Below are 119659 nucleotides of genomic sequence, written 5' to 3' on the forward strand. Positions count from 1 at the left end.
ATGGCATTTTCACTGTAAATCTAGAAAATACTACTTGCGAACCTGAACCTTCTACTTAGACAGAGAAAAGAGGAAAACCTTCCAAAACGTACGAAGACAACTGTCTTCGGAGAGTACAAAGAAACGGAAAAACAAGGGATTGCTTGATACCTGTGGACTTGATTTTATACTGAACTCATACGTACAGGGTTTAAGGTCACGTGGTGATGTAGATGGAGCATTCATCGTTCATATTTTAAGAGCATTGCCGGCAGAAAAAAAGAGTGAAATGCGCAGTAATCTTCTTAATGAACCGGCACATATAACAGCATATACAAAAGATGAAGCTTTTAGCATTTTTTTGGAATTTGATCTGAACAAGGCACAGTATGAAAATATGAGGAGTTGTTTGATAGAATTGCTTGTTTCCATCATACAAGTTGATTCGTGAAGCTAAAGAATCGTGCTATCCGCCAAAATCATATATAGAAATTACTAATGTTAAAGCAGAAATCAAACTGCAAGATCTTTTGGATCACACTTCAGCCAGACTTCTAGAAATTAATGATGTTTATAACTATTAGAAATATATTTTTACTCACAAAGCATATATATTTAAGATTATCAGGAAAAAAAATCATGTACATATCTTTATTAATACGGAAGTTATAGATTTATGAGATGAAAATGAGTCAAAGTTCCCACTGTGCGTCGGGTTCCACGTGAGCAGCACCGTGGATGATAGTTATCAAAATAAAAAATTTCAAACTCCATAAGTACATTCTTTAAAGTACATTAAAAAGATAATACTTCTGAAGCTGAACTGTAATATTTCTAAAGAACTAGCTGTGCCTGCGACTTGGTCCGCATGTTGTAGTGACCTTGACCAAATAAAGAAAATATATTCAATAAACCAAAGAAAAGTTTATCATTATAGTTTCGAAAATGACGATTTTTCCATACAAACTTTCATCCCCTATTTTATTTTACCCACGGGCAGCAACATTTATAAGATTTATTTTGAAGGGCAACATTTATACAAACTTTGAATGTCGTACTTATTTATATTCAATCAAATCCTAGAAAATAAGTCTCAAACTTCTAGCTTTAAAAATAACAATACTATCATACAAACTTTCTTCTCCCCTTTCAACCCCTTACAACCCTATTTTCGCATTCAAAAGTAGCCTATGCCGCTTCTTAGGGTCTAGACTGTGTACTAAATGTAATTTAAATCGGCGCAGTCGTTTTGGCATGAAAGCGAGACAGACAGACAGAGTTACTTTCGCATTTATAACATTAGTAAGGATAATAATTAACGATTGAGAAATAGTTTTATATTGGAATAGCATTCGGAATGTTGTAAAATATACTCTTTTCCAAAGACTTCGATGAAAATGATCAATAAATGGATTTTAAAATTTAATTTAGTGTTTGTATTAGTTTTCATAAAACCTTTTTTATTTATTTTTTACTCTATTGAAATAAAATATGGTGATGCCATGACATTAACAGCGCCAGATGTTATCAGGTGTATATAATACATTTATGTATACACGATTTAGAAGCGTTGTTGTTTACTTAGTAAAATAATATTTTACTATTGTATTAAATTCCTACGTTTTGTTTAAATTAATATATCATTTTTAACGATCCATATAAACACCTGTATATATATACATATCAACATTGGCGCCAACATTGGAACCAAGTTATGGAATATGTTATCTAATTACTATGTGACATTAATGTCCTCCTTAGTATAATTTTTGGTACAAAATGTAAATATATTAATTGAAATAAGACGTAGGTAAAGTTTTGTTTCAATTAATATATTATTTATTATATATATTAACACCTACCATGGAAGGGCAATATTGGCGCCAATATTGGAACAAAGTTATGGAATATATTAATATCTAATTACTATAGGACTTTAATGTCCTTAGTATCATTTTTGGTTTCCAAATACATATTAATTGAAACAAAACGTAGGAAAAGTTTGTATCAATTAATATATCATTTTTAATTATATCTACATGGAATGGCAATATTGGCGCCAACATTGGAACCAAGTTACAGAATATATTTCTTCTGTTATTACTATGTAACATTAATATCTTTAGTATAATTTTTGAGTATCTTCGGCAACTCACCGCCACCGTATTTGATACCGTACGGCCGCAGATGGTATATGAGATAGTCCATCACGTACATTTCCTCTGGACTCACGTAGTGGAATGATACCGCGTGATCTGAACAGCAGTCCAATCCCTGAATATAAGTAGAAAACATATTAACTATTTATTTATTTATATTTTTGTGTATATATATATATATCTTATATATAAAATTGTCGTCGTGTCACAGTTTTCGTTCCCATACTCCTCCGAAACGGCTTGACCGATTCTCATGAAATTTTGTGAGCGTATTGAGTAGGTCTGAGAATCGGCCAAAATCGATTTTTCATCCCCCTAAATGTTAGGGGTAGTCTACCCCTAAATTTTAATTTTAATTTTTTAGACAAAATTTTTAGTTTCTATTTTTCTATGATACAACAAACAAAAATACATACAATCCTAAATTTTCACCCATCTATCATCAATCCCTATTTTTTTATAGCGTTATTAATTTATATGGCAAAACAACGTTTGCCGGGACAGCTAGTATATAGATATATATGTAGTATATATAGATATATATGTAGTACATGTTATAGCAAGTATGTAAATACAAATTGAAAGCCATTTTCCCATTACTGCCCTTCAACCGCTTTCTGTTTTTACCCAATCTTGAGACCCACGCACACCTACGCAGGCTACCTCAAGTTTTAATATAAATACAGAATATTGTATTCTTTGTCAGTTTTCTAAGAAATTCTTTTTCAACGATTAAACAATGAAAACAAATTTTTAATTATTTTTTCTTTAGGTGTAAAAATACTATATTTATACCAGCTGGTAGAGAATGCCATATGGCATTAAGCTCAGTACAGTCAATTGTACATTATTTTAGATGTAAGTAGTAGTGCAATAAAGGATAAATAAATAAAATAAATACTTTATTGCACCAGATAAATTACAAAAATCTAAATTAACAGAGTAATAAGGTACAAAAGGCGGTCTTATCGCTTATGCAATCTCTTCCAGACAATCTTTGGGTAGAGGAGAAAAGACAAAAGGTAGGTGGCGCTAGAATAGAATGGTAAAAAAATATGATAATAATAATGGGACTAACATTAATAATCAATAATAATGAACATTACAAATTACATACATATAAACAGGAAATACCTATATATACATACATTCATGCATAACATGCTATATATACATACACAACACAAAACAATGTAAGCAGCAAGTAACTGTGACATATACATAGAGCTATAATATATTTTTTATTACCTTTACCTGCATTTGATATGTATGCAAAATACGTAATGTGTGAGTATGTCAAATATATACGTATATGTGTATAAGATGAAATTTGAAGCTCTCTATACATATAAATAAAATTGGAGTGTCTGTTTGTAATATTGAAATAACCATTTTTTTTACTACATGCATATGAATATATATACGGTACATATAACAAAATAACATTTTTTACAATTTTTGTCTGTCTGTCTGTTTGTTCCGGCTAATCTCTGAAATGGCTGGACCGATTTTGACGGGACATTTTTGGCAGGTAGCCGATGTAATAAGGAGTAACTTTTAGAAAAATAAAGTTAAATTCCACTCGGACGAAATCGCGGTTACAGCTAGTATAATAATATAATTACTGACCTCGTCACTTGGGTAGTATATATACTGCCAGTACCAGAACCCTTTGTCCTTGTTAGGGAACAAATGGTCCCTCGGTACAAAAGGGAAGAATCTACCCCGCTGCAACGTATCTCGGGAGTCCATTGCCTTTACGCCAATCTTGTCTAAACATTTTCCTGTAAAAATATAACATAATATTGTCATGATTTGCTATAAACACTACCTTAATAATGGAATAAAATGCGAGTTGTTGCCGCTATCGTAAGAAAGTTAATAGAGGGCGCCACTATGTTATGCCGTGTAGATAGCAGCGCCATATTCTCCAGACTACCTTTCTAGAATGAATACCTGTGCGTATGGCTAGTCTATGGCATGCCATGTCACATTGATGGTAGGGCAATAGCGACTACTGGGGAGAGAATACATTTGAGAGGACACTAGGTCTTGATAGTCGAGTAGTGAACAACTAAGTAGTACCATTTACAGTTAATATAATAAATATCTCAGGACAGGGGGAAAGAATCGTCAGTAATGTGGACTATTTACCTCTTTGATAACAATGTACCATGTCAGGTTGCCCTGGAAACAATCGTGATAAATTCATGATGAATTTACCACAATGTGCTAAGTGACCTGACCTCATGCTCATCTTATCATCCTCGGCTAGCGGCTACGGTTGCAGATGGGAAAATCAGGTATATACTGAATATCGGAACTGCAGTGACATGCTGCGGCACCAATTGAGTAAAGTAGAGTAGTAAAGTACCCTTTCAGCTCATAGCGTTATAATAACTTTTTTTTCTATATTTTACTCTGTATTATGATATTTATTTCAAATTCTTTGCCGTTCCAATTACATTAAAAAGAGGTAAAACAATAGTCATACCCATCTCAGCATCTTCTGCACCGTGATCGCTAGCTTTGCATAAATGCGGCGAGGGTAGCGCCTTGTTCACGAATCTATCGAGCGCCTCCCGACTCAGCACGTAGCCAGCACCACCGCTCATATAACCCTGGAAATAAACACGTACTGTGAATGGAGCGGGAACACAACGACTATTTTATTAAAAATTATAATAATAGTAATGATTGTGTATATTTCCCAAAAGGACACAGCAAAGAAGATAACAAATAGTCAAAAGTGACATATAAAAAATAGATATCAAAAATACAAACTTCATAAAAAGAATGGTAGACAATATGCCAGCAGCCCATACTGGATGTGATGGAATTAAATAAATTACAATAACCATGAACTGTTAACATAATACCACGGTAAGCAGAGCTTGTCACTATGACTGATTTCCTCTTATTAATTGTTTAACCAGTCGGATATATATTAATTTTTTTTTCTATTTGAGTAATTAATTGAATTAGTGCTAATGTAAAGTAATAATAAAATTATTTAAAAGAGCAACACGCAAGTTTCTTGCTCGTTCTTCTTGTGATGAGACAGCTTTCCGAATGAGCGGTAGATTAAAAAAATGACTGTTCAAAAGTGCTTCAATGTAAGTTTATTTGAATAAATGATTTTGTATTCTATTCTATTCTTGTGTTATGGGTACCAGGCAACTAATATACTACTCGCGATATTTTTTTTGTAAATACAATATAATATACTTAGAAAACACCCAGACCGATACAAACAATCATGCTCTTGAATACAAATACAAATGCGAGGATTCGAACCCGCGATCACCGGAAGTGAAGCGGTTTGCTACACCGCTAGACCACCGAGATCGTCAAAAATGGTACGGAGGGAACAGATCTTAGTCCTGGAATAGCAACGCCTGTTGTGTACCACCGACGTTACATGATGACGTAATATCCGTGGCCTTATTATGGTACTTATCTATTGCGACGGTTGTCACTTACCATCAGATGGGTATCATCCTGTATTTCATTCCAATTGCATTAGAAACAAAAATATCGAACCTGTGGAGTGAAGGGTTTGAAACGGCACCCGAAGTATATAGGCTCGTTGGTGTCGTAGTCTGCGAGCATGTACCTCAAGTTCTCCATCACCACATATCTGCAGAGAAAGGTGATTTTATATATTGTTTTACATTTGACGCTGTTATTTTTTATACATACAACATTTACGACCTTACCACATTTCATTTATCTTTATTGAATTCCCAATATTTCGGTAGTGTTTCAACCGCCACGATCACGGGTAAACTGAAGAGCAGCGGGTAACTGTCCATAATTTTATTTACCACCAGGTAAATAAAATTATATATAAAATTATGGACAGACTTATTCGTCTACCTTCTCACGTCTTCGTTTGTTGCTACTATTGAAACTCGCTCGATATTCATCGGCAAACTATACCTATATATTGGGAACTTAGTAAAAATAAACAAAACGTGGTAAGATCCCGTAATTTTTTCTATTCATACATATAAGATATATAAACTCGACTGCGTGCTAATATAATGCTAATGGAACAGTCAACCTTTATCTCGCTAATAATAGCTAATAACGTATTTCAGACATTTTCTTGACTCCTTTTTCCTTATGTTTACAATTTTATTGAATGAATTTTATTGATCTAGTTTGTGGACAAACTAGATCGAAGAAAACTTAAATTATTTCTTAGATAGTGTTCTTGTCAACTATATTCTTTAATATATGTTGCACCCGCCTGCGCTCAGGGTTTACGCTGGCGGGACACCAGTGGAGGATGATATGATAATAATGAAGTTAGGTCAGTCAGCCCATCGTGGCAAATTCACTAGAAATGTATCACGATGGTTTCCAGGGGGAACGAGGACATCAACTCGACGTGGTATATTGTTAGCAATGGGGTCATCAGTCCACATTACTCAATCCCCTTCCCCCAAGTCAACTAGTTGTGTGTATGGAAATATTAGCCTTCATTCACGCATTGTGTGTATGTGTGTATCCAGACATTGTATTATTCCCGCAGATGCCAATAAGATAAAGGAAATAATTCTATTTCAAGTAACTTCTGCAATATTGTACCAGATTCAATAAAATTTCTATATATTCGTAAAAAAATTTCCCATTACGTTTCGACAAGCCCGGCCATGTTTTAAGGCGTGAAGGTTGTTTAGTCGCCTCATTTGAACTAACAAAAGCATTAAATTGCAGTCGCGACCGTGCAAAATACTGGTTAACAATGCTTTTTAAATGCTAATAGTGTTTTGTTTGTTGAATAATAAATATATTATGCGCAATGTCAACTCATTTCAATATTGACATAATTAGTATGTATCTCCCTTTAGGTGAAGCCTTTGACAAAACATTGTGTTCGCTGAAATTGTTTCGTAAATTAGACGGGAAGGCTTCAAAAAATGTGCTAACATTATTATTTTTTTATTCACTTAGTCATGGTTTCGTCCTGTTTTCTCAGATAAAGAAAATAGTTTGATCGAAAGGGACAAAGTATGTATTATAGATCTACACACACACACAGATATACAGTATCAAAACCTTCAATAAAAAAAAGAAAATGATAATTCTTTATTGTTCTCCTCACAGAATACAAACAAACATTTATATACACTATTAATATATAAATATGTATAAACATACAGCATTAACAAAGGAAAGAGGCAACAATGGGCGGCCTTATCGTTGAAATGCGATTTCTTCCAGGCAAATAGCGCAAGAAAAGCAAAAGATAAAGCTGGATCAGTCAATAAAAAAAAATATGGCAATACTCTATTAAATCTTACGCTGGAATTCAGCGCTACATTGTTCCAAGAATTTTTAGTCGATGCTTTTCCCAACTACCGTTAACGATAAAAATGAAGGTAAAAAGTCCTCGCATATATTATACAAGTTAATCCGCCCTAATTTCGTCTGCATCACACTTACTTGACATTTATCATTTATTTGACTTTATTTTTCTAAAATAAAAATAGCCAAGTTACTCCTGATTACATCAACTACCTGCCGAGAAAGTCCCGTCAAAATCGGTCCAGCCATTTCAGAGATTAGCCGGAACAAATAGACAGACAGACAAAAATTGTTATTGTGTACCTTATTTATATTCATATGCATGTAGTAAAAAATTGTAATTTCAATATTACAAACAGACACTCCAATTTTATTTATATGTATATATATATATTATCTTATAATTCAATAGTCATAAATTTTAATACAAATTCGTTGTGACATTGTATTGTGGGCGTGAGTATAATTAACTGTTATCAATCAGTTCATGTTCAACCACACTGCGGTCAAATTGCAAAATAATTATCATTTAGCTATTTCTATATTATGAGTATTTTAATATTTAACTGGAATGGTAAACAAAACCGACAGATTACAGACAGACAGACAGATCAGCTTATGGTAAGTGGTAACTATTGAATATATACATGAAAAGCACCATGGCTAGCGAGTAGTCGTTTGGCGCCCGTGTCCACCACTCGTGTTGTCATTCTGCAGTACTAAGATGTTACGTGTATCTAGACTCAACTGTCGTATGTATACATGAATAGCACCATGGCTATCGAGTAGTCATTTGACGCCCGTGTCACCTACATTGCTACCATTGTGCAGTTCTAAGATATTACATGTATCTACCCTTAAGTGTCGTATGTACACATGAATAGCACCATGGCTGCAGTCGTTTGACGTATCCCCCACTCGTGTTGCCATTCTGTTACTAAGATGTTGTATATCTAGACTCAACTCTCGTATGTATAAATGAATAGCACCATGGCTAGCGAGTAATATGGCGTCCGTATCACCCACATGTGCTACCATTCTGCAGTTCTAAGATATTACATGTATCTACCCTTAAGTGTCGTATGTACACATGAATAGCACCATGGCTAGCGAGTAGTCGTTTGACGCCCGTGTCCCCCACTCCTGTTGCCATTCTGCAGTACTAAGATGGTACGTTTACCTAGCCTCAACTGTCGTATGTATAAATGAATAGCACCATGGCTAGCGAGTAGTCATAGGGCGTCCGTATCACCCATATGTGCTACCATTCTGCAGTACTAAGATGTTACGTGTATCTAGACTCAACTGTCGTATGTATACATGAATAGCACCATGGCTATCGAGTAGTCATTTGACGCCCGTGTCACCTACATTGTTGCTATTGTGCAGTACTAAGATAGTACGTGTATCTGTCGTATGTATACCTAAATAGTATCATGACTAGCAAGTACTCTTTTGACGCCCGTGTCACCTACATGTGCTGCCTTTCAGTACTAAGATATTACGTGTATATAGCCTTTAACATCTCTGCCCTACTTCCCCACTTTCTTGTCGGCTGAATTAAACGAAACCATGTAGACGTCTTTGTACAAAATCTACCTAAATAAATATATATCACATGTAGAGTGACGTACATAAAAAAAAATTACATGTGCCGGAGTCGACACCGAGGGCAGCAACCTCCGGATGGCTGGATCGAAGCCTCTTAGGGCAAGTATAAAATTAAAATAAAAGTATAAGGTAAAATAAAAAAAACATAACCTACAAAAGTAGTGCCAAATTTGGGGATATTTTTTGTTGTTTAAAATGTGTAGACCCAACCACAGAAGAACTAAGAATTGACGGCAGATTCGACATATAAGAGTGTAATCTACATTGAATAAAAGTATTTGATTTGATTGATATATTTAGTGTACGTACGTATCATCATCAGCCTTGAGGAACCAGTCCGCGTCCCGTCGATGGTGTTCGTAAACATAACGGAATGCCTCCTTCGTTTTAGCCCAGAGGTAATCCCTTCCTTCATGCACTGGAAGTTTAATAGAGGGCAGCGCTGGGTCTGAAAAAACACATCGTAAATCTGTTATTTGGATAGTAGATATTTTACTAATATTATAAACCCGAAAGTTTGTGATTGTTGATGGATGGATGTTTGTTACTCTTTCACGCAACGGAACGGAGTTTGATGAAACTTTACAGTAATGTAGTTTATACATCAGAATAACACAGTAGCTAAAATTTTAAAAGATATGTTAATTGTGCGAAATAAATGTCAAGTAAGTGTGATGCAGATGAAGTAGCGGGTCAGCTAGTAGTAAATAATAGGAAATGGAATCTAAACTAACGTAATAAATCCAAAACGCACCCTTCTCCACTTTTCTTCTATTTTTAACACAAGGATCAATATTAAATTCGCGTTTTTGGTTCGTAGATAACTAAATACGTATAGAGCTTAATAACTAAATTGTATAGAAAATATTACAATTGAACCCAGATTAGGGGAGCGGGAAATAGGATTGTTAGCAATGTACCATGTCAGGTTACCCTTCACATGGTTCATTTTGGAAACCATCATGATAAATTTCTAGTGAATTTGTCACTATGGGATAACAGACCTGACCTCATCCTCATATTATCATCCTTCACTGGTGCTCCGCCAGCGTAAACCGTTCCCGTAGGCAGGTGCACCATTTCATTATCATCCATTAAAAAAACATTAGATCTTTCTAGTCTAATATCGTTGAATATAGTTTAACAGTTATTTACCCTCAGTTGAACTCATAAATATCAACTTATTGCATCTCTTTCCCCACGTCGCTTTCACATGCTTAGCCTTCTTCTCATGGTTGTTCGGCTGGGTCATGATCCAACAGAGGACCCTGACTCGCTTCGCCAGCTCGTCGGCCACCGACCTGTCCTCATCCCTGTGCGCTGGCTCATCGCTTCCGTGTTCTATGATGGCCGATATTGGATGCTTGTCGAAATCTCTTACGGAATCCCTGAAATTACTACTATAGTCAACACTTCTACTGGTATCGTTGACCCTAATTCGAGTACGCGAATATTAGTTTCTTTCAAAAATAATTAAAACCTTCGAATATAATCCATAACGTGTGTGATTTAAAGCACAAAGTCAGTTGTAATCAAACTCTACTGGACACTGCACAAGTTATAGGTCTACATCATGCTTGCTACCTGTTATACCTGTATTCTAATTAACTATTAATATAAAAATATCATTTCATATGTAAATATAGCTATTATTCTATAGACAATATTCCGTGAATGGCTGTAAAGATATAAATACGTAAGTACTTTGATAACTTCGAAAGCTTTAAATTTTTACCCATATAGTAGGACTCTCACTAGAGTATTGCAGTTTTACAAAAATAAAGTCAAATTCGGGCCCAAAATACAAGGTACTTACGTATAGACCAACAAAAGAAACAATTACTTTTTGTTAGTCTTGCTAAAACTCAAAAATTGCTTGATTCTTTTACTTTGTTTGCTAATACAGGCGTGGTTTAAGAAAAAAAAATCATAATTAATGTTCAGTCGAAGAATCCAATAATAATATATGGGTAATCTTATATATAAAATTCTCGTGTCACAGTTTTCGTTCCCATACTCCTCCGAAACGGCTTGACCGATTCTCATGAAATTTTGTGAGCGTATTGAGTAGGTCTGAGAATCGGCCAACATCTATTTTTCATTCCCCTAAATGTTAGGGGTAGTCCACCCCTAAATTTTTTTTTTATTTTAAGGCAAAACAACATTTGCCGGGACAGCTAGTTTAATATAGAATTCGCTAGTTCAGATAATTTCTGGCGTTCATATGTTATACGAAATTCACCAGGTACTCTAACAATATACAAAAGTTTGCAATTTAAATATTAGTAATAGTAATTTTAGTATAACATAATTAGCCAATATTAACATTAGTGTTTGTATACTAAAAAATTTATTAATAGTTCAAATTTCCAACAGAATGTCACATGTTCACACAATATAACACTGGCGACACCCTTCCCTCATTAACTTTATGGCATGTGTAATATATTATATATATATATATAAATATATGTATATATATGTCAGTTATTCGTCTAACTCTCACTATAGGACCGAGTAGTACCTAATAAAAATGTCCTACAAAGCACTTCAATTGCATTCAATTGACGATGATGATAAAATATTATGTTCCAATTTAAAAACAACATTCAAATCAAACTAATAAATGATACGATTGGAATTATATAAAGAATGAGAACATTTCGACTGGCTGCAAGATTTTTCTGTTTTATAACAATTTTATAATTATTTTAAGGAAGGAGTAACATGTATATGAATGTGGATGGTTAAAGGGGCAGAGGAAGGCCGAAAATGAGATAGATGGACTGTGTGAATAAGAAAGAGAGTCAATAACGAGATGACTGCGAACAGGCATGAATGGAAGAGAAAAACATATTACGCCGACCCCTAATAAATGGGATAAGGAAGAAGCAGATGATGACTAGACTCATTTCTAATTAGTAAAGCGTCAATACATGGTTAGAGTCGGATAGCATGTCTAAACTTGTCAAGTAAAACATTTACCACTGTAAACTTTTTAAAAAATCTTCTAAGCCTAAGTTGGATGCATTTAATAACTTCGATCATGGACCGTTCTTGGCCTGGTTAAATATTATTAAATGCAATACGATATGTGTATTCTTACTATCCGTAAGATTAAAAGTCCGGTCGAATTCCATTTCAATTCAAACTCAAATTCAAAAATCATTTATTCATTTACGCCCTTTAGCCGCTTATGAACGTCAAATATTTTGTATTATTGTTGTTTCCCAACCGTCCAGTTGAGTATACAGGTTCAATTGAGAAGTGGCAAGAAATTCAATTGATTTTGTTTTTAAAGGCAGTTATTACAATGTTTACTTTAGGTTTACTATAAGTTTTCTATAGGTGTCTATGTCTAACATTTTATGAAAATCCCAAGCATGAACAACTATTGCCATGCACGCTCGTCGTAGGCTTTGCTCAGTAAATATGATTTCACAGATGTTTTGAATTTATTTAAAGGTAATTTCAGTATATCCTTGGTCGTGATCCGTCTTGAAGAAATCTCTATATGGCATCACATAAGTGGTATTTCAGGCTTTACATGATAACAAGATCCCCACAGATAAAATTCTGCGAATAGAGTATTCCTAACAGTGCCTAATATTTTTTTTTCACCCAAAGGTTCCTAGAAATTAAACATTACTCTTGGAATAACCCCTCAAAAATACTAATACATGATAATACGATTAAGAGACTTACTGGTATTTATTTATTATTTAAGTAGATAAAAGATAAGACTACGGATCTCATGTATATATTCGCAAAGCCCAAGCAGTCGACGGGGCCATAGATGGGCAAAAACATATTTCTCATATCACATTTGTATAGTTTCTTATTCTTATTAATTATTAATTAAAATGATATAAAAATATATGCCCACTAAGGTTTCATTTGTAGATAATCTTTATCCGCATTTGTCCGCAGTTCAAAGTTAGGATAAAAACATTAATTCAAAGTTACAAATTTTTTATTAGAATTTTACAATCGGTGTCATTTGATGTAAATATGATCATGATTGGCATTTAACGAATGATTCATCCCCATTTTCTCATCCTCGTTGATCAATTAATATAATAAATTAAGATAATTAATACGTAATACATTTCAGTAATATAAACAATAAAGATATCACTAGAAAGGAAAAGAAAAAGAAAGCACTATTTTAAAGATTGATTACGCAAAAATTTTAAAATTTATCATGTGTAATCACTACATTTAGGTATAACAATTAATCGTATTATAACTAATACAAAATCTATTAAATAAAAAAATATATATAAAATATAACAATGAAACCTGCACCATACACACTAAGTTACATACAAGTAGTATTTGAGTAATAAAATACAAATTTTGTATCGTCACAAATAGTGTGCACATAAAAAAAAATACGCAAAATACGTACACATTACATAAATGAGAATTTACCTTGACCTTTATGATCCCGATTTTAATGATGTTGTAATCAATCTATTCTGGAATCTTAATGATAATATTATAAACGCGAAAGTTTGTGAACATGGCCATCCATGTTCACGTCGAACGGATCCATATCCGTTCGACGTCTTTGCGTGGAAGAGTAACAAACTACTCTTTACGACAAACGGACAGTAATATAGCTACACATCAGAATAACAGAATTCATTCATCTGGTAAAACCGCAGGCACAGCTTGTAAAATAATAATAATATCTCAGACATTCACTGATGTAAATACTTAGCAGGCTTGTGTTATGCTACCGCGTGATGTAGATACTTATATACATTTTAATTTGTAAATACATACATACATAATATAGGTACATAGAAAACACCCAAATAGATACAATCATACTCATGAATACAAATGTTTGTACTGTACGAGGAACAGAACCCGCTATTCTAATGGCCTTTGCAGCTTCATCGAAGGGTAGGTACACTCCAAATCCGCGGAACGACTCATGGAGCAGCTGAAGGCCAACTCCTGACGGATACGACTTTAGTCTGAGCGTTAGGAGTTCGAACCTCGGCTCAGACCGTCGTAGCTTCGGTACCCTATTGAATTAAATGGGAGGAGGACCGATCAGAGGGATCTCAATATCTTAAAAGAAAGAAAAATATTTTATATCTATTTAATTTGGTTCTTTTTTCTACTGTTCTTCATAGATCACGAAATATGAAATTTATAAATTGGTATCATTGGATCCAATTGACTTCTAGAATAGATGTGCGGGAGACGCTAGTCATAATTAAATAATAGTAAATCTTATATATAGAATTCTCGTGTTCTCATTCTCATTCACCGAAATTGCTAGACCGATTTTTATGAAATTTAATATGCATATTCAGTAGGTCTGAGAATCGGCTACTATCTATTTTCATACTCTAAGTGACAAGGGTTGTCTATCCCCAACCCCTATGTTTCAAATTAATAGCGATTTTAATTTACATATATGGCAAAACAACGTTTGCTGGGGCAGCTAGTATATAATAAAAAACATAAAAGCTAAGCTGCTATTGCACATAGCACACTTTTATGTTTTTTTTATATTTTCACTCTGCATATGCTGAATAAATTATTATTATTATTAAATATCCCGTTTATATAATGTGTACTATTGTATACAAATATAAAACATGTAGGTAATTCGGTGCAAACGCGGTGCGACAAACATGCATGCATAGCACAAAGCATAACAACATGCAAAATAGGCGGGAAGAATTACCTGTATGTTGACCATACTACATCTCGAGGGTATCCAGTTGAGGTTAGAAATATGTATGCAACACTAAATCCAGCGGATATTCCAATCACCAATGTTAGCACAAAACGGCGACCCATCACCCGACCATCAGCCTGCACAGTTGGGCACATTGCAGAGTTCACCGCTCAAAATTTTTTTAAACAATTTATTTTTAATTATAAAAAATTTCGAGCGTCTACTCTCCGGCGACAAGTGTGTTCACGCGACGAATAATAAGAACAAACGCTACATTCGTCACATACAATATTGACTTGTTAGTTCTATATAACAAAAATACATAAATTAACTAATTGAATAGTTATTTACGAGGACAAGAATTACCCTAACTGTTAACAACAATCTAGTATGAAGTTATTATTAGACCTTATTACCGATTAACAAAATTTTTAATTTGTTTGTTTGTATGTCATATAAATAAATAACTTTTTCACTAAATCCTAAGTTAAACTAGATTACGACTAGTATTTCGCTATAATTTTGAGAGAGACAGTCTAGTTTATGACATTATATTAAAATGTTCATATTAAACGAGGTCATTTCATACATATAATCTGTAGATAGAGGGGATTATAAACCATCGTATAAGTAAACCTTAAACAGAAGACAATATATGTACATATACGATTACAAAGATCATGTCAGAAGCATATTGGACCATATTTAAGGAACATCACAGTATAAAATCGTACAAACGGCGCTATTAACTGAATTATTAACACAGTTTCTAACAATTCTCATAAAATGTTTAAAACAATAAAGTAGACAGATTATATATTAGACGAATTAACATTATATAAAATGACAAACCAATTTGATAATGATTGTTAAAACTTTTTTGCTACATTTCTAAGTTAGGTCTGTAAGCAGATAAATGATTCAGGAAGATTATTCAAAACTTCATACAATTTATTATATAAACATAAATACCATTTCATTCCATCCTTACAATGTATTTTTGTTACGTGAATAAGGCGACCCTATGGGATAAAGATAAACAAGTTATGATATACCTACGTTATATCTTAAAAAATATTGTAGTCTAAAATCAATTGTAATAAAAGCTTCTAAGAACAAATTAAATTTTGAATTAGCCTTCCAAATATGTAACAAAAAAAAATTTAATACCAGTCGAATCGCTTCATGTATCTATCAACGTATTATACCGCACATTTGTAAACGATAAACAAAGTCATCCGACATATTATTTATTGAAAATATATACGTCACGTGAACACACTTACTGTATAAATTAATCGCATGTTTAGTCAAGTGTAAAAATTAAGGATGCAGTGCTAACAATCCGCCACCGTCGCTGGAAATGTTGCTAAAATACATTAAAGTAATGTAGACAGTTTATACAATAGAAATGTTATCAATACACAAGACAATACGAATTGGGCGTGTTGTTATTTGTTTGGAAAAATGTTATTTGTTTGTTTAAATACGCTTGTTACAATAGCGAGTGCTGCTTGTGACATTCTTATTAAAGTCTCAATAACATTAACAAATATACTATATCTTAAAAATTATACATCTTCAGTCATGACCCATTTATCGAAACCAAATTATAATGAAATACATTGCTCTATTATCCTATACTTCCATTTTTATTTCAAACTAGCTGACATTCGAAACTTCATATGGTTAATATTTATCCTGTTTTACAACATTATTTATTGCAGTTCCGCTTCTATTGGACGTAGCGTGATGTTACATAGCGAGCCTTCGTCGATAACTGGACTAACCAACACTGAACGGATTTCCAAAATCTGTTCTGTAGTATCAAAAGTTACCCTGAACATCCAATTTTACAAACCATCCATTTGTAATATTAGTACAGAACTATAGATTCACTATGCTGTAATAATTATAATGAAAAAATATCCTAGCGTCGAATAGACGCTGGTAGAGTAGTCTGCACGGTCTAAGGATCTTTGCCTGTTCCATCATTGAAAAAGAGATGGACTAATATGAAAAAAGACGCTGGTAGACTTTATACGGATTAGGACTTTTGTATCTGACTTTGCACAGATTATCTCACCTTCCTGACCTAATAACGTATCGCTGCGTTAATACTACTTAATAGTTATTTTGTAAAAAAAAAATGTTCATATCATCAAAAAAACAATTCGGTTTCTACGATACAGTGATGGGAAAATTACAATCCATATTTTATTTTAAAAAGCAGACAGTTGAAGGTAGCAGTTGTCTATGAAAAATGGTGGGCTTATATAAGTGTCCAATACTTTGTCAGTAATTTTAAATTTCGAATTAAGAATCTCCGCTAGGATTTCAAGATGCCAGCCATATTAAGGTCACAGGAAATGGCTAGTGTACATAAATGGTCGAATCAACACACACATGATTGTCGGTCCAGCCCACTAACAACATTGCAGAAATGTAGTTTTATCCGTATTTTTCCCGATACCTATATAAGTTACATAAGCTATTATTATTACAATAATACGGATTAATTTGAAAATATAATAAAACCATATTTATTTTAAATTTAAAATTGAGACAGGAAGGTTGGTGGCAAACGTAGTAGCAATGAGAACAAAGAGGTCTAGTACAGAAGATTATACATACAGATTGAAGACTTTTCTTTGATATTATAGACTCTTTTAATGTTAAACTATTATCAGGCATCGTTCAGATTGTTAGACAAAATAGTCACTGAATAATCAACGCACAATATCGACTAAATTCAGACTTCGATTAATAACTTTGTAGCAATTAAAAACTCTTATTTCACGAGTCATAAAAATCGATGTAACTTTATTAAACATACATAACTCGCCTTCTATACTCATACAATGAAACCGACTACCAATACCACATATTGTGTAATAGTCTATTAGTGGCCCCGTATTAGGGCGGGATCTAAGGCAGTAAACATTTATAAAGAAATATATTTATAGAGAAAAAATTGCAAAAAGTAAATAACTATGACTTGTGTTACTAACAAAATTGTTACACAGTAACGTTACTTCATTATTAATGCACTTAATCAGTCTTAACACGAATAATTACATGGTAAATAAGGTACTACTTCTCTCGACACTTGGACTAAGAAGTTGCACTAGCCGTGTTCACGAGCTGACTGTAACGTCGAAAATTACTATAAAATTGATTGTTTTAAGACCTGTTTAAGTCTTAGCCTCTCTTAGCATAGTTGGGATTGGCCAACTCTACCTCGAATATGTTTATAGAAGGTTGCTTGATATGTGTTCAATAGAATCAAAATGAGGACTACGCGCTAGCGAATAGTAAACATAAGATACAGCAAGAATGTAAAATAAGTTTTTAGTATGTTGCTGATGACTAAGCAAGAATTTGGTGTAGCAATGCGTCGATTTCGCATTAATCTTGTTTCTGAATGAATAAACTTCTGTGCAAAGTACCAAACTGAAGTTCACTCAAAGGTACGAGCGATTCAATGTTGGTTCTCATCATCATATTGTCTTCAAGTAAAGCGACAGCCTTTGCTGTACGATTTCCATCAAATGGCATTTTATTGCAGTAAACGTTAAAGAGTTAAACGCTTTAAATCTGTACTCACATTGTCAGGTTTAACCCCGACGACGCTGTTCGATTGGTAAATTTCCAAAAAGGGCGGGAATAGCAAAAAAAAATATGCGCCAATCAAACAGCGGCCCCAACACGGGCTATCGAGGGGGGAAGGGGATTGTTAGTAATGTGGACCCATGACCCCATTACTAGCAATGTATCATGTCAGGTTGAACTCCACGTGGCTCCCCCTGGAAACCATCGCGATAACTTCTTAGTGAATTTATCACGATGGGCTAACTGACCTGACCTCATGTTCATCTTATCATCCTCCACTGGTGCCCCGCCAGCGTAAACCGTTAACACACGGGCTATCGGGAGGGGGGGGGGGGGGGGGAAGAGGATTGTTAGTAATATGCACTTATGCCCCTATTGCAATGTACCATGTCAGGTTGACCTCCATGCAGTTCCCCCTAGAAACCATCGTGATAAATTCCTAGTGGATTTGTTACGATGGGCTAACTGACCTGACCTCATGGCACAGGTGGGTGCACCATTCTATTATCATCCTTTAAAAATAACACGGGCATTGGGATTGAACCTAAAATGTGTGGGGGCTTTATTCAAATAAAATTTTAAGATCTAAGTAAAATGAAAACTAGAAATATTATCTTTGAAATGCAACTATAATAACATACATACAATGATTACTTAATACAAAAGTTTCAGTTTACAACTATTTATTAGATTAGATACAAGACTCTATATCTCTATATATTTATTTTGTAATTATAAGGAAACCAGTGGTTAACAAACAGGTAACTATAACTCGTATTTAGCTTCGAACAAATAGGATGACGAAAAATATAAGTGGCTGTTAATTGTGAATCTGATTGGATATTATTAAAAGAACATGGCTAAGTTTTTAGCAAATTAAATGAACTACTATTACATATCATTTTAGATATTATTTATTTAAAATAATATCACATTCTGTGTATACAGTTACTATTATCTTGAGTAGTCATGTTGAGACATGTGGTGGCATGGTAGGCCGGTCATTGGGCCCCCAAAAATATTGTCAAGTGTGATGGCTGGCTCATCTGTCATATTCAAAACAAGTGGTGCTTGTAGGGACTGGTCTGCTCTAATTACTGACTGCCTTAATCTTACTGTGTACTTAATATTTTGACTCTAATGAATTAGTGGTAGTTGGTATTCACATATTTCAATTAGAAAATGCAGTTTCCACAATTTTTGGGACAAGAAACATGTGAGTTTCTTCTTTGTTCTTCTTGTGATGAGACAGCTTTAAGAATGAGTGGTAGATTAAAAAAGTTAACTATGACTATTCAAAAGTCCTTAAATTTATGTTTATTTAAATAATTTATATCTATTCTATTAATGTCTCATAATAATAAATTAAACTAAATCATATAATATTTATGACAATTATAGGAGAGACAATCATAAAATTTTGAAGCAATTATATGCACAATAATACAAAATTATAGGTAAATTATATAGAAATTAGAGCTAGAAAAATCAATATTTTATGGCTTCACTTATTTAGATTAGAAAATAAATTTCAAATTGTGTAATAAAATGTTATCGCCACTGCCAATTAGGCACAGGAATGACTGGTACCTTGATAAGAGTATGCAGTACATGTTCTAAATGGCATTTCCAATTATAACTTTATACCAATTTCTAAAATAAGAATGTCTAATATCCATTACATTTTTCATCTACAATAAACAACAATAAATACAAAAAAGAAATTACCATCGCTATTGCTATCTCTTTCTCCTCAGTACATAACTGCCATATTTAATAAACAATTTTAATATGTGTTTGTAGATGGAAAATTAGAATACAATAAAACTATTTTTTGAGCTAATTGATTACATACTATTTTTTATTATCTATATTATTTTTAAGCTATTTATTTTAATAAAATCCACGGGATTATGTACATTGTTTTATTATTATGCCACTACACTATCAGAATAAATTTTAATCATTTAATATAACATTTTTTAAATATTTCTAACAATAAGTAAATAATAATTATTCTAATTAAATACTAAAAAATTCAATGTCCCTACAATATATATAATATATTTAGTACAGGATGTCAAGTGCAGATAACAAGAGTATATTAAACATTTGAGATAACAACGCTAATGATAATAAATCGTACTTACCGTCATTTCTGCTATTTCATTAGAACTTCATGATAAACATACATAAAGCATTGTGTTTCAAAAGGACACTAAGTACTATGAACATTATTCACGAATATAAATTAAAATATAAAACATCATTTTTGGATGTAACGGTTAATATTGAAAAAAAGACACGTTCATAATATAATGAAAAAACACGAAAGAAAATACTTCCAATTTAAATATGCGACAAACATTTAGTACATATATATAAAACGTCAGGTCGTGAAAATAAAGTGGTATTGTCTGTTTTGTATATGTCAAACGTCAAACAAATGTCAATAATTCAAGCGAAATATTTGTCTTTGGATTCACAGAGTTTTAGCGACGACCGACGGCAAAATTAATACTTTATCAATAAATCCTGTATCCACATTTATAAAACATACGGTGTATACAGGGAAAAAAATAATAGAGTACATAAATAAACATATTTTCACATTACAGTGTCAGCTATAGACGTTGATGTGTAAGTTAAACTTGAATTGTTAAATTTCGCTATAGTCCATTGTAGTACCATAGGAAAAGCCTATTTATATACAAAGCTTTTTAGTCTAAGACAGATTTAAACAAAAGTTTTTTTTAGAGTAAGTCGAGACAGTAACACTTTGTGGTTATACCAATAATTTGTTATATTTTTTTTGCGCTTGGTATTGTGTTACTAAATCTAATAAAAATCTGAATATAAAATAAAGAAATAAAATATATACTAAAATGTATTATTTTATTACAGATAACATAATATAATCAATATTGTAGTTCTTGTTCTCGATATAAAATGTTATAAAATTGAAGTGTATTAATTTTTCTATGTGTATATATGTGTTTCTGTTTAATTTATGTTACTTTGAAATGATACATCCGTCGCTTAAAAGAATTGCACTCCAAGACCTTAAAGAAAATTTAAAAAGATACAAAATAGTCTATGGTCATTTAATGTCCACCATATTCTTAATAAGAGTTTCATCAGTGTTTAGAAAAATATTTTTATTGTGTTTTGTGTTTAATTTTCCATTTAATTCAATGGAAAACATATCTCAAGAAATGTTTTCCTAATATTTATAACCGATATGATATTATTTTTGTTTATAATTGCTTATTCTACGTATTTAGTGTGAAATAATGTGGTGGTCAAGTATATATTTTGCTCTTATTTTGAGTTGTTTTCATTTTGTTGCTGGGAATAGGCAAGATTTCTCCCAAATATGCAAAGAAAATATACAGAGGACACTTAGATGCAGTACCCAGGTATGTTATTTTGTCATTATCTATATAAATGTATTATTATAAATAGATATGGCAAAGTGCGTCACAATTATTGATTTTTCTACAGGTATATGAATGTATTGCTTAACATATACAATTATTATAAATAATATTTACATTTTCTCTCGTATAAAGAGACAAATATTATTAGTTAATACATAGAATTGTCAGTAGATTATAGAACTCTGTTTATCCCTTAGGGTATAGTAGCCTTTTAGTTGTGGAAGGGTAAAATAAATATACTTGGACACTAATTTACTACACAGACACCAAAATATAACTAAATAAACCAAATTTGTCAAAACAACTTGCTACCTGTATTTATTACAGATGATCATAAAGTGTATTTAGATAATTTTTATTTATTTTTATTTTATTTTTAAAACTTGTATCCACTAATGTCTCATCTACAATATTTATTCTCTTTTCAAATGTTGTCTGGAAGAGATTGTATTAGTGATAAAATTGCCTTTTGTATATTTAATTTTATTCATGTCCTTTATATATGTTGATGCAATAAAGTGTTCTAAATAAATAAATAAATAAATAATTATGGAGCGGTCATATTAACTGCTAGATGATAAATCAAAAGAAATCAAAAATAATTTATTCATGTAGGACATATTATCTGCTTCTAAACATCAAGTTTTTTGTTTTTCCCTCACCATCCCATTCAGTGTACAGTATCAATGTAGAAGAACTGGAAGAAACTCTGTCTTTTTTTTTAAATCCAGTTGATTTACATTATGTATTCATATAGATGACTATATTTAACATTAAATGAAAATCCTGTGAACAATTATAGCCGTGCACATTTGTCATTTAAGTAATATAGTATAACAATGTAATTGGAGGGTTTGTGGATATATTCCAGAGCTTAATTAAGCTTAATAATGTGACACTGTTGCTGACAAATCTTAAAATTGATATTTGTAAAATTAATTACAAACTTTAGATTTATGACTATATATGACTAATTTCACTGTAGGAATTGTAATTCATACAACTGATCTTGTAACTGTTATTATTGTCAAACATTTGTTACAAACTCCTCTGCATTTCTTCATATTTTATTTTTGTATACACATATATTTTGGTACAATTTATAGTCATATTGTCTATATTGTTTTTCTTTGTTTTATTGTACTTACTATATTCTAAAACATGTTTCTCTGTCATATCCATTAGTTTTCTAAATTTTGGGTGCAAAGCAGTCCCCTAATCTATTATACCTACTCTGATATTAATGATAAATGTAATGTAATGTAATTACAAACAAATAATTTCAATTGAAAATTGTTACAGTTTGTTATAAATCACATGTTAAAGGTACAGGGCACTTCCAATAATGGTCGGAATTTGATCACTAATTAAGGTCAGCACTTGCAAGATCAAAGAAAGAAAAAAATATATAATTATTAATTTCTAGTTTCAAAAATGACATATTGTATGGAAATGTGTCATTTTTGAAACTGAAAACTGTCATTCCCTATTTTAGTTTAACCCTATTTACAGTAACAGAGGCTTTCAAATTCCGTTTTTAATTTGGCGTTGTTATGTTATCATATTTCCTTATTTTAATTAAGTAATACACTAATTTTTGTTATGTTATGAATTCACTTAACCAACACTATACCTACACTCTTAATGAAAATAGATAGGAACTGATGATTTCTCTATATGATGAGAGATAATTGTTAGTAATGGGGTCTGGACACTAGACCATTGCTAGCAATGTACCACGTTAGTTCAACCTCCATGCGGCTGGAAACCATTGTGGTTAATTCCTGGTTATTTAATAACTATGGGAAAACTGACCTGACCTCATGATAATTTCATCTTCCTCCACTGGTGCCCCGTCAGCGTAAATAGCTAGCACAGGCGGGTGCACCATTCCATTATCATCCATAGATCATGGGAACTGCATGATGGAATAGATGATAATGAAATTTTAAGTAAAAGTAAACTGTATCAGAAAAAGGAGATACATTTTTTTATCTCAAAAAGTAGTAAATGCAGGTAACTGCTGTAAACTTTCAAAATATAGTGCATAGCTTCACTTTGATTATGCTTTAATGTGAGTTGAGCCTTTTAGAGGAACAAAATGGTTTCACAATTTTATTTTACAATATATTTATTAAATACTATATATACCTACATACTGAGTGTACATTTCTGTCCTTGCTACAAGATTAATTAACATATTACAATTAAAATTAAAATGTTGATGTATAATTAAATAAATATTACTACAATTGTACTGATAAGAGATGGTTTACTAAACATGTTTTTACCTATTGTTAATTATGTATACTAGCAGGAAAATTTACATTATTATTAATGTTGTTTACTAACTATTTATTTACAGAAATAGGCTTGTTAAAGTAATTTGCGTGAATAACTCTTACCCCTTTTTAGCTGCTAAGGAGCTTATTTTGTAAACTATTTCAATTTAAAGAGATATGCCAGGGATATGCCATTTGATTTATAGGATATTTGATTTAAAGGGTTAAATTTCAGAGTATGGATGCATGATATATTAGTCCTCATGATATATTAACACTCTATCCGCGACGTAACTTTTACCACATGTGTTCATAGTCTTCAACAAGCACGATGGATACAAAAAATAAATAATAAAATGTGATGACATATTTGCGCTTTATATTAAGGATTTAGGGTCGGCAACGCGCACGTGTCACCCCTGGTGCTTCAGGCATCCATAGGCTACGGTAACCATTTACCATCGGATGGGCCGTATGCTTGTTTGCCACCATAGTAGTATAAAAAAAAATATATTAAGGTTTCGACCGACTTTAAAGAGGTAGTATCTCTGATGATGTGTATTTTTCAGCTGTCTGGACCCGATGGAGAACTGGCGGACTCTGACAAGTGTAAAGTGGAATATTACCCATCTGACAGTGCTGAATGCAGGACAATGAATTTTGGACCCTTCAAATCTGACAAACCGTTCAATGCAGACATAGGCGGCGTTAGTCTCCGGCCTTATATTATGGATACACACGGACAGAGGAGCTTCAATTATACAGTCCTTAATATTACGTTCACTAATATTAAGTGGAAAAGTAAGTTTAAAGAATTCTTAATTGATTTATTTTATTCGCGATTGGGTGTACTATTATTTTGTAGATGGAGTATTCTTTTTTAATTGGATGATAATGGAATGGTGCACCTATCTGCGCTAACGGTATACGCTAGCGGAGAATCAGTGGATGATAAGATGAATATGTGGTCAGTTCTGTTAGGCCATCATGGCAAATTCACCAGGATGATTTCTATAGGAACCGCGTGGAGTTCAACTGATTTTAGTACATTTCTAGCAATGGGTTTAATCCACATCACTAACAATCCTCCCCTGGGCCACGCTCTTGCAGGATACTCTCTCGGGCTCTTGTTCATTCTTCTAGTGTAACTTCATGATCATATCTCCTTTTCAGCTATGAAGTTCCGTTTCCACGATCCGAACCGTGCGAACAGTTACCACTGCCGGAACATCGTGATATCGAACGACGTGACAATCGACGATCGCTCGGTGCTGTACTACGACTGCTACTGGTCGTATACCGATGGGAATTACAACGGCACCAGCCACTTCCTGGACTTCGAGGCCTCTGATGATTCAAGTACTAACAGGGGACAATATTTCTTCAACATACCCAATATGCAGATGCTTAGTGAGTAGTTTTTTATACTATTTGGAATGGTTGCGATCTGACGGTCATCTTGCTCAATGGTGGTGACTGTCATATATATTGTATACTTAGTATTAAACCTCATTAACTAACGAATTTCGTATTTTGTGAAATATACTTTATAACTTTAGAGTTTATTTTCCAAAAAATGCAATGCAATTAAGTTCAACAATAATTATAAGAATTATTAATGAACTTAATGTGTAAAACTCGTAATATTACTTCGTAATCCTATACTTTATTATTATATTAATTATATTATACCTAATTATAACTTACCACTTAAGACTTATAAAAGTCTTAATATGTTACCTATTAAGACTTTTATAAGTAAGTTTTAAGTTCAATCAATTCTATGATCATCAGTAATTTGGAACTCTTTTAGCATGTACTGGAGCGAGGGGTTTCTACCCAGAAACTATCATGGTAAATTTCTGAGAATGTGAGCCAGATTATCTCTTTTTTTTTTATATAAAATTATGATGATATTTACAAACCCACATTTATCAGATTATGCACTTTAATTTTGTGTTATCTTTTTATATAATGTTCCCAAGAACATAGACAACACATCTTTGTTTTAAGTTGGTATAAATACATGTTGCATTTCCACAGGTACAACTGTGACAGAAAACGAATGGAAACCATTCCTATACATAGAGATACTGTCAAGCGTATTACGATTGCACATAATGCCACCACCACCTCAAGTCAACATAACCGGTTACAAAATAGAAGTGCGCAGAGGGTGCAGTAAAGGCACTCTGGAAAAATGCTCCGAACAGATTGTCAAAACTGCCAACTTCACGCTGAAAGATCGCGAAGAGGAGATGACATATGATTATTACTTCTTGAGGAGTCCCGGTGCCCATTATTTCGTTGTTACCCCACTGCATGATGGCTGCAGCGGTGTGGAGACCGGTTGTCAAGTGGTAGCGAGCCCTAAGATCGGTATAAGTAAGTATTAAATTTACTTGACACACAAATTGGTATCAGACATTTATTTTTTTGTTTATTGAAGCTGTCAAAGTAACCACACACAGCCTGCTGAAAGCGAGACCGGTAGTCCTTGTATAATGGATATTTCCCTCACACTTGGACAGTTCATTACATTACGATTGTCATCTTGAGTCCAACTAAAAGAGTAAAAAGGCAAAGAGAAACATGTACATAATTTATTTATTTATTTCTCCTCACAAACAAGGACGACAACAAATACTTGTAGTATTTTTGATAATACATTGCAAAAATGTATTATTACTATCAATAATAGCAGAGCCCCAGGTCCTCAACCGTATGTACAAGTGATATAAGTTAAATAAATTACAAAATTACAAGTAGATTGGGATAGAGTTCGTAATTTGAATTATTCTGCTGTTCTTCTGATTATGACTGGTGAAGCGTGTAATTAGCTTTCACCTGTCTATCTGTATAAAACATTAACTCGCCCCGTTGTACTGTGAAGCGTGGCGTGCCAACGATGATAGCAGCCGACCGTAGCGTCTTTTGCGGCAAAAATGCGAAATATTCCCATAAGACATTGAAACCAGAAAATGTTAACACTGCATATACACATATTTACCAGTTGAGTTTCTTGTAATTTCTCAACAGAAGCTAGCCAAACTGGATGGGACAGGGATAGTGTTAAAAAATGATATCTTGCATAAAAGACTTATATGAATAAATATTTTTTGATTGTCTATTTAATAACGAATTCAATCCTGCAGCAACACAGCAGTTAATATCTGTGTTTTAAATTACAATAGAATCCCTTCAACTGTTTTTGTAAGAGTAACTAAAATGTTAATTTGATTATTATTAAATTTCTTTCAGCTACCGATGAACACAAAACGCTCAACATTTGTATAGCAAGTGTTACAGCGCTGATTGTGGCCTCCCTGTTCGCATACTACATAGTGCTACGCTTCATAAGGAGATATTTTTGCAGAGATTACAGGGGAATGTATACAGGTGCGTACATAATAATCTACACTAATATTATAATTAAATAATAATCGAACCTGCGACCATCTGAAATAAAGTGTTGTCGCAAACTGCTAGACCACCAAGGCCCTCAGCAATAATAACCCTGGACAATTCACGCAGTGCCATCTAGTCCCAAGCTAAGCAGAGCTTGTGTAATGGGTACTAGATGACTGATAGAAATACTTTAATACACTTTTTTTTAAATGCATACATAATATACATAGAAAACACTCACATCAATACAAACAAGCAAAACAAGCAAGGAATAGAATAGAATATAAATCATTCATTCAAATAAACTTACATTGAAGCACTTTTGAATAGTAATTTTTATATATAATTTTATATATAAATATAATTTTTTTTTAATCTACCGGGTTGCGGGCATTGCAAGCAAGGGTCTTAACACGAAGAATTTTATGGCAAATAAACCTCTTAACCTTTCGACTACATAAGTAGTGACGGTAGAAGAAATGACTGCTGGCATCTATCTACATTGACATCGTTGCTACTACAGTCTGCTCGTGATCACGGCTAGTGCAACCTAAAGTAAGATTATTAATTACAGTCAGTAAAATGACATTTCCATTGTTGCAAGTTTTTACTCCCAAATAAATAGTGATATGGTACAATGGAGTTTTAACAATTAAAAGTTAGTCGAGATTAGATTTTTTTCATTCAGTATCAAATTGCCTTTATATAAATAAAAATTCTAGTGTTAATTCCTCTGAATCTCTTTATACATTTTTTCCCAGCATTTGTAATAATGTTATAGTGAGAAATTTTAATATGCTGGTAAGGTCCATATTTCTAAAATCGTAATATTTAATATGGTATGTATTTAATATTTAACAATAAAAAAAAACGCTTTGATACCTAATAAAATAAAGCATGACTAAATGTCTAAGTCTATTGATTGCCGAACATCACTATTGTAGCGGGTCACTCTTTTTTGTATCAGTGACAGTTGCACTTGTCATTTTACTGACTGGAATTAATAATCGTACTTTAGTCGAAACATCGAGAGAAGTACATACCTTAATTTGCCATAAAAAGATTCGTGTTTAATTTCAGTTATAATATAAAAATAACGAAAGATATTTTATTTTTCAATTGCAGCAAATGAAATCCCGCCGCCGACAAAAGTGCTGGTCATCTACCCACCTGGCAATAGGCTTCACGCAGAATGTGTAGGCTCGTTCGTATCGTACTTACGTTCTGAATTCGGCTTCGATATTATGTACGACGGGGATATCATAAATCTCGCTCATAGAGATCCATTCATTTGGGCCAAAGAAGCCTTCGAACTTGCCTCTCATATTGTATACATAGTGGGCCCAGCAGACGAGTCAAATGTTTACAACAGCATCTACGAGAAACAAATAATACCGGCCCACAAGAACGTAGATATCTTACTATTGAATTTGGTGAAGACTAACCGTGGCACGAGGGATCATAAGAGTCTGTCAAACGTATATTTTGAACACTCGAATGGGCAGGTACCGATCGAAATGAAACACTGCAAATCGTTCTTTTTACTCAGCGACTGGAAGAAACTGATATCGTATCTCTCCAAGAACTTGATACCGGAGAAGCAGATATCTCGTACCGAGAAAGGTAAGTACTTTTTGGAGGATCTGTCCAGGGCCAAGAAACTGTTGAGTGGCAACCGCGATGACGTCATAGTTCGATGCGAGAAGATAAACTCGTTTGATAAGAAGATACTCGTATAAACTTAATGGTTGACGGTTCTTGAATATTTACATGGCAGTGGAACTCGCTGAATATTAAAAATATTTCTGATAATAATATCACATTCATATCAAGGTTGTTGCTACAAATTTAATTAACGTATATCTATTTATTTTTTAACTGACCTCAAAAATTGAGGGTACTCAAACATGCTTTTTTTTTTGTATGTACTGCGCAAATTTGTAACGGATTTTTTTTTTATTTTTTGTTTAGGTCGATTTATTTGCGCAACAAAATGTTAATGTGTTAATATTAAAACGGAGTTGTATGTTTAAATTCTTTTTGTATTGAATCTGTTGACGTTAGTTATTATAATAATAATAAATATTATTTGACATTAACTCACAAAATGTTTGTGGGGTTCTTATGAAAGATTATAAAGTAATATTAGTCTATGAAGTTTTAAAGTGTGTAATTTTATGGCAGATTTAACATGTTAAAACCATGTTTTTATAGATATGACGTGATTTCCTTCAACCAATCAAATATATAGCTAATCAGAGGCAATAATGCTTTAGAATACACATTCTAAATAACCATGAAAATAATAATTTTTGGTTCTAAAATTACAATTTACTTACATAATAGTTACTTACTTTATATTATATTAGTTGTGCCCGCGTGAAATTTCTAGCCTATATTTTATTCTGATGTATAAGCTATATTACTGTAAAGTTTTATCAAAATTAAAAGGGTAACAAACATCCATCCATACTCACGAACTTTCGCTTTTATAATATTCATAAAAAGATTTTATATATGTAACTATTATGATATGGGCGTACCCGGCTTCCAACCCTCAGAGGCAAGTCAGTTGTCTATCAGGGATGGGTCGTCGAATATTATTTTCTTTTCTTTCCCCATGGATTTCTATAATGACTGACTTACACACTATCAGAACTTTAATGACGATAAGCTGTGATGGGAAAATGATAAATCAACGTGTAGCTACAGCGCTGATTCATTAGATATTCTTATATCTGTGCACATTATATGATAATATATTATATTACAGATATCGGCATAGTAGTCTAAAGATGTCGAGTCTGATATAAAAGTTATAAAAATTGTGTCTTAATGTACCTATAACCGTATATATAGGGTATTTCTCTTTTAATAATTTAAAAAATCAAGCACATGTTCACTATTCTTGAGTTAGGGATCTTAGATTAATTGTAACCTAAATCAAAGACCCTTGACTCATCTATTTCTGCCAAGCAGCTTGCTTTGTAAGCTGTTTCTGTTTGAAGACTGAGATATTGCAGTGGACTTAGTCCGGAGGTGATAAAAATAGCTACTCATGAGAAATACAGGCATCAAATTACGATGTGTAGTCCATAGTGCTGCTGATGTTACGACGGTTAATACTTTCCATCTGGTGGACCATCGATGTCTGTCTCATTCCAGTGAATAGAAAACGGTAAAATACAGTAACAATATAATAGTAGTAATGAAATATATAAATGCGAAAAGTTGTCGACTTTATATGTTTTCAGGTATTTTTTCAGACCAAAGACTCGTACACTTTGACTATTATGTTGATTACATATTGCCCTTATTCATGAAAAGTTTAAACCTATTTCAGTTATTGTCCTTTTCTTCTTAGCTACCTTTTTCATTTCTAAGAAAGAGACAAATAGTAGTTTGGAAGTTAAAATTTTTCGGAATAAGGGCACAAAATTTATGAAATGTTATATGTTATCGCCAATCCGAGGTTTAATTAAAAAATGGCCTCTAATCTTACTTTCTTCCTTTAAATATAAAAATCGACTGCTTGCAACTACAGCGCATTAATTTGTTTTACATATCGTACTTGTAAATAATAAACAAAACATATTCCTATATATATACCCATATACTAAAGCAAATCCACTTCAGAATATATAAATATAAAATAAAAAATAGTCTCTGCAAATGCGAGCTCACATCGTAAGCGCAAATGCAAATGTAAAAGAGAACATCAACTCGTAAATTTCTCCAAAAAAACTACTATCTTAGGCTCGTAGAACATTCAAAGAGTGATAAAGGGCTTCCGACCTGAGGTTCAAGAGGCAGTCAGCACAGGAGAAAGGAAAAGAGAAATGTGAATGAAGTTTTTTTATAATAGTAAGTCTCGTCTTTACAAAAGCTTCACTTTTAGTCTCATAAATTGATTATACCATTTTTTTTAGTAAATTATGTAATACATGGTAGATATTTTATATATTATATGAGCTTTACATATTTTGAGGCTATTTATCCTATAGTAAATAGATATATTTATAATCAATTCATATTAATACTTGTATACTATAAGCATACTCTGTTAAACTCAAAAGAACTTTATTTTTCTGCATAATAATTTATTTACTCAATATTAAACTGTATTAACTCAACAATTACAAAATAAGGGAAAATTACTTTAAGATTTTATCATTAAAGTCAATTTTGAAATGTTTTGGTTAGTAATGACACGTTTTAGTTGCAAGCAGGTGACGTGTCCTGCGCACTTTAGTAAAGACTGTGTTTGGACCATTGTATACATGTTACAGTTGTTTAGGATAGTTCGTTGTTTGCCGTTGTGTCTTGACTAAAGTGTGTACTGAGTTTGCTCAATCACTTCTCTTGTGTACATTGTCATTCAGCGGTAGAAGAAATTCTGTGCAATACCCCCTTACTTGAAAATTGAAACCTAGAAATTTTTAGGGCCATCCCACACGCTAGAATGTCGACTAGGTTTGTCATTAGTTTGACGTAGTATATGAAGGAACCTTTAAGTATTAGACTTTTGTGATTTTTAAAAAGTAATCTTGGCATAGTATGGCAGAAATTAAGAAAGTGTTGTGAAGAAAATATACTGTTACTATTATATATATACTATACTGTATATATGAATATACAGCAAGTAGTAAATGTAGAGGAAGAACTAAGATGAATGGGAAAAAATGTATATAATCAGAAAGAAATTGCATTCAGAGATACCTGCAAACAAATTTGTAAAAATTTCGACGAGCCCAAATGATTTGGAATAAGGGAAGAACATGATGAAACCGTCTGTCTCTTTCTGTGAACTGAATCGAATAATTTGAAAGAAAAAGACAACAGTCTAATAGTTGAAATAGATTTGGACGTTTGACGTTAAGTAAGGGGGTTAGATATATAACTCAATGCCAGTATGAAAATTATGTACCCTATTATAGAATAAATAATAAAAATAATATCGCAAGCTTAATAAGAAACAGATATGTAAATACATCTTTATGTATTTAATTATACAGTTAATTTTCAAAAAATAATTTTAATTATTTAATGGAGTTTATTTTTAAGCGTGCGATATGTTAATATTGCGAACATATGTTTTTTTAATTATTGTTGCCGGTGTGGCACACCTGCAATATCTGTGGATGTTCGCTTTTTAAAAATAAATCTTAGTGATGTCTAGTTTTTCGAAAATAATGTATTAGTTTTTAATACTTTGCTAATTTTGTCTTGTAAGTTTGTAGAATTGTTATTATATTGAATACTATGTATATTTTTGTCAGCACGATCCTAAAGCGTTGTTCACACAACTCAAGATTTAGGGCTTTCTTCTGGATGATTAGGGAATGGTGGTCTCGTCTACGCTATTGGTGCTAACCACATTTAAGAAAGTAGTCTTTTTGTTGTATTTCACATTTAAAATTTGTGTAACTTTTCATCAAATATTAAAGGGGTTTAGCCATGGAAAGCACAGAGTTGTCGCATTTATGATATCGGTATGTACTGCGTAACATAACCCCAGGATTTTTATCATGAAGTTGTGTGAATAGCGCTTAATCTTTAGTGCACTCTGAAGTTGTTGTATTTCTTCCCTTCTACATTCCTTCACAATCTTATAATTGGATGTGCCATGTAATTTTCTTGTGAGATTATATTATATATAATTTTTCATGTTTTATAATATACTTGTTAAAGTAATTAATGTCTTAATCCGACATTCGTATGGTTATATTGTAATGATAAATAATGAGATTATTCTCCTACCTGAAATGATCACGCTTTGCTTGAGATACGGTTCTAATTATGATGTCAATGAAAACTGTGTTTGGAGTTTTTTTTTAATGGATAATAAATGATTATTGGTACAGTTGCCTGCGTTAACGGTTTACGCTGGCACCAGTGCAGGATGATAAGATGAACATGAGATTTTTTCATGATGAACACGCGTGGAGGTCCATTGCTTGCAAAGGGGTCCACAGTTCACATTACAAATATCCTTTTTCCCCCAGGTTTTTTTTAGTTGGTTTAATACAGTACTAGCTTCTACCCGCAACTTCATCTTTGATTGGGATAATTAGTAGGTTATAACGATAACACTTAATTAGTTTGTTTTCCACCCCGACTATTACCTATGTGCTAAATTCATGAATTTAAGTAGTTACGTAAAGCATAAACTCACTTTTGTATTTTGTTTTTTTTTCTTATTATAAAAAAAGAACACCCTCCTTCCAACGGTCTCAGGCGTCCATAGACTACGGTAACCATTTACCATCAGATGGGTCATATACTTATTTGCCACCATCATAGTATAAAAAAAGGTATATGCAGGTGTGGTGCCAGTAGAGGCGACAGGACGTGGAGGAATTCAGATAAGTTCATCGTGATAAACTTACGGGAAAGTTGATCACGATGATTTCTAGCTGGTTTTTCACGAAAATCTTTAAATTAAATGAAATTTTATTTGTTATAAAAGTATATATAATAGATATGCAATAGACATGCAAAAACATATTTGTGTTGTTCTATTCTTTATATAATTTAATAAAAGTTACATATTTCAAATTTATTGTTATTATTAAAAAATACAATTTAGATATTTGTTACGCCTCGACCAGACTAAGGGTTCTGCTCAATATCCTATGGGTGCCGGGAAGAAATCTCTGATCACCGATAAGGCCGCCCGTTGCTGCCTCTTTCTTTTCTCAGTGTTGTATGTTTATACATATTTATATATTAATAATGTATGTAAATATTTGTTTATATTCTGTGATGAGAAAACTGTTATATATTCATTACAACATACACAAACATCAATTAGAGTGAAAAGATATAATTATTTTACTACTTTATTACAATGTGTCGGATTTTGAATATTATTTATTAGGTGTCTATACAATAAGTACCTACTACCCAAACATGTTTATGAAACTGATCTCAATTTGAAAATAATGTTATGAAATGTGTTCTATCATAATACAGGACCTTCAATTAATGAACTGTATACCTTATTATAATGTATTTTTGTAATAAATATATACATAAGTAATTGTTAATGTTTTATTTCTTTACTGGTATGTTTGGATTTTTTTGTTTATGATAATGGAATGGTGCACCCGCCAGCGCTAACGGCTTACGCTGCCGGGGAACCTGTGGAGGATAAGATGAGCATGAGGTCAGGTCAGTTAGCCCATCGTGACAAATTCAAGATTTTATCACGATGGTTTCCAAGGGAAACCGCGTGGAGGTTAACCTGATATGGTATATTGCTAGCAATGAGATCATCAGTCTAATAATCCCCTTTCCCCCCCGATATGTTTGGGTTAAATCTAGTGAGTTTACATAACCTCTCCTCTGGGAAGGAGCCAATTATTGGACACGGACACTATAGCCCCCATCTGTGGGGGGGAAAGTTGTTAGTAATGTAGACCTTTGATCTTATTGCAGCGATGTACCATGTCAGGTTGACTTCCACGCGGTTCTTGATGTATTTGTCACGATGACCTGACTTGACCTCATGCTCATCTTATCATCCTTCACTGGTGCCTCGCCAGCGTAAACCGTTAGCGCAAGCGGGTGCACCATTCCGTTACATTCACAAAAAAAGCTCCCATCTGTGAGAGGTCGTGTAATTGGACTCACACATGGGGCGTTAATTAAACTTAAATTAAACATTTAAAGAGCTAAAGTTTAGACTACTATTAAACAAATTATTAAATTTTACTGGATGTAAAGATCGATCCTAGAATACAACTAATCAAAATCTGATGAATAAAGGAGTAATTTTTAAAATAATATTTGTTAATTTTTAATTAACATAAGACCATAACCACTCTAATTCATCAGCGCCATCTAGTTCCAAACTAAACCTAAGCGAAATAGAGCTAGTATTGTACAATATAATCATCATGTTTTCTTGGTTCCATTTATTTGGGGTCTACGTAATAAATTTTGCTCTTCCATTCATCCCTATTCTTACTATATCATCTTTCACAGTCCATTTTCAGATCTTCCTCTGCCCTTGCAACCAATCACATTCACATGCTATACAAATAAACTATAGACATATTTAATAAAATATTTATTAGGTACATAACTAAGACCTTACTCCGACACTCGTAGGATATGGTAATATTGTAATGATAAACAGTGAGACAATTGTCCTAGCTTTTTTAAAAAAACATTTATGTTCTGAACATATACATATACACATTTGAATATGATCAAATTAAATATAATTAAGTACTAAACTAAAATGTTAAAAATTACTATAACTAGTCGGGTCAAATACTAATGGTTATAATTCTACTGGCGCCAATTTTTTTTTTTTGGTTCGGTTTTTCCTTTATAGGGAAAGGCAAAAGGACTCAGCCCATACAGCTATTGTCTTGTAATTTTAATTTTTTTGACGTTTCAGTATTGCCAATTTTTCCTCCCAAAGATTCTTTTCTGCGGCCGGCATAGATCTCCAAATCGCGGCGTGTTTCTTGCAAATTTCGGTGTGTTTTAAGCCAGGGTTGTCTGCCTCAACCTGTGCCCGTGTACTGCCTATGTACAACATGTATGCTGTAGACGGTACCTTGTAGTTACCACTGGCAAAAATAATAAATAAAATTAACAAATACGTAACCACTGAAAACTTATAAATCACGTGTAGATTGCTATGCGAGTTGGCCTTCAGCCGCTCCAAAAGTCCTTCGCGGGTCTGGAGTACCTTCTGCACTCGCCCCCTATCGTCCGGTGAAACTTAGTTGTTGCCAACAGCATTAGAGTAGTCCGAAAGAAAAACCACCGCCGTCTGTTCGGTCATATCTTTTAAACTACGCAACGAATTTTGATGCAGTATTCAGCAATAGATAAAGTGATTCAAGAGATAGGTTTATTGTATAATACATGCGTGTTATAGCATAGAACAACCCGAGAAATTCAATTTCATTTGTAATGCATCCGTGCGAAACCGGTCGGTTCGCTAGTTTTCTATAAAATAAAATACATATCCATTATTGGTAATTTACTTTATTTTACACTAATAAATTACAATTACAAATTGTCATTGGAAAAATAAAAAAATATATGTCATTAAAATGATATCCCAATTTCAATATTATAGTTTGACAGTTCTAATTTGATTATTGTTAATTTCATATTGAATCCGTGAAACGCTATGTTCTTGTGGTTATTGTGGTTTGAGTTACTTCCGAGATACATAGGTTCAATCTTCAAATGGTGTCACACCTATTTTAGTTACTAAAAATGTTTGTAGTATTTTTGTAGTATTCTACTTCAATTTGTTTTTTTTATGTTGTAATTCACTGCATAACATAAATGCACTATGTATCTATTTACATTAGGGTTTAGATGTTGCACGCATAAATAATAAACTGCATTAATTAAAAAATAAATAAAACTGAAGTCATATAAATCTATATTTCTAATTATGGGTTTATTTAAATTTATTTTTCTATGTATAATATGTATGTATTTACGAAAAAAAATCTATGATATTGTTTCAGTTATCTAGTACCCATAACACAAGCTTTAGCTAGCTTAACTTGGGTCTAGATGGCGCTGTGTGAATTGTCCTGAGATTATTATTATTATATTTTTAATTAATGTAGCTTATTATGGATCTATATAATGGCTACGACGGTACTGTCAAGAGCGTATCGAATAAAGAATATTATGGATCTTACAGTCACTTGTTTATCGTTCAAAATTAGTCCACAAGCAATGAATTTTAAACGTTAAGTTGTTATATCTGTTAGGTAAATGATATTTTCCATAGTCTGACCGAATTTCGGTTTCCTTGTCAGTTTCGGTCGCCATAAAACCGAAAACTTTCCGAGTTAAAATTCTAAACTACCGTTTTAGTTGCAAATGTATATTTATATGGCGTTGAAATACTTAAACTGTCGACAAAATTGACCGAATTCCGATCGAGCTTCTAATATTAAAAAACCCAGATACATAAATATATATTTACATTCATTTAAATAAATATATGTATTGTTTCTCCACACAATAAATAAATACAGAGTTTAAGAAGAAATATTATGACAATATCTTTAAAACTCATATATAACACAGTCACCTTACCTTGACGCGTGAAGTTCACAAACTTTTCTAATATTGTACAAGCAAAAAAATATTTTAAATGCACCCTACTTAAAATGTATTTTTGCTTGCAATATATCATGTTAAAAATCGTTTATTTATCTCAGCTCCCTGCGTCATGTTAAGATGAACGTATTAGTCCGATGCCATATTCCATTCAGTCGGACGATTGCTCTATGCGATCACGTTCCAATTGGCGCATTTACAAAGAGGGCGGGGCGTAGCAACCAAATCCGCCAATCGAACGAAAGTTGCATAAAGCAAACGTTAGATGACCGAATAATGTATGACCGTACTAATGTTTTACTTCTTTGACTAGTTTCAACACAACTAGGTAATTAATAAGATAATTAACAATAAAGAGGAATTTTTACCATGCCTAAATATTTATACAGGTATATTTTATATATTTTCGATTCGATTTAAAACAGTGTTTATCAAAACCTTCGAGTCGTTGGATAAAAAAAAATACATTTATATGTTAGTCCTATAATACAAATTACTATGATACTTGTCTAAAATCAATAATGTAGATTTAAATTTAGCGTATGGCTTTAGTGGGTCGCCTAAACTTGTCAACTCATAAATTTGATTCATCGAAAAGTTTGAAAAACACTGCCTTAAAATATACATATACATTTTTATATATTAAATATTTCAGAACAAACACCCCCATTTAGTATACATATTTAATGATACTAATAAATATTACACCACACATGCCCTTTACAATTGTTTATTTTTTTTAGTGGTAAGTAGTTCTTTTTTGCAATTTAATACAATTAAATTTAATATACTAAACTACTGAGTAAGACGGAACACTACCTATTTACGAACTGAAGCCGTCATTCTATGAAAGTGTGAGTTAGGAAGTGTTGCCATCTTTATATACATTTTGTTAAATAAACTATCATAGACAAATGTCACAGGATGTTATTGTGTTATATACAAAAGGTAGAAGAGTTACTACAAGGAATTACAATGATTCGATATCATTATAATTATTTACTTAACATTTTTTTATTATATTAAATTACAGAATATAAATAATGATGATTATTTACAGTATGTAATTTTAGGTAATCTGTTTTCTAGTAACACATCTGAGGTATTTTTATTTGACGAGGGACGAGTTTTGGGTGTTAATGTGCGCGCGATTGAGTGGCTCTTGGGGCATCACTTTTGTCGTATGTAGTGTTCCGTCTCGTGCTTTTTGTTGATCTGTAACGCAAAATATGTGGTTGTAGCCCACTCATGCATAAACGATATATCTCCTCTGGAAAGTATACACTCTATCTTGAGGAGATAAAAACCATCGTTCCTGAGAATATAATAAAATATTTATTTTTTATAGAATTATTGTTCAAACTTTTTAAGTTATGTATGATATATCTCCTGTCAGGAGATCAATAGATACTGATATAATCAAGCCCCATATTATGTCCATATTAATGCTATTATATATATATACGTATATAACAGATGTCCAACTATTTTATTTAAATCAATTCAAATTAAAATACCTATATTTGTGTGGGTCTATTTCAGACTCTGGACTTCTGGACCCCGCAATATAGGTTAGCCTAGTGTGGGGTCATTATATATTATATTACATTTGTATATTTCAAAATAATTAAATAAAATACATATATAATAGGAAAACCAGGCCCATACTATGTCTATGTTCACACAATATATAGATATATTTCAATTGCCTATAGATATAAATTCTAAATACACTATGGGCGTTGGGACAAATGTGTCGCTGCAACCACTGAGATTAAATTCACAAAAACATATCTAAAATTAATATAACAAAAGGATTCATATACAGGGTTATATAGGGCATCTGAATAGAAAGCCAGTGAGTAATATTCATGAACCTCCCCAAGATGTAAAGTAAAACAATGAAAATAATTTTTAAAACCTTTATACAATTAAAAAGATACTATTTATACAAAGTGAGATGTCTTTAAAACTCTAAATAAAATAATTTAATTAGTAACCCGAAGAATCTGCAGATTCTGCCAAACTGAAGAGGAAACGCCACTAGAGATCCTATGTGGTTGTAGCCCACTCATGCATAAACGAAATATCTCCTTTGGAAAGTTTACACTCTTTCCCGAGGAGATAAAAACTATCGCTCCTAAGAATATCCTTCAATTCTTGTCCCTGACGGGTCTAGGCTGCGAACTTTGAAAAAGTTCAGGGGTCAGCACAATAGATCTTTGTAGGTTGCAGTGCTACAGGTGCTACAAACATCAGACAATAGCCCAAACATCCCAATAAAAAAAAAACCCGAAGAATAAAATAATTAGTTTACTAGTTGAACCACGCAACTTTGTCTGCGTCACACTTACTTGACATTTATAGTTATATTTCGCCCAATTTATATAGTATCTTTTTAAATTATAGCATATAAGATATATAAGCTATATTACTGTAAAGTTTCATTAAAATTCGTTCAGTAGTTGTTGCGTGAAAGAGTAACAAACATCCGTACGTACAAACATTCGCGTTTATAATATTAGTAACATATAAAATCAAAAAGATTCAATGATATAAAATAAAAACAGAATCAGCGCGGTTACATGATCAATTTAATTAGAAAAGTAAAAAAATATTTCTCACTTTATTTCTTGGTGAAAGCTGTTAATTTTCAGGAGTATTGGTTTTTTAGTTCTCTATAAACCCTTTCCAAACAACCCTGCATATGACGTACTCTAATTGTCTTGAAATTTTACAACGAATATATACTGTGGTGTTCACAGATTAAAAACTAAACATGACCGTAAGTGATTAGATATATAATGTCCATAATAACTTATTAGAAAGGTAACCCCATGCCATGTGACGGTGTCCACGTGTATGCCATGGATATCGTAATTGTATGGTGCTAGTTTATAGCACTTTGACACGATACTTGAGCTTCATGTACTGTAAATTAAAAGTTTTATTTAACACATGTTTTTAAGACTTGAAATGGAGGTTTCAAAATTGCGTGAGGAATAACATATAACACATTATATGAGGGTTTCGAAACGTTACATGAGAGATTATTAGGCATTACATGTGGGTTTTGAGAGGTTTAATTGTTTTTAGGATAAGGTACTTAAGGTTACATAGGGTTTCTGTGACATTACATGTGGGCTTCTATATAATGTATAATACTTGGAGATAAAACATGTGAGAACGTAAAGAATATATTCTGCTTATTTTCTCGAACGTAACGAGAAAAAGCACACAAACTGATATATGAACTAAATTTTCTGTGTGCGTGTGCTTGCGTGCGTGCGTGAGTGAGTGACAGAGAGAATGAGTGAGAGAGAGTTTTAAGAGCATTTCAAAATACCTAATATTGATTAATTATTTGATGCGTTATTAGCCCCATGTGATGATATTTTAGTATATAAAGGGTTATCTAGTTAGTAGGTAGTTAGTTCTTTGGATGGTTTCATTAATACGGTAGTAACATAAGCACTTAGTAGCACGTGCACGTAGTAATATAAACACAAATGCAGCTAACTTTGTAAGTTGCGTTTCGATTAAAGGGTGAGGCAGGGTGAGATAAGATAGTGAAATTACAGGATAAGAAGCATCTTAATTATCCAAAATAGCAACGCACGGGCGCCACATATTAACACGATATCGGTAGTGCTATTGTATGTATATTACGATATAAGTGCGTTATGATGGTTATAATACATAAGGTGGAATTTCAACCGGAGCCCAAGGCGAGGGGGTAATAGAGCTGTGTGTTAAATGCGCACGTATATCGTACGTTTTTAAACACACTTGATTTTAAATAAACTCAATTATAAAATTGTGATAAAGACTGTTGCTTTACCTATGTCTAATTTTTTTAATTCAGCGAGCTGTTTACTAGCTGTCGCCGCAAGGCGGTCAGTTCGAAATTTGATAGAAAAAAAATAGCAAATAGTGCGGGTAAAATTGCTTTATATACCGAATTTCGATGAAGTTGGATCCACTTTACGAGCCAGTGTGTTGGAAATGTATATAACCTACTATCTAGGTAAATGTGTCCCATAGATATTCCCCCCGTAAAAATATATTACGTAATTATCCCATACTATCCCATAGTGGTCGCTAAGTGGTCGAAATTCGACCATAATTAATTTAAATTATAAGTTTGAATATAATTAATGTCACAATTTGACCACAGACTATCGATATACAAAACAGTATATATAAGTGTGTCTAACACATGGTAGAGTGTAATTTTTCTTTTTAATTTAATGCTTTTTTTAAGTAAAATAAAAAAATACATTACCATGCACTCTCGATATATAAACTATAAGTATATGAATTTTCATACTGTTCAAGTAATTATCATCAAAAGTGGTACACAGTTTTTTATTCACGTATTAAGATTATGCATTTATCTGTACTCACATGATCTCTAAACTGCTATCACTATTCTTGGTGGCTTGTTCTCCCTCACTGGAGTTGGATCCGCCCGACTCAGACCGGTGGCTTCGGCTCCTGTGTGGTTTCTTCTTCTCTTCAACGACGGCCTCCGTGGATGTCGCCTCAGCAGACTGTCGCTGCCAGTTCGGAATTGATGGCGGGTCGGACCGGGCTTTGAGGGTTGAGAATTGATTCCTACAATGTTATAACATTAATTGAGATCAATCTTAGAGATCAGATTTGCACTTTTTGTAACAATACTCTTCCGAAACGGCTTGACCGATCGAGACCAAAATTTCATGGAAGACTTTCGGGTCTCCATCGTTTACCATTAAAAAAATTCCGATCCGAATTCCAATTCCGAAAATGTAACCTGGCGTGTAAACAACACAGCGGTAACTAACCTAGTAATATTAACATATCCCTGAATAATTCATACAGCGCCATCTAGTCCAAAGATAAGCAGAGTTTGTGCTATGCTATACGTATTAGATAACTGATATAAATTCTTAGATATTTTTTTTTGTAAAAATATACAACCATACTCATGAATACAAATATTTGTACCATGCGAGGAATCAAACCCGCGACTATCGGAAGCAAAGGGATGTGCTAAACCGCTAGATCACCGAGACCGTCAAATTAATAGATAAGGAGGATTCTTTTTCTTTACGTGTCGTAAAAAATATTTCAACGAACTTATCGACATCATTCACTTATTCTTTTTTAGCATGGGGAACAATCGAGCTTACGGCTAACCTGATGCTAAGTGATTACCGCCCATGAGCACTCACAACAGGGGATTTACAAAATTCCTGACTAATTCTCAGGCCCTTGATTGACACAAAGTTACTGTCGTTAAAAAAAACCTACCTACCCACTTATTAATAAAAACGGCTATTATAAATATGAAAGTGTGTCTGTCTGTCTGTTTATTCACTTTTCACAACTAAAAAACTAAGATTAACCTGACATTGAGGGTGACGCAGCTGGACTCGAGTTATAAAGCGAGTTTCAATACGTTTGTGGCCTGAGTCCCCACCAACATGCTGAGCACCTTCATGAAGGAGGACTATTGGCCAAAAGGTGTATCGGCGCTACCGTGGCAGATTGCCGTCGTCAGTGCCACGATCACACAAACAATATATATTCATATTTTATATCTTTACATAGTATAAAACAAAGTCGCTGTCGCTGTCTGTATGTATGCTTATGCATACGTATATTGTCATATATGTATGCTTAAATCTTTAAAACTACGCAACGGATTTTGAAGCGATTTTAATAGATAGTGTGATTCAAGAGGAAAGTTTATATATATAATACATGTACACTCATGCGAAGTCGGAGCGAGTAGATAGTTAATTATAATATCATTCATATGTATGTTAGTCTGTAAGGTATTTAGAATATGGGCCCTTATTAGCTTGAATGAAATAAATAAAAAATTAACTTTCTTTTTATTTACATAAGGCATTGAACTTTATTATAAACTGACTTTGACTAATTAAATTTCACCTTTTGTGTTAATTATAATTATCAGTTATATAATCAATTATGTATTTATGAACTGCGCAATGATAAATTGTGGATTTGTGCGCAAAACAATTTTATCGTTATTAGCTCATTATTTCGAGAGGCCATGACATAATATGATAATATTAAAATGACAAATACTAAACGACTCTTTAGACTAGAGTAGTTTTTGCTATGTTAATTAGAAACTTTGGTATTTGACTTAAGTATATTGGGAACGGGTTTTCAAACTACGTATATTTTTTGATGATGAAATTAAAGTGATGACAAGTGAGAGAGCATCATTCAGTCATTATTCATATAAAACTACATCTCGATTCCACGAATCTACACTTTTATCTAGACCCAAGTTAATCTATCTAAAGCTTGTGTTATGGGTACTAGATACTGATACAAATTTGAAACAAATGTTTGTGCCGTGAGAGGAATAGAAACCGCGACCATCGGCAGTAAAGCAGGGTGCTAAACCTCTAGACTACCGAGGCCGGCAATATTAAATGCATAAATGTCTACCTCTTTGTTTATTTGTTTAATTTTCAAGACGGCTACTAATGAATTTTGATGGGTAAAGATATATTAAAAATTCTAAAATCATTTATTCATGTAGGACATTTTAGTCTTGGTGTTTTCTATGTATATTACGTATGTATTTATAAAATTAAATCTAAGTATTTATAACAGTTGCCTATTATCCATACCACAAGCTCTGTTTACCGTGTGACAAGATGGCGCTGTGTAAATTCTTCAGAGTTGTTTATTTATTATTAGTTGATCCGCGACTTCGTCTACGACACTCTTACTTGGCATTTATCGTTATATTACGCTCAATTTAAAAATATATTTTTAAAGTATAGTCTATGTGTTATTCTGATGTATAAGCTATATTAAAATCGGTACAATGATTTTTGCGTGAAAGAGTAATAAACATCTATCCATACTTACAAACTTTGACAATTATAATATTAATAAGATTATTATTACTTATCATCATCCATTGATGTCCCGCCACCGTATACCGTTAGCACTGGCGGGTGCACCATTCCATTATCTATACATATAAATAAAATTGGAGTGTCTGCTTGTAATATTCAAATAACCATTTTTTACTACATGCATATGAATATAAATACGGTACATACACCAAAATGTCATTTTTTACATTTTTGTCTGTATATCTGTCTGTCTGTCTGTTTGTACCGGCTAATCTCTGAAATGGCGGGATCGATTTTGACGAGACTTTTTGGCAGGTAGCTGATGTATTTAGGAGTAACTTAGACTACTTTTATTTTAGAAAAATAATGTTAAATTCCATGCGGACGAAGTCGCGGGGACAGCTAGTCAACCATAAAAAACAAACATCTAGCAAAACGAAGCAAATAAAGACTACCTATTTAGTAGTATTCCTTTAACAGACGATATATCAGACTTGATATTGTCGAGTTGTGATCGTATAACATTCTGTTGAACTGACGTCTGTATCTCCCCGCGCAGTGACGTTACATTAGAGTTAAGCACATCCAAGGATTTCCGAAGCTCATCAATACATTCCTCGGTTGATTTTCTTTTAGGTTCTTCAACAAACAGCATATGTCGGATGCAGTTCTGTAAAATGTATAATAATTATACTTGCTGTACTGTAAAACTTATTATAAAAATGGCGGATAATAAAAAAAACATGTTTAATTATCCATATATGTAATTTGAATGGCAAATAAGTTGACAGTCTATCTAACATCACGTTATCAAGTGATACCGGTGATACCACTCATGCGTTGCCATTTCAGAGAACTAATTGTACCCTGTAATTTCGCTGCGCTAATGAAAAATAAATATTACCCATATATGTAATATGAATGACAAACACGGTGACGTCCGTCTGATGTTAAGTGTAACATCACATTATCATATGATACCCGTGATGCCATTCATACATTCCCATATCAGAGGGCTAAGTTGTCTTACCTTGTAATTTCACTGCCTAATTTGCCTAACTAAAAAACAGCTTATAAAGAAAGCTGGTTGGCAGCTGCAATAGATGATACTGAGGTATCCACGGAGACGACTTGTTTCAGTGTACTGTTTTTGATAATGTAGAGGACAAGCCAGCCTACGGCTCATCTGATATTGCCATACCAAAGGACTAAGTTGTCTTACCCTGTAATTTCACTGCCTAATTTGTGTAACTAAAAAACAGCTTCTAAAGAAGGCTGGTTGGCAGCTGCAATAGATGATACTGAGGTATCCACGGAGACGACTTGTTTCAGTGTACTGTTTTTTATAGGGGACAAGCTAGCCTATAGCTCACCTGATGGTATGTGATTATCGCCATCCATGCACACCCGCAACAACGGGAGTTGCAAGTGCGTTGTCGGTACTTTAAGAAGAAATTCAACCCAAGTCAAATTGGACTAATTCACAGACCATAACCATTACTACCTCAAATCATTCATATTCTCTTTAAACTTCCTTGTAATCTCTCGAAACCCTTATGTAATGCCGCGGAACTCCCATGTAACGTCTAGAAACACTATGTAATATCCCAAAACTCCCATGTGATATTTTGTGGGGGTACCCCTGTCTTATAGCGAAATCTCCATGTACATGTATTACGTATAATTCCGAATCTCATATAATCACGAGGGGATGTAACATCATGGTTGAGTTATGTCGGTGATTAGTTCTCTGACGAATGACTTTGTAACGGGTTCGTTCTTCATACTTGACTAAAAACATATTTAAATATGGAATAACAAAACTGACCTTGTAAAACCAGTAGCATCCATAGGCAAAACCTCCATAGATAATTAGGGGTAGCACATTGTCTCTGAACCAGGACGTTCTAGAGTGTCGATAGAACACAAACTCTGATGAAACCGGTGCAAAGTCTATCATCTCGCCGACTTTCTCAATGGCTTTCTGGATTTCTGCGTCGTTCAGACCTTTGTTGCGGAGGAACCTCTCTTTACTTTCCATGGTACATCGCTGCACGTTGGGGTTCGTGAGGAATTTTACAGCGGTGTTTATCTGCAATTCGCGATAGTACATCTGTTGTTCATTAATATTGAAGTTATTATAACAATAACTAGCTGTCCCGGCAAACTTATATTGCCATATAAAAATATTGCTATTTAAAATAGGGGTTGGTGGTAGGGTGAAAATTTTAGTCTGTATGTATTTTTTAATGCCACATAATAGAAAAAAAAAACATTTTTTTATGAGGTGAGCTACCCTTAACACTTGGGGGTATAAAAATTAGTTATAAACCTATTCTCAGATATACATACCACAGATACATACTACTGAATATACATATAAAATTTCATCAAAATCGGTCAAGCAATTTCAGAGCATAAACACGACACCTGTGACATGAGAATTTTATATATTAGATAATAATAACCTTTGACAATTCACACATCCAGTCCCAGGCAATTCACGCAGCGCCATCTAGTCCCAAACTAAGCAGAGCTTGTGTTATGGATATTAGACAACTGATTAAAAATACATAAATACATTTTTTGTAAATATATGTATACATAGATGGGGAAAGATGATTGTTAGTGATTTAGTCCACATTACTAAAGATACTGCTAGCAAAGTATCAAGTCAAGTTGACCTTTACGCGGTTACCACTAGAAACCATCGTGGTAAATTGCTATTTGTCAAGAACAACTGATTGATGTCTGTACATGGAAGATAAATGACAAAAACTTATTATTGGAAGATTTCATCAAAATATTAGAACCTAAAATAATGATTCTTAGAATTTTTATCCCTAATCTATGTGTTTGTGTATCTAGTCTCAGAAACTTAACTGATTTGGGTGCGGCCGTTAGTGACAACTGCACCCGAATCAGTTAAGCCGTTTGTATCTTGATAACCTTCACTTAATATTTTGTGTTAATCATCAGGTTGTAGATGTTCCTTTTTTCGCCAAGTATATTTGCAAACAGTGCTAAGCCTGATGCTGTCACGTACTCATCTCCATCCTAGAACTACCGCAGGTCTTCTAGCTCCAGGATATGAAAGTGTAGAAGATATGGAAAGAGATTTCTGCTACGCAAAAGTGAAAATTTCCTATAGTATAACATCTGAAAATGGCATTGTCACATCAACTTGTACTAACAAGTTAAATGAACTGTGAAATTGTCATTCTATTATATAGTTGGTAACGGTAATAAATGAAACATTACCCTTTGACACGTGTAAACTCTTAACCAAACGATTAGCATAAGTATGTAAATTTTTTAAAGCTTTAGTTAGACAAACAATTGACAAGTATTCTATTTTGTACAGTAAAATATAGGTATTTTGGATAAAAAATGCTTCTAAATAGTCAATATTTTCTCCTTAAGTTGTCACTTTTGGTTTTTCGAGTGTAGTGGGGCACAAGATGACGGCCTATGAACAGTGACTCGAACAAAACGAGGATTATACGAACAGCCCGTGGCGGCAGCAGCAAGCAAAACTAAAAAATCAACGTTTCACAATAAAAAGTGGTGAGGGGCAAGGAGCAGGATTTTTTGATCAACATGGACCTATTTGAACGTTCTAGAATTGAAACTAATGTGTGTATTATGACACTTGAATTCATTGGAATTTTGGAAGCATTACGAAGCATACGCTGCAGGTTTGAATTGCACAAAATTATAATCTGTTCTTATAGTAAGAGTGCAATTGAAGAATTGGCTCCATGCGCCTTTGGATACAGAAAGTTTCGATAGTCTTTAATATACTCGCTCAGAGTCGTGTCTGTCTGCGTAACAATTTTGTGAATTTGCAATGTAAGGGTTCCTCTTCTTTCGTTTCAATGGCAACTAAATGTAATTTCCCCAGAATGTTGCGACTACTTTTGCGCATTCTGTTGCATTTTTTAGCTGTGCAGGATGATGGGCATAAAGGACAGGACAATAGGTGGGTCATAGTCTGGGATGGCGCTTCGTAGTCGCCAGACTCCCTTGAAGCGACACCCCATTTTAGCAAGTAGTACCTGCAGCGGCCCATCTAGGTTCGCAGTCTATTAAGCGATTTCCAAGTGGGCCATTGCAGGTCGCTATCTGGGGACAAGTGTTCGGCTGGTTGACTGAAGTTCAAAGGAGCGGGATGGCTTGACTTCCATCAGTCGACTTTGGCTTTACGTGGATCGTTGGTCAAAGCTTGTCTTTCTTGCACATATTGGTATAAAGGGAAATGACGATATGTTAAACGAAAATTAAATAAATAAAACTTCTGAATAAATTTACGCATGCCGTGCCAATCGGTGAGTAAACATTATATATCTCAAATATAGGTGATAATAATTGTAAAAATAACATCTTTGGTCGCTTAAAAAAATATATTTTTCTTGGAAAATACTTTATGGATTTTTTTATTTATTCATTCAAACTTCAATGCACAAATACATAAATAAAGGTGCTTTTCGGGTTGTACCGAAACTATAAAGATTCTTATAGATAAATCTGATAAACGATAATGATAGACACTTAATTAAAACTGTATATTAAAACTTAAAATGTACTGAGAGATAGGCCTCTTGCCTAGTTTAGTTCCCAGGCTCATACAATCACAACAAATTATTTATGAAAATGAATTAATACCTGTATATGATTGTGGCTTAATAAAAGTTATTATTTTTTTAACTGATTAATTAAAACCGTGTACCCAACACGCGGCGCTCTTGATGACCAATGCCAACTGACTTTTGGTGAAATATGAAATGTAAAATTAAATGTTAGTGTTACGAAATAATGTGCGACGCTAGCTCATGCAGACAGCGGACTGACACTGAGACATTTTCTCCCAGTCAACCATAGAGTAAACAGGGATTCAAGTTCTTCTTCTTCTTCTTTCAACATATATTTGTCCACTGGTGGACGTATGCCTCTTGCATAAGTTTGCACTTCAGTCTGTCTGTGGCGTGTCTTGTCCAGGACGGTCCTGCCGTCTTCCTCACATCATCAGACCATCTGGCAATTGGTCTGCCTACGCATTGGGATTCATGTTGGCAGTGCATAACCAAAATTTGAACTTCAATTTATTTTATGACTGACTTCGTCTGCTTTTGAGAGCTATAACCAATGTTCAGTATTGTGATACAATCTATCTTCACATTAAATTTAGACCGATAGAAGAGAATTTAGAATATACAATATTAATTTGGATTAAGTAATTGTCACTCGCTATTAACACGGGCTATTGTTATAGTTGACGTTAGTATTGCATACATTATAGTCACATTCACCTCATATGTACTTCATACCTCTGTAACCTAGTTACCACGCTTGTTACGATTGATTTTGCTACGAATTCCTACATATGCACCTTTTTTTGTTACTATAATTGTAAACAAGCCAATAACAATCCTTGTGATAAATGGCAATCGTCGTGTACAGGGTCATCTACTAATCGGATTTAAATAGAGGGGAGAGGGGATTCGAAAAAATCACGTAACATCACAAGAGGTTTAATGTAATATAATAATAACCCAGGGCACTTCACACAGCGCCATCTAGTCCCAAGCTAAGCAGGGTTTAAAATTTCAAGCTGGTAGATTTTTTTTTGCAACTACATACATAATATACGTAGAAAACATCTAGATGGATACAAACTATCATAGTCATGAATATAAATGTTTGTACCGTAAGAGCAATTGAAACCGCGACCAATAGAAGTACACTGGTGGTGTTTTAAACCGCTACACTATTGGGGCAGTCACGACGATGACCTGACCTCATACTCATCTTCTCATCCTCCAATGGTGCCCCGCCAGTGTATACTGATACCGCCGGTGGGTGCTCCATTCCATTAAGATCCATTAAAAATCATTATATAACTCAACCACGCATGGCCTGCGTGTTTGAAGGTATTATACCCCCATAAAAAGGGAGATATATATATAATAATAAAGATAGTTATTACTGTTAACTTTTAAGTTTACAAATTTATACATTTATTTCGCAGTTAATGTGTTTGTTAGTTTAATTATATTAATTAATTTTTTTTTCATCTAAAAGTTAACAATTTGTCATGATGTGGCATGGTGGTATATATTTGCAAGTAAATCAGCAGGCAAAAGCTATATCAGTAAAAGTTGTGTTGCATGTAGCTATGAACTCTGAGGTTTCAACATGTTAGGTGCAAAGGTTGTATTATTTGTGTAAAATAAATAAACATTATCTAAAACTCATGTAAAATGTTAGAGCAAGAGCTAAAATGTTATTGTTGAGTTTAACAATAACAATTCTTAAGCAACTTGAGTGTGTTGTTAAAAATAAATACACTTTCTGTTTTTTCTCATCTACCTTAAAGGTTTTCTGGATGACATTGCTTATGTGATAAACTGCCTTTTATACCTTATTACACTAATTAATTTTTTGTATTTCTGGTACAATATTTAATTATAATAACTAGCTACTTACCCCGGCGTCACATGGGTGTACATGTATTATATATATAAACCTTCCTCTAGAATCATGCTATCTATTAAAAAAACTATTTCAAAATCCATTACGTAGTTTTAAATATTTCAGCATATATAGAGACAGAGACACAGTGACAGTGACTTTATTATATACTATGTAATGATATAATAAATATATATGTACATATAAATATTCATATAATTGAAAATTGTCTACTTGATGTTGTGACACAGACAGGAAATGCTAAGTTATCAACCCACTTCGATAAAAGTGAAGCTTCTCAATCAACCCTATTCCTATTTATTTTGTTAGCAATCTTAGATTCTTTTCTAGATGCTGTTAATTTTGATGATTCCTTTTTATTTCAAAAAGTTAGGTTAATAAATGAGATATTAATTGTTAAATCAATTTTGAATCCGCTGGCTTGGCTACCTACTATTATGTCATGTTAGTTTAAATAGAATTTGCTTTTGTTTTATACTGTATCATTCAGGACAGAAAGGGTTAGGACTGCCTAAGTAAAAAAATAAATTAAAAACTATGAAAAAAAATAAGCATCTAATAGTAAAAGTAGTCACTTACATAGATTTATAGAAGTACAGTATCATTAAAGACATGTAAAGACTATTTACCAAATACATACAGTAGTTAGTAATACTTGTTTTAAGTTTTTTTTATGATTTCAGAATTATCTGCTAAATATATAATTTTTTAATCATCTAAGAAGCCTTATTTACATTGAACTAATTATCTGGTACAGACATCATTATAATACCTACCTACTGTTATAGATTACAGTCATAACTAATAGACATAATAAGCTATTGAATTAGGTACAAAGAATAAAGATAATACGTTTGGGTACAAGATCGAAGGTCAATTTACAAATCAAAATACAGAAATTCAAAACAGCTTATAATATTTATCTACTAAAAAACATGGTTTGTTTTTAATAAACGTACAGGCAATAAAAACATTGTTGTAAAAACAGTTTAATAAATGTATGGGAACTTACCAAATTTTCCCGGATCTCGTTGCTAGCAGCTAATAATCCATCCGCACTCATATTGAATTTGTAAAAAATGCCTTTAATGTTAAATTGTGTATATTGATAAACAAAAAAATTACATAAATCGTAAACTCTATAATCTGTTATAGAAAACTAAGTGGAATCAATGAAAATGGAAATCGAAATCAAAGAAGACAGAGTCTATTCGAAGACATCGTAGACAAGCTGATTTGCTTGACTTTGACTGTTCGTTTTGACATTTGTGAAACGATTGACTGATCGAATGAACAGAAAGTGTACATGAACTTAAAATATAATTTCAAGGAAATAGTAAAAAAAATAATATATTGCCGTCAATCAAACTGTCATTCTATACATCAGATACACCTTTATGACCTATGATTAAATTCAAATTAAACTAGGTACTCTGTGATCTTATTAGTATATTTATCCAATTTTCGTTTGAATTACTTAAATTATTTATTTTTATTTTATTTGTTCCTGTACTGGCGATGACTTAAATCTGCTACAATGAATGATGTTGCAAATGCCACTGAGGCGGCGTCTCTCGCTGTCCGTTTTGATCAAATGAAGGAGACGGAGAAAGCTGTAGAATGCTACCGAAGAGCAGCTCGTTTTCTGGATAGAGCTCTCGCAAGAGACATCGTACCACCAGAAAACAGGCGTAGCTTTGCTGACAAAGTGCGGGAGTATCTTGAAAGAGCGACTGCTTTGCAGGAACAGAAAGGTTTTTATAAATATTTACATTATATGTCAATGTAAACAAAAATGGATTGACATGACTCATTGGTTTTCACGCCTTGTTCTAAGAAGTGATAGCTTAAATGTACTATTTAAAAGGCAGACTCGGTAGAGTGTATTTGGAATGATACAAATAATAATATGTATGAAATTAATTTATGTATATTAATTATTAAAAATAATAACAAATAAATTATGTGTATTATAATAGTTGTTGCTTGACTATTTTTAGTGTACTTAAATTGCAAAGAAGCTGATAATCTATCTGGTGGTAAATGCAAACCTATTGCCATATATATATAAAGTGTGACATAGACATTACTTTATCCTGCGATGCCCTGTAGTCCCCCTTGTGAGTTGCCAATTTGGAGGATGAAGGCTGCCCTATACTAACATGTTTTTTTAATTAGATGATAATGGAATGATGCACTCACCTGTGGAGTGGAGGATAAGAGAGAGTATAAGGTCAGGTTAGTTAGGCCATCATGACAAATTCACCAAGAATTTATCAGGATATACACGTCTAGCATGATACATCTGTGTACATGAGAACCCAGTACGGCTGAGGCCATCTATGCGTGGTAAGCAACCAATAAATGTTATCATTTATGCGGGTAGTTGCTGCTTAGACTTTGTTACTGCACAGTCTGCATTATATATACCTTCTTTTGTATTTCCACTAATATTTAATTTTGTATAAGTTTATGCTTTTAGTTCTCATGTTAAGTGAATTATTTGTAATTCTTAATGAGAATAAATATCTAAAACCTAAAACCTAAATACTGTATTAAACTTAATTATATACAAAGTGAGCAAGGGTGGACTTATCTTTAAAAGAGATCTCTACCAGTCAACCCAACAATGAGGCATAGCTATTGGCATAGTGAGTGGGTAACACATGTGCAAATAGTTATTTTAAGTAAGGAGATTAATGTTTATTTTGTTTATATGGCATAGATAGGTCACACCAAGAAGAGAGTGACAGGGTGATGCAGCAATGCTATTTCCTGATGCAGCAGGCACTGGACGCGGATGAGGCCAATAATAAAGAATTTGCACTGCAGTGGTACACAAAAGCTGTGGAAATGATTATGTCTATTGTGAGTATATATTTTTCTATTTACATAATCAATCTCAATTCACTGTAACTAATACTGCACCAATAATAATAATCTCAGGACAATTCACACAGCGCCATCTAGACTCAAGTTAACTAAAGCTTATATATGGGATAACTGATACAAATACATAAGACTTTTTTTTGCAAATACATACAAAGTATACCTAGTAAACCAGACCATACAGACAATCATACTCATGAATATAAATGTTTGTGCTATGAGGAATCAAACCCGCAACCTTCTGAAGTAAGGCATTGTGCTAAACCATTGGACCACCGAGGCCATTGAGTACTAATACAGATATATTAACATAAACATACAAGTAAATCAGAATGTCATAGAAATTGTTATGCTATTAAATGTTTATTAAGTTTCAAATAATTTTATTTTACAGAAAATGACTGACAGTGAGAAAAAGGAAGAATTAAATTCATTAGCAAGACAAGCTTTAAGTAGGGCTGAGGAATTGAAGGGCATTAAGTTCAGTAATCTCTCTTTAAATGAGCAAAAGAAACCAGGTAAGCAAGATTACCTGTAGATTGAATGAAACATAAAAACACTTCTTCTAAATATTTCCTTGTGAATGGTGCACCAGCCTGCACTAACGATTCACCCTGGCGGGGCACCAGTGGAAGATGATAAGATGAGCATGAGGTGAGGTCAGTTGTCCCATCATTACATATTCACCCCAGAATTTATGACAATGGTTTCCATATCCAGTAATTTCACTGCCATGTTTCAACCGTAATAAAAAAATAGCTTACAAAACAAGCGGTTTAATGGCACCGAACCGATACAATATTGAAACCTTCAAGAGAAGAGCTTATTGTTTCTTAGAACACCGCTAACGCACTTGTAATTTTTCTGGTGTTGTGGATCCCCTTGGGCGGCGGTAGCCACTTACCATCAGGTGAGCCGCAAGCTCGTTTGTTCCCTATGCTACATAACAGAAATAAATGAGCTAAACGATACTAAAGAATAACTTTAGATTTTGTTAAATAAATGTTCTTTATTTTAAGTAGCCATCAGCAATTTTGTTCAGTGATGCCAAGGGTTTGAGAGACACAGGGTAATTTGTAGCTGTGGCTTATTTCAGTTTGCTCAGTAAAGTTTGACAATTTCGTTCAGGTTCGGAATGTTATAATTGAGGACAGCACAACACCTGAGGATAACAAACAATTATTAGTAGGGTTCTCATTATTTTTTACAGCTTTGTCACCAAGTAAAGTAAATTTACAAAGGGAGCAAAGTGTATCACAGTTGAAAGTCAGCGGCAAATACACATATACATTGGAAGAGAAAGAAGTGCTCCGCGACACTTCAAAAATTAACAACAATTGCTTTTTACCATTCATGGATGTAGATTTGTCAGAGAGGTTTGTTCATTTGTATTAAATGTAGCTTTTCATCAACGTCACCAAGGAGCAGGACAATGTCGACTACATAGGTTACTGGAGTATTCTCACATTGAGGGTGATACAGCTGGAGTCGAGTCACAATGCGAGTTTCAAGTCGTTTGTGATACGGGTCCCCGCCACCATGCTGACGACCTTCATAAAGGAGGATTACTGGCTGAAGAGGTCAGTGTATCGGCGCTACCGTGGCAGATCGCCGTCGTCAGTGCCGTGACCACAGAGACGTTTTTTATTTGTTTATGTTATTATTACATATGTTAGTCTATAAGTTATTTATAATATCTAACATTACTAACTTGTGTTATGGATACCAGACAACTAATAGAATACTTAGATACATTTTTTTTGTAAATATATAATTCTAGTTAGTCGCCCCGGTTTCGCCCGCGTGTACATGTATTATACATATAAACCTTCCTCTTGAATCACTCGCCTCGCATCAAAAGCGCTTCATAATCCGTTGTGTAGTTTGAAAGAATTAAGCATACATAGGGACGGACAGACAGTGACAGGGTCTTTGTTTTATACTATGTAATGATGATACATAGAAAACACCTATACAAATGTGGATGGATTGTGCATTAAAAGAAATCTATTTCTTTTGTTATACACAATCTACACACAAAGTATCCAGACCAATACAAATCTTCATACATCATGAACACAATTTTGAGTATCGTGCGAAGAAACGAATCCGCAACCATCTTGGTAAAGCGGCGTGCTAAACCGCTAAATCACCGATGCCATCGAATAGAATTTTTTTTTAAGTTATTAATGGACTCTATTTATTTTTATTTAGGTTTCAATATGCTATACCGTTTGAGGACCGCGCGAGTGAACTGAAGTTATCTATAAAACAGGAGCGCGAGTTCGACAGTTGGGTACGCCCACACGAGATATGTGCGGACCCGAAACTGATTGTCGGCGACTATCTGGACTGTTTCAGTATTAAACAAACTGTCAGTAATTTTTTTTATAGTGGCATATTAGAAAGCTATCAATGCATCCCCCTGGCATATTTAATTTCATATAATTTTGCGTGTTGAATGATTTTTCTTTAGTTCATCAAATACGAATCCAAAACCAATTGTTTTGGATTACATTTCTTTTTATATTGTATGACGATGTATCGATGTTATTCAAGACTTGCAATTAGAGCAGACCAGTCCGTACGAGGACTGGTCTATGGTTACTATAGTTGATTTCCTCTTATTAATTGTTTAACCAGTTGGTTGTATACTTAATATTTTTTCTATTTGAGTATTTAATTGAATTAGTGTTAATTGGTAGTTTGTATTCACACACTTAAATTTAAAAATGTAAAGTAAGAATAAAAATATTTACAAGAGCAACACGCAAGTTTCTTCTTGTGATGAGACAGCTTTCCGAATAAGCGGTTGATTAAAAAAAAAGTTATGACTATTCAAAAGTGTTTCAATGTAAGTTAATTGGAATAAATGATTTTCTATTCTATTCTATTCTTGACGGATGACTTTCTGTGAACTCTAGTTCAGTAAAAGCGTCTTATTTTGTTTGGTTCTTGACCTTGTGTGTTTTTCAGATAGTATCAGATTGCTCGTTTGTGGCCTCACTCGCCGTCAGTGCCTTATACGAGCGGAGGTTCAACAAGAAAATCATATCCAATATCATATATCCAAGGAACAAAAATAAACAGCCTGTATACAATCCATTTGGGAAATATATGGTGAAGTTGCACCTTAATGGCGTAAGAAGAAAGGTTAGTATTCTTTTTGATATTTTTTGTTAATTATTTCTTTATACATTTATGTCTAGACGTTCTAGACCAACAAAAGTTCAGATGTAGCACTGCAGATGCTCTAGAGATGTAACAGGTAACTTTTATACATTCGAAGGGAATATAGATATACACACTATAGTTTAAAAGTTCTATAAGTCGTCAAACTACAATTATAATCAATGCTAATTTGCTCAGAATAAAAACAGTAAAAAATTCTTTGATTCTTCTATATGTGTATTGTATCACTATAAACAATGCAGAGGGTAGATTTTTTCTTTTTACAGAATTTTCATATTTAATACAAATTTCTACAAAGTGTACATTTAGTTTATAGCTTTGGAATATAGCTTACACAGCATATAATTTGCAGGTGATAATAGACGACAGGTTACCGTACAGCAAGTATGGGCGGCTCTTGTGCTCTTATTCGAGCAACAAGAACGAGTTCTGGATCTCGATGCTAGAGAAGGCGTACATGAAGGTTATGGGCGGATACGACTTTCCAGGATCGAACAGTGTGAGTGGTCATTATTAGAAATAGAAATAATCTTCATTGATATATCTCTATATCACTAAAAGAATTACTCAATTCGAACTACCGATTCCTGAGACTAATTATTCAATAATTTCATTTCAAATTATCATTATTTTTTATTAAGAATCTAAGATAACTAAGATATAAGAATCGATCTCCAAACTGAATGTTTCTAGCAGAAAAACTAACAATTCCAATTGAGTATAGTCATTTGGACTTTCACAAGAATAACATGTAATTAAAAACAATATCTATCAGAACATAGATCTGCACGCTCTAACCGGCTGGATACCGGAACGGTGCGCGATCCGGCCGGACGAGCCGGACTTCAATAGCGACGCGCTGTACGAGAAGATCCGCAGCCGGCTGTCGTCGGGCGACGTGCTGGCCACCGTCGCCACCGGCGCGCTCGCAGACTCGGAGGCAGACCGCACCGGGCTGGTCGCCACGCACGCATACGCCGTACTAGACGTCAGGATCGCAGAGGTCAGTGTACCACGTTCATCCGGCTCGAAGGACCATTTTAAAATTTAATAATAATAATAATGTACTAATTCATCTGGAATTCCGGCGGCATTTTTAAGTTTTTAAACAGTTTAGTTGGCGCTTCGTTTCACAGGAAATTAACGACGATCGTTTACAGGAAGTATAATATGTTGTATTACATTGCTAGTTATGGCGTCACTAGTATCCATTACAATCCGCAACTTTTATTCGATCATGTACGATATATGAACGCCTTTTTTTTAATCGTGTGAAAAATCTTCAAAAAGCCGTCATCTCGCCAGTGAGTGACGAGGGAGTATTTGGTATTCTTACCCAGAAAGAACCTCACGGTATACCTACGAGCGCTATTTCTGGAGCCGCTAGGTTGCGTTAGCGTTCCGGCGGCGTTGGCCCGCCCTATAAATGGTGTAGGACAGGCCCCATCCCTTGTTAAGACGAACTATTTTGCCCTACACAATTGTGAAAACATGTGAGCTACACTCACGGTGCATGCGTACTCCTCGGGGTATACGTAGTTACGCTTACCATTAGACTACAGCATAGGGGTTTTCAAAAAGGGCATATTAAGGTTTATTAAAAGTGACATCCTTGATATTTTAAGCATTTATAGGCCATAACCTTTTGCCAATAGATGGCTCTATAACATGTTTTCTTAAGTTTTTTTTTCTTTTATTCAGGGTGTAAAACTCCTAAAGCTAAAGAACCCGTGGTCACATCTACGCTGGCGGGGGAACTATTCAGAATTAGACACGTTGCACTGGACTCCAAGTCTTCGGGGTTTCCTCAACTACGACCCGGACAGCGCGGCGCAGTACGACAACGGCGTGTTCTGGATCGATTATGCCAGTATACTGAAGTTCTTCGACGTTTTCTATCTGAACTGGAATCCGGAGCTGTTTAAATTCACATACTGTATACATCAGTAAGTTTGTTATAAAAATATATACAAAATAATAAATAAAAGATTCTAAAAGTAAACGCATGGATTTAATGGTCTGTGGAAAGTAAGAGCGTAATAATAATAAAAAAAAACTATATATACGATCTATTTATCTAGGTGGAGAATTAAATATCTCTATTTTTCTTTGACGGCCTCGGTGATCTAGCAGTTTAGCATCTTTGTATCCGATGGTCGAAATTCCTCAAACGGTGCAAACATTTGTATTTATGAGTATGAATGTTTGTATTAGTCTAGGTGTTTTCTATGTACATTAGGTATATATATATGAGAAAAAGTATCTGTGTATTTATATCAGTTGTCTAGTAACCGTAACATAAGCTCTACTTAGCTTGAAACTGGAGAATAGACTAGAATTTGCCATGCTATACCCATCACTATAAGAATTAGCATCACAAAAAGACTATTTTACAGAATTCATAACAAACTTGTTCGCATGTATATAAACTTAAGTAAGGGATAGTATATAATGGTGTTTTTTTTATAGAAAATGGGATGCAGGCAGCGGTCCGTCTAAGGATATGTACACAGTAGGGGAGAATCCTCAGTTCTCGTTACACGTGCAAGGCAAAGGCGCGGTATGGTTGCTACTCACTCGGCATATCACGCAGATAGATGATTTTAAGGACAACAAGGAATATATAACGTTACTAGTCTATAAGAATAACGGGAGGAGAGTTTATTACAGGCGTAAGTCTTATTCATTATTATCATCACCACCATCATCATCGTTATCATCATCATCATCATCATCATCATCATTCCACTCTTGGACCTAGGCCTCTATCGAGGCACGCAAGTCCCAAGTCATATTAATTTTACAAAAAAGTCATTTGAATAGCAAACAAGCTGTCGACTGATGGTAAGTGGTAACTATCGCCTTTATACACGAACAGCACTGTGATATCATGTTCCTATGGATGATAATGGTATGGTGGACCCGCCTGTGCTAACAGTTTCCGCTAGCGGGGCACCAATGGATGATGATAAGATGACTATGGGGTCAGGTCAGGAAGTTAACCTGACATGGTACGTTGCTAGCAATGGGGTCGAGTATCACATTACTAACAATCCCTTTCCCCCTGTGACATAATGTTATCATATGACACTCTTAGTACATACACATAGAATTTTTAAAATTACTTTAATATTATTTTAGTTTTGTTTAATATCGACGGCCAAGGTGGTCTAGCGGTTTAGCACACCGTTTTACTTCCGATGGTTTGACTCCTCTCACGGTACAAATATTTGTATTTATTACTATGATTGTTTGTATCGCCCTGGCTGTTTTAATATGCATATTATGTACTTACAAAAAATCTATATATTTATATAATTTGTTTAGTACCCATAATACAAGCTTTGCTTAACTTGGGACCAGATGGTGCTGTGTGAATTGTTCAGTGGGCGAAACCGAAGGCACATCTAGATATTATTATACTGGTATATTTTGTTCCTGTAAATTTTCATCAAAATCCGTTCAGTAGTTGTGGCTTGAAAGAGTAACAAACATCCATCATAAATCCATACTCACAAACTTTCGCATTATTAATATTAATATGATTATTATTATTGTATACAGAAGAGCCGCCGCCGTACATCGATGGAATTCCTATCAACAGTCCTCATTACTTGTGCAAGATAATAGTGGGTGAGCGCGGTTGCGACCGTTACACTCTCGTTGTGTCTCAGTACGAGAAAAGTCGCACTATATATTACTCGCTGCGTGCATACGCGACCTGTCCATTCGCACTCACTAAATTAGAGACATATCCGCATCTGACTACTGTGAGTATTGTTTATACGTAAAGTAATTATAATATAAAAAAAAGTATGAAAAAATGTGAAATACTAGTGTCCCCGTATTAATAGCTCTCTCCCTCTCTCCCTCTCTCTCTCTCTCTCTCTCTCTCTCTCACATCCACACATGTACCAGTGTTAGTATTTTCAGGCAAATTCACTTGTGAATTGACATGATGGTATCCACGTGGAGGTTGGATGGTAGCAACCTGACATTGCTAGGGATAATTACTCCACATTATTAACAATCTCCATCCCCCTGACATTTGTAATTATTTTATTTAATTCAGGCTATATGGCCCATATTATAGACTAATATACATAAGAAATAATAATAAAATATAAATTCAAATTGTCTATGGTCACGGTGACCATAGAGTCAGCCGAGACCAAAGGTTTGACAGTCTTTTTCTTATTCCAAATAGTTAAAAGGTGAATGGTCAGGTCGTACCGCTGGCGGCTCCGAGAACCATCCGCAGACATATCCGAATAACCCCAAGTTCATCATCACCGTACCGGACAGCGTCACTCCGAGCAGCGTAGTGGTGGAACTGAGGGGTCCAAAGCAGTACAATATTGGGATCGATGCAACAGTTGAGTCATTGAACGATCCCACAGTCACTGCGCCGTTTAGGAAGGAGTCTTCGGGACCTTATAGGTAAGAATGGATAAATAAATAAATATGTAAATAACCCTGGACAATTAACACAGCGCCATCTAGTCCCACAGTAAGCAGTGCTTGGAGTAGAGGATGGAGCTCTGGTCCGGTGTAGAAAGACATGGATGTATGCATGAGAGGCATCTGGCTGTATATTATGATGTCTATGATCAAATATAATATAATAATATCTCTGGACAAGTCACACAGCGCCATCTAGTCCCAAGCTAAGCAGTGCTCGTATTGTGGCTAACAATTGACATAAATACATTGAAACGTCTTTTTTGTAAATATTAAAGGTAAATTCTTCTTATTGCATCCATAGATCAGGCTTCGCGGTTCTCGATCTGCCCAGCTTGCCGGCCGGTCGCTACGTTCTCACTGTCAGCACGTTCTATCCTGCTCAAGATGGACCATTCATACTAAACATGAGATCTACCTGCAAATTGACTTATGAGGCACGCAACTAGAGATGTACACGCATTAGAGAACACACTTGTTTATTGCGATCTGCTTATTATTAGAGATAATTTTAACAGGAAACTTATAGGCTAGTAAATAATTTTATCACTATTAATATCATGTTTCATGCGCAGTAACAATTTTACATATAAAATCGTTTGTAAAGTCCTAAGTCATCTTTTAAAATACTCGACATAGTTCTAGGAACTGTCGTTGTCGCGAGATTATATATCTTCAATGCGATTCAAACCCAAAGATTTTTTTTCAAATTTGGTTGTAGTTTCTAATTCTAACGTTTATAGATACCACATTTAAAACTTTGGAGGTAATGGAGCTTTCTCTCTGTTATCTAATGTTTTAAAGAGTAACTTAAGCTACTCTATTTCAGAAATTTAAATTATTAAAAAAAAATACTTAAATTCTACTGCGCAGGTTTTATTGTCCATGTTTAATGAATATAAATTAAATGTAAATTGCTTTACAGTGTTATTTTTTTAGGACGAAGAATAGAAAGACGTAATCTACATTTTTTGACATTGACAACAAATATTTGATAGTATTTTTAGCGCGAAATTGTTAACATGACATTAGTTTTATTTCTCAAGTCCTTTCATTAAGACTTATTAAAAGGGATTTATCTTATTATTTTTTTAAAGAATATAATATATAAATAACTGTAAATATATAGGAGTTATGTATAAAATAAAATTGTAATCATTAATATTAAAGATATATATGTAGAATTAATACAGTATTGCCACAGAGCGCGAATAAGATGGTAAAATATCACTATTACTATAGTTGTTAAGACATATTTTATTCTGTTATTAGATTAGTAGATATATATAAAAGCATTGTGCCTTTATCATTTTAAATTGCACGCTGATTCGCTTCGGAGTGTTGCCATCTTATTTTACTCCATTGGCTTGAGTATACTCAATCAGATCAAAAATAATTTATGCAAGTAGGACATTAGTCGCTTTTGAACTGAAAGGTTTTTGTATTAATATTTAATTCCCTACCGTCCAATTCAGTATACAGACTAAATTGAGAACAACTTACAAGAAACTCAATATTATTTTCAAATATTCTCTAAAATAATACAGATTTATTTTTAAATTCCATTTTGGGAGAATAGAGTGACCACCTATGCTATTACAATTTTGTCAAAAGCAAATAGTGTAATTAGTGTTCGTAACCCGAACAGACCAGTCCTCACAAGCATCCGTTCCGGAATATGACGGATAAGCCGGCCATCATTGCACTCAACCGTATTAGAGGGAGCACATTGATCCGGCTCCACAAGTGTGAATTATTAATATATATAAACTAGGCCTATTAGTATTATGTTTAGATTGCTTTGTACAGGGCCTAATTTCTAATTTTCACTTGCCGTACATCTCATCAATCATTGTGATTTGTTCCTTCAAATCTATTCAATTTTTTTTCTTATTTAAATTGCTTAGCACGTTGATTCTTATAACTTGTTAGTGATAATTTATAAATTTCAGGATGTAAAGATTTCTTATTCTGTGACGTAGTTTTTTAAAATGTTAATACGTACCATTACGCATAATATTCTTGGGGGGTGGGTTATGCCCCACATCCCTTGGTTCACTCATAGTAGAAAACAAAAATATATCAAGGAAAGTGAACTGTAATTATAGGACAAATATGTTTATATGTCTTTTATTCGCGTCTGTTCAATTATACGCTGTTGCTTATTGTTTCCAAGTTGCGTGTTTCAAATGTCACACACATTGTCGCTGTGATATTTTAGCGTGTAAGAGAGGGTTGCCAACCTATAAAATAAAAAAAATATTCGAAGTTGGAAATACCAGGACAGTTCAGTTTAAAATCAAGATACCGTGATAGGGTTGCAATTGTTATAGTAATATTTTATAGAAATAGATGAAATTCAAGTAATTAAAATATTATATTTTTTATAAACTGAATGAAAATTTATATATTTTTATTTTCAAATTCCGAACTGATTTTCAAAATTTAAATACCAACGACGCTGCTTAGAAACTATTCAGGACGTCCCAGATACTACAAAAACTAGGACATGTCCTGTGAAAACAGTACGGCTGGCAACTCTAGTGAGACATGAGATTAGATTGGTTATGAATTTATTAAATTGTTAAGTCTTTTATTGAAATAAATTATAATATATTTTGCTAATGATTTATCGATTGTTTTATTCGATTGCATAACTGATCTTGTATCAGTTATGCAACGTGTATCTATCTGAGAAGAATTTTAAACAAACCGAAGTTTTCTTTATTTGTTTTCCCCCTTTTACACTCAAGACAAATCGCTATATAGGTCGCAATTACGATGCAACTCGGTGGTACAGTGGTTTAGCACACTGCTTTATTTCCGAAGGTCGCGGGTTTGATAACTCGCATGGTACCAACTTTTATATTCACGGTATGATTGTATCTGTCTGGGTGTTTTCTAGTGTGTTTATACAAACAATTGCTTGTTTTTTTCTACTGTTATAGTGGCCTTGTTTGCCACCACAGCAGTATAAAAAACAAGCAATTTTATTGAAAGTAATAAAAAAACCTGACTTGATTTCATGCTCATTCTATCATTCTCCATTGGTGATCTGCATGCGTATACCTTTTACGCGGGTGGGTGTACAATATTGTATTTCTACTGGCAATTCTGATTCTATGTTTGATTATGGTAATAATAACCACACCTTTGACATTTGTCTACTATTCGCTCTATTTTAATTAATCTATATATATATAAATAAAATTGTAATGTCTGTTTGTAATATTGAAATAACCGTTTTTTACTACATGCATCTGAATATAAATACGGTACATACCTACCCCAAAATAACATTTTTTACAATTTTTGTCAGTCTTTCTGTTTGTTCCGGCTAATCTCTGAAATAGCTGGATCGATTTTGACGGGACTTTTATTAGCAGGTATCTGATGTAATGAGGAGTAACTTAGGCTACTTTTATTTTAGAAAAAATCTCTAATTAACTTTTTTGTTAAATTCCACGCGGATGAAGTCGCGAGTACAGCTAGTAGTTACATAAATATGTTCAACACTGAAATTGGTAATTCCTGATATTTGCATTTAAATATAATAGTGGCGACGAGGATAGGATTTGTCACTATAGAATCATCTCCAACATTCTGTATGGCCGTACGGGATGTGAGACTGCTCCATACTGCTCAGTCGTCTTGTTCCTCAATAGATACCAATAGGAAGTCCTTAATAAACTCTAAATAAACATCACCCAATTTGTCTGCTGACAAGTAGTCAGCTGGATTCTATTCGGGATTCTTTAAGCATCAAAATAAAATATATACCATTATTATCCATTAAAAAAAATATGTCTACCCAAAAAGTCTGCACAGACCATATATAAAGTAATATTACGTACACAAACTAAATACACATATGTATATAATGGAAAAAATATGATAAGTCAGAGTGCAGTAAACACAAATGTATTCTTGAGATCGAACCGGAACAAATGGCACCAATTTACTGTACACACGACGAAATGGAACATCAGAAACTCGTTATGTATTCCTAGATCAAATTTCAACTTTAAGCACATCGCAATAGAGACTTGGGTTTTGCTCTCACGTCTCGAGTTTCGATGTTGTAATGGTCTAAGTTAAGAGTTCGCAGCGTATTATTTTTACCTGTAATATTTGTCGAGAGGCCTACGATTATCTAATAAATATTACAGCTACAATTCTTTCTAAGTTCTATAAAGAAAAATACAAGAAAAATTATAAAAACCCTTAGTTTTTATTTAAATCATGGACTTAATAATAATAATAATAATCTCAGGACAATTCACACAGCGCCATCTAGACCCAAGTTAAGCTAGCTAAAGCTTGTGTTATGGGTACTAGGTAACTGATACGAATACATAGATATTTTTTTTTTTTTTGTAAATACATACATATTATACAAAGAAAACACCCAGACCGATACAAACAATCATACTCATGAATACAAATGTTTGTGCCGTGCGAGGAATCGAACCCGCGACCATCGGTCGTAAAGGGGTGTGCTAGACCACTAGACCACCGAGGTCGTCAATAGGTAGGCATAAGATTGAAATTATATAAGTTGTAGGAATATAATTCAATAATAAATAATAATATAACTCAGTAATAAAATAACTCAAACAATTACGACATATAGGTAGGTTCAATTCAAACATTTCTGCATATAAATCGAGCTTAATACATTTTTGGCATTTTTGGTAATTCCAGTATATCCTTTAGTAATTTATTGTAAATTTTTATATCAATTCCTATAAAAAGACCTGTCTACGTGTTGCTGTAGATGATGCTGGTAGGGCTCCAGGTGTGGAGGCGTCGAGATCGTCGCAGTGGTGTCCACTCTTTAATACTATCACGGGCGGCCTCAAGAACTGGCGTCGTCAGTCCGTTTTAATTAATTATTGTAAATTAATATTACAATAATATAATACATTTCATTTGACTGAAAAACCCGTTAGGCTAAACAGTCCTATTGACTTTTTCTAAACGCTATAAAATACGCTTGAAGCTTATCGCTCGCGGCCCTTACATAAATGTTTTATAAGGGTGTGCTTTAAAATTTAATTTTGGCAGCTGTGTGCGATTCCACTCATTGTTTTTGTAGAACCTAATTTCGACGATATGTGTCAAGGTTATACCTGGATTCCCGAATTCTCACAGATACCAATCTTCTTTGGGTTATCTACCTAGCGCATTCCTTCCGTTGGTCGTAGGTTCGATTCGGTTCGGTTCGAGATATCAGTTGTCGAGAACACAAGCTCTGCTTAGTTTGGGACTAGATGGCGCTGCGTGAATTGCCTGAGATATTATTATTATCATATTACTTACTCCTTATAAGTATCCCAAATAAAGATTACATACGACTAACTTTTCATATGGATGTGTATGAACGTAGGGTCAGAAACTACTTTTACGTGTACATTCTGCGTGTGTACCAGACTCACCTATTTCAACCGCCAACCAGCTTGCTTTGTAAGCTGTTTCATTTCTAGGGAGACTGAATGAGTGATTACGTAGTGAAATCTAAACAAATAAATAAAATGTGTTTGTTTGTAATTTCAAATTAACAGCTTTTCACTAAATGCCTATAATATGAACGTATACATACATACGGTACTTGCATCAAAAATATTTTAATAATAACAATATATTTTTGTCTGGCTGTCTGTCTGCCTGTTTGGTTTTATAATCTCTAAAACCACTGGACCGATTTTGATGGGACTTTCACTTGATAGCTAATGTTATAAGGAGTAACTATAAGCTACTTATTTTACAAAAAATATTGATTTTAAATAAAAAAAGTCAATTTTTACGAGGACATCATCGCAGGTAACAGAAGCAAGTTACAAGGTATCATACCTCTTATTCTGCAACTAACACAGAATAAGAGGTATGGCATCTTACACATCTGGAATGGCAAAGCATAATGGTATCACGGGTGACACGTGATAACGTGATGTCTGTAGCGTTGTTCATATAGGCGACGGTAACTACTTATTTTCAGTTTATTTTACATTACAATTATATAAAAAAAAGATCTGTGAAGTGTAACAAAAATGACGTCATTGGTATATCCATCAAAATTAATTAAATCCCCATACTAATGTAAAAAGCACTAAATTGTTTTAAAAGGGTCGTTTCACACGCAATAGTGCCTTTTAAGCTGACAGGTTACTTAGTTATTTCCGGTGTTTGTTAATTTTTAGAACTTAATGTTGCGACGAAAATGCGAATAATGTATACAGGGTTTTAACCCAAAGTTTCGTTCCGATATTGCTTTATCTATAAATATTTTTTTTAATTACGAGCGAGCTGGGAGTTATTGGAAGTTAAGACGACAGTTGAAAGGAGTAATTAAGAATAAATAAGTAAAAACTAATCTTAATAATATTACAAACGCGAAAGTTTGTAAGTATGAATGTTTGTTAGTCTTTCACGCAAAAACTATTGAACGGATTTTGATGAAACTTTACTTAAGCTAGTAATATAGCGTATACATCAGAATAATAAATAGGCTGTATTTTTTATTGAAATTTAACACAGGTAAAACCGCGGTCACTGCTAGTTAAGAATAAATAAGTAAAAAGGTATTTTAAAGTTGATAAAGTTGTGTAGAAAGGTGTTAACAATGTTTTTTTAACTTTTATTTTAAATATACATTATTTATATTATTAACCGGGTCTTAACACGATTAATTTTATGGCAAATAAAGGTATTTACCTTTCCCGACGTTTCGACCTATTTATTTGACTTTATTTGCCATAAAATTATTCGTATTAAGTCCCGGTTAATAATATAAATAAGTATATATCAGAAATAATATTTCATCAGTCAATCCCTATTCTACATAAATGAACTGTAATATTTGACGATAGTTTTTTTATGATCTGACGGTAGGTGGTAACTATCGTGTACACAAGATCAGCACGTAACAAGGAGTTCTCTTGTAATAACAAATGTGATTGCCAACTCGGAGTTCATTTGAGAACAATCCCTTGACACCGGCTTGTACAATCGCCGTTCAAATATTAAATACCTACTGCAAGTCGCCACTAAGCTACCCAGTACGTACACTTAGTATGTGAACTTGGCGGAAAGGGGTTATTAATAATGAAATAATAATAGAATAGAATAGAATAGAATAGAAAATCATTTCATTCAAATAAACTTACATTGAAGCACTTCTGAATAGTCATCACATTTTTTTTAATCTACCGCTCAATCGGAAAGCTGTCTCATCACAAGAAGAACGAGCAAGAAATTTGCGTGTTGCTCTTTTAAATAATTTTATTCTTATTTTACATTTTTAAGTTTAAGTATGTGAATACAAACTACCAATTAGCACTCATTCAATTAAATAATCAAATATAAAAAATATTGAATATACAACCAACTGGTTAAACAATTAATAAGAAATCAGTCTTAGTGATTAGAGCAAACCAGTTCTTAGCATATAATACTAATGAAATAGTAATAATAATCTTGGACAATTCCTACAGCGCCATCTAGCACCAAGCAAAGTAGTGTTATGGGTATAGCGTAATAGGACTATATTGATTATGGAATGGGCCACTACTTTGTGAGATAATACTTCGTTTCCTCGTAAATTATAATAACCCTGGACAATTCACAAAGCGCCATCTATTGCCGAACTAAGCAAAGTGTTATAGGTACCAGACATTTGATACAAATACTTGGATACAAATTTTTGTAAATATATGTATACATGATTACAAATTTACAGATTGTATTGTGATATGTATTAATTTAAATATTTCCTTTTATTTATTAAAACTTTAATGCACTAATACATACACATACATCCATAAATACAATATAAAAGTATGTGGCGGACTTAATACTTTAAGGCATTTTCTTTCAGTAAACCATAGGCAAAATTTTGTATATACATAAAATAACAATGTAGAAAAAAATTATGACTCAGATTAACCGAGTGGACTCGTTTAATATGTTTTAACCATTTAAATTAAAAAATTCCACATACACGCAATATTTATAATTATTACTACATACTCGTAAACATACATACTAAAATAATTATAATAAAGGAAAGTTTATGTATATGTAACACATAAAATTTCCTCTTCGTTCCGTTTAGTTAAACTGAAAATTTTGAAACATATAAGTAGGTTTTTTCTATGTAGAAATTCTACAAAATTTAGTACATTATTGTATAGATATTTCTATATAGAAATATTTACGTGGTTCAAAACTTTCGTAGTAGCGCTGTACGGGGAATAAATTGTACAAAATTAACGTGCAAGCGTGCTGGTTGGCGTCTTGTAATTCCGTGTAAATTTGCTCATACATACATACATACAATTGTGCAAGTTTGCATCTGCGTTCCTGGGAATTATATTGAGCATGAATACGAACTAGTTCATTTATAAAACACCACTTCAAACTACGAGTGTGTACGTCGCTTTAAAAACCTGGCTTTTAAAGTTTTTTACCCTTTATTATTTATGGCTTTTTAATTTTCATTTGGCTTACGTCAGGATTAATTTCTATTAATAGCGTTATTCAATGCCTGTTCTCGATCGCTAATGGCTTTTAAATATTTATTAAAAAATTGCTGACCTAGCGAACTTCGTTCCGGCAAGTTTCCGCAAGAATTAAATAATATGTCAAAGGTTTTTTGAAGTTTAGCTCCGCAATATATTTCTGTTTAACAGGTATGAAAACTGTTGTTTTAGCTAGATAGATAAATACATGTTTTATCCACCAATTACAAACACAGCATTTATGAGATACAGAAATATGATTTGTACGAAATAAAAAAATGGAGGTGGCTTTACGTGCTGTACATATGTAGAGGCAACCAAATCAGCATGTAGAAGTTTATGTGTCAGGTGATAAAACAAAGATATCAAACAAAAATAATCTGAATGATGGCTGTAGGCTATTCCTTCTTAGTACCTTCCAGATTGATTTAGAATATCTCTAGCGATATCTGAAAATATCAAGTGTTGCGTTTACATCAATGTTGACAGTTGACACTATTTCTGACTATCACACCTAGAGTAATAGTCGTGAAGGTATGACATGTTAAAATTTTAACTTATTATTCGACGGCCTATGTGGTCTAGCGGTTTAGCACACTGCCTTATTTTCGATGGGCGAGTTCGATTCCACGCATGGTACGAACATTTGTATACGTAAGTATGATTGTATCGCTCTGGGTGTTTTCTATGTATATTATGTATGTATTTACAAGAAAATGTATCTATGTATTTATATCAGTTCTCTAGTACCCATAACATAAGATCTGCTTAGCTTGGGACTAGGCGGTGCTATGTTAAATTGTCCTGAGATATTATTATTATTATTATTAAATAGCGAATATTAGGTATATTCAATCATTACAAGAGAGCGGGGAATTATTGGAAGTTAAGACGATATTTGAAAGGATAAATAAGTAAAAACTAATCTTAATAATAACGCGAAAGTATATGATTATAGATGTTTGTTACTCTTTAACGTAAAAACTACTGAATGGATTTTGCTGAAACTTTACAGTAATATAGCTTATGTATCAGAATAACACATAGACTATATTTTTTATTGAAATTTAACGCAGGTGAAACCGTGTGCACAGCTAGTTAAGAATAAATAAGTAAAAAGGTATTTTAAAGTTGATAAAGTTGTGTAGAAAAGTGTTAACAATATTTTTTTTTAAACTTTCATGTTAATGTACACACATTATTCATATTATTAACCGGGTCTTAACACGAATAATTGTATGGCAAATCTTAGATAGAGATATTATTATTATTATTATGTCCTAAATAGAGAATATTTTGTATTTTCAATTATTACTAGGTTCGCCGTCCTATTGACACGATTTGCATCATAGCGTATATTTAGTGTTGTCAATTATTACCTAATATGGACCTACCATCGACCTATTGTCACGATTTGCATCAAAATTATTAATACGCGCAATAATTTAATAGGTAAACACATCTGGAAATTTCCAATTGTAACCTTCAATTATACTGGAATTAGAGATAAATAATTGCAATATTGTTTGATGAAGCCTCCACTGGGGTTGCCATCCATCATCCGAGTGTACGGCAGGCGGAGTAGCCTCCTGTGTTAGGGCTGTCAAAAGTAGTTGAGAATAATATATATTATTGTGTAATTGGGGGCATGTAGGTATGTAGCTATGTTTTGTAATCAAATTATGTTGGACTCGTGTGTTATAAGGAGTCATACATAAATTACGTAACGCTTTAAGGGGAAGGTGGGACAAATGGGTGATATCGTATAACAAATTTGTATAAAATACGTCTACGGACATTAGGATGGAAATATTTTAGATTTTGCGTTATCACATTTTAATTATCATCTCAGCCCGGAAGACGTCCAATGCTGAACAAAGGCCTCTACAAGGATCTCCACGACAATCGGTGCGCTACTTGCATCCAATGCCTTCCAGCGATCTTGTCCAGATCGTCGGTCCACCTAGCTGGAGGCGTTCCCACGCTGAGTCTTCCGGTTCGCGGTCGCCACTCGAGGACTTTACTGCCCCAACGGCCATCTGTCCTACGAGCTATGTGCCCTTCCCATTGCCACTTCAGTTTTGTAATTCTTCGGGCTATGTCGGTCACTCTGGTTCTTCTGCGGATCTCCTCATTTCTGATTCGATCACGCTGAGAAACTCCGAGCATAGCCCTCTCCATCGCTCTCTGAGTGACTTTCAGCTTATTCACGAGGCCCATAGTTAGCGACCACGTCTCTGTGCCGTATGTCATCACTGGCAACACACATTGGTCGTAAACCTTCGTCTTGAGACACTGCGGTAATTTGGACGAAAAGATATATCGGAGCTTCCCGAATGCTGCCCATCCGAGTTGGATTCAACAATTGACCTCTTTAATTATCATCTGCTTCTTCCTTATTCCATTTATTTGGGACCGGCGTAATATGTTTTTCTGTTCCATTCATCCCAGTTCTCATCTCGTTATTTACTCCCTTTCATTAAAATGACATGATCTTTCACACAATCCATCCATCTCTTTTTCGGCCTCCTCTGCCATTATAACCATCCACATTTATAGTTAACACCTTCCTTAACATATGATCTTCATTCCTACGCAATACATGCCCGTATCACATTTTAATCTTAGTATTAAAAGACGGAAACGTTAATGCACGATAATGGATTGGTCGCCCGCCGACGTTGAAGGTTTACATTGGCGGAGCACCAGTAGAGGATGTTAAGATGAATATGAGGTTAGGTCAATTAGGGGTACAGGCTTGTCTCGTGCCACATTTGATTCTTATATTATAGGTATAGTCGTTCCACCACGACGTCGATTGTTGACAGTGCCTCTATGTACCCTGTTCGGAATTTGTTATTATTATTTATTTATTTTCACCATCAGGGACTTAGTTACAACCCTATTCATACCCTAGTACTCGGTATAGTGGACAAGCTTTATGATTACGTTCTAATTAACACCTGACTCTTGTTTTTATTGTAGAAATAAATATAGTGCACCATTTGTTTATTTTATTCTACGCTTTTAACGTATTTTGAAATTAAAAGCCTCACCTTTTTTTTAAGCACTAGATTTTTAAGAACTATCAACAAATTACTTTTTTTGTTTATTTATTGGGAAAACAAACAGCTACAAGTAACAACTTAATGTATAAGGATAAGAAAAAGTTAGCAAAGGTCACTATTCGTATCTATTGTACGTATATAAAAACAAGCACTAGAGAATAACAGTAAAAAGTAATCTAATCGCTGTCAAGGCAGGAGACGGCCTTTCAATTGTCGCCTTATTTTTACAAAAAAATATTTAAGTAATTATATCAGTTATCTAGTACCTACCTGTTGTACAAGCTGTGTTCAGTTTCGGACTAGATGACGGTGTGTGAATTGTTCAGGGTTATTTGTACATACATATAAATAAAATTGGAGTGTCTGTTTGTAATACTGAAATAACCGTTTCTTACTACATGCATATGAATATAAATATGGCACATACACCAAAATAATTTTTACAATTTTTGTCTTTCTGTCTGTCTGTCTGTTTATTCCGGCTAATCTCTGAAATGGCTGGATCGATTTTGACGAGACTTTTTTTAGCAGGTAGCTGATGTAATAAGGAGTACTTAGGCTGCTTTCATTTTAGAAAAAATCTTTCGTTTTAGAAATATAAATTTATATTCCACGCGGGCGAAATGCGGGGACAGATAATTATTAATATTATTTGTAGTAGATTTAGTAGCATTAGTAGAATTTTGTACAAAAATAATACATAAGCGTAGGACTGCGTACATATATAGTTATCTACCATGACAGTAGTACCAAGAATAGAATAGAATAGAATAGAAAATCATTTATTCAAGATTTTTATCGTTAACAACGATAAAAAACAAATTGTTAACGTCGTCCACTCGTTCGGAAAGCTGTCTCATCACAAGAAGAACGAGCAACAAACTTGTTACAAGTCGAAACGTGTGAATACAATCTACCTAATACATCCTAATACCTATATGGACCATATAGGTATTAGGTTCTTTCTTATAGATAATAACGAAGTGGTGCACCCGCCCGCGCTATTGATTTACCCTGGCCGGGCACCAGTGGAGGATGATAAGATGAGCATGAGGTCAAGTCAGTTAGCCCATCGTAAATTCACCAGGAATTTATTACGATGGTTTTCAGGGAGAACCACGTGGAGGTAAACCTAACATAGTACAATGCTAGCAATGGGGTTATTAGCCCACATTAGTAAAAATTCCCTGCCCCTTAGGTTCTAGGTTAGAGAGCCAAATTAAAGTAATATACAAGATTTTAATAGTTTTATTATTTCTTCGAAACAGACTAAGTTATTTTTAAGGTGGGCAACCCTGCACCTGTTTCAAAGGCAACGGTGAGGCATCTCGAATTGGTCAGAATGGACTTTGCCAATTACGAACAGCCTCTTTCTGCACGATTTGGGAATCAAAAGGTTTGACTCTTTACTATTAAAGACTTTCGAGACAATTCTCAAAAGGTAAGTTCCAGACTATATTTACTTGGTTTGATACTGGTTTGTTAACCTTTCAATTGTTGGCTGATAAAATGATATTACCGCCCCATCTGTGAGATTAATTACAGGACTTCTCACAGATGGGGCTATAGTGTCGATACCAATAATAGGCTTTTTCGCAGATGTGGTTTTGGATGCAGTTTGGAATTGTAAGCAAAAATAATTCAATATTGATATATTTTTTATTTTATTTATCTATTAAATCTTTTATGCACAAATACACAAACATAGATGCATATGGCGGACTTAACACAATGAGAGATTTTCTCCCAGTCAACCATTGGGCAAAAAGAGATCTATGTGGGCAGTGCATTACAATTTAATATTCATATAGTTACTTGCATAAAAATAGGATATCTTAAAATTGTTCTCCTAAATTGTATATCAATGCTAAAATTATGAAGAAGTACAGTTTACGAGTTCGTCAGGTTGTAGACCGTATAATACTGATTTTTAAAGGGTGCAGTTTAGAATTATATGCAGAAATAATTCAAGATGTGTACTTGTATAAAAAATAGAACATCTTAAAATTAAATTCAATCTGTACAAATATTATGAAGATTGAAAATGTTATGAGGAAGGTATCTGGATCTTCTGAACCTAATTAAGTGTTACAATGCCCATTTATCGAGGAATACTATAAGCATCGCTAAGATAACATTAGATACTATAAGCAATATAATATCACGCTACGACCCATAGGACTTGAGCTGCAACGAAAAGCATATACTAGTATAATAAATAGGTACCTAATAATAAGGTAACTAAACACTGTCTATACGTACATGGTAAAGGAAATAAGAATAGAGGGAAAAACTATTATTGGAAGACTTTATTATAGTAATAGAATCCAACATAATTATTCTTAGAATTTAGATTTAGATGTATTATGATAACGCATATTTCATTTATTTAAAAAAATCTATATATGTATATCTATTAACAAAAGCAAACAAAGTAGCGAGAAACAACTAGTGTAATATAAATTAATAATACTACAACTTCATTTACAAATATCTGAGAGAGGAAATGTAAGAAACTTGTTTAAAACTAATTTAATAGTTCAAAAGCGTCTCCAAGGCTTCAAAATACATATTTTCATTAAACAAGCGGCAAACTTAAATATAAGTAATAAAGTCTTCTGGTTCTCTCTCACTCGTTATTGTATGTCTTAATGCATACAGTGTATTTGTACCTATAGTAATAACTGCTATCTATTATTTTTCTACAGTCAAACTCGTTAACGGGTTGGTGAATTGTCTTAGCAGTCTTATAATTAAAAAAAAAACGCGTGCCTATTTTTTTCGCGGCAACATTTTTCCACAGATGCAATATTTTTTTTATTATATGCAATACAAAACAAAACCATACGTCAGTAATAGAGTAATACAAATGACACAGAGAGCAATTAATTCTGTGTTTAATAGAATTGTCAATTCCTTATGAGAATTGAACTAAAAATGAATGTGTATAGTAATAATCCCAGGACAATTTACACAGCGCCATCTTAGTGCCCCAAGCCAAGCCGAGCGCGTGTTTTGGGAACTAGACAAGTAACATAAATATTTAAATATATTGTTTTAGTAAATATAGACATAATATATATAGGAAACATATAGAATAAAACAAATAATCGTAATCATGAAAAATTTGTACCATGCGAAGTAAACAATCCGCGACCATCGGAAGTAAGGCAGTGTGCTAAAACGGTAGATCTCCAAAACCGTAACAATTTAAAATGCTCCTAAAAAAAAAGTTTGTACACTTTCATGTAAAAAACGTTTTGTTTCAATTGATGTATGTTTGCGGATAAAACCTTCAAAATGAATTGAGACAAACATCTCGAAGAAACCTGAAAAACCTAGTTAGTAGTACAACAAGGTTCGTAAGAGTATCAACGATCCTGGCATAAAATTCCCGATTTCTATAAAAATAGTCAAAAAATCCCTTAGGCTTCCTTTTAAAGCCCATTGACCTCTCCAACCAGCGTGTAACCGATCAAACTAGTTTGATTCGAACCAAAATCCATTACGTTTCATACTAACTCGTTTGACAGTCTCTAGAGGCTTTATAAATGTACCTATATGAACAAACGGCTGGTAGTGGATAGAGGTTAAGTTAATCAGATTATATCAAGATCCTTGTGAATAATCAAATCACAGATTAATTGTATAATTTGCAAGGAATTCTAGCTATGTTGGTCAGCTTGAGAGGTTAAAATAGATATTATAGATCAGTGCTGAGAGGACAATTTGATTAAATTTCTGCCTACATAGCCACGTACCGCCAACAGTTTAATGATACATACAAACATAAACATAACATAAAAAATTGCCATAATTATAGCATTATAATAATAATAACCATAGACAATGCAAACAGCGCCATCTAGACCCAAGCAAAGCAGAACTTGTATTATGCGTACTAGATAATTTTCTGAGTGACTATCATGTACATATATATAATGTATATAAAAAATACTTAGCTCGATACATACCAGCAATCATACTCTTAAATGCAAATATTTGCATAGTGCGAGGGTATGAACCCGCGACCATCGGATGTAAAACGGTGTGTTAAACCGCTAGACCATCGCCGCTATCTTATGTCTTATGTTTTTGTCCATATTACCTTTATATCTTCAAGTATTGTACAAATATACTTTGATTCTCAGATTTTGAGCACATACCTCAATCAAGGCCCGGTCAAGGGTGTGGAGTGTGTACTCCTGGCCCCCAAGGATGGATAGGGGTAAAGTAAGGGCCTATTATAGTCGTATAACCGAATTGCTTCCCATTATAACTCCATTAGTAACTTATTTCAGTGTATTGACACGAAAGCTCGATGTAGGAGGTCACGTTCATAGTTTTGTGAGTAACAAATATATAAATATATAGCTTCACGACCGTTATTCTGAATAGGGTAGTCAGAGGCATTATCAATTAACAACAATATTCCAAATTTGTATTTAAGTTTTTTTATTGAGTACTATTACTCCTGTACATATTTTATTTCTATATATGTCACTACATAGGTTGTGATGGCCTCGGTGGTCTAGCGGTTCACCACACCGCCTTACTTCCGATGGTCATGGGTTCGATTCCTCGGCGGCACAAACATTTGTATTCATGAGTATGATTGTCTGTATCGGTCTGGGTGTTTTCTTTGTATAATATGTATTTACGAAAAAAAAATTATCTATATATTTGTATCTAGTACCCATAACACAAAGCTACTTTAACTTGGGTCTAGATAGCGCTGTGTGGATTATCTTGAGATTATTATATTTTTTGCGTTGTTATTAATATTATTATAATAAGTTTCAATCCTTAAAAATATCTGGAAAAACATAACAAATGAAAAGAAAATAGAAAGCCACATAAAATTTGTAATGTCGCAAATGCTATTTCTTCCGGCGATGAATAAAACATTAAGGAAATACAAAAGGAAGCTTTACATACATAAAATGGTCTTAATTATTTTTTTGTTTCATTGCCCAGTTTTAGCTTTGAGGTTTCATGGCTAAAAATAAATATACAACACCTAGTTCTTTTCTGTATAGATGAATATGGAATATACATATATATTTTTTATTGAATTTGGTGTTATTTTGCTGAAGTCCACTTCATTACTTAATGGAAATATACTATTGACGGCCTCGATGGTCTAGCGGTTTAGTACACCGGTTTACCGATGGTCGCGGGTTCGATTCCTTGTACGGTGCAAAACATGTGCAAACATATGAGTAAGATTGTTTGTATTGGTTTGGGCGTTTTGTATGTATATTATGTATCTATTTAAAAAAAAAAGTATCTAAGTATTTGTATCAGTTGTCTAGTACCCATAACATAAGATCTGCTTATCGTGGGACTAGATGGCGCTGCGTTAATTGTCAAGGGTTATTTATTTATTATTTTGTTAATTTCAGCTACCATTAGCATGTGTCAGACCACATATATTCAGTGCAGAAACCTGACCACCGCTACTGGAAGCATTACGACCATATCTATATGTGATCAAATTCCGACCGTTATTGAATCTATATTCATATTACAAAACGTGTTTCGTCTCTGAACGAGGCATTATCATGCAGTGAATAGACCTCGAATATAGTTTAGAAGCCTAATGCTGACTGTTCGTCGCTTCACAATTTGATCGCCGAATGGAATGAATAAAATATGAAATCTTTGAACCCAGTAAAGATTGTGTTTAACTATACATTAGTGTTATTTAGTTTCAAAGTTGTGACTATATGTAAAATTGTATTATCTGTGGTAATAATATATTATCTATGATAAAAAGAGAGCTTTGTAGATATTTATTATAGCAGAGCGCAGTGACAGAAGTGATATGAAACAAATTGTGTATAAAGAACACTCATATTTTAAATATGGATAAAAGAAATTATAAAATTGCCAGTGATTCTTATTGTAGGTTTAACAAAATTGAAAATAGGGGGATTTAGATTATGTCAATAAAGAAATTGATTAGAAATTATAAATCTATATTTTCTAATCAATTTCTTTTAAATTTAATTCTATTAAATTCTAATAAATTTTCAAACTGATTTAAAATATATTAACTATCAACAATTTATTAAATATTTAAAGTACATATAACATTAAGTTTAGAGGTAGATTTTGAATTTAACCTCGATATATATGCATCAATTTCAGTGCAAAAGCTTCCTTTTCTTAAGATATTTTTCCGTCGAAGAGTTTAAGATGAGGTAGTAAAATTACAGGCTATGTAAGCATGGTATCTTGACCATCAGGAATAGCAGTATCATGTGTATCACGGACGTCAAATCATAGTATATTATTTTTATCATTGGATGAGATTACAAATATAAAAGAAGTATGCAATAAATCATAGAGAGAAAAAAGCGGTAGGCAGCGATCTCTTCCAGACAATCTTTGGATGGAGGGGAATAACCTATTATATCCGATCTTGGGTATGATTTATGTTGAGAAGAAAAGTTATTAAATCATTTTTAAAAACAATAGATATGAGATAGTATCACATTTAAGCGAAGTTCTTGTGCCTTAATTATGTAACGATGTCATTAACAATTCTCAATTGTAGCCAATTAAACTCTGCAATTTTCTAGTTACATACGAACCGTTTAACAGCTTCAATAACAAACTATATAACTTAGCTCGCATCTGTAATTAATAAATGATTCTCAGAAAACCAAATGGTTCGTGGAAAATCGCCTTTTCCATATTAATCCGTTTCAATGGAGAACTGTTAAAAGTTAGAAGGTAAGTAGGGCCATCAGCCATTTCCCTAATTCTGGGCTGTAACTACTTTTGGGTTATGAAGGCTGATCTTCAAATCTACCATGGTGGTGCTTTACGATGGCGACTTAGACAAAAAGGTTGAATCTGGCCAGAACATACAATGGTTTTTGTCAATTTATATTTCTTACTAGCTGTTACTCGTCCGCGTGGAATTAACTCTTTTTTATTAAAATATATAAAATTATTAGGATATTAGCTATGTGCGAGTAAAAGTTCCGCCAAATTCGTGTAGCCGTTTAAAGATTAGTTAGAACAGAGACAGATAGACAAAAATTTATAATACAATATTTTTTTATGAAGTACTGTAATATTAATTTTGTTCATTTAAAATAACAAACAGAGAACTCATTTTTATTTATTTGTTTTTTCTATGTGTAATATGTATGAATTTACGAAAAAATGTATAGGTATCTATGTATTTATATCAGTTATAGTACCCATAACACAAACTTTAGCTAGCTTAACTTAGGTCTAGATGGCGCTGTGTGTATTGCCCTGAGATTATAGATTATTATAGATTAACACTCACATGATGGAGACATCAATAATAAACCGAAAGTAATCTGATAGAATGAATATCGACCCTTGATGGAATACAATAGAATATGATTTTATTTGAATTATACAGTAAAAGAATATATTCCTCCTGCGTTGGATTCAAATATACTTTTGTAACGTCATGAAGATAAGTTATTATTATGAAACAATACCTTGTACCTATACAAGTATTTATATTGTAGATTTTGATACAGGTACGCAATCTGGGCAGCTTCCACAAGTTTCCTTGCGAAATAATAATTATTTTCCCAAACTTTTGCGGTCTGGTCGGTGCTCACTTTGTGTCATTGTTTTAGAGTTTTGAGCTTTGTTATTTGTTTGGAATTTTGCAGAAATCACAAATACAAAATCATTAGAGATTTGTTTTTGGTGTGCTTGTTATATTGTTGTTTTCATATCTCTTTCATAGGTCTTTGTTTTACAATCTATAACAGAGTTGTTTCTTTTTTTTATACTTTTTATTACAGCGAATATAAAAAATATTAATATTTTATTATAAGAAATAATTGCATATTACTATAAGTATATTTACCGTAAAATTATTATACACTACGAAAAGTTCCTTCACTTTAATTTTCAATAAGATCTGCGCCCTATAGTCGAGAAAAGGTAACAAATAGTCAGACCGACATACGTTTTGTATTAGTATGGATTTTCTCATTAACGGCTGTAGATCCCATACCTGGTTAGTTTATCTGTTCCACAGATAGACTTGTTAAGATAAACCACGCTTGTAGTATTAACAGTGATGTATTGACCATTTAGGAAAGCCCCCATTTAACGCCATCGAACCGTAAATTTGTTTAAATAGACATGGTTTTATATACATTAGTTTTATACTACTGGTAGTGCCTGAAATTGGTAGTTTGTTGCTTGTAGCAAACAATACACCACGGTATGTAAGGGCATTCGCAAAAAGGCAGCACTTCAGTGTATGATAATAATAATAATATCGCAGGATAATACACACAACGCCATCTAGTCCCAAGCTAAGCAGAGCTTGTGTTATGGGTACTGGATAACAGATATAAATACATGGATTTTTTTTTTTGCATTTTTTTGGAAATAAATACATATTATACATAGAAAAAACCCAGACCGATACAAGCAATCATATTTATGAGTACAAATGTTGTATCGTACGAGGAATCGAAGCTGCGACCATAGGATAGTAAAGCGGTATGCTAAACCACTAGACCATCGAGGCTGTTGAATGCACACAAAAAAACGGTGAGAGTAACGTAGTGTACGTTACTCACACCGTTTTTTTGTACAGGTACTCGTATTTGTTGACTGATCAATGTAATTGTGTATCAATTTTTTTTTGTGTTTGTATTTAGTGTGTGCCTTTAAAGATTTTGTATCTACCTACGACTTCATCCATGTTGAATTTCACTTTATTAAAGTAAAAAGAAAACTAAAATAAAAGTAGCCTACGTCTACTACTTATAATATTAGTTATCTGCCAGTGAAAATCCCGTCAAAAATGGGTCTAGCCGTTTTAGAGATTAGGAAGAACAAATAAACCGATAAAATTTTTGAATACAGTTTTGTTTTAATAAAAAATAAAATTGTAGTGTCTGTTGCTAATAGCCTTTCACTTTGGAAATTAACAGCTTCTCATTTTTAAAATAACAGCTTTTCACCTTGGAAATTAACAGCTTTTATCTTTGAATATTAACAGCTTTTCACCTTGGAAATAAACAGCTTTTATCTTTGAAAATTAACAGCTTTTCACCTTGGAAATTAACAGCTTTTATCTTTGAAAATTAACAGCTTTTCACCTTGAAAATTAATAGCTTTTATCTTTGAAAATTAACAGCTTTTCACTTTGGAAATTAACAGCTTTTCACTTTGGAAATTAACAGCTTCTCATTTTTAAAATAACAGCTTTTCACCTTGGAAATTAACAGCTTTTATCTTTGAATATTAACAGCTTTTCACCTTAGAAATTAACAGCTTTTATCTTTGAAAATTAACAGCTTTTCACCTTGAAAATTAACAGCTTTTATCTTTGAAAATTAACAGCTTTTCACTTTGGAAATTAAGAGCCTTTCACTTTAAAAATTAACTGCTCATTTTGAAAATTAATAGCTTTGCAATTTATAAATTAATAACTCGTATCTTTGAAAATTTACAACTTTTCACCTTCGAAATTAAATGCTTTTCATTATGTAAATTAATAGCTTTTCGGTTTGGAAATGAACAGCTTCTCACTTTGGAAATTAACAGCTATTCACTAACTATATACGATTTAGTTAGTGTCTGTAGCTAACACTACAATTTTATTTATTTCTATAGTTTGCACTTATATTGTTACTTGTGTCTCTTAAATATAGATTTTTTTAAACACTCAATATCTAATACATATATCGCTAGTGTATATTTTTGTAATATATAGAACATGTTTGTCACTGGTGTATTACAAATACCTTAATAATAATAATATTAATGACATATGTGGTAATGCCGTATCCAAATCATCCTCCAATGTTCATCGTACAGTTTGAACGGCAATGAGCTCTTTACATCAAATTTATTTTGCATTTTTAGATATTTTAAAGATATTATTTGATTTACCACATCCAAAATAATTATTTCCTTCTATCCTCTTTAAGCAAACACTGTTGGATAGATACAATTAGCTCAGACCTCTGTACGTCGTTGTATGTCTTATTTAATGCGGCGTAAAGGTTATTTAGCTTTGTCTAGTGTCGCAAACCGGCATTAGATATTCTGTTTGACGTGTCCCAGGAAGGGTTCGGTTCTAGGTACGGTCTATTAATTTCGCATCGCGAGACTGAGGCCATTGAGGTAACGTCTATTAGTGAACCTCAAGAAAAGCCAAGCGTAGGTGGCGCCACTGTATTATGACGTAAACAAAACGTTGTCCAATTTATTTATTTAAGCTGTATTGATGGGCTACATAGTCTAGCGGTTTAGTACACGGTTACTTTAGGTATCAAACCTTCACTTTATTTACCTATCCGCGTCAGTTTGGTTTTGACTACTTTTAAAACACCATTTACTATTGTTTTCTTCATAGAGAGTTTACCTATACTCTGAAACAGTTAGTTTAGTTTACAAACCTTTACTTTATTCATCAGTTGTTTTTTATTTCTTTTAAAACACCATTTACCACGAATTATTGTTTTCTTGATAGAAAGTTTTCCCTGTGAAGTATGAATTTTTATATGTTTATAATAATAATAGTTTAGACAATTCACACAACGCCATCTAGTCTCAAGGTAAGCTCTGCTAGCTTGTGCTGATAACAAATCATATAAATACTTCGATTTTTTTTATAAATACATACATAATATAAATAGAAAACACCTAGATAGATACATACAATCATATTCATAAATACAAATGTTTGTACCGAGCGAGGAATCCAACCCGCAACTATAGGAAGTGAAGCGGAGTGCTAGACCACTGAGGTTGTCAGACGTATTATTATGTTAATATTTATCATATATAATATTGACAAAGTTAAGCACCAGGGTTGATCTCACAATAGAGGCTCTAATGACTCCATTCATAGTATTCTATAGTTGATTTAAAATACATACGACTCAAAATTTTCATCCTTCTAATATCAACCCCTATTTTATTATAATGTTTGCCGCGTTAGCTGGTAATTACATAGTATTACTAGCTGTGCCTGCGGTTTTACCTGCATGAAATTTATAGCCTACAATATTTTGATGTATAAGCTATATTGCTGTATATATCATAATATATAAAATCCGTTCACTAGTTTTTGCGTTAATGAGTAACAAACATCCATTCATACCTACAAACTATTATATATATATAATGGCTATATTGAGATATTTTGAAAACTTTAAAACAGTTGAATAAGAAACACTAAAACATTGTTTAGCTTTTAGTTAAAATTTACATGAACAATTTAATAATAGTAATTAAAATAGGTTAACTTCACGATAAAATGGCAATACTGAGAAATTTATTTTGGTATTAATAGTTGTAGTAGAAATAGTTTGTAGGTATAAAGCTAACCTATTTTAATTGCTACTATTAAATAGTCCATGTAAATTTTAACCAAATACTAAACAATATTTTGTGTTAATTACTCAAGTTTTCTAATCTTTTTCAAATTTCTCAATCTTTTCTGTCTTTTATCGTGAAAAGATAGTAAATAGACACCGTTTCTCATTTACAATATTGGTACAGATTCAAGAGACGCGCGTTTGAAATTTGCAATAACTTACGAACGAAATATGCTAAAGCCACTTATCATTTACACCCCATGTAGGTACATATTTAATTTATATAGTTACCCCTTAAATAATAATAATAATCTCAGGACAATTCACACAGTGCCATCTAGACCCAAATTAAGCTACCTAAAGCTTGTGTTATGGGTACTAGACAACTCATACAAATATATAGATATGTTTTTTTTCGTAAATACATATATATTATACATAGAAAATACCCAGATCGATACAAACAATCGTACTCATGAATACAAATGTTTGTGCCGTGCGAGGAATCGAACCCGCGACCATCGGTAGTAAGGCGGTGTGCTAAACCGCTAGACCACCGAGGCCGTCGAAATTATTTATGTAAGACGCGACCGATTCCAGTATTCGCATGTTACATAACCGCGTCTCTCTAACATGTATTTCATTTGATCCATTTTCATTAGCCTTTGTGAGTCCGTAATAATTTATGTAAGATTGTTCTCCAGGGTTATTTGTCTAAGTTATGGGTTGCTAGCCACCACACGCGGCTTTATTCACGTCATGTAAATTGAATTGCATGCATATGCTTCTAGTAATAGAGTTCAATAGAAATAGAAATAATCTTTATTCAAATAAACTCATTACAAGCACTTTTGAATAGTCATTTTGATTCACTCACTCATTCATCACAAGACGAACGAGCAAGAAACTTGTGTGTTGCTCTTTTTAATAGATGTTTTTTTTATATAAATAATTACAGTATAACAAGTAAGAGGCATGCGATAATCAACATAGAAATCGCTACGCACTCATTATTAGTGTAATTAGATAATATTGTCAGTGCTATGGATTTAAAGTTTTTCTATAAAAACATTATTATCGTTAAGGAATTCTTCAATTTTATAGTAAGCTTTTTTTGCAAAGGAACTGTTTTATTTGACATTTAAATCTTTTTTCTGGCAGATTTATAACAGACTCAGGTATTTTATTGTAAAACCTTACGCAATTTCCATAAAACGAATTACTAACTTTAGCCAAACGACATTTAGGTTTTGGTCAATTTAACATTTGGTCAAAAAAGAATTTATATTAAATTAATTTTTACAATTTTTTTATCTGTGTAGTATCAGTGAATGATTCACTGTCTTTTGCAAATATATTATTGAAAGATTACATAAAAAAATATTTATATCGTAATAATACTTCATTATAATATACTAGCTGTGCTCACAATTTCCACGATGTATCATTACTAGTATAAAACAAAGTTGCTGTCGCTGTCTGTCCGACCCTATGTATGATTATATCTTTAAAACTGCGTAACGGATTTAGAAGCGGTTTTTTTTAATAGATAGAGTGATTCAAGAGGAAGGTTTATATGTATAATACATGTACACCTGTGCGAAGCCGGGGCGAATAGCTAGTTAGCTAGCTAGTAATATAGCTTATTACTGAAAAGTTTCATCAAAATCCGTTCAGTAGTTTTTGCGTGAAAGAGTAACAAACATCCCTATTTTCCTATATATATATATATATATACTAGCTACTCGCTCCGGCTTCGCACGCCTGAATTATATATATAAACCTTCCTTTTGAATCACTCTATCTATTAAAAAAACCGCTTCAAAATCCGTTTTAGTTTTAAAGATTTAAGCATACATTAGGACGGACAGATAGCGACAGTGACTTTGTTTTATACTATTTAATGATTGCACTATAATTTAATTACTAAACAATGCAAAAATATTAATTACTAAGGTATCTAAGGACTGTATTTTTAATATATTTTAATTTTAGTTACAAGAGAAACTACGGTCGCTGAAGGTAAAGACATATATATTTCAAAAGTGACAAATAATAGAACAATAGAAAATAGATTTTAAATATATATAAAAAATACAATAAAAGTCTAAGAAGGTGCGTCGTGCACACTATGTAATGATATATATATAATGTTAGGATAAGATTACATACTAGAAATGTGTAATAATATCGTCTCGTACTAACACAGTACTAACAATTACTTCACGCGGCTTACGTCATCCTTTTAAATCTGCTTTGTCACATATTAAAATATCCGCGTGTCACAATTATGTCATACGAATGGTGGAGAGGGAAGAACGTTATATGACTTTATGAGATACTATTGTTTCCAGTTTGGGCATGACATGCTACATATACGACTCGGTAACAACTTTTCTCATAAAGGTCGCGGGTCCGCTTATAAACACGATTTCATTTATGACTTCTGAAATATGTATAATAATAAATACAATATGTACTGCTTAGGTTTAGTTGATTTATTAGAAAAGGAGATTCTCAATCTGTTTAACCGATTTATTACGTTATGTGATGAGGTGGTAAGTGGTAAGGTCGTGGCAGGGAACAGGATGGTCAGCAACAAACTATGATGTAATTGATTTATCTTGTATTTCTTACTTAGATATTTATAAACTATCACAGCCAAAAATCTTATAACATTGGTGGACAAAAAACAAAATTGAATAATTGAAAGCTGATATTTTTGATGGCCACAGATCAGGCAACTCGTAAAAGATCCTAATTTTGTTAAATCAATGAGTGAAGTCGAATAAAAGATTGGAATTCGTTTGTTATGGTTGTGAGTAATTTCCTCGGCATCAATAAATCTGACGATCACGTCAATCTTGTTGAGTCTATACCATCGAACTTGCAAGAGCTACAGTGCAACATGAGCATAAAAATTCACATCCTGCACTCGCATTTATACCAATTTCCATAAAATCTGGGTGATTTTAGTGAGGAGCAAGATGAAAAAAGAAATCTTATAAGAGATCATATGATGGTCTTTTGTAGAAATTTTGTTGAAGTAATGTATTAATATTCTATTTTTTTTCGAAAATCGGAGCAAGATGCTGTGGGATTCTCTGCGATGATACTTTAATCTAAGGATACCACTTGGGGTTCGAACTTTGGTTCTGGCCGTCGTTATTTCGAACCCCGATTGAAATGGACGAGTGATCGATTTGAAGAAAATGGGTTGCACTGAACTAAAAGAATTTGTTTAACATAATACCAAATAACCGAAAATAAATAAATAGCAATTAAATGTACAGTCTAAGTGAAACCAGAGCAGTTGCACTTTATATAACTACGTGAAAAGAATTTAAGTTTCCAGACGGTTTCCTACAAAGACGATTTAAGTAACCCAGTCAAATATTTGCTTCGTCGGAATAGAATTCTAGTCCCGGTTAATGATACCCTCAGCCAAATGGGCTATGTTAGAAATGCAATGGCGAATTGTTTGGAAAATTCAATTTGCATTGATATTTCAAGATAAGAATTGCAAGTAACTTTTAAGCTGTTTTGTTCTCTTGAAGTTTTCTTTTTAAGTAAAAATTGCAAATGGATACCTATCTACTTTTTTAAATGAATTCGTAAGATGGTAATACCGTGAGCGGGATGACATTTAAGACACAAATTGGATATTTTTGTATGAGATTTCGCAGTGTCATTACGTGATATAATACTATACTATGTATATACAGTTTAAAATTTGACGCACTCATTATTATGAAAAAATGTATAAAACGTGTGTTTACCACGTCCCGTGATTTATCGTAATCTATACATTTATACATATAAATAAAATTTGATTATCTGTTTGTAATATTGAAATAATCGTTTTTTACTAAATACATATGAATATAAATACAGTACATACATCAAAATAACATTTTTTACAATATTTATCTGTCTGTCTGTTTGTTCCGGCTAATCTCTGAAATGGCTGAACCGATGTTGACGGGACTTTTATTGGCAGGTAGCTGATGTAATAAGGATTTCAGAAACATAAAGTTATATTCTATGCGGACGAAGTCGCGGGTACAGCTAGTTGTATATATTAAAGCTCTCCCTATCCTCCTAGGGTAAGCAGAGCTTGTATGCCAGCTTTTTCTTATGGATGATAATGGAATGTTGAAAGGGGCACCAGTGGAGGATGATAAGATGAGTCTCATACTCATACTAATATTATCATCCTCCACTGGTGTCAGGTCAGTTAGCCTATCGTGGTAAACTCACCATGAATTTATCAGGGGTGATATAAATCGTATAGGTACCGTATTTTTATTATCTGTGACATTTACTATATCATTACATACAAAGTCGCTGTTGCTGTCTGTCCCTATATATGCTTAAACCGTTAAAACTACGCAACGGATTTTCAATCGGTTTTTTTAATAGATTGTATAATAATATTTTTTTAAGAGAAAGGTTTACATTTATATTATACATGTAACGTGCGAAGCGGGGCGAGTAGCTTGATATATCAGATATTGAACCAAACGTATATATATATATACGTTTGGTTCAATATCTGATATATCAAGATATCAAGCGGTATGCAAATCGCGTATTAGATATCACTGACACGCTGTCGCGATGATATCTATGGGGAGTGTTACATTATCAAGTCTATTGGATCAAATCTACATCAATTTATTTTATAAAGCTGCAGATGCATATATATGTTACTAGCTGTGCCCGCGACTTCGTCCGCGTGTTAATATAACCAAATAAACAAAAATTATTTAATAATCTCACCCATAAAATCCAAAGAAAAATGTTACATCATTCCAACTTCAAAAATGACGATTTTCCGTAGGTATAAACTTCATTCATTCATTCCCTATTTTATTTTACCCTCTTAAGGGTAACATTTTTACAAAAGTTTGAATCTCATATTTATTTATATTGAATCAACAGCCTAAAAATGATGATACTCTTCCATACAAAGTTTTATCTATCTTTTCAACTCTTTAAAATCCTTTTTTGACATTAAAAATAACCTATGTCCTTTCTCAGGGTCTCGACTAAGTACTAAATTTCATTTAAATCGGTTCAAGCGGTGAAAGCGAGACAGACAGACAGAGTTACTTACGCCTTTATAATATTATAAAGGATTATAGTTTTAGAATCACGAGACTTACAGTATGGGGTTTTTAAGAAGGGTATATGAAGGTTTCTTAAGGGTCGCCGAGTACGTCTCAGGTATACCCCTAGTGTCTCAGGCGTCCTGGTTTTATGTTTGTACTAGTAATAATACAGTGGACCCCCGGTAGTCCGACAATCATTTTGCAGGGCAGTGTCGGACTATCGAATTTGTCTTAAGTAGACCCCTTATAGTCCGAATTTTTTTACAAAAAAGTACCTTGTAATCCGACAAATTATAGATCCAATGATGATTCTTTATATTATATATGTAAATATACAGTGGACCCCCGGTTATCCGACAAACGTTTTGCAGGGCAGTGTCGGACTATCGAATTTGTCGGATTATAGAGTACTGCCTAAGACCCCTTATAGTCCGAATTTTTTTACAAAAGAGTACCTTGTAATCCGACAAATTATAGATCCAATGATGATTCTTTATATTATATATGTACAATTGTACATATACAGTGGACCCCCTGTTATCCGACAAACGTTTTGCAGGGCAGTGTCGGACCATCGTATTTGTCGGATTATAGAGTGCTGCTTAAGGGTCCTCTGCTTATAGTCCGGAATTTTTTACAAAAGAGTATCTTGTAATCCGACAAATTACAGATCCAATGATAAGATTCAATGTTATATATGTATGTATGTATATGCACTCTGAAGTATATTGAAAGAATAACAAATATCCATTATAATTATACAGCTGTGCTCACGGTTTCGCGTGAAATTTTATAATATTATGTTTCTGTAATGTATCATAATAATAATAATAATAATAAATCATACATAAACATAGGTATAAAACAATGAAAATAAATGTTTTACAAAAGGCGGTCTTAACGCTATGCAATCTCTTACAGACAACCCGGTGTTAACAGTCAATACATACAATATACATACACATCATCTATTCATCGATTTTAATAAATTTTGAAAAATGGCATATGATTGTGCTGATCGAATGGGAAGTGGTAAGGAGTTCCAGAGACGAATAGCTTGTACAGTAAAAGAATCAAATCCGTCCAGTAGTTTTTGCGTGCAAGAATAGCAAATATCCATATTCACAAACTTTCGCGTTTATAATATTATTAAGAATTATAGTGCAATCATTACATAGTATAAAATAAAGTTGCTGTCGCAGTCTGTCCGTCCCTATGTATGCTTAAATCTTTAAAACTACGCAACGGATTTTGAATCGGTTTTTTTAGTAGATAGAGTGATTCAAGAGGAAGGTTTATACATATAATACATGTACACCCATGCGAAGCCGGGGCGAGTAGCTAGTAAAGAATAAATAAATAATATTCATATTACTCGGCACCAAGTATTTTACAAGGGAGAAGGGTATGAATTTCGTTTCGCTTTCTTTGCTTAAACATGCCTTTTGTATCAAGAGCTTCAAGAGGAAAGGTGGATAATATAATTTTGTAGCAAAGCGAAACGTTATTGTTACATTGAGCGATTTCACGAAAGCTTATAAACAGTTGTCGACAACGCTGAGACATTTCTACGTTAATTTCGTCTTTCTAGCTGTTTTTGTGTTGATGTTTTTGGATATTGTTTAATTTGATTCAGTACGGATAATAAGGGCATTGATCCCGTCTGAATTTAGAAATATGTAAATGCGTCCTCGCGTCTCTGGACAGTGCCTGAAAATCAGTCGATTGCTGCTTGTATGCTGTTAACAATACACTGAGATGCTGCTTTTGGGCGATGCACACATACGACGTTACTCACACCATTTTTTGTACCTGTATTGTATTGTATTGTATTTTGTTGATTGACTAATGTAAATGTGTATATACTTTTTTATTTTTGTTGTTAGTATTACCACAGATAATATAATATTGTATTACTGTGCCTTGCATGTGATTGCCATTTTTATGTATCTATCTATAATAATGCATATAGTACTAGATTTATTTTGCCTATAGTTGTTCCTTTCTAAAACAATGTTTCTTTCTAATATTTAGGATATATATGCTGTATAAAGTGGAAGGGCTGATCGTAGTACAATTATATTTTGATGTCTATGTTGATTTATAATTACTCTTAATGTAAGATGATAAAAATAGTTTTTGTACTGTATTTTCCAAGAGTTTTTTTGTGTTATTATTATGATACGTATATTTATATACACATATTTATATACTCTCTCTCATTTGAAAGGGAATGAAAATTATAGTTTTACCACAGATAAGATAATATTACTTACCTTTACCAAAATATGAACCATGACAGAAGCAAAGGTTACAATTACATAAAATTGATGTCCATACAATTATAAAGTAAATCTAATTAAAGAAAACTATTTTGTAAAAAGCAAATCAAAATTAATAATATATATTTAATATACACTTAACTAAATTAATATATAACACAAATTGTTACTACAAAAAAATAAATAAAAGAAACTAATAAATGTGAATTTACTTAATTTAAATTGAAATAGAAAACATTCGAATAATACATATAAAATCTAATGGAAAGACTGGTAACATTTGATCTCGCATATAAAAAGTACTTCAAATAAAATGACATTTTCATTTGTAACAAATGTCATTGAGGACCACAAAAACATTGTTTCCCGCCGAGTAGCAAGAGTGACCTAAATCCAATAGATTAGTTCATTCGTTCATTCGTTCATTCGCCGTTCACAATTATTACGTAGATATGCCTGCTCGCAATCTGATAATAATATTACCTACGGAATGAGATCGGCCGGTTTTCCATTTAAAAACCAATTTTACCGACAATAGTGGCTGCCATTTATCTGGCGTGCTCTCTTGGTTTATCGAGTGGCATTTACTTCGATTTGGCGATCTTAATATAGCTGTATGTACTGAGAACTGAGACTTATATATATATTTTATTTTTTATTTAATTATTAAAACTTTAATACACAAATACATTAATATAGGTGCATGTGGCGGACTTAACGTTATATATATTTATATATTAGGGCTTATCGAGTGGCATTTACTTTGATTTGGCGATGTTAACATAGCTATATGTAATGGAACTGAGACTTATATATGTATATATATTTATTATATTTGTTTATTAAAATATTAATGCTCAAATACATTGATAGTTGAGTATTAATGTTTATGGCGGACTTAACACCATATACATTTATATATTAGACTAGCCGTACCCGCGACTACGTCCGCATAAAAAAGTGACCTTGTCCAAATAATGAAAAAAATATTTAATGACCTAACCCAACAAAAGCTATATAAAAAAGTTCATCGTTTCATCTTCAAAAATGACGACACTTCCATACATTACTAACATACATAACTCTTTCAACCCCTTATAACTCTGTTCTTAATATATATTTAATAAATAGGCTAAAAATAAAATTCAAGCTTCTAGCTTTAAAAATGACAATATTTCCATATAAACATTTAACTCTCTTTTAAATTCCATACAATCCATTTTTCTTTATTTATATTTAATCAGCAGCCTAAATATCAGTTTCAGGCTTTGAAAATGGCGATATATCCATACAACCTTGCACCTTTCAATCCCCTTACAACCCTTTTCCACATTAAAAAATACCCTGTATCCATTCTCAGGGTCTTGAACCGATTTAAATGAAATTTGGAACACATAATTTCCAAATTTCATTTAAATCGGTTCAGTAGTTTTTGCGTAAAAGCGAGACAGACACAGTTACTTTCGCATTTATAATATTAGTAAGAATATATCTAATTTTTCTGTCGCGGTGTTTCCTAAACTCCTTCGAAACGGCTTTAACAATATTTTGAATTTTTTTGTGCATATCGGATACTATTTTTTATAACCCTCTTTTTTTATTCATTTCACTTTTTTTTTTATTTTCTATTTTATATGATTCAGCATAAAATTACACACAACCTTAAATTTTCACCTTTCAACCCCGGCAACCATTGTTTTGTGATATAAATTAATAGCGATATTAAATATTGGCAAGACAATGGTTGCCGGGACAACTATTACTGTATTATTTATAGTATCTAGGAAACCAGACAGCTTATAAAGCATGCTGCTTGTTGCCAGAAATACATGACAAAGAGGTACTAACTTCATACAAAGTCGCCTTTGGTCAATTATATGAGGTTTGTTGCGGTCTTGTTTAGAGCAACAAACTATTGCTCGTTAGTGCTTACTAAATGGAAGACATATTTAGTTACCTCAGGCATGTTTTAAGAATTACGATTTTAATATTAGTGTTAGTAGTTTGTATTCACACATGTCAACCCAAAAATGTAAAGTTACAATTTAACTAACATTGTGATAAATAGATAAAATCTATATTCATATTAAATGAGACTGTAATAAAAAAAACAAAATATATTTTAAATTTTACGCATTAAAATAAATAAACTAAAAATATAAACACATTGTTAACATACTATTTCTATAATCAAACAGCTTTCAGAATTACATATTTCTATATGAATAAGTACAAACTTATTCATATAGAAATATGTAACGCTGAACAATATTTATTTAAAAGAGCAACACGCAAGATTCTTGCTCGTTCTTCTTGTGTTGAGACAGCTTTCACAAGGAGCGGTATATTAAAAAATAAGTATGACAATTGAAATGTGCTTAAATGTAAGTTTATTGGAATATAGAATTTTCTATTCTCTTAAAATGTAAGAAAATAAAATGCTAAACAGCCTTTATTTAAAAGAACAACACGCAAGTTTGTTTGTTCTTCTTGTGATTAGACAGCTTTCCGAAAGAGCGGTATATTAAAATATAATATAAGTATGACCATTCAAAAGTTTATTTGTATAAAGAATTTTCTATTCTATTCTATTCTCTGAAAATGTAAAAAAAAATATATATTCTAAACAGCATTTATTTAAAAGAGCAATACGCAAGTTTGTTCGTTCTTCTTGTGATGAGATAGCTTTCCGAAAGAGCGGTAGATTAAGAAATAAGTATGATCGTTTAAAAGTGCTTAAATATAAGTTTGTTTGAATAAACAATATTCTATATTCAAATAAATTTATATGTACATACATATTGTATTGTAGTCTATTCAGGTACTGACGTCGGATTAATTTGACGTTGTGGATGACCTCAACGTTAGTATACAGATGACAGTCTTTACGTGATCGATATTAATCGACTATTGCGTTTGGCCATTAGTTACATGTCAAACTGTACAGCAGAAGCAAACGTAAACTGTATAGGTAAATATATTAATAATAATCTTTATTTTACTGCTCACAAGGAATCTTGCCATGAAAATAAATTATATTTAAATTGACAAGTTATTCCTTGTGAGAGTCTGGAGTTTGAACTAGGTCGAAACCTATTACAGATCTCCAGGTTACAGAAAGAATAGATTGTGTACTGCCATTCAATATTTTGTAAATATTTTTAAATTTTTAATTACTAATTCAAATTTCATGTTTTAATACTTAGAAACATTACATTCTGAAATATGAAGTCCAGAAATTTAGGACCCCTCCCATCCTTGGCACATAATGTCACACTTTTGTTCACCCCCTCCATTAACATCTATTAATGTAAATTATGGTTGGCCCTACCCCTTGTCACAGGGGAGAGGGTGAATGTTAATAATGTGGACTAATGATCCTATTGCCAGCAATGTATGGTACATTGCTTGTCAGGTTGACCTCCGTGCGGTTGTCTCTGGAAAGCATCATTATAAATCCTGGTTAATTTATCACGATGGGCTAACTGATTTGACCTCATGTTCATCTTATCCGCTAGCACCCGCCCAGTGTAAATGGTTAGCGCTGACGGGTGCACCATTCAATTATTGACTATTAAAAAAAACCCTTGTCACACAATATCATATTTTGTTGGCTCCCCTAACAAGCCCTTCCATCCTATGTCATACAATGTCACACTTTATCGACCCCCATTCGGTCCTGTTGTGACGTATAGATAGCCCCTTATGTGAACAAGCCACTCTATTGACCAGTGATCGTACTAAGTGCTCATGCGATTTTAATCGTTTCACTTCAATCTGTGGCGATACGATTGCTCTCGATGTCTCGTATCGTTGTTAGTCAATGCTCGTAGCCACTGTAATCGAATGATAAATCGATTTGACATCATACCTGAGTGCTTTACGGCTCGACCATGCGGCGTCCGTTATTGGCGATCATTTATTAATGATGATTTGGTAAAGACGAATGCACATTCAGAGGTCTCAAATTCAAAAGAATTTATATGTATTGACTAGGTTTGTTACCGTTTGTCGTATGTTGAGCGGAGCGCGTTTATTCTTAAAAACTTAAGCTTGACTGATCGGCTTTTTTTGACTGGTAAACGATGGAGGTTCGATGGTCGACTTGCGATGAAATTTATGTCTCGATCAGTCAAGCCGTTTCGGTGGAGTACAAAGAATGCAAAAAGACAATTATTAGAAAAAAAAAATAGTATAAGAAAATATTACTGAAGACAATGGCTGTATGGGCTGAGTCCTTTTGCCTTTCCCTCAAAAGGGAAAAATCGAACAAAAAAAAAAAATCTGATCTGCAAGACTGAATTTCATCAATCGCAGTATAAACAAGTTCAAGGAAACGGAGTTCTACGTAAACTCGAAAAAAAGATCGACGTTAATCTCGTTTTACTTTAAGTGGAATTCACCAGCATTATATAGATCGCGTTCACCAAAATGAAGTTTAGATTTTCATTTGTTCACAGTATTACACATATATTACGCATAAAATAATATTTGATGCAATGGGTAATTTAACTAAAATAATTTTAAGGAATATTTGTAATTCAATCATGTGATAATTAGGCTAAGTTTCTTAGTTTTTAATTTAATAAGAACTGTTACAAAATATGGTATGACAACATTTCTAAACAAGGTGCAACATTATTTTATTGGAGTTTTTTTTACACTACAGGCAATTTTCTTTTTATTGTCAAAAATTTGATTGATGACATTTGTCAAGTGACAGCTACTTTAAACACGTTTAAAGAGTTAACCGTAGGAAATCGGGTGTTCAGAACTTGTAAACGAATTTAGGGAAAACTAGTTCAGATTCTAGTGGTGAATTGCAAAATGAAGCTTTGAACTTGTTTAAACGTTTTAACTGTATTTAGTTCGAACTAAACGCTATCCGGTCAGAAGCCTTTAGCCTTCTTCAGCATGTTTTAGTGGATATGTTTTTAATGACGAGTCCTGACCTGTACAATCTGATTCATTAATAACAAAATTTATATAAATTGATGTGTTCGATCATTTTTATTATTGCAAATGAAAAATAATATTGATCAATCGTTCCATAAACCGGGTTACCACTTCAATTTTATTTGCGACGCTAAAAAACCCGGGAATTTTAATTGCATAGAATGGAGTATTAAATTGTGTTTGAATTGATTTCAAGTTCAGAAAAAATATTTACATATAATTTTATATCTCGTATCCGTTCGGTAAATGAAATGAATTTATTGACAGAAATCAGTAAGTTAATATTAAGAGGTGCACGTAATATGATTATTCGTAAGAATAGAATAGAATAGAAAATCATTTATTCAAATAAACTTACATTGAAGCACATTTGAATGTCATATTATAAACATGTTATAAATTGAAAATTTATCTTTACATTTTTATAGTGTCTTAATAATAATATAAACTAATTCGCCAAAGTAACTGTGATTATAGATAAATAGTTATAAATTATAGATGGATAATAATATGGACGTATGGATAGATAGATGGATAGATTACTCTGCTGTGCACGCTGGTAAAACCGCGGGCACAGCGAGTAAACAATATTTTGTTTTATTGCGTTTGACTTTTGTATTTGACAAATATTTTTTACTATTTGAAATAATTAAAAAGTCAAGTCACACCGCCGACGGCTCCGAGAACCATCCGCAGACAAATCCGAATAACCAGAAGTTCATCATCATCACCGTGGTGCGACAGAGTCACTCCGAGTAGCGTGGAACTGAAATGTTTTAATTGAAAATATTAGGTTATTTTTAAATTATTAAAGTTTAATTGTAATTTAAGTGCTCTATTGAATTTTTTTTACCAAAATAGCTTATAATGTATATTGCGACCGCTTACAGTGCAAAAAACAGTCTATAATGCAAGCTTCAAGCAAGCAAGCGTGGCTTCTGAAATAGGTGAGACAGAGACTTCAGTCACATTAGTCAATCAGAGTCAGTACCCAGACAGTCTTTTTACAAAATACTCTGTGCACATTGTAAAACGACTGTCTCGGTAATACACCGACTGATGTCTACCCTACACGACCCTAATTCTATTCCCATGCGAGTAAATACCGTTATTGTCGAGTTGTCACACATTGGACATGTTCAAACGTGGTGCAATACATTACCGTTTCACGTTATAAACACCGCAAAGTACACTGGGGATCTCGGATCGACACGCAGGAACACGAGGCCCGATGTGAGACACGATTTATCGGGTGTTTTTATACTTGATGATGGTAACGACGTTGTTAGGATATTGAACCTTTTTTACGTTATTACACTGCTTCAATTGACGGATTCGGTGATTCAGCGGTTTAACACCCTGCCTTATTTTGATAGATGCTGGTTCGATTCCTCACACAATTCAAAGTTGTATTCATAATGTACGGGTTGAGTTGGTTGGTATGATAGAATAATAACGGTGATATATTTTTCATCACTGACGTTACTTATTGAATTAATTTTATTAGACACTAGCGCGGCTTCGCTAGCGTTAATTTATGGATTGGGGATGGAATTTATCAAAATCCTTTCTTAGCTTAGCGGATGCCTACGTCATAGTAGCTTTATGTATGCAAAGTCTCAGCCCGATTCAGTTTAAAATTGACAAAGTTTCATACAAACATTCATCCCCTATTTTATCCCCTTGGAGGTAGAATTAATCAAAATCTTTTCTTAGCGGAGGATTTGTAGGTAGATATTATGATGTAGGCAACATCATAATATCTACCTACATGCAAAATTCAGCCTGATCCGTCCAGTGGTTTGGGCTGTGCATTGATAGATCACTACGTCAGTCACCTTTGAGTTATATATATTTAGATTATCGATGATTTTCCATCAATCTCTTTGTTGTGTTTATAAAATTGATCTGCCTTTCTTTAACCTTTTGCATTTCTTATTTAATTTTTCTTACTAATTCTTTCTATCCTTCTGCAACACCACATTTCAAAAACTTCCAGTTTTTGACTCAATGTATGCCTGTGACATAGAAGGTATACTGTAGATGTAAGTTTTGATAAGTCATTTCCGAGAGGTCTTTGATATGTTATGTTAGCCCGCAAAAGATGTTTTTAGTCATTCAATTTTTTTTTAGATATTCTAGTCTAGGGGTCCCTAATGATCAAACTAAATACTTAAATATTTTAATGTAAGTAATTCTTATCAACGTCGTTAAATATATTACAAACAGCTAAAATGTAAAGCAAAATAAAAAATAAAACAGCAAAGAAATAATATTGACCCGATTCCGCGAGGCTAGAGCCACAAATGAAAAGTTTTGCATTTATTAAAATACAGAACCCGACAATCGTGAAACTTGTCAACTTATATATAATTTGACAACGTTATACATTACGATTATATAATACATTTTAATAAGCGGTCGTTATTTATTGCACTTAGAATACGGTTGAAATTCGCTTGTACATTTTTCTGTAAGCGGCATGCGGTCACGTTCTCGCTTGTCATTCATTATATTCCCGTCACAACGCAATGACAAATCCCGTGGCGATTTCAGATTTATGTTTATTTATGCAAGTCCCTTATAATTATTATATTAATTATTAATTGTTTATTTTATAACAGGGCATACGTGCAGATAGATAGAGTAGATTACGTTCATTGGCGCCTGATGTATTCGTATGATAATGGTATTCCTAATTATTTTTTAAAAAAGGAACACAAATAACATTTTACAAATACTTAACATATTTTTGATGCTATTTCTGAGATTTTTAAGAATAGAAACATATGTCATGTCTTCATTTCAGGGCTGCCTACCTTAAAATATTTATGCTACAACTTGCCAATAGTCATATGCTTTAGCATATATAGTTTGTGATATTAGTTCTATTTGGTGATGCTACACTTCGATCATCAACGCATTTTGGCCAATTTCCGTAGGTAAAAATCACGTACAATTTTTTTTATGGAAATGTCTTCATATCGCAGACCTAAAATATTCTAACTGGACATACTTGTAGAGTATCCCTTTATGAGTAGCTTTATGTCTAGATTTTATTGCATTGAATGATACTCAAATCGGATAATAAATTAATAATCTCACCGCCTTGTTTCCAATGGTCACGGGTTCGATTCCTCGCACGGTACAAACATTTGTATTCATGAGTATGATTGTTTACAGTGGGCCACAATGTTCCTAACAGAACTCCTCCGAAAGGACTTGACTAATTCTTATGAAATTTTGTATATTTCAATAAGTCTGAGAATAGAACGTAAATTATTTTTCGTACCCCGAAAATCAATATCAATTTTTTATGGTTTGGATAAAAAATTTTTTTTTTAATAATTTGACATTAAAAACTACAAATAACCCCAAATTCACCCTCAATTATCAAGCCCTATTTTTTAAGTGATATTTGTACATCAATTTAATGTTTGCCGCATTAGCTAGTATAATGTGGATTTTTACTTTTTCATGCGAAAATCCGTCTCGTTGGACGAATGCAGCTTGGTTCACGCATAGATCATATCCTATATACTGACACAAACTACACATTTAGCTTAGTCGCTAGTAGTTAGTTGAACATGACACAATTTTGACCGACTCAGACGCTGAATCTTGGACTCCAACGTCGAATGTGGTACTCAAATGACAGAACCAAATGATACGTTGACGGAAAAAACCGGACATAATATCTATAAATAAAACATGAAAGTCATTCAAGTGCGTGCTGAATTAAACAGTCGAAATTTTTCGCCCTCATCATTTCTACATAAAATGTTTCCTTTGAAAAAAATTGTATGAATAACTTTGATTATAAAGTCTCAGTCCCCAGTCCATTGGACCCATAACGCGGCTCTTCGCCCAACGTATTTTGATTTTTCTATAGGAATGCTCTAAATAAATATACTGTTGACTCTTTTCACAATCTTTTGACGTTTTTATAAAGTATTTTCTCAGGTCAACGCGTGTTATTTATTATTTACTTGCGACCTTTCACGGCTTCGCACAGATGCATTGAAAATATACTATAACACGCATGTATTATAACGTATAAACTTTCCTCTTGAATCACTCTATCTATTGCTGAAAACTGCATTAAAATCCGTTGCGTAGATTAAAAGATATAAGCGAACAGACAGTGGCAGCCATTTTGTCTTACATACTTGGCTCAATTGAATGGTTCATATAGTCGAGCCTTCTGTTCTAACATTAGCCATAAGAAATGTATATTAAAATAAAAATAAAAAAATAATTTATTCATATGGAACATTTTAGCCGCTTATGAACGTTAAGTTTTTTGTATTAATATTTTTTCTCTACCGTCCAGTTCAATCCAAGAAACACAATGGATTTTTCTTTAAAGTATTTTTAAGTTATTATTTAAAGCATTACAAAATCAAATTAATAAATTATCACGGTTCCATCAGGTGGGAGTTTTAACTAGTTATATGTATCGTATAAAGTTTCAAAATACAACTCTGAATATACAATATTATGGGAAAAAACATTACGCTTTTTAAAGGTGTGAATGGAATTATCGATGCACATGAAACCGAATTCGTGCAGTCAATTACCTGTGCACATGGAAAAATAACGGTTCGCAATAATTTTTACGGTCAATGGATTTTAATCGGTTTAAATTTTATTACCAGATTCTTTTTTGCAGTGTGCAATACTGAAAATGCTGGTGTTTTCTTCACTCATACACTCATAGTGTATACTATGAGTGTACAAAACAGAGAAAGTTGATAAAATATGCCTCAAATTGTTCTCATTTGAGCTAACATCTCAGGATCTCTCAAGCCATTCCTGAAGGCTTATTTCCTGAATGGTTTAATGAGAACTATTTTGAAGACATCGAAGAAAAAAAAAAATTAATTAAATAATAATTAAAATTAAATAATGCTAACTTTAATATATAATTAAATCCTATTAATATTATAAACGGGAAAGTTTGTGTATGGATGTATAGATGGTTGTTACTTTTTCACACAAAAATGACTCAATAGATTTTGATGAAATTTTACAGTAATCTCATATATCAGAATAATATTTTTAATTACTAAGGTTTCTTAAGGACTGTGTATATATTATATTATATTTTTAGTTACAAGATACTACGTTCGCTGATGGTAAAAGACATATATTTCAAATTGACAGTAAAAATATGGAACAACACATAATATATTTAAAATGGAACGTTGCCTAAAGGGACCCCTTTTAATAATATATTTTAGTCATCATATTATATATTTTTTTATCTTTTTAATTTTAGGTTCTTCGTTGTACAATTAGGTTATGTAAATACTAGTAATAAATTATTCTACTTTAAAATGTATATACAAAAAATATAATAAAAGTCTATAAAGGTGCGTCGTGCACAAATATAGACTATAAATTTAAAGTGGGAGAAACCGTTGGTTGTAAAATTGCATGCTAGATAAATCTGTCAAAACATGTATGCGTATTATTATTGAGCATGTTATCAGCAAATAAATAATGAAATAAGATTAATTACGTGAATATTTAAATTACGCCACACTACTTTATTAATTAATCGTACAAATATATAAAATTAATTTCAAAAATTTATAGCTTGTCCAGGAGGTAGGTATTGCCATTTAGAGAGGAAACGCTGTCAGTATTTTGGATACGCTGCACGGATGTGCCGCGTTGGATTTGTTTTTTTTAATTTGTGATTGTCTGTTAATATGCCTATAATATATTTATAGAATGACGTTCTATTCTATTATACAAAGTATAATATTATTATAGTTTATTATAATGTAAATGGAAACTTTGATCCTTTGCGTGGTTCCATTTGTGTGGTATGAAATATTATATTGGGCGAGGTGTCGAAGGTTTGTTTTCATAACACGTGCCTGGATAATGACGTAGTTTAATTAATGTCGCAACTTTATGGATTCTTGTTCTTTGAAAACTGAACTTTGAGAATAGTATTCAGTTACCACCAATCATGCGAGAATGGTGTCTGAAAGATCCACTTAAGATGTAATTTGGTATACGTTTGGAAACGTAAAGTAAAAAAAAAATCACGGAATCTTACGAGTCCTAAGAGTGTATAGGTATTGCAAGAATTGAAGGGCACCGCAGGTAGACAGATGATCCCTAACGCCTTTTCGCCTTCGATTCGTTTCGGTCGAGCTAGTATAGAAGTCGTGTCATTAAAATAGCTATATCTATGGAAATAAATAAAATTTTGAGCAATCCTTTTGAGGACATATTCTTGAAAGGTTAGGCTTTGAAAATATCGAAGAAAAAAAATAGATTTTTTCCATATTCTGTACTAAAATACCCTCGTAAGTTTCTTGAAAGAAATAAATAAATATAGGCGACCAACTACCATCAGGTGGTGGTACTGTCGCCTTCTTTGGCAGTTCAGTTATATAAAGGAAATATTGCCAAAATGGCTACGAAGAAGGCTAGTCGGGTAGTTAATGATATCTGTGATAGTCGAACTAATTTATTAATACCGAAATTCCAAATATACATAGAAAGTACACAAACCGGTACAAACAGTCATAAATGAATGTATTTAAGTATATCTATCAGTAGACAACTGATAGATTTACTTAAATCCCCATGATACAAGCTCTACTTACCTTGGGACTAGATGTGTGAATTGTGTTGGGATATAAAATATTATCCAGGGACAATTCATTAATCTATTAGAAAAACGGGAAAATTCTGACGCAGACGTAGTAGCATGAATCTCCTAGTTATTCACTAAAAAAAAAAGCGAAAGTGTTATGTTTCCGTAGCCCATAATCATTGCTATATATCCCACCATTCCGAAATACAATAATCATTAATCGAATGACGTCATAAATTATAACAAAAGACAAAAGTAATTCGAAAATTCGACTCTATATCTTTAACATAAAGCATAAACTCTATTACACAGCAAAAGTGTCTTAGCAGCGCTTATTAAATATTTCCTTTAGGTAGGCACTTCCTGTTGGTTCGCTATATACAATAGAGACCAATCAGTCTTGCAGACCCTGTTTTCTGGAATAACAACTTTGATCAGAAGTTCTGTTAATCCGAGGATTGAGTAGATATAAACATTTCATTGTTTTTGATTCGTAATAAAATCATAACGGCGCGGCGGTACAGTCTAATCTATATTAATACAAATTTGTCTGTCTGTCTGTTTTTATCTTTTTACCAGAGGGCTGAATGGATTTTAATGAAGTTTAATATGAAGATAGATTGTGATATAGGCTATCTTTTGCTTGTTAAAAATATTAGGTTTTGTTGTTGTTAAAATTATATAATAGCAAATTAAATGAATTATATTTTTAGACACACGCGCATTCGTCCGTTCCGTTCGCCGGCTGCTCGTATAATGCCTTATTTGTCCGAATCACTGTTCATAGGCAGCCATTTTGTTCCCCACTACTGTCAAAAACACGGAAGTGGTAACAATATATTTTTTCTTAAAATACTGTTGTTACTTTATATATTGTACACTTGCTAGCCCCGCAAATGTTGTTTCATCATATAAATTAAAATCGATATTAGAAAATAGGGGTTGATGGTAAAAGTGTGAAAATTTGGGGTTGTATGTATTTTTTTATACCACATTAAATAAAAATATAAATTGCCTAAAAAGAAGTGTTAGGGGCACAACCCTTTTCGGCTTAGGGGAATGAAAAAATAACCGATTCTCAGACCTACAGAATATGCTTATAAAATTGAATAAAAATCGGTCAAGCCGTCTTGGAGGACTAAGATTGTAACGCGAGATTTTTATATTCATATATGATATATGAATACATTAGTAAATTATGGTACATTTTTTTCAAATTTAACCTATAGCAGGTTAGATTTCAATATCAGGGACTGGTGGACCCATCGCTAATAATGTACCATGACAGGTACACCTCCACTGTGCTAATTCCCAGTCAATTCGCCAACGGGCTTATTATTCTGACTTCATACTTGCCCTATATACTTACCCTATTACCTACACCACAGATAACATAATAACACTGACGTTCACCTGTGTATACCGTCAGCGTAGGCGGGTGCACTAATAGAATAGTTCTATTTTAGGATTACTAATGATTTCGTTACTAAATTCGAATTATTTATAACTAGTTGTTCCCGTGGATTCGTCCACGTGGACTTTAGTTTTCTAAAATAAAAGAATTTTCTTAAATATATGTAGCCTAAGTTAGCCTAAGTTACTCCTTATTACATCAGCTACCTGCCAAAATCAGTCCAGCCATTTCAGAATTAGCCGGAACAAACAGACAGACAGACAAAAATTGTAAAAAATGTTATTTTTGGTGTATGTACCGTATCTATATTCATATGCATGTAGTAAAAAACGGTTATTTCAATATTACAAACAGACACTCCAATTTTATTTATATGTATAGATATCATCAGATTTACTCACATTCCCAAGAGAATAGATCGGGATTGCGTAGGCGGAGCCGCGGACAACGATTAGTATTTCCGAAATCAATGTTAATGGCATAAATATACGAATGTGCCAATGCCAGCAGTTGCCAGCTGTACAATATTCCAACTCATATTTATTGAAACTTAGTCCGGTTTACAATTCAAAAGTTACTTGTAGTTACCCTTTAATCATTGTATTACGAAGGCTTAGTTAGGGACGAGAACCTATTTCCATTACAGTAAATATAATCCTTTACAGTACATTACTTAATGGATTCATATTATTTTATTTAATTTCGCTATCATTATCATGTGTTATGCTACGTTTACATTCAGCCGCTTCCCCTGCCACTCGCGCTGCCGGAAATATTGCCGGGCGACAACTGAGCGAGAAGGCTGAATGTAAAAACACGCTGCCGGTCCTTTGACTTGCGCACGAAAAACCGACAATCGAGGGAGCGCCGGGCAGCGCGAGTGGCAGCTCCAATGGCATGAGAAGTGTTTCCACTCTCGCGCTGCTCACTTCCCTGCCCACTCGGGCTGAGTGTAAATTAGGCATTAGACCGCAAATATTCAGTTCGGAAACGCACTGGAAGCGTGAGTCGTAGTTAGTCTGATCACCGAACAGTGAACAATAAACTAAACTTTATCTGTGTTCTATTCATTGCCTGATGATGCTTCAGAGGCGTAACACGTGTCGCAATATGGGCTATACCCATATTAAAAATGTTCAAAATTCTTTCAGTACCAGTCAGGTTTCTGCAATTAATATTTGTGCACACAAACTAATGGTAGCGGAATTAAACAATATAATATAAATAGATTAAGTAATTAAATGGACTTCATTGTAAATAATTAATAATTGTAATTCGATAAAACATATTTATTTATATATATTTAATCGAATAAATCCATGGAGTAGTACATATTTATTTATTTGCTTGTGGCAATTTAATACTGTTTATGTTACAATATTGACCCATAGAAATAGAATATAAATAATTTTTATTAAAATAAACTCAATACAAGCACTTTTGATTAGTCATATTTTTTATTTTACCATTCATTCTGAATGCAAATTCATCACAAGAAGAATGGACAAGAAACTTGTATGTTGCTCTTTTGAATAGATTTTTTTTTTAATTTAAATAATTACACAATAACAAGTAAGGGGCTTGCGATAATCAACATAGAGACCGCTACGCACATGAGTACAAAGCGGTCAAGCGGTAAGAATGATCTTAGTGCAATCATATAATAATGTCATCACTTTGAATTTTAAGGTTTTCTACAAAAACATTATTACCGTTAACGAACTCTTCAATTTTATAATATGCTTTTTTACAAAGGAAGTGTTCTATATGACATTTAAATCTTTTTTCATACTATATATATTATAGTACATATACCTGGCGTATTAAGATATGTATACAATAATAAAACATAAAATAAATATTACTAAAAGTACATTTGTACACTCTCTATGGCAATCTGCCAGGGTAGCACCGGTATAGCACTTCGGGCAGTAGTCTTCCTTATCTTCCTACAGACGCTTTGAAGCTCGCGTTGTGACTCGATTCCAGTTGTATTGCTTTATCTACATTCGTATGCACCTATTCGCACGTAAAAGAGCATGTAACTAACGTGTAATGCAGCTAATGTATACATTCAAAACTGTGTCAATTATTGGAACTATTTTTTTTTAAAAAATTCTTAATTTTACTGTTAACAAAAAAATATGATACATATATATATTTTATGTACATCTTTTAGCCGTAGTTTCTCTACTCATGATATCAAGAACACTTTATATATGATATATGTATGCCGAGTGTCATATACTGTGTACTCTGTACAGCGTAGAGGGTGGTAAAAAATTTGTACTGTATTTTCAGAGAAAATTAATATCGCTTAGTACTGATTGTAATTCCAGTTTGAATGTATAGTGCTTTTACTTTATTACCGTATACCGTAACTTTTATAAAAGGCAAAAAAGTTATTCAACACGAGCGGTGTTCACATGTGGTATATATATTTAATCAATTCCAAAATGAGAAATTCTATTGGTTTCCTCCAATATCTCGTGCCTAAATCTCGTATCTCGTAGATAATCTACATATAAAGCGAAATTTAAATCATTATTAGCTGTATATGAGATTCTCGTAACACTCCGTACAGTGCTTTTAGGGTCTTTACACACTGCATCCAATCTGAATTCGAGAATTGTCGATCCGAAGAAAATGTTTATGAAAACTGTAAAGATGAGATTTTTTTAATAGTTGTTAAAGTATTTTATATACAGTTATGTAAGATCTTAATGGATGTGTGGATGGATGTTTGTTTTTAACTTTTTTTAACTTTACAGTTACATAGCTTATACACCAGAATAAGAAAAAATTCATGCGGGTGAGGAAATATGAGTCTACAGTAATAAAACAAATGAAACCGTATATTTTTTTGTGTAATACTATAATGGTTGGGTGACGCTACTACTTATGAGAATAACGATTATCATACCCTGTAGTTGTGTCTTTCGACTTTTACAGGTATGAATATTATTATTTTTTACATTGCATGTGGCCGAAATGCGAATGTTAAGATGGATGTATGGGGTCACCAGGAATGACAGAATAAGGAATGTGTATATACGAGGAAGTTTGAAAGTTGCGCCGGTTATAGAAAAGTTGCGAAGTAACGGATTGAACTGGTATGTGCATGTTATGCGGAGGAACGAGGATCATGTCTTATGGAAAGTGTATAATATGAATGTGGATGGATGTAAAGGGAGGGGACGCCCTAAGAAAAGATGGATGGATTGTGTGATAGATGACATGAATATAAGAAGAGTAAGTTCAGTTATGACGACCGATAGAGAGCAGTGGAAGAGAATGACATAATGCGCCGACCACAAATAATGGGATAAAGGCAAGGCAATGATGACATTAGAATTTAAAATTTTGATGATGCACCGCCCACATGAATCTCTGTTTGCCCAATGGTTGACTGCGAGAAAATTCGCTATATGCATCATTATTTATGTTTTAATAAATAAATATTGTCAGATTCGGGTCGAATGTCGTGTATAAACGCCTTAATATCCATTCATAAATAAATTCTCTTTCTCATGGATAAATGGACTTCCCCAAAATAACATCTACTTCGATAAAATATAAAAATAAATCTTTCATTTGGTACCTCATCTGTACCAGAAACAAGGATTTCGTACTATAATTCAAAATAGGATGGAACAAATATCGGTTATTTTGAATAAAATTGATCTATAAATGTTGAAAATGCATAAACAAAAAGAAATACAAAATGTATTCACAGATTTATTCTTTTTAGAATTACTTGAAAATCACGAGAATTTTGTTACTAATGCACTGCGATATAAAAATGGCTGCTGAGTACTTTAGTGACTGTAAACTATAGGTACTTATTTTATTTTACAGTCACTCCATACCAGGGCTGCCAACCTATATACGTCTTAGGACCCGTTTAAAACTTACGACATATATTAAGGGGATGAAGTAGGGGCATTGACAAGTGTGACGATTAATAAGTTTAATGAGTCACAAAGTTCTTTTAAAACATTTTGTAATCTTGAACTCCCTAATCACAAGGTCGTCAGAGAGGATAAGAGTCCGGAGGTAGCGTACGCAGGGTATTTCCTCAGGCAAGGCAAGGTTCCGTCTAAGGGGACCATACTGGTAATCTTGGAGAATGCGAAAGTGAATCTATGTTCACGGCGATATGTTTGGAAGTAATAGCCATCAGGGTTTTAGCCGATAAGAAATTGGTAGTCCCCATTGACATTTAAGTCAGTGGACCATATTGAAGATTTTCCTGACTTAAAGACAAGGATTCTAGGAAGTCACCACAATTAAATTTTAGTACTAAAATACAATAATTTAACTGTTAAAATGTAACCAGTTGTGAAAAAAGGTGGGAAAGGAGGTAAAAATTACTTTATAAATCTTGAAAATCTTGTACAAAATTTATATGAGGACCAAATTGTCCCCGTAGCAAAGGAAAAAAATGCTTATCATATAATATATGATTTGGTATCCCTGCTCCATACATTCACACGGAATGCATTCTGTACGAGTTATAAACTAAGTGTGCTAACATAAATTTTTACTACACTGCGGGCGGCGATCAGAACTACTATATCATGAAACCGGAACACGCTTATTTCAATATATACTCTACTATAATTTGCAATAAAGTTTACATTCCCTTAGAGAATGAAATGGAGAAACCCTTTTGTGTAATTTGTCATCGCACAAGCCAATGCTCGATTCATTATTTGAAGTGACGTTAGCAGTTCCATTTGTTTTCGAAATAAGCTCAACTGCTATACAATAAGCCATATAACTCAGCAAGTGGAGTGTACATTTATGTTTATTCAAGTAATATAAGAGTGAATGACGTTTCTAATGAAGTATATGTTTGCTAAAGATTTCACGGACTTTACCGGGGTATGATTTATGCGAAGTCGTGCGAAGAGTGGGTACTACAATCTCACCGATTTCAGCCGCTCAGCAGTTTGCTTTGTAAGTTGCGTTTCGGTTGCAGTTTATTATTGCGCATGAGATTTTTCCCCTCCGATCAATCTGCCCGTCTAATTCAAACTGGGATCGGCTTGAGATGAGGTTCGAACCTCTGGTGGCGCCTTCAGACTAAATTCGATCTGACCTTCAGTCTCTCCGTAAGTTCTTCTCCGAGTTTGGAGTGCCAATCTGCACTCGCTCACTATCTTTCCATTAGCGACCAACTGCATTAGAATGGTTTAAAAAAATATGAGATTATAATCCACTAGAATGACAATGTTGGGTGCACGAGTATTATACATTACATTATGCGATTGTTATCACTTACAACCACGGGCCGAAAGCGTTGTTTGCTATCCCAATTACATAAAAAAACATAAATAAAGCCATTGAGTAACCAAAAGGACGCCCCGTCCAGAAAAACCAATCACAACTTTTTACAGGATCGACTTTGATGTTTTTATTATTAGACAGGGAGAAAATTATTTCTAATATTTTTTCTTGAAAATTGCAATGAAATGGAAGTATTGTGCATGTATTAATAGCATAAGTGATGATTGCATAATGATAAAGTCACTTGATGCACTATAATGAATTCACAAATAATTAAGCACTATATTGCTCTAGTACAATACGTTGTACACATTCAAAATTTTAGGTAAATAATCGTAAACTTAAACTCAATATTGTTTATTAACATAAGATCTTTCGCCCTCTTGAGCATGTCATATTTTTATCACTATCCCTACCGTCCAGTTCGAAACTCAACTGTTTAAAGTTTTTCGAATTATTTATTCATTTATATATTTATATTATATCATGATATTTCGAATCATTATCTTTTTAGTTAGTTAAAGTACTAGTATTAAATTAGGTAGTAAGAATGCACCTTAAATATCACACAGCATTACGAATACAAATTATAAATTATTCACTACATAATAATATTACTAGTTGTTCTTGTGGTTTCACCCGCGTTAAATTTCAATATAAAATATAGCCTATGTGTTACTCTGATTCATAAGCTATATTACTATAAAGTATCATCAAAATCCGTTCAGTAGTTTTTGCTTGAAAGAGCAACAAATATTCATACTTACAAACTTTCGCGTTTATTAAGATTAAGATTAATTCTATAAATCTCAGGTACAAATACTTAATTAAAAATCCCAAAATTTATTTAAGTAATTTACAAATAATTGAAGCCTTAAAGTAAAGCTTACTTTAAACTAAATTGAAGTAATTTGCAACAGAACCTTAGTGGATATACCTATACGTAGAACGCACCCTTGTTTAATAAAAAAGGGTTAGATGCTATAAACCGTACCTGAGACGGTAGATTAATTAAATTCACCAGAGAAAGCCAGACAAGGACAAGTATATTTTTAGATACAGAACGGAATTAGAAAGGGTTAGGTATATTATTTATAACAATTTGTATCTCAGACGACTTGGGAGGTCTTATTTGCAACCAATAAAGTTGTTTGTGGCCACAGTAAAGTCTGATTCTGTGAACCGTTGTAAACAAAACTAGCAACGAGTTCTGATTTCGCAATTTTTGTACGGATCTTAACATTTTTAAAATAAAATACTATATAGATTACTTGTCGATAATATAGCTTATTTAGGGCTAAAGAATGATATATATTCCCAAGTTTTTTTATGTTAATCCAATTAAATAAATAAAACTATACCATTTTATAATGTATATAAAATACATACACATATGTTATCTATGTATATCTTCAGTACGCGTGTTTATAACCTCGCCTCCTCGCACGTCTCCTAAATGTTCGCCCAGAACCTTTTTTTTTATGAAATTTTGTGTGTATTGGATGATTTGATGACATAGTTTAATTCTGTAGGTGATGCTGTTCATCAAGACAGGAAAAGGCCTGTCGGATTCACGATATATATATATATATATATAGTAGCTTTTGCCCGCGGCTTCGCTCGCGTTAATTTATCATCTTAGGGGTGGAATTTATTAAAATCCTTCCTTAGGGGATGCCTACATCATAGTAGCTTTATGCATGCAAAGTCTCAGCCCGATCATTTTAAAATTGACATAGTTTCATACAAACTTTCAACCCCTATTTTATCCTCTTGGGGGTAGAATTAATCTAAATCCTTTCTTAGCCTACGTCCTAATATCTACTTGCATGCCAAATTTCAGCCTGATCCGTCCAGTGGTTTGGGCTGTACATTGATAGATCACTATGTCAGTCATCTTTGAGTTATATACATTTAGATATATATACATATGTACCACCGATTTATACATGTATGTATATGTTTATGTTATGTTTATTACTACAACGGGTACAAAATTTAATCTAGATTTAGTACCAAGTAAACAAACCTGACTGTACAAAGTCGTGTATGTGCAGTTTGCTTTGCATGGTATCATGTCGTTTGAAGGTGATATTACAAGGCACGGGGCATAACGACATAGTCCTCCGAAATAGCAACACATAAGCATTTTACAAAGTATTCTGTGACATACGTTACACTATTTCTGTAATATGTTTCATTCATGACCGCGTATGTGGTCTAGTGGTTTAGCACATCGCTTTACTTCCGATGGTCGATTCGATTCCTCGCAGGATACAAACACTTGTATTCATGAGTATGATTGTATCTATCTGGGTGTTTTCTATATTATGTATGTATTTAGAAAAAAATGTATTTATCAGTAGTCTGGTACCCAAAAAACAAGCTCTAATTACCTTGGGACTAGATGGCGTTGTGTGAATTGTCTGAGGTTATTGTTATGTAACAAATCAGTACTATTACTGGAGTTTCTTGTCAGTTCTTCTAGCCTCAAAAGCAATCCGAAGTGACGATGTATTTGACATATCATAGAACTACATGAATAAAGATATTTTGATTTGATTTGATTGACTAGGTACTTGATCAACAATGGAGTTAACTAACAATCCTCTCCCCCACTGCGATATCATTATTTCCTCTTCTCCGTCAAGACCATCAACAATACATCAAAGTATAAGAACACTCGCACACCTGTTGACCCCTAATTTATGGGGTCAGAGTACGTGACGATTTTGTAGTACGGTTTATATTATAGTTCGTCCCGTCCATAATATATCACCACACTGTTTAACTAGGGGTAAAGGGGATCGTTAGTAATGTGGATTTAGGGGTTCGCTACAAAGCTGAAAACAGTAAGTCCATTTTCAGGTTTGTAGCGAACTGTCTAAATCCTAAGGTCCTATAACCTAAGGTCATAGATAAACTATTCTATAACTTGGTAAACAAAAAGAAATCAGTAACCGTTACCTATGTAATTAATACATGGACTTCACACAGTGAGTATTTTTTCAAACTACCCTAATGCTGTTCGCTGCTGCCGGTATTTACAGCTTCACCGGACGATAGTGTACAGATGGCACTCTAAACCCGCAGAAGGACTTATAGAACGGTTCAAGGCCTTCTCCTGCGGACTAGTCTGATGTCCAGGTTCGAACCTCGACTCTAACCATTGTAATTTCGATCCCCGCTTGAATTGTACGGGAGATCGATCGGAGGGGTGAGTAGAAATATTGGTCATTGTTTGAGTAGTGAATTTAAAGTTTACTTTTATCGAAAAGAAAACTATAACAGAGTTGGTAATGCTACAAATTGCCCTCTTTCTTATTTATTAAAAAAAACTCTCAAAAGACAACATCTTACACGACTCAATTAAAACTCGGCTATGTTCGACCTATTTAGACAGCATTTAATAAACCAGCCGAGCTCATAAGCCACTCGTATACCATCGAAACTTATTGCCCTAAACATAAACATACAAAGTCGACCCCCGGCTCCTGTCGCTTATTGCCTCGTAAACGCTGAACGTAAACATGAGATCTATAAAACTAATAGTTGTTAGGTACGGTTTTGCTGAGATAGTAGAGTTATGTCTTTTTTATATTAGACACAATCGGGTTTGATTTAGTGCGAGTTTTAGGAGGCCGTACAAAGTCGTCTGCGTGGGCATCTCTGTCTATCTAATTCTGTCGTTAGGAACTTGCAAGACATGTTCCAACTTGGAGGATGGGATAAGATATGGCAATATATTGTGGATAATATGTTGAGACTACTAATAACAGGGAAGATAGAGGGTAACAGACCTCGAGACCGAAGTTCCAATCGATGGTCAAACCAAAATTGGAGGATGGGATGAAATATGATGGTCAGATCCATGATGGTAGACAGGGAAGATATATAGTCGAGGCCGAAGTCCCATTCGATGGTCAGATCAGATATCCAGGCAGCTGACTATGTTAGTGCAGTCTGCAACCGACGGCGACAACTGGTATACAAGATGGTCGTGACCTTAGTCGAGAGAGAATGATCAAGAAGTGATGAGATATGGCAGTAAATAGACAGGGCACTTACATCATAGTTCTCCGTGATGGCAATTTATTTAATTTATTTACTAACTGTTCCCGCGACTTCGTTCGCGTGGAATTAAACTTTATTTTTCTAAAATAAAAGTAGCCTAAGTTACTCCTTATTACTTCAGATACCTGCCAAAAAAAGTCCCGTCAAAATCGGTCCAGCAATTTCAGAGATTAGCCGGAACAAACAAACAGACAGACAAAAATGTAATTTTGGTATTTGTACCGTTGTATTATTATAGAAAACGGTTATTTCAATATTACAAACAGACACTCCAATTTTATTTATATGTATAGATATTCAGGCTACATGGCCTATCTTATAAATACCTTATAGACTAACTTACATAAGATATAATAATAAAATGTAAATAAAATTGTCTCTATAGTCACGACGCTGACGACGCCAATCGACGGAAACGCTGATAGACCACCTCCTTCGGCCAGTAGTCCTTCTTTATGAATACTTGAAAGATACCAAAGGTATCACATGATAATGTGATATAGCTGGTGCTCTTCATGTATAGAGGCGGGGGTTCCATTTTATTTATTTATTTATATTTATTCTTTATTGCACCTTAAAAAAATACAACAAAAAATAATATTCATGGTATACAGAAAGGTAGGTTATTTACTATTGGATAGGATGTTACATTTGCCATTTTCATTAGGTACCTAAATAAGCTATAAATAATTATCATGTAGATTGCTTCATGATAAAAAAATATCCAACAATATTATCCTCTTTTCTTTTGCAGTCGGATTAAAATACTCGGACCATTAAGGCTGATGGGGCCTTATCCTTAATTTATTTTATTTCCTCGAAAAGATTACATGGGGACATTAATCGAAATATTTGCTCTAATGTCACGGAAGGGAAGTACGCCGGAACTATAATAAGTAAAGATTTGTTGTCTGCTATTGTGAATATAGTGAGTTTATGGATTTTTCTATCTTTATGATTTGTCCTACATTATGAGAGGAATCAGGCTTCCTATTTTGTGTTGTGCCTATTGAATCACCGACATAATCTAAGAACGACGTGTTTGATAGAAAACTTTCAAAGTCTATACATATAAATAAAATTGGAGTGTCTGTTTGTAATATTGAAATAACCGTTTTTACTACATGCATATGAATATAAATACGGTACATACACCAAAATAACATTTTTTTTAATTTTTGTCTGTCTGTTTGTTCCGGCTAATCTCTGAAATGGCTGGACTGATTTTGACGGGACTTTTTTTGGCAGGTAGCTGATGTAATAAAGAGTAACTTAGGCTACTAGGCTAAAATCTTTTATTTTTACAGCTAGTATAATAATTTATTTGCTTGCGCATAATAGTTCAGGACTAGGATCTCTCAATTTAGTTTGCTGCGAACAAGTTCGTTCATTTAGCTCGTTCGTTTCCGACTCTATGTAATCAGAGTAAGATATTAGACTGGTCAACCTCTAGAGGCTTGTGAGTATTGTTTTCGCAAGTTCTTCTTTTTTTTAGGAAGTAGTGCATTTTATGGTTTTTGGCGTTTTATCAAACGAACGAACTAAAGAGTAAAATTGCAATAATTTATCCGGGGTAGTGACAGACTGGAGCCATTAACTCTATCAAAGTATAAAGAAAACATGAGGAAAGGTAGAAGAGACGATTTGTAATACATTATAATTTGAATTTGATATTAATATTACTAATATAGAATAGAATAGAGCCGAATAGAGTAAAGTAACTTTATTAACTCTTAACAGAACTATGTTGTATATCAGATTTGTATGTTGAATGTATTTGTATGTTATATCAGATTATTGTATGTCAGATTTATTTACGTTAAAGTATTTGTCAATGGACTTTCAAATTAAATATATATTAGAACTGATCATTAGTTACCAGCAATTTCGTTATCATAAAAATAGTACACATTGTACTTAAAGCGTGACTAAAAAAATTATAAATTCCATATTCATTTATGAACCGAGAAATATAGAAGTATTTTCTTTCGAAGATATCTTTCAACAGTTTGAAATAATGGACTTTGAATCCAATGACATAAGTGGATTCTAAACCCATTATGTTATAAGAGCCGTGTGTATTTATAGATCTAGTTATACAAATACTACAGTACACATTTGTTAAAATTATTACTATAACAGTTTATTACTATAATTTATAAGTGGAATAAAGAATATTCAAATTAAAATGTCTTACATTCTAATCTCTGATCTGACACAGTAATAAATATACCTGAAGTTAGTTTTTATTATTTATTTACTAGAGAGTAAATTTTTTACTAGAAATTAGTATTCAGAAAATTATATTTTTTATACCACTATGGTGGTCCACATGATGGTAAACGGTTACCGTCGCCTATGGACGGCTGAAACTCCAGTGACCAACGATGACACTACGGTCCATATAATGGTAAACAGTTATCGTCTTACATTGACGGCTGAAACAACAGTGTCACGTGCGCATTACGGACCCTTAAAAACGTCAATATTGCTTGAAAATTTTAATTGTTACACATAATTCTCGGATATTTCTAAATTGTAAATTAATTAATAAGGTTCTCTTCCATCTTTAAATACCCGGGATATAATATTAAGACTATAAGGAAAATTATGTTGTTTTAATTAAATCTTTTCCATGTTTTCATTGTAATACATTTCATAATATTTTTTTAAATAAATGTACGTGGATTACACGGCTATAATCAAAATTTACGAAGTGAAATGAGAAGGGAATTGGGATGGGCATTGTAGTAATATGCGTTGTGTACTAATGATCCCATTGCTAGCAATGTACCATATTTATTTATTTATTTAACTTTAATGCACAAAAACAATGTGTACATATGGCGGACTTAATATCATGCGGCGTTATCTACCAGGCAACCATGAGTGGTGCAGAGAAAGATTGTTGGCGGTGCACTAATATAAATGAGAAATGTCAAAAAAAGATATATAAATATAAAGCATATTATTTTAAATATAAATTTCATTAAAAAAATAATAAAAAACATACATAAATATAAATATAGTTATATAAATATTATATATATATATATATATATATAAATACATAATGATCAGACAATCAAATTATAAGGAAATATGAGGGAAATAACAGAAAGATGTGTAAAAGGTAGAGAGACAGTAAAAAAAGTTACAAATTTAAATAATGTTCCCGCAATTTTTGTTTAAACGAAATTTTACTCGTGGCGCTCTTGATATCAAGAGGTAAGTCATTCTAGAGTTTGATTGCCTGAACGGCGAAAGAATAAAGGACAAAGCCGGATAAATGAGCCGGGATATGAAGTAAGAATTTTTTGGTAGTCCGTAGAGAGCGATATTGACCACGCGGTTCCCCCTGGAAACCATCGTGATAAATTCCTGGTGTGCCACGATGGGCCAACTAATCTTTTTTTTTAAATCAGGATAATCCGTCATGGATACCCACCTAATGGTAGACCTCTCAGCTCTTAGCGGGCGAGATCGCGGGAATCACAATCCTTAGCTTCTCCGTCCTGAGCTCTAGATGTACACCACAAGACAAAGCGCTACGGGATATACGCCATGCACTTCCGCTCGGAACACTCTTCTTCTTTGCGCTTTGGATGGCCCTACCGGGCCAACTAAGCTTTTTTTTAACGTGTGGAAAATCTTCAAAAGACCGTCACCCCGTCGGAGGGAGAGCGGGGTGGTGTGTGAGACTTGTACTCACCAAAAACAACACGGTGTACCTACGAGTGTCTATGCCGGAGTCAGGGGATTCGCATGTGGATTTCCACCCCAGTTCCGATGGCGACGGCCCGCCCTGTAGATGTTGTAGGGCAGGCCCCATCTCGTTACGGTCAGGGCGACCTATTTCGACCGGGCCATCTAACCTAACCTAAGGTCATCCGGTCTTCACTCGCGTAAACTGTAAGTGCATGCATGTGCATTCCATTTTTTCTTCTTTAGTCGTACTCTTGGTCGAGACTCACATGATGGTGTCTCTTCGTTGTCCACCATTCCATTGCCATTCAAAAATTCAAAATTCATAATTCTTTATTTACGTAACACTTTTTTTTACAAAATTCTTTACAGTTATTGTCCTTTTAAGCATAAAAAAAACTCTTCCATAGTTTATATAGTAAGTTTTGATAAATATTTATAATTTATTATAATTACATAGTATAAAACAAAGTTGCTGTCGCTGTCTGTCCGTCCCTATGTATGTTTAAATCTTTAAAACTACACAATGAATTTTGAAGCGGTTTTTTTAATAGATAGAGTGATTCAAGAGGAAGGTTTATATATATAATACAGGTACACCCGGGCGAAGCCGGGGCGAGTAGCTAGTTATTTATATAAGTCAATTTTAAATGAAATCATTATAGACGTTGACTGAGAATAAAGCTATACATCATTTAAAAGTGCTAAATTATTTAAACTTAATACCAACGAGTTATTCAAATTAAATTCATAACGATGTACTTAGATAAACTTCTCAATGCAATATGATGATTAGTACATATATTTTCAATATGTTACCGTCATTAAAATTCATTAGTAACGAATTATTCATTCCATTAGATGCGAGTATGACGCATAATTAACTATTACAGTTCAGTTGTGATTGTCTTCTGTATAATACATGAAATAATTTGCACTAGATCAGTTAGAATAAGATGTTACATATTCATGATTTTCAGGTGCAGACATTGTAACAGTCGTGGTGAAAGCAACACTCGACATGTCCACATTTCACACAAGTGACGGCCTCGGTGGTCTAGCGGTTGACATCTTCTTTCTTCCGATGGTCGTGGGTTCGATTCCTCCCACTGTGCAAACATTGTATTCATGAGTACGATAGTTTCTATCAGTCTGGGCGTTTTCTATGTATAATTTGTATGTATTTACAACAGTATCTAAGTATTTATATTACTTGTCTAGTGCCCATAACTCAAGTTTGGCTTAGCTTGGGATAATAAGTCTTAAGCTAATTATTTCGCTGGATATATATTTGAATCGATGACAATAGAATGGTACGCCTGGGCTAGCGGTATACGTTGACGCAGTTCCACCTGGAAAGCATCGTGGTAAATTGCCATTTGCCAAGATCGGCTAACTGACCTGACTTCATGCTCACTTTATCATCTTCCACTCCTCCAGCGTAGGCACCCGCCTATATGTGCATTACTCCATTATCACACATAAATAGACGACCTCGGTGGTCTAGCGGTCTAGCACACCGCTTTACGTCCGATGGTCGCGGGTTCGATTCCTCGCACGGAACAAACATTTGTATTCATGAGTATGACTGCTTGTATCGGTCTGGGTGTTTTCTATGTATAATATGTATGTATTTACGAAAAAAAATTATCAATTATCTAGTAATCATAACACAGGCTTTAGCTAGCTTAACTTGGGCCTAGATGGCGCTGTGTAA

General features: G+C 33.3%; 4 protein-coding genes across 7 annotated transcripts; 2 read left to right on the top strand and 2 right to left on the bottom strand.

Moving 5' to 3' along the window:
* Window positions 1-1186: 1186 nt before the first annotated feature.
* On the bottom strand, window positions 1187-14924 carry LOC131853390 (glycoprotein-N-acetylgalactosamine 3-beta-galactosyltransferase 1-like). Its single transcript, XM_059204298.1, has 7 exons — window positions 14776-14924; window positions 10221-10453; window positions 9375-9513; window positions 5682-5778; window positions 4633-4759; window positions 3768-3922; window positions 1187-2253 (listed from the first exon to the last, which is right to left on the bottom strand). The coding sequence occupies exons 1-7, from the start codon at window positions 14922-14924 to the stop codon at window positions 2083-2085; spliced, it is 1071 nt and encodes a 356-aa protein (XP_059060281.1). The 3' UTR covers window positions 1187-2082.
* A 6578-nt stretch (window positions 14925-21502) lies between these two features.
* On the top strand, window positions 21503-31227 carry LOC131851568 (uncharacterized). Its single transcript, XM_059202115.1, has 6 exons — window positions 21503-21800; window positions 24673-24904; window positions 25277-25513; window positions 26147-26488; window positions 27365-27502; window positions 28637-31227. The coding sequence occupies exons 1-6, from the start codon at window positions 21675-21677 to the stop codon at window positions 29248-29250; spliced, it is 1689 nt and encodes a 562-aa protein (XP_059058098.1). The 5' UTR covers window positions 21503-21674; the 3' UTR covers window positions 29251-31227.
* A 4438-nt stretch (window positions 31228-35665) lies between these two features.
* LOC131851204 (peroxisomal membrane protein PEX14) lies at window positions 35666-52252 on the bottom strand. 4 transcript variants are annotated; one of them, XM_059201697.1, is made up of 5 exons: window positions 52019-52252; window positions 46343-46627; window positions 44970-45184; window positions 42032-42241; window positions 35666-36096 (listed from the first exon to the last, which is right to left on the bottom strand). In XM_059201697.1, the coding sequence occupies exons 1-5, from the start codon at window positions 52067-52069 to the stop codon at window positions 35901-35903; spliced, it is 957 nt and encodes a 318-aa protein (XP_059057680.1). In that variant the 5' UTR covers window positions 52070-52252; the 3' UTR covers window positions 35666-35900. The 4 variants fall into 4 exon arrangements, with proteins under 4 accessions (XP_059057680.1, XP_059057760.1, XP_059057824.1 ...); XM_059201777.1 differs by having other exon boundaries at window positions 46343-46606; window positions 52019-52251; XM_059201841.1 differs by lacking the exon at window positions 35666-36096 and adding an exon at window positions 38595-38839 and having other exon boundaries at window positions 52019-52251.
* A 187-nt stretch (window positions 52253-52439) lies between these two features.
* LOC131851032 (calpain-7-like) lies at window positions 52440-62599 on the top strand. Its single transcript, XM_059201483.1, has 13 exons — window positions 52440-52760; window positions 53732-53874; window positions 54290-54413; window positions 55106-55271; window positions 56110-56269; window positions 56872-57048; window positions 57440-57586; window positions 57863-58090; window positions 58789-59033; window positions 59557-59759; window positions 60652-60857; window positions 61295-61527; window positions 61853-62599. The coding sequence occupies exons 1-13, from the start codon at window positions 52544-52546 to the stop codon at window positions 61995-61997; spliced, it is 2394 nt and encodes a 797-aa protein (XP_059057466.1). The 5' UTR covers window positions 52440-52543; the 3' UTR covers window positions 61998-62599.
* The last annotated feature ends 57060 nt before the right edge of the window (window positions 62600-119659 follow it).

This window comes from Achroia grisella, unplaced genomic scaffold (genome assembly GCF_030625045.1).
Source record: "Achroia grisella isolate CSIRO2021 unplaced genomic scaffold, CSIRO_AGI_Agris_v1 utg1061, whole genome shotgun sequence".
In the NCBI taxonomy this organism is placed as follows: domain Eukaryota; kingdom Metazoa; phylum Arthropoda; class Insecta; order Lepidoptera; family Pyralidae; genus Achroia; species Achroia grisella.

What these genes read in the sequence shown, in the direction of transcription:
- LOC131851032 (XM_059201483.1), top strand. Translation starts at nt 52,544, where the DNA reads ATGAATGATGTTGCAAATGCCACTGAGGCGGCGTCTCTCGCTGTCCGT. An exon ending in ACTTTCCAGGATCGAACAGT is followed by an intron (nt 57,587 to 57,862) that starts GTGAGTGGTCAT and finishes AATATCTATCAG; the next exon opens with AACATAGATCTGCACGCTCT. An exon ending in GAGGAGAGTTTATTACAGGC is followed by an intron (nt 59,760 to 60,651) that starts GTAAGTCTTATT and finishes TATTGTATACAG; the next exon opens with AAGAGCCGCCGCCGTACATC.
- LOC131851204 (XM_059201697.1), bottom strand. Translation starts at nt 52,069, where the DNA reads ATGAGTGCGGATGGATTATTAGCTGCTAGCAACGAGATCCGGGAAAAT. An exon ending in ACGAGATCCGGGAAAATTTG is followed by an intron (nt 46,628 to 52,018) that starts GTAAGTTCCCAT and finishes AATGAACAACAG; the next exon opens with ATGTACTATCGCGAATTGCA. An exon ending in GATGCTACTGGTTTTACAAG is followed by an intron (nt 45,185 to 46,342) that starts GTCAGTTTTGTT and finishes TACATTTTACAG; the next exon opens with AACTGCATCCGACATATGCT.
- LOC131853390 (XM_059204298.1), bottom strand. Translation starts at nt 14,924, where the DNA reads ATGTGCCCAACTGTGCAGGCTGATGGTCGGGTGATGGGTCGCCGTTTT. An exon ending in GTAGTATGGTCAACATACAG is followed by an intron (nt 10,454 to 14,775) that starts GTAATTCTTCCC and finishes TAGTAATTTCAG; the next exon opens with GGATTCCGTAAGAGATTTCG. An exon ending in CTCAAGGCTGATGATGATAC is followed by an intron (nt 5,779 to 9,374) that starts GTACGTACACTA and finishes CTTTCTCTGCAG; the next exon opens with ATATGTGGTGATGGAGAACT.
- LOC131851568 (XM_059202115.1), top strand. Translation starts at nt 21,675, where the DNA reads ATGTGGTGGTCAAGTATATATTTTGCTCTTATTTTGAGTTGTTTTCAT. An exon ending in CACTTAGATGCAGTACCCAG is followed by an intron (nt 21,801 to 24,672) that starts GTATGTTATTTT and finishes TGTATTTTTCAG; the next exon opens with CTGTCTGGACCCGATGGAGA. An exon ending in TTACAGGGGAATGTATACAG is followed by an intron (nt 27,503 to 28,636) that starts GTGCGTACATAA and finishes TTTCAATTGCAG; the next exon opens with CAAATGAAATCCCGCCGCCG.